At 47.9% G+C, this 144,179-nt stretch overlaps 2 protein-coding genes and 1 long non-coding RNA gene across 4 annotated transcripts in view; all 3 read left to right on the forward strand.

Annotated features, from left to right (window-relative positions):
• The first annotated feature begins 14,954 nt into the window (after nt 1–14,954).
• LOC147100207 (uncharacterized) lies at nt 14,955–17,177 on the forward strand. Its single transcript, XR_015073739.1, has 2 exons — nt 14,955–15,311; nt 15,951–17,177. It is a non-coding gene; the product is annotated as an uncharacterized LOC147100207 (long non-coding RNA).
• A 5,775-nt stretch (nt 17,178–22,952) lies between these two features.
• hoatz (HOATZ cilia and flagella associated protein) lies at nt 22,953–111,305 on the forward strand. 2 transcript variants are annotated; one of them, XM_085967649.1, is made up of 7 exons: nt 22,953–23,192; nt 32,264–32,302; nt 44,968–45,038; nt 70,345–70,437; nt 90,234–90,293; nt 103,563–103,615; nt 111,154–111,305. In XM_085967649.1, exons 1-7 carry the CDS (start codon nt 22,976–22,978, stop codon nt 111,221–111,223), a joined length of 603 nt encoding a protein of 200 aa, XP_085823775.1. In that variant the 5' UTR covers nt 22,953–22,975; the 3' UTR covers nt 111,224–111,305. The 2 variants fall into 2 exon arrangements, with proteins under 2 accessions (XP_085823775.1, XP_085823776.1); XM_085967650.1 differs by lacking the exon at nt 70,345–70,437.
• Nucleotides 111,306–130,567: 19,262 nt separating this feature from the next.
• The window catches only part of layna (layilin a), a 39,021-nt gene continuing 25,409 nt past the window's right edge, over nt 130,568–144,179 (forward strand). The window contains exon 1 of the mRNA XM_085967668.1: nt 130,568–131,008. Coding sequence (XP_085823794.1) covers nt 130,948–131,008 — 61 coding nt within the window. The 5' untranslated portion in view covers nt 130,568–130,947. The remainder of the gene's footprint in view (nt 131,009–144,179) is intronic.

Genomic DNA, 144,179 nt, shown 5'->3' on the forward strand with positions numbered 1-144,179 from the left:
CAGTACTGCCCCTCTGACAGTGCAGCACTCCCTCAGTATTGCCCCTCCGACAGTGCGGCACTGCCTCAGTACTGCCCCTCTGACAGTGCGGCACTGCCTCAGTACTGCCCCTCCGACAGTGCAGCGCTCCCTCAGTACTGCCCCTCCGACAGTGCAGCGCTCCCTCAGTACTGCCCCTCCGACAGTGCAGCGCTCCCTCAGTACTGCCCCTCCGACAGTGCGGCGCTCCCTCAGTATTGCCCCTCCGACAGTGCAGCGCTCCCTCAGTACTGCCCCTCCGACAGTGCAGCGCTCCCTCAGTACTGCCCCTCCGACAGTGCAGCGCTCCCTCAGTACTGCCCCTCCGACAGTGCGGCACTGCCTCAGTACTGCCCCTCCGACAGTGCGGCACTCCCTCAGTACTGCCCCTCCGACAGTGCGGCGCTCGCTCAGTAGTGCCCCTCCGACAGTGCAGCGCTCCCTCTGTACTGCCCCTCCGACAGTGCGGCGCTCCCTCAGTATTGCCCCTCTGACAGTGCAGCGCTCCCTCAGTACTGCCCCTCTGACAGTGCAGCGCTCCCTCAGTACTGCCCCTCCGACAGTGCGGCACTGCCTCAGTACTGCCCCTCCGACAGTGCGGCACTCCCTCAGTACTGCCCCTCCGACAGTGCGGCACTCCCTCAGTACTGCCCCTCCGACAGTGCGGCACTCCCTCAGTACTGACCCTCCGACAGTGCGGCACTGCCTCAGTACTGCCCCTCCGACAGTGTGGCGCTCCCTCAGTACTGCCCCTCCGACAGTGCGGCGCTCCCTCAGTACTGCCCCTCCGACAGTGTGGCGCTCCCTCAGTACTGCACTGGAAGTGTCAGCCTGGATTATGTACTCAAGTCTCTGGAGTGGGACTTGAAGCTACGACTTCCTGATTCCGAGGTGAGAGTGCTCCCATTGAGCCCGGGATTGCTGTTTGCTCTTCAGCCCCTCACCCAATGGTCATTCTTCGTGTGTGAGCCGAGACATGGAGGACAACACAGCCCAGCCCGATCCCGTCTCCATCCACTGGACGGTGACCAGGAACTCTCTGGCTTTCACCTCCCTACCCGGAGCTGCGGACACCACTTGCAGCACCTCCTACTGAACGAACTCAACACAAACCAGGAGCAGAAGCCGGGGCCTCCCGGTCTGCTGTAGTTTGGGTTGTCTTGACTCAGAAAGTGTGAGCTCAGGGTAGTGCCCAGGGAAATGGTCAAAAGCCTGGGTCGTTTGATAAGTAAGAACAAAATTATTATCAGAAGTGTGATTGCAGATAGCCGGAGTCTGTGGGTTGGTTGGACTTTGAACTACACGAGGGGTTGAGATGTTCTCTGGCAGGTCTGAACAGGCCCAGCGGATTACCTCAAAACACAGCCCCGGAGAGACAGGTGCCAAGCAGAACAATAAAACTGAAACCTGTTTGTGTTTCGAGTGAATGCTGGTTTTACCAGGGCGACTGGCCTAAAGGGCTTTAGCACAGAGTACAGGGAGTTCCACAGGACTGTGTAGAATCACTTATCAGAACATGAGCTTTAGGAGCAGGAACAGACCTTCAGGCACTTTTGATAGATCAATCCCACCTTCACTCCCAAATCCCTCAATCCCACCTTCTCTCCCAAATCCCTCAATCCCACCTTCTCTCCCAAATCCCTCAATCCCACCTTCTCTCTAATCCCTCAATCCCACCTTCTCTCCCTAATCCCTCAATCCCACCTTCTCTCTAATCCCTCAATCCCACCTTCTCTCCCTTATCCCTCAATCCCACTTTCTCTCCCTAATCCCTCAATCCCACCTTCTCCCTAATCCCTCAATCCCACCTTCTCCCTAATCCCTCAATCCCACCTTCTCTCCCAAATCCCTCAATCCCACCTTCTCCCTAATCCCTCAATCCCACCTTCTCTCCCAAATCCCTCAATCCCACCTTCTCTCCCAAATCCATCAATCCCACCTTCTCCCTAATCCCTCAATCCCACCTTCTCTCCCAAATCCCTCAATCCCACCTTCTCCCAAATCCCTCAATCCCACCTTCTCTCCCTAATCCCTCAATCCCACCTTCTCCCAAATCCCTCAATCCCACCTTCTCTCCCAAATCCATCAATCCCACCTTCTCCCTAATCCCTCAAATCCCACCTTCTCTCCCTAATCCCTCAATCCCACCTTCTCCCAAATCCCTCAATCCCACCTTCTCTCCCAAATCCATAAATCCCACCTTCTCTCCCAAATCCCTCAATCCCACCTTCTCCCTAATCCCTCAATCCCACCTTCTCTCCCAAATCCCTCAACCCCACCTTCTCTCCGTATCCCTCAATCCCACCTGAGGGATCCTGTCCCCCATGAGGTTGTAGGTTCAAGCCCCAATTCAGGACTTGAGCAAGTAAATCTAGGCTGACATTGAAGGAGTGCTGCATTGTCAGAGGTCATTGAAGGAGTGCCGCATTGTCAGAGGTCATTGAAGGAGTGCTGCATTGTCAGAGGTGCTGTTGTCTGGATGATACGATGCACCTTGACGAGTTTTAACAACAGTGGTAGATGGAATTCAATGTTGGTAAATGTGAGGTGGTGCATTTTGGTAAAATAAAAGTAACAATTGTCGTTTGAGTGGGGGAAGGTTGAGTGATGTGGGGGAGCAGAGGCATTTAGGGTTCAGGTTCACAAGACATTAAAAGCAACACCTCAAGTGGATAAGGCCGTGAAAAAAAGCTAATGGCATTCTGAATATTATGGCAAGAGGTATAGAATATAAAAGTCAAAAGGAAATGATGAATCTATCTAAAACCTTAGCAAGACTCTGTATCTAACCTGTGCTGTACCTGCCCTGGGAGTGTTTGATGGGACAGTGTAGAGGGAGCTTTACTCTGTATCTAACCCGTGCTGTACCTGCCCTGGGAGTGTTTGATGGGACAGTGTAGAGGGAGCTTTACTCTGTATCTAACCCGTGCTGTACCTGCCCTGGGAGTGTTTGATGGGACAGTGTAGAGGGAGCTTTACTCTGTATCTAACCCGTGCTGTACCTGCCCTGGGAGTGTTTGATGGGACAGTGTAGAGGGAGCTTTACTCTGTGTCTAACTCGTGCTGTACCTGCCCTGGGAGTGTTTGATGGGACAGTGTAGAGGGAGCTTTACTCTGTATCTAACCCATGTTGTACCTGCCCTGGGAGTGTTTAATGGGGACAGTGTAGAGGGAGCTTTACTCTGTATCTAACCCGTGCTGTACCTGCCCTGGGAGTGTTTGATGGGACAGTGTAGAGGGAGCTTTACTCTGTATCTAACCCGTGCTGTGCCTGCCCTGGGAGTGTTTGATGGGACAGTGTAGAGGGAGCTTTACTCTGTATCTAACCCGTGCTGTACCTGCCCTGGGAGTGTTTGATGGGACAGTGTAGAGGGAGCTTTACTCTGTATCTAACCCGTGCTGTACCTGCCCTGGGAGTGTTTGATGGGACAGTGTAGAGGGAGCTTTACTCTGTATCTAACCTGTGCTGTACCTGCCCTGGGAGTGTTTGATGGGACAGTGTAGAGGGAGCTTTACTCTCTATCTAACCCGTGCTGTACCTGCCCTGGGAGTGTTTGATAGGACAGTGTAGAGGGAGCTTTACTCTGTATCTAACCCGTGCTGTACCTGCCCTGGGAGTGTTTGATGGGACAGTGTAGAGGAAGCTTTACTCTGTATCTAACCCGTGCTGTACCTGCCCTGGGAGTGTTTGATGGGACAGTGTAGAGGAAGCTTTACTCTGTATATAACCCATGCTGTACCTGCCCTGGGAGTGTTTGATGGGACAGTGTAGAGGGAGCTTTACTCTGTATATAACACATGCTGTACCTGCCCTGGGAGTGTTTGATGGGACAGTGTAGAGGGAGCGTTACTCTGTATCTAACCCGTGCTGTACCTGCCCTGGGAGTGTTTGATGGGACAGTGTAGAGGGAGCTTTACTCTGTATCTAACATTGAGTGCCTGAAATGGGAAGCTTTATATTCCCGGCCCAACATTCTCACCACAATGAAAACAAAAAGTCACCGATAGAACGAGACTATTGAATGAAACAAGTTTTGAAACTGTGTCACTGAGAGGGAGAGCGAGTTTTATTGTGAAAATACTTGTTAATATTGGATGAAAACTCTTGTGTGCGATATAATCTTCCATTGGAGCAGGACAGGATCCATATCGCACACAGCTCCCTCACGCCCCTGACATGTGCCTGCTGTGTCCCAGATCCCTGGGAGCATAATTCTCATGTTGATCACGTCAAAGGGATCGCAGCATTCACCAGGGATGAAATTCCGGCCACAGATCCTGCGGTCGATGCTGCACCGAGGCGGGTTTGTTAAAATCCAGTTTGTGTATCGCTGCATAAATCAATCCGAGCAAATTATTCAAGTTGTTAAAGGCCTGTGTGTAAAGAAAGACGTGTTTACACACCTTATCCTGTTCCTCAGGGCTTCTCCGCCAATGATTCGCTTTTTGAAGTCACTCCGCCTTGTTATGCTGGGAAATGTGTCCCTAAATTGCACAGAGCAAGATCCCACAAACAGCAAGAAGACGAGCGACTACTTAAACTGTTTCTGATCGTGTTGCTTGAGGAAAGAGTTCTGTGAATGATCCCATGGGATCCTCTGTGCATCAGCACTGTGTATCCATACTGATAATGTACATCCACACTGTGCACTGCTACTATCCACACTATACACTAATACTATCCATACTGTATACTGATACTATCCATACTGTACACTGATGCTATCCATACTATACACTGATACTATCCATAATATACACTGATACTATCCATACTATACACTGATACTATCCATACTATACACTGATACTATCCATACTATACACTGATACTATCCATAGTGATAATGTACATCCACACTGTGCACTGCTACTATCCACACTATACACTGATACTATCCATATTGTACACTGATACTATCCATACTGTACACTGATACTATCCATACTATACACTGATACTATCCATACTGATAGTGTACATCCACACTGTGCACTGCTACTATCCACACTATACACTGTTACTATCCATACTGTGCACTGATACTATCCACACTATACACTGTTACTATCCATACAGTGCACTGATACTATCCACACTATACACTGTTACTATCCATACTGTACACTGATACTATCCATACTGTACACTGATACTATCCATACTGTACACCGATACTATCCATACTGTACACCGATACTATCCATACTGTACACTGCTACTATCCACACTATACACTGTTACTATCCATACTGTACACTGATACTATCCATACTGTACACTGATACTATCCATACTGTACACCGATACTATCCATACTGTACACCGATACTATCCATACTGTACACTGCTACTATCCACACTATACACTGTTACTATCCATACTATACACTGTTACTATCCATACTGTACACTGATACTATCCATACTGTACACTGATACTATCCATACTGTACACCGATACTATCCATACTGTGCACTGATACTATCCACACTATACACTGTTACTATCCATACTGTACACTGATACTATCCATACTGTACACTGATACTATCCATACTGTACACCGATACTATCCATACTGTACACCGATACTATCCATACTGTACACTGCTACTATCCACACTATACACTGTTACTATCCATACTATACACTGTTACTATCCATACTGTACACTGATACTATCCATACTGTACACTGATACTATCCATACTGTACACCGATACTATCCATACTGTTCACTGATACTATCCATACTGTACACTGATACTATCCATACTGTACACCGATACTATCCATACTGTTCACTGATACTACCCATACTGTACACTGATACTATCCATACTGTACACCGATACTATCCATACTGTACACTGATACTATCCACACTATACACTGTTACTATCCACACTGTACACTGATACTATCCATACGGTGCACTGTTACTATCCATACTATACACTGTTACTATCCATACTGTACACTGATACTATCCATACTGTACACTGTTACTATCCATACTGTACACTGATACTATCCATACTGTACACTGATACTATCCACACTATACACTGTTACTATCCACACTGTACACTGATACTATCCATGCTGTGCACTGATACTATCCATACTGTGCACTGATACTATCCACACTATACACTGTTACTATCCACACTGTACACTGATACTATCCATACTGGGCACTGATACTATCCATAATGTGCACTGCTACTATCCATACTGTACACTGATACTATCCATACTGTACACTGTTACTATCCATGCTGTACACTGATACTATCCATAATGTGCACTGCTACTATCCATACTGTACACTGATACTATCCATGCTGTACACTGATACTATCCATGCTGTACACTGATACTATCCATACTGTTCACTGATACTATCCATACTGTGCACTGATACTATCCATACTGTGCACTGCTACTATCCACACTAAACACTGTTACTATCCATACTGTACATTGATACTATCCATACTGTACACTGATACATTCCATACTATACACTGATACTATCCATACTATACACTGATACTATCCATACTGTACACTGATACATTCCATACTATACACTGATACTATCCATACTATACACTGATACTATCCACACCATTCACTGATACTATCCATACTGTTCACTGATACTATCCATACAGTACACTGATACTATCCACACTATACACTGTTACTATCCATACTGTGCACTGATGCTATCCATACTGTACACTGATACTATCCATACTATACACTGATACTATCCATACTGTACACTGATACTATCCATACTGTGCACTGTTACTATCCACACTATACACTGATACTATCCATACTGTACACTGATACTATCCACACTATACACTGATACTATCCATACTGTGCACTGATACTATCCATACTGTACACTGATACTATCCATACTATACACTGATACTATCCACACTATACACTGATACTATCCATACTGTACACTGATACTATCCATACTATACACTGATACTATCCACACTATACACTGTTACTATCCACACTGTACACTGATACTATCCATACTGTACACTGATTCTATCCACACTACACACTGATACTATCCATACTGTGCACTGATACTATCCATACTGTACACTGATACTATCCACACTATACACTGTTACTATCCATACTGTACACTGATACTATCCATACTGTACACTGATACTATCCATACTGTTCACTGATACTATCCATACTGTACACTGATACTATCCATACTGTACACTAATACTATCCATACTGTTCACTGATAGTATCCATACTGTACACTGATACTATCCATACTGTGCACTGATACTATCCATACTGTGCACTGATACTATCCATACTGTACACTGATACTATCCATACTATACACTGATACTATCCATACTGTTCACTGATACTATCCATACTGTACACTGATACTATCCATACTATACACTGATACTATCCATACTGTTCACTGATACTATCCATACTGCACACTGATACTATCCATACTGTGTACTGATACTATCCATACTGTGCACTGATACTATCCATACAGTACACTGATACTATCCATACTGTACACTGATACTATCCATACTGTTCACTGATAGTATCCATACTGTACACTGATACTATCCATACTGTGCACTGATACTATCCATACTGTGCACTGATACTATCCATACTGTACACTGATACTATCCATACTATACACTGATACTATCCATACTGTTCACTGCTACTATCCATACTGTACACTGATACTATCCATACTATACACTGATACTATCCATACTGTTCACTGATACTATCCATACTGTACACTGATACTATCCATACTGTGTACTGATACTATCCATACTGTGCACTGATACTATCCATACAGTACACTGATACTATCCATACTGTACACTGATACTATCCATACTGTTCACTGATACTATCCATACTGTACACTGATACTATCCATACTGTACACTGATACTATCCATACTGTTCACTGATAGTATCCATACTGTACACTGATACTATGCATACTGTGCACTGATACTATCCATACTGTGCACTGATACTATCCATACTGTACACTGATACTATCCATACTGTACACTGATACTATCCATACTGTGTACTGATACTATCCATACTGTGCACTGATAATATCCATACTGTTCACTGATACTATCCATACTGTACACTGATACTATCCATACTGTCCACTGATACTACCCATACTGTACACTGATACTATCCATACTGTACACTGATACTATCCATACTGTGCACTGATACTATCCATACTATACACTGATACTATCCTTACTGTACACTGATACTATCCCTATTGTTCACTGATACTATCCATACTGTACACTGATACTATCCATACTGTCCACTGATACTATCCATACTGTACACTGATACTATCCATACTGTACATGGATACTACCATACTGTACACTGATACTATCCATACTGTACACTGATACTATCCATACTGTGCACTGATACTATCCATACTGTGCACTGATACTATCCATACAGTACACTGATACTATCCACACTATACACTGTTACTATCCATACTGTACACTGATACTATCCATACTGTACACTGATACTATCCACACTATACACTGTTACTATCCACACTATACACTGATACTATCCATACTGTGCACTGATAGTATCCATACTATACACTGATACTATCCATACTGTTCACTGATACTATCCATACTGTACACTGATACTATCCATACTGTGTACTGATACTATCCATACTGTGCACTGATACTATCCATACAGTACACTGATACTATCCATACTGTACACTGATACTATCCATACTGTTCACTGATACTATCCATACTGTGCACTGATACTATCCATACTGTACACTGATACTATCCATACTGTACACTGATACTATCCATACTGTTCACTGATACTATCCATACTATACACTGATACTACCCATACTGTTCAATGATACTATCCATACTGTACACTGATACTATCCATACTATACACTGATACTATCCATACTGTACACCGATACTATCCATACTGTACACTGATACTATCCATACTGTACACTGATACTATCCCTACTATACACTGATACTATCCATACTGTACACCGATACTATCCATACTGTACACTGATACTATCCATACTGTGCACTGATACTATCCATACTATACACTGATACTATCCATACTGTATACCGATAATATCCATACTGTACACTGATACTATCCATACTGTACACCGATACTATCCATACTGTACACTGATACTATCCATACTGTACACTGATACTATCCATACTATACACTGATACTATCCATACTGTGCAGTGATACTATCCATACTGTACACTGATACTATCCATACTGTACACTGATACTATCCATACTGTACACTGATACTATCCATACTATACACTGATACTATCCATACTGTGTACTGATACTATCCATACTGTACACTGATAGTATCCATACTGTGCACTGATACTATCCATACTGTGCACTGCTGCTATCCATACTGTACACTGATACTATCCATACTATACACTGATACTATCCATACTGTGCACCGATACTATCCATACTGTACACTGATACTATCCATACTGTACTCTGAATCTATCCATACTGTACACTAACACGCACCTGGTGTACAGAACCACCATCTTTTACTGTACCCTGCCAGTACACTTTACACCTAATCCCAGCCTATTACCATCTCGTCTAGCTTCTAATCTCTTTTACTTCTTTTGGTTCTTTTATTCTTTTGTCCGATCGCAGCCCTGCCTTCGATCTAGTTCCTTTTCTCTCCAGTTTTGAAGAAGGGTCAAACCCGAAACGTCAACTCAAATTTCTCTCCACGGATGTTGCCTGACCTGCTGAGTTTTTCCAGCATTTTCTGTTGTTATTTCACCATCTTTTAAATATTCATTTTAAAATACTTTCTTCAGTCTGGTCCCTCAGGCAAGCGAGGAGGAAACAAACCATGAAATTGTTCTCAATGTTATCATTAGGATGCCGGCACTGTGTGACTGTGAGTGTGTGAAGTGTGTACAGCTCATCTGATGCTAGTGAATGGGTTAAGTTGATTCCCATCAGTTTACCACAGATTAAGTGACGGGTTTTCACAGATTCCTGTGTGGACAAGCCCAGACATGAGCAGGAGGGAACGCTTTCATTGCTGAAATGTTTCTTTGGTAACCAGTGGTCACACAGAACCTGCAGCTGAATAACTTGGGCCCAACCGGAATGTTTCTTTTATATGCAGGCTGCAATTTTGTATTTCTATTTCCTTTTTGCCACACTGTTGTGCGTGTGTCCGTTGGGAGAGCTGAGTCCTGAGTCACAGCACCAGACAGCGTTGTTTCCCAGAGCTGTAGCCAGGGCGCTGACATTTTAACAGCATTTTTTAATGCACAAAGCACTCTGCACTTGTGGCAAACTGGTTGAACACCCTGTGTTTACAAGTGCCGAGCTCCTCCGTCCAGGATCACGCTGCTGCCCTTCAGGAAGAATATCCCTGTTCCTCTGAAAGATAAATAGGTGACACACGAATTCCATGAATGGTGTTGGAATATCTGAGGTTGAGGAGGAGAACTTGCATTTCTATAGCGCCTTTCACAACCTCATGACGTCCTAAAGCGCTTTACAGCCAATGAAGTACTTTTGAAGTGTAGTCACTGTTATAATGTGGGAAATGCAGCAGCCAATTTGTGCACAGCAAGCTCCCACAATCAGCAATGTGATAATGACCAGAAAATCTGTTTTAGTGATGTTGGTTGAGGGATAAATATTGCCCAGAGCACTGGGGAGAACTCCCCACTGTTCTTCAAATATTGCCATGGGATCTTTTACGTCCACCTGAGAGAGCAGACTGGGCCTCGGTTTAGAAACATAGAAGATAGGAGCAGGAGTAGGCCATTCGGCCCCTCTAGCCTGCTCTGCCATTTAATGAGATCATAGCTGATCATCCAAACTCAGTACCCTGTCCCTGCCTTCTCCCCATATCCCTTGATCCCTTTAGCCTCAAGAAATATATCCAACTCCTTTTTGAATATATTTAATGAATTGGCCTCAACTGCCCTGTGTGGCAGAGAATTCCACAGCTTCACCACTCTCTGGGTGAAGAAATTCCTCCTCATTTCAGTCCTAAATGGCTTACCCCTTATCCTTAGACTGTGACCCCTGGTTCTGGACTCCCCGCCATCGGGAACATCCTTCCTGCATCTAGTCTGTCTAGCCCTGTTAGAATTTTAGAAGTTTCAATGAGATCCCCTCTCATTCTTCTAAACTCTAGCGAATATAAGCCTAATCGACCCAACCTCTCCTCATACGTCATTCCTGCCATCCCAGGTATCAGTTTAACGTCTCATACAAAAGAAGGCACCTCCAACAGTGCAGCACTCCCTCAGCACTGCACTGGAGTGTCAGCTTGGACTATGTACTCATTTCTCCTTCTGACTCAGAGGCGAGAGTGCGACCCAACTGACCCACTGAAGCGGTCGAGTCTCAGACTGGACACAGAGAAGCAGTCAACAAAACCAACAGAACGCTGAACTACGGGCAAAGGAGCAGAATGGAAATCATGTTCAAACTGTGCAGGGCTCTGGTCAGACCACATCTTGAGTATGGCAGCCAGTCCCAGTCACTGAGATACAAGAGAGACATTCAGGCACTGGATACAGTGTAGAAAAGAGCCACAAGCCTGACTCTAGTCAGCTGTGGCTCAGTGGGCAGCACTCTCGCCTTAGACGTCATGAAGGTTGTGGGTTCCAAGTCCCACTCCAGAGACTTGAGCACAAAAATCTAGGCTGACACTCCAGTACTGAGGGAGTGCTGCACTGTTGAAGATGTTGTCTTTCGGATGAGACATTAAATTGAGGCCCTATCTGTCATCTCAGGTGGACATAAAAGATTCCATGGCACTATTTCGAAGAGCAGGGAAATTCGTCCTGGCCAATATTTATCCCTCAACCACATCACTAAAATTAGATGAACTGTTCATTATCACATTGTGGGATTTGGCTGTCACGCTGCCTACATTATAACAGTGACTACATTCCATAAAAGAACTTCATTGGCTGTAAAGTGCTTTGGGACGTCCTGAGGTGCTATAGAAATGCAAGTCTTTCTTTCTTTTAGTGTCAGGGGTCTGAGTTTTAAAGGAATTTGGGCTTTTCAGCCTAGAAAGGAGAAATCTCAGAGGTGAACTTACAGATGGATATAAAGTAGTAATTGATAGGGGGAAATACTTTGAAGTAAACTACGTGAACAGGACAAGGGGTCACAGGGTCAGGTTAGTAAAGGACAGATTTAGGACTGACAGCAGGCTGGTCAACAGTCAACAAAGGATCAACACTTGGAAGGGATTTTCAGACAGAGTGGAGAGAATCAATTAGATGCTGCAATGGGGCAACTGTGGCACATTTCTGGATGGGTGAACTAAGCGGAGTCGAATAGCCTCTCGTCCATGATGATCCTGTACTGACTCTTCCCAATAATGGCTACAGTGCGGGAACATTCTTCCATTATTCGAATAACTGCTTTACTCTTGTCACCCCTTCCCTCTTTTATGCTACTTCAGTGAGGATGGCGATGTCATCGACTTTAAGAGTTTGCAGGTGCCCTCTTTTAAAAGGGGCACCAACATTTAACTGTAAATTAAATCCATCTAGATAACCTTAACAAATCAAATTAATATTTGGTTCCCGGAGGTTGATGAAGCTCTGGTGCCCACCGGTCACGCGAGGCCTGGAGCGGCCGGTGGACACCTGGTGCTCCCTCTCCAGGGACACCCCCTCTCCAGACTGTTCATAACCTCGACCCTGGGCTGAGCTTCCGACTCCATATCCTCTCCATCACAAATACTGCCTATTTCCACCTCCTTTACATCTCCCGTCTCGGCCTCTACCCCCGCCTATCTGCTGCTAAAGCCCTCGCCCATGCCTTTATCAGCTCCAGATTTGATTATTCCAATGCTCTCCTGGCCAGCCTCGCGTTCTCCACTCTCTGTATACCTCAGCTCATCCCGAACCCTGCCACCTGTGTCCTGAGCCACACCAGTCCCACTGACACATCACTCCTCTCCTTGCGGGCTCCAGTCCTGGTGTTTAAATCCTTCCCTCCCTGTCCCTGTCACCTCCTCCAGCCCAACAACCATCCCAGAACTCGCCATTCTTCAGCCTTTGGTCTCTTGTTGGCCTGTTTGAATCTCCCGGGCTCGCTCTAGTTTCCCTCCAGTGAAAAGGCGCCTGATCCCGGCGCTAAATTCAAAGTGGGCTGTTGGTTTGTGACGCCGGAGCTCGGGGTATATAAAGCGGCTCAAATCACCGGGACTGGGGCAAACTGGCCCCCGGCGTTACAGGTGAGGTTTCTGGTGGGAAGTCCGGGGCTTTGGGGAGAATAACACAATATTCAGAGAGAAACCCGGAGACGGACACATGGAAATCAAATGTGGGACCTTTCTCTGAGTCTCTGTAAAGCGAAATCCGGTTATTGGGTTCATTCTGGGCTGATACCGCACCGGTAAACACCGGCGGACAGGGCTTGTTGATACTCAATCACAGGGCGAAGACTCGGCAAGTGTCCGTGTCTCAGTCACAGGGCGAGTGGGTTAAGGCTGAGATTGTCTGTAACTGATGTTTTCACTGTCCCTGGGATTTATCTTATAGTAAATCCCGGGACAGTAATCGGCCCTTCACCCGGTAACACTCGGTGAAGTCGGACCAGAGGGAGTTAAAACTCATCCGGGCCAAAGCGGCTGTGAACCCCTCGCTCACTCTTAAATTCAAACTTTAAAACTCCCCCGGTGGGCCCAGTCAATCCAGATTGGAGCTTTTGATTGGCTAAAACACCTTTAAGGCTTTGAATTAAAAAAATCCTGCTCTAAACTTCAAAATGGACGAGGGCCAGGAAGAAGGCAATAAAATATTCAAATTTCAATATTTAGGGAATCGGGTTGGGGAAGAAAAGTGAGATCAGATTGGATCGAAAAAAACAGATAGAAGGGAAAGAATGAAGGAAATGGTGTGAGTGGAAGAGTTTGTGTTTAGTTCTCTACAATCAGTATTCAGTAAAGCGGCCCCGGCAGACTAACAAAACCAATAACACCCAGACTGAAGTTTCGCTGCCAGCTTTCTCTCTGTCTCTCTCTCTCTCTGTCTCTCTCTCTCTCTGTCTCTCTGTCTCTCTCTCTCTCTGTCTCTCTCTCTCTCTGTCTCTCTGTCTCTCTCTCTCTCTCTGTCTGTCTCTCTCTCTCTGTCTGTCTCTCTCTCTCTCTGTCTCTCTCTCTCTCTCTGTCTCTCTCTCTGTCTCTCTGTCTTTCTCTCTCTCTCTCTCGGGAACAGGAGGCCATTCAGCCCGTTCCGACATTGGATATCATGATCCACCCGCCTTGGCTCCATATCTCTTAATACTCTTGGTTAGCAAAAATCAATCGATCTCAGATTTAAAGTTATTAATTGAGCATCTACTGCTTTGTGTGGGCGGGAGTTCCACACTTCCACCACCCTTTGAAGAAGTGTTTCCTCTCTCTCCCTCTCTGTCACCCGTTTCCCCTCTCAGATGCCGACTGACTGATGCAGTTTCAGTTTGTCTTTCTATCTCTTGCATTGAGTGAACGTCACGACATTGAGTGGCCGCTGCTCTGATTGGGTGAAGATTATGGACTGTCATGTACACGATTAAAAATCCTATGTTGGATTAAGTTTAAAAGTACAGAATCTCATAGAAACACACCTATTAAACTAGCGCCGGGTCTCCGCCACAAGACCCACCCAGGGAAATAACACCAGTTAATGCACTTAGTGATGAGCAAGCCGTTTGTGTGGGAAAAGGTTTAATATTGTTACAAACAACCAGCCATTTATCACATGCTAGTGAGGGAGCAAGGCGTGCCCAGTGCCACCCGGTGTATTTTGACTGGGCCCGATGTTGTGTGTACCCGGGATAGCCAGCGCTGCCCATGGTAACTGGTGCCAGGGCGGGTCACACACCTGATCCAGGTAGCTCAGCCTCGGTGATGTTCACAGGTAGCGGTGGAGCCACGTGAACCGGCCCGCGTCACTGTCCCCCTGACTACATACTGTACACACAGCTCCTGCCCAGAGTCTGCGGGACCCCATCTACTTCACAGTCACTAAAACACCTGCAACTGCGAACGAACTCCCCACCTCGCCGTCCCCAGGTACAGTCCGCCCGACCACGGAATAATCCGCCAGGGAAAGGTCAGGTTTGTCACATTTCAGAATCTTTCCATTCTTTGGGGACAAGAAGTAATTCAACGGAATATTGGATTCGTTCTAGGGGTCAAATCGGGATTTTTGGGATCATTTTAAAACGCATTTCGTTTCAAGATTTGATTTTAATTTATAAATAAACTCTAAAATTCATTAAACAGGTAAACTCCCGATCGGTGACCGTCTTATTTCGTTTAATCTGCGTCTTTCAGTTAATTTGGGTTTAATTTTTTTTGGCAGATTCTGTGCGTCTAAAAATTAAACTGAATTAAAAATATTTAAATGTTTATTGGAAATGTCGCTGAGTCATTTAATCGTTTAAATAATCAGGATCCAAAAACTCTTCGATCTGGAAATAATTCAGTGATTAATGATCTAATTTTAGTCACTTATAGCAACCTCGTTTTAATAATTTATTTAAATTAGTACATAAGAAAATTCTGAAATTTTCTTTAAAGAGGTTGCAATAAGTTTAAAGTTTTAAAAAGTTGTTGATTATTTTGTTTAGGAGTTGATAGTTTAGGAAAGTGTCTGAGAAACTTGGAAAGAGCAGCGCTGAATGATTGGAATGTTTCTGATTGGTTTTGGAATGTTAATTCGTGCTAATCTTTTCCTTTTTTCACCCAGGCTGGTATTTCTGGAGGCTCCCTCCCCGGGGACTCTCTCCCTGCCGGGTTTGCAGGGACTGGCCGGGTTTGCAGGCAGTGTCGTTAGCTGATTGCGGACAGTAAGGGTCAATCGCTACTCACACTACCATCAAAACAGGCCGCGGCTCTCCTGTGCACCAGCACCTCCTGCAGGCCAGTGTCTGCATCGACCGCCTCGCCGGCACTCTCTCTCCCGCAGACCTTCAGCGGCTTAGCGTCCTGTAATAACCTCCTACCCCTCACCTTCCTTTCCAAACCCCTCCATACTATTGAATTCATTTTCTAACGATATCGCAATTCGTTTATTTATCTATTTACTTACAGAAATATAGATTGAAATTAACAAGTTAGATTGCATAGGTCAAAGGAGCGATAATACTGTTACACGAGGTCACAATCTAATCTAATCTAATTGGGGATATTTGAGGAGCTGGGTCAGTCAGTCGGTCCAACCAACTTCTGATCAACAAAGTTACCGATTTCACCAACTTTACAGCTTCATCAACTGATATTTTCTCTTAAAATCGCATTATAAATGTAAGATGTTTTATCCCAAATCATTTGTTGATTTATCCGTGGAAAAATGTCACTCGTTACATTTACCAAGAGTTGGTTAATATTAATTAATAACAATGTTCATTATATCATTTATTTATTGACGAGATGTTTGGTCCCAGGAGAGAGTTTGTATTTGAAACATTTGTTGGTTTTACTAACACAAAGTTAAGATGAACTTTCTGCACAGTTTGTATTCTGTGTTTGTCTGCTGGAATCCAGTGCCGATTGTATTTGGTAAACGCCTGGTTGCTAGGCAGTGTAGTTAGCTGATTGGTAACCACTAACTAAGCAATCACTAACCACACAGCCAGGCAAAAAGGACGGGATCACAGCCTGGACTGGGGACTGGAGCAGGTGTCGGCACAACAAGAAGCGAAGGAGAAGAGGGAATGTCACAGAGATAGATTTTAGCAACTGTTCCCAGAGACTGGCGCGCACAGGAGGCACGGCCAACACGATTCTGGTTCAATACGTGTCCTTCTCTTTTACATTCTATGTACTGTGTGTGCCCAGGTGAAAAGGGGGCACTTTGTTCATTTGATTTCTATTGATGACACCTGTCATCCTAATTGGCACTCAGTAGAAACTGTTTCCATACCTGCTGGGTTTGTGTGTTTTTCAGTGAATAAAAATATTTGTTTGCATTTGATGTTGTTTCTGTGCTGAGGTTAATATCATTGTTCCAGATGAGCTTCGCCTTCAGCCCATCCTTTGAGGGGTTAACATCTCTCCAGTGCAGGATTCATGAAGGGAAGGCAGGGGAAGGGGGGCAGAGTTTAGGATGGCTGGTTAGATGGGGCATTCTGGAGTTCACTGGGATTTATCTTTGTTGAGGGGGATTTTGTAGAATCTTTCTTTCCTCAGTAGATTGAATGGCTGGATAGAGTCCGCGAGAGAACACATTGCATGGCGTTCATGGTGCTCCCAGGAGCAACCATTAGGCGGGACTGAGGGATGAGAGCCCCCACACCACCCCGCATGTTTCTGGGTTCTGTCCCCCTCTCCCACAGACCCCTCCATGCCCAGTGGTGCCCGGGTCTGTCACAGGGAGGCGATTTGAAGGGTTCAATGGCCTTTTCTCATTCACTGCTCTCTCATGTAATTCCACAATTGCCGTGTAGTTTTGATGCACTGAATTACCGCGAACGAGTCATTGTCACAGGGTTACACTTCCGTGAAAGCAAATTTAAGGAAACATTTTGCAAGGCTTTAATTTTGCAGGCGGTCAACCGTGAATGTGACAGAAACATTGACAATGATTTGACTTTTGTGATGAGCAGATGGTTTGGAAGCTGCAGAATTAAGAAAAGAAAGACTTACATTTCTATAGCGCCTTTCACCGCCTCAGGACGTCCCAAATTGCTTTACAGCCAGTGAAGTATTTTTGAAGAGTAGTCACTGTTGTAATGTAGGAAACGCGGCAGCCAATTTGTGCACAGCAAGCTCCCCCAAACAGCAATGTGATATTGACCAGATCATCTGTTTTAGTGATTGAGTAAAAATATTAGCCAGGACACCTGGAAAACTCCCCAGCTCCTCTTCGAAATTGTGCCATGGGATATTTTATGTCCACCTAAGAGTTTAACATCTACAGTAAATATAACAGGTAACATGCAAACTCCGGAACTCGAATCCTCCTCAAACTGTTAATCAACACAGTGGAGCTGGATTAATGCAGTGTAAACATTTCTGTGAAATGTTGTGCTCATCGAGGTGAGGGATGTCAGTGCTGAGAGTGAAATACTTTTACACTTTTCATGCACTCAGCATCAACATCAAGAAACCTCTAGGTCACTGTGGTATGGGTTAAATACAAAGGAAGGCTCCCTTTCATGTGTCCCTACAACTCCCAACCTCAACAGTAGCACCATTACTGGACCAGTGTGACTCTTGTATTTCCCACCTGTGCCCTGTTTAGTGAGATTTACGAAGCGGTGGGATGAGCTGTGGTTGGATCCAGATCCACTTTAGGAACAGCCAGAAGACGAGAAAAGACTTTCTGAGATGGCATTGAATCCTGGTCCCAAAGGTGAACGGAGCATCGTATGTTAATGCACGGAGTTATACTGTTCTTCGGCTGTGCTTCACATCAATATAACAATGTCACTGCACACTCAGTGAAACAGATGGAATATTCTGTTTCTCATTTCAGCAGTTGATCTCCACCCATATCCTCCCTCCACTGGTATCCATATAGGAGCTGAAATCTCGAGACTCATACCCTTCAATAAAATCAGCGGTTCTCTGCTTTTTAAACTCGGAAAGTACTAAATTGGAAAGAGTAGAGGAAAGCTGATGTAAACCGAGCTGTAGTTAGAATAATGGGATATTAGTAATGATTGACTGAAATTTCACTGACAGCGAAGCTAACAATTGGCTATGGCGTTACACAGGCAAAATAGGAGATGGAGCACGCGGTGTCTGCGGGCACGCTCGAAGCCTTCCGCGACCGGTGGGCACCGCGGGGACTGGAGTGCATCATCACCCCGGCCAATCACATTTTAATTTAAGTTGTTAAGTTTTATTTAAAGTTTTATTAGTTACAGATTATTTGTTTAACCACCCAAAACCAGAAGAGTACACAGGCAAAATATGCTCTTTCCTGGATTCAGTTTAAAATCCAGCCAGCAAGATTCATATAACAATAAGATCTCTCAGACACACACCTTTACCTGTGTCTGTGCTGAATGTTCTTGCACTTTGGAGAAAGACCATTATAAGGATCAGTTCTAGTGCCACTTTTGCATCACAAATGACAAATCAAGAAAGTGCTTACATTTATATAGCACCTTTCACATCCCAGAGCGATTCACAGCAACACATTCCTATGGAAGTGCAATCATTCTTGTGTCATAGGCAAAAGCAGAAACTTACTTTTTAGCAGTTATAAATATCATCTTCGGTCAGTGAAACTTCAGTCAAACATTACTATACCCCTTAACAATTATTAAGATCAAAGGCAGTGGTATCATTGCACTCATGTAACCAGTACCAGTTAGCTGGGGGGGGGGGTATGCTGCAGCTTTAATCAGACATTCTCAATAGCATCAAACTTCAGGAAAACAATACTTTTTAAAATAACATTTAGAATATTGGCCCATAATTTGTGGTCAGTGGCAATGCAATAGTGATCGCCACAGACCTCAGAGAAAGCTGCCCAGGAGATCGTGCGATCTCTGTCATGAAAACTTTAGGTTTCTTGATGTGTAATTGATTGTAGCACTGTGAAAAGGGGATTCCTAGCATAGTGCAGCAGTGCCGCCAGCAAGCTGTCAAAGCAGCCAATCACATTGGAGAATTCTCACAGACAGCAAACCAGGAAATGAAAAGCAGTGACATATCTGCACTTTTAAAAAATGTTACAGCGAGAACAATAAATATTGGGACATACACATGGAGTTAAGGTAAAAGCTGAAATGTCATGAACATCTGATAAATTTTTATCATAATAGAGAAATTTGACATTCCACAAATATAAAAATAGTTTTCAGAGCCAAAACGGTTGTTTAACAGTCAAATACGCTGTTAAAGCCCCAGTTACACCTATTCCAAAAAGGCTTAACATTTAATGGGGTATTTAACAGTGATATTACCACGGAAAAATCCAAGTTTTCGTCAGTTCCCCTGATTTCACTGATTATTGGCTATGGGTGGGTCCACAGCGCAGCCAGTGTTGGAGCAGTGAATGATTCACCCCACAATAAGAATAAAACCAGACAGACCACCCGGCATCGACCTCAGCACCAGCTACGGACACAACGGCACACCCAGCCCAGTCAACCCTACAAAGTCCTCCTCACCAACATCCGAGCACTTGTGCCAAAATTGGGAGAGCTGTCCCACAGACTAGTCAAGCAACAGCCTGACACAGTCATACTCACAGAATCATACCTTTCAGCCAATGTCCCAAACTCCTCCATCACCATCCCTGGGTATGTCCTGTCCCACCGGCAGGATAGACCCAGCAGGGGTGGCGGCACAGTGGTATACAGTCGGGAAGGAGTGGCCCGGGGAGTCCTCAACATTGACTCCAGACCCCATGAAGTCTCATGGCTTCAGGTCAAGCATGGGCAAGGGAACCTCCTGCTGATTACCACCTACCGCCCTCCCTCAGCTGATGAATCAATACTTCTCAATGTTGATCACCATTTGGAAGAAGCAAGGGCACAGAATGTACTCTGGGTGGGGGACTTCAATGCTCCACTGCTGACCGAGCTGGCCGGAGTCCTGAAGGACATAGCTGTCAGCCTGGGCATGCGACAGGTGGTGAGAGAAACAACATGGGGGGAAAACCTACTTGACCTCATCCTCACCAATCTACCTGTCGCAGATGCATCTGTCCATGATAGCATTGGTAGCAGTGACCACTGCACAGTCATTGTGGAGATGAAGTCCCGTCTTCACACTAAGGACACCATCCATTGTGTTGTGTGACACTTCCACCGTGCTAAATGGAATAGATTCAGAACAGATCTAGCAGCTCAAAACTGGGCATCCATGAGACATTGTGGGCTATCAGCAGCAGTAGAATTGTATTCCACCACAATCTGTAACCTCATGGCCCGGCATATCCTTCACTCTACCATTACCATCAAGCCAGGGGACCAACCCTGGTTCAATGAGGAGTGTAGAAGAGCATGCCAGGAGCAGCACCAGGCGTACCTAAAAATGCAGTGCCAACCTGGGGAAGCTGCAACACAGGAGAATATGCATGCTAAAAAGTGGAAACAGCATTCTATAGACAAGGTTAAGTGACCCTACAATCAACGGATCAGATCAAAGCTCTGCAGTCCTGTCACATCCAGTCGTGAATGATGGTGGACCATTAAACAATTAACGGGAGGCGGGGGCTGCATGAATATCCCCATCCTAAATGATGTTGGAGCCCAGAACGTGAGTGCAAAAGACAAGGCTGAAGCATTTGCAACCATCTTCAGCTAGAAGTGTCGAGTGGATGATCCATCTTGGTCTCCTCCTGAGGTCCCCACCAACACAGAAACCAGTCTTCAGCCAATTCAATTCACTCCACGTGATATCAAGAAATGGCTGAGTGCACTGGATACAGCAAAGGCTATGGGCCCCAACAACATCCCAGCTGTCGTGCTGAAGACGTGCTCCAGAACTAGCCATGCCTCTAGCCAAGCTGTTCCAGTTAAGCTACAACACTGGCATCTACCCGACCAATGTGGAAAACTGCCCAGGTATGTCCTGTCCACAAAAAGCAGGACAAATCCAATCCGGCCAATTACCACCCCATCAGTCTACTCTCAATCATCAGCAAAGTGATGGAAGGTGTCATTGACAGTGCTATCAAGCGGCACTTGCTCACCAATAACCTGCTCACTGATGCCCAGTTTGGCATCAGCCAAGACCACTCAGCTCCCAATCTCATTACAGCCTTGGTCCAAACATGGACAAAGGAACTGAATTGCAGAGGTGAGGTGAGAGTGACTGCCCTTGACATCAAGGCAGCATTTGACCAAGTCTGGCATCAAGGAGCTCTCGTAAAACTGAAGTCGATGGGAATCAGGGGGAAAACTCTCCACTAGCTGGAGTCATACCTAGCACAGAGGAAGATGGTTGTGGTTGTTTGAAGTCAATCATCACAGCCCCGGGACATCGCTGCAGCAGTTCCTCAGGGCAGTGTCCTAGGCCCAACCATATTCAGCTGCTTCATCAATGACCTTCCCTCCAACATAAGGTCAGAAATGGGGATGTTCGCTGATGACTGCACCGTGTTCAGCGCCATTCACAACTCCTCAGATAATGAAGCAGTCCATGCCCGCATGCAACAAGACCTGGACGACGTTCAGGTCCTGGGTTATGTCTTATGTCGTCTCTGGTTCCTTTGCCAATCACCAATCTGTGTCCTCTGGTTACTGACCCTCCTGCCACTGGAAACAGTTTCTCTCCATTTACTCTGTCCAGACCCCTCATGATTTTGAACCCCTCGATCAAATCTCCTCTTAACCTTCTCTGCTCTGAGGAGACCACCCGCCGCTTCTCCAATAACTGCAGTCCCTCCTCCCTGACACCATTCTGGTCAATCTCTCAGCTATTTGTTGGGATCTTTCTGTGCCCTTTGCCCACTGTCTCAGTCACGTGCGCGGAGAACGCCATCTCCATGGAGACCGTTGCCATGGGAGAGGGCCCGCCCCTCCTGGCTGCCATGGGGACGACGCGTTCGCTGATTGGTCGCTCAGCCTCCCGCTCACATCGGCGAGGTGGGTGAGCCGCGGTTGCCATGGGGAGGGAGGACCGCGGTTGCCATGGGGAGGGCGGGCCGCGGTTGCCATGGGGAGGGCGGGCCGCGGTTGCCATGGGGAGGGCGGGCCGCGGTTGCCATGGGGAGGGCGGGCCGCGGTTGCCATGGGGAGGGAGGGCCGCGGTTGCCATGGGGAGGGAGGGCCGCGGTTGCCATGGGGAGGGAGGGCCGCGGCCTGGGCGATGGGTGAGGAACCGCGGGTCGGAGCCGAGGGGGAGCCGGGCCTGGGGGAGCCCCGCGCCCATTACACGGTGTTCGCGGGCTCCTCGCTGGAGGACGTGGCCTACGCCAAGGTGTTCTGGAGCTCGCTGTCGCTGCAGCCGCCGCTCGAGTCCCGCCTGGTGTCCGGGGACATCAAACAGCGGCTCAAGGTGGCGCAGCCCGCCCGCCACTGGGGAGGTGAGAGAGGAGGGGAGGGAGAGGGAGAGAGAGAGAGAGAGGAGGGGGAGAGAGAGGAGAGGGGGGAAGAGGGGAGAGAGAGAGGAGGAGAGAGAGGGGGAGAGAGAGAGAGAGGGGGAGAGAGAGAGAGAGAGAGAGAGAGAGCCCTAGAGGAGTATAAAAAGTGCAGGGGGATACTTAAAAAAGAAATTAGGAGAGAGAGGAGGGGCCATGAAATAACACTGGCGAGCAAAATAAAGGAAAATCCTAAGGTGTTTTATATAAGTATATTAAGGGCAAGAGGATAACTAGGGAAAGAATAGGGCCCATTAGGGACCAAAGTGACAAACTGTGTGTGGAGCCAGAGGATGTAGGTGGGGTTTTAAATGAATTTTTTGCATCTGTGTTCACTATGGAGAACGACGATGTGGACATAGAAATCGGGCAGGGGGACTGTGATATTAGCATCGAGAGGGAGGAGGTACTAGCGGTTTTAGCAGGCTTAAAAGTGGATAAATCCCCAGGCCCGGACGAGATGTATTCCAGGCTGCTGTGTGAGGCAAGGGAGGAGATTGCAGGGGCTCTGACACAAATTTTCAGAACCTCTCTGGCCACAGGGGATGTGCCAGAGGACTGGAGAACAGCTAACGTAGTACCATTATTCAAGAAGGGTAGTAGGGATAAACCAGGGAATTACAGGCCAGTGAGCCTAACATCAGTGGTAGGGAAATTATTGGAAAACATTCTGAGGGACAGAATTGGTCTCCACTTGGAGAGGCAGGGATTAATTAGGGATAGCCAGCATGGCTTTGTCAAGGGAAGATCATGTCTGACCAATTTGATTGAATTTTTCGAGGGGGTGACTAGGTGTGTGGATGAGGGTAGTGCAGTGGATGTGGTTTACATGGATTTCAGTAAGGCTTTTGATAAAGTCCTGCATAGGAGACTGGTCAGGAAGGTAAGAGCCCATGGGATCCAGGGTGCCTTGGCACATTGGATCCAAAACTGGCTTAGTGGCAGAAGGCAGAGGGTGATGGTGGAAGGTTGTTTTTGTGACTGGAAGCCTGCGTCCAGTGGGGTACCGCAGGGATCGGTGCTGGGTCCCTTGCTGTTTGTGGTCTACATTAATGATTTGGATGTGAATGTAAAAGGTATGATCAGTAAGTTCGCAGATGACACGAAAATTGGTGGGGTGGTAAATAGCGAGGCGGGAAGCCTCAGGCTACAGGACGATATAGATGGGTTGGTCAGATGGGTGGAACAGTGGCAAATGGAATTTAACCCTGAAAAGTGTGAGGTGATGCATTTTGGATGGACTAACAAGGCAAGGAAATACACAATGAATGGTAAGACCCTAGGAAAGACAGAGGATCAGAGGGACCTTGGTGTGCATGTACATAGATCCCTGAAGGCAGCAGAACAGGTGGATAAGGTGGTTAAAAAGGTATATGGGATACTTGCCTTCATTAGCCGAGGCATAGAATATAAGAGCAGGGAGGTTATGATGGAGCTGTACAAAACGCTGGTAAGGCCACAGCTGGAGTACTGTGTGCAGTTCTGGTCGCCACACTATAGGAAGGATGTGATTGCTTGGAGAGGGTGCAGAGGAGATTTACAGGATGAAGCTGGAGCGCTTCAGCTATGAAGAAAGATGGGGGGGGGGGGGTTGTTTTCTTGGGGGTGGAGTAGAGAGGCTGAGGGGGGACCTGATTGAGGTATACAAAATTATGAGGGGCAAGATACGGTGGATAGAAGAAGCTTTTCCCCTTAGTAGAGGGGTCATAACAAGGGGGCATAGAAGTCAGGTAAGGGGCATGAGGATTAGAGGGTTTGGGGCAGAGGTTAGAGGGATGTTGAGGAACTGGAACTCCTGGAGGGTGGTGAGCAGGAACTCCTGCTGAAAGGTGGTAAGAGGAACCCTCACTTAGAGCATGGAGCACTTGAAATGCCATAGCATACAAGGCTACGGACCAAATGCTGGAAAATGGGATTAGATTAGATAGGGTTGATGGCCGGCGCGGACGCGATGGGCCGAAGGGCCTCTTTCTGTGCTGTATAACTCTATGACTTATGAGGGAGAGGGAGGGGGGGAGAGAGGGAGGGAGAGAGGGAGGGGGGGAGAGAGAGAGGGAGGGAGAGGGGGGAAGAGAGAAAGAAGGGGAGAGAGAGAGAGAGAGAGAGAGAGAGGGGGGGAGGAGAGAAAGAAGGGGAGAGAGAGAGAGAGAGAGAGAGAGAGGGAGAGGGGAGAGAGGGAGAGAGAGGGGAGAGGGGGGAGAGGGGGAGGGAGGGAGAGGGGGAGAGAGGGAGGGAGGGGGGAGGGGGGAGGGGAGGGAGGGAGGAGGGGGGGAGAGAGAGGGAGGGGGGAGAGAGAGAGGGAGGGGGAGAGAGAGGAGGGGGGAGAGAGAGGGAGAGGGGGTGAGAGAGAGGGGGGAGAGAGGGAGGAGAGTGGAGGGGGAGAGAGAGGGAGGGGGAGAGAGAGAGGGAGGAGAGAGAGAGGGGAGGAGAGAGAGGAGGGAGGGAGAGAGAGAGAGGAGAGAGAGGAGAGGGAGAGAAGAGGGGGGGAGAGAGAGAGGGGGAGAGAGGCGAGAGAGAGGGGACAGAGAGAGAGGGAGAGGGAGAGAGAGAGAGGGGGGAGGGAGAGAGGAGAGAGAGAGAGGGAGAGGGAGAGGGAGGGAGAGGGAGGGAGAGGGGGAGAGAGAGAGAGGGAGAGGGGGAGAGAGAGAGGGAGAGAGATGGGAGAGAGATGGGAGAGAGATGGGAGAGAGGAGGAGAGGGAGAACGGGGAGAGAGAGGAGGAGAGGGAGAGGGGAGAGGGAGAGGGGAGAGAGAGGGGGAGAGGGAGAGAGGAGGAGAGGGAGAGGGGAGAGGGAGAGGGGAGAGAGAGGGGGAGAGGGAGAGAGGGGGAGAGGGAGAGAGGGAGAGATGGGGAGGGGGAGAGTGAGGGAGAGAGAGGAGGAGAGGGAGAGGGGAGAGAGAGGAGGAGAGGGAGAGGGGAGAGAGAGGAGGAGAGGGAGAGGAGGGAGAGAGAGGAGGAGAGCGAGAGAGAGGGAGCGAGGGAGAGAGGGAGAGGGGGAGAGGGGAGAGAGAGAGAGAGGGAGAGGGAGGGAGAGAGAGAGGGGAGAGAGGGAGAGAGAGAGGGAGAGAGAGGGGAGAGAGGGAGAGGGGAGAGAGAGGGAGGAGGAGAGGGAGGGGGGAGAGGGAGAGGGGGAATGGAGAAACATAGAAGATAGGAGCAGGAGTAGGCCATTCAGCCCCTCGAGCCTGCTCCGCCATTCAATGCGATCATGGCTGATCATCCAAACTCAGTACCCTGACCCTGCCTACTCCCCATATCTCTTGATTCCTTTAGCCTTAAGAAATATATCTAACCCCTTCTTGAATATATTTAATGAATTGGCCTCTACTGCCTTCTGTGGTAGAGAATTCCACAGGTTCACCACTCTCTGGGTGAAGAAATTCCTCCTCATCTCAGTCCTAAATGGCCTACCCTTTATCCTTAGACTGTGATCCTTGGTTCTGGACTCCCCGACCATCAGGAACATCCTTCCTGCATCTAGTCTGTCCAGTCCTGTTAGAATTTTATAAGTTTCAATGAGATCCCCTCTCATTCTTCTAAACTCCAGCGAGTATAAGCCCAATCGACCCAATCTCTCCTCATACGTCATTCCCGCCATCCCAGGTATCAGTCTGATGAATCTTTGCTGCACTCCCTCCATGGCAAGAACATCCTTCCTCAGATAAGGCGACCAAAACTGCACACAATACTCAAGATGTGGTCTCACCAAGGCCCTGTACAACTGCAGCAAGACATCCTTGCTCCTGTACTCGAATCCTCTCGCTACGAAGGCCAACATACCATTTGCCTTCTTAACCGCCTGCTGCACCTGCATGCTTACCTTCAGCGACTGGTGCACAAGGACACCCAGGTCTCGTTGCACTTCCCCTTCTCCCAATCTATTGCCGTTCAGATAATAATCTGCCTTCCTGTTTTTGACACCAAAGTGGATAACCTCGCATTTATCCACATTATACTGCATCTGCCCAATCACCCAACCTGTCCAAATCATACTGGAGTATCTCGGCATCCTCCTCACAGCGCACACGCCCACCCAGCTTTGTGTCTGATGCACTATCAATTGCTACAAAAGACTGGAGATTGAGAAAGTAATAAACAGGCTTTTATTACCAAAGAACAGAGCATGCCTCTTGTGGTTGCCTGGTATCCAAAAGGGCCGGAGGCTTCTGAGCAGCGACCTTTATACCCAGCCATGAGGGTGGAGCCAGGGGCGGAGTCAGCTGAGGCATGCACAGACAAGTACAACAATATGCAAGAGTGAACAACAGTACTAACAGTGGTGAACAACAATACTAACAACAATGGTTTACCACATTCACCCCTTGTTTAGAATTGAGTCCGGCGGGGAGAAGTGCACTAAAAATTCGTGTACTGAAGTCTATCAGGAGGCCTTGTAAGCCGTCCTGAGCGTCGCAGCAGCGGCGGTGATGGTGCAGCATCCAACGGTGAACCCGGTGTCTCGTTCAGAGGAGGTGTAGCAGGTGGCGGACCCTGGGGCTGCTGCATGCCGTCTACAGGGGTCAGAGCATGGGTAATGGGAGGTAGCGATGGTGGTCTCTCAGAGGCACCCGAAGGTGCGAGGTCTCGTGCGGGGACTGTGTCCTGGGGGTAGGCAGGAGTAGCGGTGGGTGGCGAAGAGGGTGTTTCAGGAGCACCTGCAGGTGCGAGGTCTCGAATGGAGACTGTGTCCTCCCGCCCGTCCGGGTACACCACGTAAGCATACTGCGGGTTGGCGTGGAGGAGGCTCACCCTCTCGACCAGGGGGTCCGCCTTATGGGTCCTCACGTGCTTCCGCAGTAGGACGGGACCTGGAGAAGTCAGCCATGTTGGTAGCGAAATCCCCGACGTGGACTTCCTGGGGAAGGAGAACATTCTCTCGTGAGGAGTGGCATTGGTGGGTGTACAGAGCAGCGACCGAATGGAATGGAGCGCCGCAGGGAGGACCTCCTGCCAGCGGGAGGTCGGAAGGCCCTTAGATTTTAAGTTTAAAAGGACTGCCTTCCAGACTGTCGCATTCTCCCTTTCCACCTGGCCGTTACCCCGGGGGTTGTAGCTGGTGGTCCTGCTTGTAGCAATGCCTCTCGCGAGCAGGTACTGCCGAAGTTCGTCGCTCATAAAAGATGAGCCCCTGTCGCTATGGATATAGCTAGGGAAACCGAACAAGGCGAAGAGGTCATTCAGACATTTAATGACCGTGGTACTGGTCATGTCCGAGCAAGGGATGGCAAACGGGAAACGGGAGTACTCATCAATTATATTGAGGAAGTACACATTGCGGTCAGAGGAGGGGAGGGGCCCTTTAAAATCGATGCTCAGCCGCTCGAAGGGGCGCGTGGCTTTGATCAGGCTCGCTCTGTCTGGCCTATAAAAATGCGGCTTGCACTCGGCACAGATCTGGCAGTTCCTGGTCATGGTCCTGACCTCCTCGATGGAGTAGGGCAGGTTACGGGATTTGATAAAATGGAAGAACCTGGTGACCCCCGGGTGGCAGAGGTCATTGTGGAGGGTCTGTAGCCTATCAACCTGCGCGTTGGCGCACGTACCACGTGATAGGGCATCTGGGGGCTCATTGAGTTTCCCGGGCCGGTACAAGATATCGTAATTGTAGGTGGAGAGTTCGATTCTCCACCTTAAGATCTTGTCATTCTTGATTTTGCCCCGCTGCTTATTATGAAACATAAAAGCCACTGAACGCTGGTCAGTGAGCAGGGTAAATCGTTTTCCGGCCAGGTAATGCCACCAATGTCGCACGGCTTCCACAATGGCCTGGGCCTCCTTTTCGACAGAGGAGTGTCGAATCTCGGGGCCCTGGAGGGTCCTTGAGAAAAAGGCCACGGGTCTCCCCGCCTGGTTAAGGGTTGCAGCTAGGGCAAAGTCGGATGCGTCGCTCTCCACTTGAAAAGGAAGGGACTCATCCACAGCGTGCATTGTGGCCTTCGCAATGTCTCCTTTTATGAGAGTGAAGGCTGCACAGGCCTCTGCTGTCAGGGGGAAGGAGGCGGACTTGATGAGGGGTCGGGCTTTATCCGCATAGTTGGGCACCCACTGAGCATAGTAAGAGAAAAACCCCAGGCATCTCTTCAGTGCTTTCTGGCAGTGGGGGAGGGGGAGCTCCATAAGGGGGCGCATTCTATCGGGGTCTGGGCCGATGACTCCGTTCTCCACTACGCAGCCAAGAATAGCAAGGCGCGTAGTACGAAACATACATTTGTCTTTGTTGTATGTGAGATTCAGCCGCTGGGCCGTCCGGAGGAATTTCTCTAGATTAACGTCGTGGTCCTGCTGGTCGTGGCCGCAGATGGTGACGTTGTCTAGATATGGGAAAGTGGCCTGGAGCGCGTTCTGGTCAACCATCCGGTCCATCTCCCGTTGGAAGACAGAAACTCCGTTGGTGACGCCGAAGGGAACTCTGAGAAAGTGATAGAGCCGACCGTCAGCTTCAAAAGCTGTGTACTGGCGGTCCTCAGCCCTGATGGGGAGCTGGTGGTATGCCGACTTCAGATCAATCGTCGAGAACACCCGGTATTGTGCTATCTGATTGACCATGTCAGATATGCGGGGGAGTGGATATGCATCCAGCTGGGTGTAGCGGTTGATCGTCTGGCTGTAGTCAATAACTAGGCGCTGTTTGCCGCCAGCCTTCACCACCACCACTTGTGCTCGCCATGGGCTATTGCTGCTCTCGATAATCCCTTCCTTCAGGAGTCTCGCTACCTCGGATTTAATGAAACCCCTATCCCCGGCACTGTAACGCCTACTTTTGGTAGCGATGGGCTTACAGTCGCGGGTGAGGTTAGCGAACAAGGAGGGGGGGGAGACTTTAAGGGTGGAGAGGCTGCAAATGGCGCGCGGCGGGCGATTTAAAAACTGCTGGCTGCAGACTGTGAGAGGGGGGAGGGGTCCACCATACGCTAAAGTGACACTCTTAAGGTGGCACTGAAAATCCAACCCCAGTAGGACGGCAGCGCAGAGATGGGGCAGGACCAGAAGTTTAAAATTTTTGTATTCAGTACCCCGCACTGAAAGAGTCACCATACAGTAGCCACCGACGTCCGCTGACTGGGCTTTGGAAGCCATAGAGATGCGATGACGCGTCGGCAGGACCGGGAGAGAGTAACTGCGCACCGTGTCGGGGTGTATAAAACTCTCCGTGCTCCCGCTGTCAAAAAGGCAGGTAGTGGCGCGGCCGTTTACCGTAATGTCCATCATGGACCTGGACAGTTGATGCGGGAGAGATTGATCCAGCGTCACGGAAGCCAGCGTATGTTCAAGCGTGTCGATGCGGTCGTCCGATGAGGCGGTGTTGGAGTCCGGGTCCCCCGTAACCAAAGTCGGAGGCGTCCAAGATGGCGGCCAAAATGGCGGCGCCCACGGTCCCGATCCCCACGCGGCTGGGGGAGCCCAAGATGGCGGACAAGATGGCTGCGCCCACGGTTCGCACGCAGCGCTGCTGGCGTTAGCGGTCTTCCCTTTGCAGGCGCTAACGTAGTGACCTTTCTTCCCGCAGCCGGAGCAGGTAGCATTCTTCGCGGGGCAGCGTGCTCTAGGGTGTTTAGCTTGGCCACAAAAATAGCATTTTTGTGCCTTGGACATCGCTGCAGCAGTCGGAGGTGGCGGTCCCATGGCCCAAGATTGCGGCGTCCACGACGCGGGGCGATGAGGGGAGAAAGCGTCCATATTTCTGTGGGCCGCGTCGAGCGAGAGCGCGAGGGACACTGCCTTTGTCAGGTCTATTTCACCCTTCTCCAGCAGCCTCTGCCGGGAGTAGTCGGACCTTAGACCCGCAACGAAAGCGTCTCGTATCAGTCCCTCCGCATGTGCCGCGGCCGATACTTCCTTGCAGTCGCAGCCGCGTCCGAGTACCCGCAGTGCCCGTAGGAAGGCTTCCACCGATTCCCCGGGCTGCTGTCTGCGAGATCTTAAAAGGTGCCTGGCATAGACCGTGTTAACCGGGCGTGCATACTGCCCTTTCAGTAGGTCGATAGCCGCCGCGTAGGTCGTCGCATCTTGGATTAAAGTATAGACTTGGTGGCTCACCTTCGAGGCCAGGATTTTCAGTTTATTTTCATCAAGAGTCACGGTCGAGGCTTCCAGATACGCCTCAAAGCAACGCAGCCATTGTGCGAATTTAGTCGACGAACCCGCTTCTTGGGGGTCTAGGTCCAGGCATGTTGGTCTGAGGGCTCGCAGCAGCGCCTGCTGCTCAGCGTTTTGCGCCATCGGTTGATCAGCATCCGCAGCCAACATTTAACTTTGGTAATAAAATTGATGCACTATCAATTGCTACAAAAGACTGGAGATTGAGAAAGTAATAAACAGGCTTTTATTACCAAAGAACAGAGCATGCCTCTTGTGGTTGCCTGGTATCCAAAAGGGCCGGAGGCTTCTGAGCAGCGACCTTTATACCCAGCCATGAGGGTGGAGCCAGGGGCGGAGTCAGCTGAGGCATGCACAGACAAGTACAACAATATGCAAGAGTGAACAACAGTACTAACAACAGTGGTGAACAACAATACTAACAACAATGGTTTACCACAGTGTCATCTGCAAACTTGGAGATATTACATCTAGTTCCCTCGTCTAGATCATTAATATATATTGTGAATAGCTGGGGTCCAAGGACCGATCCCTGCGGTACCCCACTAGTCACTGCCTGCCACTCGGAAAAAGACCCGTTTATTACAACTCTTTGCTTTCTGTCTGCCAACCAGTTCTCTATCCAAGACAATACCTTGCCCCCAATCCCATGTGCCTTAACTTTACATGCTAATCTCTTATGCGGGACCTTATGCGGGAGCGGGGGAGAGGGGGGAGAGAGGAGGCGGGATGGGGGCCGGGGTGGGGCCGCTGGGGAATCGGTTCTCTGCTGGGACAGAGCCCGAGAGGCAGGTGGGGGTCCCGGATAGTGGAGAGGGATTGAATTGAATTGAATTGAATTGAATTGAATTGATTAAACCTCTCATTCGGGGTGAGGACACCGTGTCTAACACTGAATTCTATATTTTTGGTTTTCCAGTGCAATGTTGCCACTGTCAACCGACCCAGGCAGACCTCAGTAAGTACAGACTCCAAATGACCTCTCTGTGTTATTGTCATGGGCTCTCAAGTGTCCAATAAATGAATGTGAACCACAATTAGACTGCATTTACACTGCAGCTGTAGTGCTGGGGTGGAGTGCTTGGAAGTTGCTGGAATAAACAGGTTCTCTGTTCCCTGCTCAAATACAGAGTGACCCATCGCTGGCTGAGCCAGGAACATCAACAGGAAATGCACAGCAGGTACAGCAATATCTGAGAAAAGGCAAAATAATCACAGTCACGGCATGAGTGAGTCACAGCTTCCTTCACCAGATCACTGGGAAGATTGAAGCGAACATTCTCAGCCCTTGCCATCGACTCCGTGGTGTCCCTGGCCATTTCTGCAGATTGAATCAGACTGTGCAAACCTTTGGCAGCCTGCTTGACCCAGAGTTGAGCTACAGAACCCACATTCTGTCCATCACTACGATCGCTTACTTACCTCTGCAACATCTCCTGCCTCTGCCGTAGACTTTGTCAACACTTTTATCACCTCTGGACCTAATTTTGTTCTCCCAAGAACCGCAGAGCTGATTTTGAGAGATTTCTGCCCTTGTTAGAATTGCCTCTGGTTGTGTCATAGAAACATAGAAGATAGGAGCAGGAGTAGGCCATTCGGCCCCTCGAGCCTGCTCTGCCATTCAATGACATCATGGCTGATCGTCCAAATTCAGTACCCTGTTCCTGCCTTCTCTCCATATCCTTTGATCCCTTTAGCCTAAAGAAATATATCCAACTCCTTCTTGAATATATTTAATGAATTGGCCTCTACTGCCTTCTTTGGTAGAGAATTCCACTGGTTCACCACTCTCTGGGTGAAGAAATTCCTCCTCATCTCTGTCCTAAATGGCTTACCCCTTATCCTTAGACTGTGACCCCTGGTTCTGGACTCCCCGACCATCGGGAACATCCTTCCAGCATCTAGTCTGTCTAGTCCTGTTAGAATTTTATAAGTTTCGATGAGATCCCCTCTCATTCTTCTAAACTCCAGCGAGTACAAGCCCAATCGACTCAATCTCTCCTCATACGTCATTCCTGCCATCCCAGGTATCAGCCTGGTGAATCTTCGCTGCACTCCCTCCATGGCAAGAACATCCTTCCTCAGATAAGACAACCAAAACTGCACACAATACTCAAGATGTGGTCTCGCCAAGGCCCTGTACAACTGCAGCAAGACATCCTTATTCCTGTACTCAAACCCTCTCGCTACGAAGGCCAACATACCATTTGCCTTCTTAACCGCCTGCTGCACCTGCATGCTCACTTTCAGCGACTGGTGCACAAGGATGCCCAGGTCTCGTTGCACTTCCCCTTTTCCCAATCTATTGCCATTCAGATAATAATCTGCCTTCCTGTTTTTGACACCAAAGTGGATAACCTCGCACTTATCCACGTTATATTGCATCTGCCATGCTTCTGCCCAATCACCCAACCTGTCCAAATCATACTGGAGTTTCTCGGTATCCTCCTCACAGCACACACGCCCACCCAGCTTTGTGTCATCTGCAAACTTGGAGATATTACATCTAGTTCCCTCATCCAGATCATTAATATATATTGTGAATAGCTGGGGTCCAAGGACTGAGCCCTGCGGTACCCCACTAGTCACTGCCTGCCACTCAGAAAAAGAGCCGTTTATTCCAACTCTTTGCTTTCTGTCTGCCAACCAGTTCTCTATCCAAGTCAATACCTTGCCCCCAATCCCATGTGCTTTAATTTTACACGCTAATCTCTTATGTGGGATCTTATCGAAAGCCTTTTGAAAATCCAAGTACACCACATCCACTGGTTCTCCCTTATCTATTTTACCAGTTACATCCTCAAAAAATTCCAGCAGATTAGTCAAGCACAATTTACCTTTTGTAAATCCATGTTGACTTTGTCCGATCCGGTCACTTTTTTCCAAGTGCTCTGCTATTACAACACACTATAGGAATTAAACTACCTGCTGTGCAGGATATCTACCCCGAGAGGTGCTGGGGGAAGGCCCTGAGAATCATTAACGATGCGAGTCACCCCAGCCACAACCTCTTCGCCCTGCTCCCGTCCGGTAAGAGATACCGAAGCATACGGTCTCGTACCAATAGGTTTCAAAACAGCTTCTACCCCCAGGCCATAAGACTCATGAACGATTAATTTATTATTATTTATTACTGTTGTTTTATTTATTATTACTGTCTTTCTATTAGTATTTCTATTAGTATTTTATCATTGTTATGCCATATTTATTCCAATGTTGGGAGGACTCGTAAAAATCAACATTTTATTGTGCAGTATACACGTCTGCTGCATATATGACAAATAAAATTGAATTGAATTGAATTTATAATGGACTCTAGCATTTTCCCCACTACCGATGTCAGGCTTACCGATCTGTAATTCCCCGTTTTCTCTCTACCACCCTTTTTGAACAGTGGGGTAACATTAGCTACCCTCCAATCCATGGGTACTGTTCCAGAGTCTATCGAATTTTGGAAGATGACCAGCAATGCATCTACTATTTCTAGGGCCACTTCCTTAAGTACCCTAGGATGTAGATTATCAGGCCCTGGGGATTTATCAGCCCTCAATCCCATCAATTTCCCTAACACCATTTCCCTACAAATACTGATTTGTATCAGTTCCTCCCTGTCATTAGACCCTATGTTCCCCGACATCTTTTGGAGGTTATTTGTGTCCTCCTTTGTGAAGACAGAACCAAAGTATGTATTTAATTGGTCAGCCATTTCTTTGTTCCCCATTATAAATTCCCCTGATTCTGACTGCAAGGGACCTACGCTTGACATCACCAATCTTTTTCTCTTCACTTATCTCTAAAAGCTTTTACAGTCAGTTTTTATGTTCCCTGAAAGCTTACTCTCATACTCCATTTTCCCCCTCTTAATTAATCCCTTTGTCCTCCTTTGTTGAATCCTAAACTGCTCCCAATCCTCAGGCTTACTGCTTTTTCTGGCCAATTTATATGTCCTCTCCTTGGATCTTATGCTATCCCTAATTTCCCTTGTTAGCCATGGTTCAGTCACCTTTTTTGTTTTATTTTTATGCCAAATTGGGATGAACAAATTCTGTAGTTCATCCATGCGATCTTTGAATGTTTGCCATTGCCCATCCACCGTCAACCCTTCGAGTGTCATTCCCCAATCAATCCTACGCAACTCACATCTCATACCATCGTAGTCCCCTTTATTTAAATTCAGGACCCTAGTCTCTGAGTCAACTATTTCACTCTCCATCTTAATGAAGAATTCTATCATATTATGATCGCTCTGACCCAAGGGGCCTCGCACAACAAGATTGCTAATTAATTCTTTCTCATTACATAATACCCAGTCTAAGATGGCCTGATCTCTAGTTGGTTCCTCGACATATTGGTCCAGGGAACCATCCCGTATACACTCCAGGAATTCCTCCTCCACAGTATTGTTAATAATTTGGTTAGCCCAATCTATATGTAGATTAAAGTCACCCATGATAACTGCTGTGCCCTTATTGCACGCTTCTCTAATTTCACGTTTAATGCCATCCCCGACCTCCACATGACTGTTTGAAGGTCTATATACCACTCCCACTAACGTTTTCTGCCCCTTGGTATTTTTCAGTTCTACCCATACAGATTCCACATCATCAGAGCTAATATCCTTCCTTTCAATTGTGTTAATCCCCTCTTTAACCACCAATGCTACCCCACCTCCTTTTCCTTTTTGCCTATCTTTCCTGAATATTGAATACCCCTGAATATTGAGTTCCCAACCTTGGCCACCCTGGAGCCATGTCTCCGTAATCCCAATCATATCATATTCGTTTACCTCTATTTGCGCAGCTAATTCATCCACCTTATTACGAATGCTCCTTGCATTAAGACAAAGCCTTCAGGCTTGTTTTTTTAACGCTCTTAGATCTTTTAGAATTATTATTTACTGTGGCCATGTTTGATTTAAACCCTTGATTTATCTGCCTGCCACTTTTGTTTTTCTCCTTCCTGTCTTTTGCTTTTATCCTTGTTTCCCTTTCCTCTGTCTCTCCACTCAGGTTCCCAACCCCCTGCCATTTTAGTTTAAACCCTCCTCCAGCGTATTAGCATTACATTACTAGCTAATGTAAAGTTTAAGAAAAATTGGAGTACATAAAAGTGTTTGTCATAAGAGGAGAGATTGAGTAGATTTGGCCTATACTCTCTGGAGTTTAGAAGAATCAGGTGATCTCATTGAAACATACAAGATTCTGAAAGGGATTGTCAGGGTAGATGCCGAGAGGTTGTTTCCCCTGGTTGGAGTGTCTAGAACTAGGGGGGCCTAGTCGCAGGATAAGGGGTCGGCCATTTAAGACTGAGATTAGGAGGAATTTCTTCAATCAGAGGGTTGCGAACCTTTGGAATTCTCTGCCCCAAAGTGCTGTGGAGGCTGAGTCATTCAGTATATTCAGGGCTGAGATCGATAGATTTTTGGACTCTAGGGGAATCAAGGGATATGGAGATCGGGCAGGAAAGTGGAGTTGATGTCAATGATAAGCCGTGATCTTATTGATTGACGGAGCAGGCTCGAGGGGCCGAATGGCCTACTCCTGCTCCTATTCTTATGTTTGTTAAATGATGTGGGAAAATCGACGCATTTCCTGTCACTAATTCTTGATTATTCACTGGTTCCCAGCCCAGTTGTTCGTTGTGTGTTGAGGCAATGAGCACATTCAGTTGTGGAGAGCATCATAGCCGAGCACCACCTCGCCCACATCTGCTCACCAGCATCTCTCTCCCAGTTAAAGTTTAATATTTAATGAAGAGCAAACAGGACAGTGGGCTCCCTGTTGACATTGCAAAGGTTAGGAATGGCGGATCCTCGATGTGCCAAGCTACTGGTAGGTTCACGGCACAGTCCAGACTGGCTGAACGATTTCCCTTTCTGAGCCATCATACCCCTCTTTGACAACAGGACTAAGCTTGGGAACTTGCAGTGTGGACGCTCAGTCCGCAGTACAGTGTGCCGGTGTAACAAAGTGGTCTGTCCCTGAGCTGCAATTTGGGTGGAATTCTGATAAGTTAATCCAAATAAAAAGAAAAATACTGTAACTGCTGGAAATCTGAAACAAAAACAGAGAAAGCTAGAAACATAGCAGTCAATCAGCATCTGTGAAAATAACAGACAGTGGAAGGAGGGTTGGTAACCAGAGGACACAGATTTAAGGTGATTGGCAAAAGAACCAGAGGCGACATGAGGAAACATTTTTTTACACAGCGAGTTGTTGTGACCTGGAACGCGCTGCCTGAAAGGGCGGTGGAAGCAGATTCAATAATAACTTTCAAAAGGGAATTGGATAAATACTTAAAAGAAAAAAATGACAGGGCTATAGGGAAAGAGCAGGGGACTGGGACTAATTGGATAGCTCTTCACAGGCACTATGGGCCAAATGGTCTCCTTCGGTGCTGTATCATTCTATGTTTCGAGCTCGTATCCTTCTTCAGAACTATGTACATAAGAACATAAGAAATAGGAGCAGGAGTCGGCCATTTGGCCCCTCAAGCCTGCTCTGCCATTCAGTCAGATCATGGCCGATCTTCTACCTCATCTCCACTTTCCTGCACTATCCCCACATCCCTTGATTCCCTTAATATTCAAAAATCTATCGATCTCTGTCTTGAATATACTCAACGACTGAGCCTCCACAGCCCTCTGGGGTAGAGAATTCCAAAGATTCACCACCCTCAGTGAAGAAATGTCTCCTCATCTCAGTCCTAAATGGCTGACCCCTTATTCTGAGACTGTGACCCCTGGTTCTAGACTCTCCAGCCAGGGGAAACATCCTCCCTGCATCTACCTGTCAAGCCCTGTAAGAATTGTATGTTTCAATGAGATCACCTCTCATTCTTCTAAACGCTATTGAATATAGGCCTAGTCTACTCAATCTGTCCTCTTAGGACAATCCCCCCATCCCAGGAACCAGTCTGGTGAACCTTTGTTGCACTCCCTCTAAGGCAAGTATATCCTTCCTTAGGTAAGGAGACCAAAATTGTACCCAATACTCCAGGTGTGGTCTCACCAGGGCCCTATGTAATTGCAGTAAGACGGCTTTACTCTTATACTCAAATCCTCTTGTAATAAAGGCCAACAGACCATTTGCTTTCCTAATTGCTTGCTGTACCTGCATGTTAGCTTTCAGTGATTCGTGTACAAGGACACCCAGGTCCCTCTGAACACCAACATTTCCCAATCTCTCACCATTTAAAAAATACTCTGCTTTTCTATTTTTCCTACCAAAGTGGATAACTTCACATTTCTCCACATTATATTCCATTTGCCATGCTCTTGCCCACTCACTTAGCCTGTCTATATCCCCTTGAAGCCTCCTTGCATCCTCCTCACAACTTACATTCCCACCCAGCTTTGTATCATCAGCAAACTTAGATATATTACATTTGTTCCCCTCATCCAAATCATTGATATAGATTGTGAATAGCTGAGGCCCAAGCACTGATCCTTGCGGTACCCCACTAGTTACAGCCTGCCAATCCAAAAATGACCCGTTTATTCCTACTCTCTGTTTTCTGTCCGTTAACCAATCCTCAATCCATGCTAGTATATTACCCCCAATCCCATGAGCCCTAATTTTGTTTAATAACCTCTTGTATGGCACCTTATTGAATTACTTCTGAAAATCCAAATACACCACATCCACTGGTTCCCCCTTATCTATTCTGCTAGTTACAACTTCAAGAAACTCTAACAGAATTGTCAAACACGATTTCCCTTTCATTAATCCGTGTTGACTCTGCCCAATCCTATTATTATTTTCTAAGTGTCTTGTTTCCATGTCCTTAATAATAGATTCTAGCATTTTCCCTACTACTGATGTCAGGCGAACTGGTCTGTAGTTCCCCGTTTTCTCTCTCCCTCCTTTCTTAAATAGTGGGGTTACATTTGCTACCTTCCAATCCGCAGGAATCGTTCTAGAATCTATGGAATTTTGGAAAATGACAACCAATGCATCCACTATCTCTATAGCCAACTCTTTCAAAACCCTAGGATGTAGGCCATCAGGTCCAAGGGATTTATCGGCTTTCAGTCCCATTCATTTCTCCAGTACTAATTTTTTACTAAAACTAATTTCTTTCAGTTCCTCATTCTCGCTAGAGCCTTGGTTCTCCACTATTTCTGGGAAGTTTTTTGCGTCTTCTTCCGTGAAGACAGACATAAAGGGCTCGATTTTCCAATCCCCGAGGAGACGGGTTTGGAGGCGGGAGTGGTCAGAAAATTGCAGAATCAGGGGGCAGGAACCCATCCCGCCCCCAACCCGCCTCCGTGCCAATGTCCCAGGAGGCGGGTACCCGACCTGTGCTGGGAGCCGCCTCCCTGAGGCAGGAAGGGGATTAGTGCTAATTAACTGCCTGTTAACAGGTAGTTAACAGGCAGTTTTTTGCCTGATCCCTATTTTTAGCCCTGAAGTGTGGGCTGTCTGATGGCTCCGAACCACGCCAAATTAGCGAGGCGGACCGTCGGTCTGCAGGGGTTGGAGGGGTCGAGATGTCCGTTGTGCAGGTGAATGATGGGTGCATGTGTGCAGAGGTAAGTGTGTGAGGTAAGTGTAAAGTGTTTTAATAAGTTTTACTTAGCTTTACTTTCTCCTGCAGGCTTCCTCCCTTCAGTTCTCGAGAGTCCCTCAGTTCACCGGCACAGAAAGCAGAATGGCCGCTGAAATGCCAAAAGCTGCAGCCTCTGCTTTCTGGTCTGGAGAGATCTCTAACTGAGTCTGTGTAGAAGGACTCACGTTAGAAGACAGATTGTCAGTGATTGACAGCTTCACAGAGCCGCCAAACGCTGATTTTTCATCTGTCAAAAGCTCTGGACAGATGAAATGTCAATCGCTGACGTCACCAGTAACCAGGTGTCCCATAATTGGCCTGCTGAGCCCGCTGGGCGGGCTTAACAAGGTCAATCAAGGGAAAATAGCGTGGGTTGGCCACAAGTCGATGGAGGCGGGACTACAACCCAAAAAGTGGGAGTCCCGCCTCCAAAAGCTCCCCATTGACAAAATCCAGCCCAAAGTATTTGTTTAATTTCTTTGTCATTTCCTTATTCCCCATTATAATTTTTCTGTCTCAGCCTGTAAGGAACCCACATTTACTTTCACTATAATCTTTTCCTTTCTACATACCTATAGAAGCTTTTACAGTCTGTTTTTATATCTCTCACTAGTTTACCCTCATATTCTATTTTCCCTTTCTTTATCAATTTCTTGGTCCTCCTTTGCTGATTTCTAGAATCCTCCCAATCCTCAGGCTAACTGCTCTTTATGGCAACATTATAAGCCTCTTCCTTTGATCTAATACAATCTTTAACTTCTCTTGTTAGCCACGGTTGGACCACTTTTCTTGTGGGGGTTTTGTGCCTTAAAGGAATGCATATTTGTTGTAAATTATGTATTAATTCTTTAAATGCTAGCCATTGCTTGTCTACCATCATAACTTTTAATGTAGTTTCCCAATCTACTGTAACCAACTGACTGATTTAAGACCCTAGTTTCGGATTTAACTAAATCACTTTCAAACTCAATGTAAATACTGAACCTCACGCAAGTTCCACAAATTTCACCCCTCCATGCCAGATGACTGCTGAAGGGCTTGTGGCCAAAGCAAACCCTCCCACATATTCTGGTCATGCTCCTGCCTTCAGCCATTCTAGATCGCAGTCTGTGTGGTCACAGGGACCATGACCGGTCTTGCAATCCCACTGGGCCCAGCGCAGTGGGCCTACCCACTGGAGAGCAGACTAGCGTAACTCTCGTTACCAGCTGCAAGGAGGTGCACCCCGCCTCTGTGGCAAAGTGCAGCCCCCCCACAACACATGGAGCACACTTGGGACAAGTCCCAGTCAGAACGAGCGATGGTCTGCCTCTGCCTAGAACTGGAGAAATACCAATTAGTCTTGCGACCCATTCTTGGATATTCCATCAGCACAAACTCCAACCTAGCAAAGCAACCAACTAACTGCGAAGGGTGACAACATGTCTACTATTTAACCTCCCCTCCCCCTCCCCGCACCCCCACAGCTCTAACTAATCCTTGAAAGCTAAAACCAAACAAGTTGCTTCACCCCCTTGATGCAAGCATAGTCCTGCTAAGAAACCTGGATGAATCGATGCACAGCTCCCACAAGCACGAGAACATCGTGCAATCAAAAAGTACAATAATTTCACACAATATATATGTGAATGTGCTTTGAAAATCCTTTGGAAATCTATTTGAGCTGGGCACTAAGTTGTGAATCAGCCAAAACCACCACCAGAGGGTGCAGTTTACAGTACAAAATTTATCATTCACTCCCATATAGCACTGTCAAACAGTGGCTAGGAAGGCAGATGATAGCCTGAAGTGCTTTCAGGCTTTATCGGTGCTTCTTTGAATTGGTGACAGGGTGATCAGCCAGGAGCATCCTCAGAATTTCATCCGTAACAGCCCCAAAAAGCACCTGGCCTCTGCACCATCCGCTGCTGAAACCCTCATCCCTGCTTTTGTTACCTCCAGACTCGACTATTCCAACACTCTCCTGGCCGGACCCCCATCTTCCACCCTCTATACACTTGACAATAGCAAAATACTGCGGAGGCTGGAAATCTGAAATAACAACAGAAAATGCTGGAAGCACTCAGCAGGCCAGGCAGCATCCGTGGAGAGAGAAACAGAGTTAATGTTTCAGGTCTGGGACCCTTCATCAGAACTGGGAAAGGTTCGAGATGGAACAGGGTTTAAGCAGGTGCAGAGGCTGGGAAAGGGGGAGGGGAGGGGAGGAAGGAATTGAAGGAACATTCGGTGCTAGGGTGGGAGGCAGGAGAGATTAAATGTTGCAAATGGGGATGGCAGAATCATAAACAGTCTGAAAAATGGGAGCAGGAGTTATAGTCCGAAATTGTTGAACTCGATGTTGAGTCCAGAAGGCTGCAAAGTGCCCAATCGAAAGATGAGGTGCTGTTCCTCGAGCTTACGTTGAGCTTCATTGGAACAATGTAATAGGCCGAGGACAGAGAGGTCAGAGTGGGAGTGGAGCGGAGAATTAAAGTGACAGGCGACCGGAAGCTCGGGGTCCCCCTTACGGACTGAATGGAGGTGTTTCACAAAGCGGTCGCCCAATCTGCGTTTGGTTTCCCCAATGTAGAGGAGGCCGCATCGTGAGCAGTGAATACAGTATACTAAATTGCAAGAAGTACAAGTAAATCGCTGTTTCACCTGGAAGGGGTGTTTGGGGACCTGGAAGGAGTGTTTGGGGCCCTGGACCGTGGGAAGGGAGGAGGTAAAAGGGCAAGTGTTGCATCTCCTGCGCTTGCACGGGAAGGTGCCGGGCAAAGGGGAAGGGCTGTTGGGGGTGATTGAGGAGTGGACCAGGGTGTCGCGAAGGGAGCGGTCCCTTCGGAATGCTGAAAGGGGAAGTGAGCAGAAGATGTGTTTGGTGGTGGGATCACGTTGGAGGTGGCGGAAATGGCGGAGGATGATCCGTTGAATGTGGAGGCTGGTGGGGTGAAAGGTGAGGACAAGGGGAACTCTATTGTGGTTCCGGGAGGGAGGGGCAGGGGTGAGGGCAGAAGTGCGGGAGATAGAACGGAAACGGTCAAGGGCCGTGTTAACCACAGTAGAGGGGAATCCTCAGTTGCGGAAAAAGGAAGACATATCGGAAGCACTGGTATGGAAGGTGGCATCGTCAGAGCAGATGCGGCGGAGACGGAGAAACTGGGAGAATGGAATAGAGTCCTTACAGGAGGCGGGGTGGGAGGAAGTGTAGTCCAGGTAGCTGTGGGAGTCAGTGGGCTTATAGTGGATGTTTGTCGAAAGCCTATCACCAGAAATGGAGACAGAGAAGTTGAGGAAGGGAAGGGAAGAGTCGGAGATGGACCATGTGAAGGTGAGGGAAGGGTGGAAATTGGAAGTAAAGTGAATGAACTTATCTAGTTCAGGGCGAGAGCAGGAAACGGCACTGATACAGTCATCAATGTACCAGAAAAAGAGGTGAGGGAGGGGACCTGAGTAGGACTGGAACAAAGAGTGTTCCACATATCCCATGAAAAGGCAGGCATAGCTCGGACCCATGCGGGTTTCCATAGCAACACCTTTAATTTGGAGGAAGTGAGTGGAGTCAAAGGAGAAGTTGTCACCTCTAGCACAGAATGTTCCTTCAGTTCCTCCCTCCCCTCCCCTCCCCTCCCCATTTCCCTGCCTCTGCTTAAAATCTGTTACATCTCTTAACCTTTTCCAGTTCTGATGAAGAGTCCCAGACCTGAAACGTTAACTCTGTTTCTCTCTCCACAGATGCTGCCTGGCCTGCTGAGTGCTCCAAGCATTTTCTGTTGTGACTCCATACACTTGAGCGCACCCAAAACTCTGGTGCTCCGTGTCCTAACTCACGCCAGGTCCCGTTTACCCATCACCCCTGTGCTCGCTGCCCCGTGTCCTAACTCACGCCAGGTCCCGTTCACCCATCACCCCTGTGCTCGCTGCCCCGTGTCCTAACTCACGCCAGGTCCCGTTTACCCATCACCCCTGTGCTCGCTGCCCCGTGTCCTAACTCACGCCAGGTCCCGTTTACCCATCACCCCTGTGCTCGCTGCCCCGTGTCCTAACTCACGCCAGGTCCCGTTTACCCATCACCCCTGTGCTCGCTGACCTACATTGGCTCCCGGTCCAGCAACACCTCGATTTTAAAATTCTCATTCTCGTGTACAAATCCCTCCATGGCCTCGCCCCTCCCTATCTCTGTAACCTCCTCCAACCTTACATCCCTGCGAGAACTCTACGTTCCTCAAATTCTGGCCTCTTGATTACCCCCCACTTCCTTTGCCCCACCATTGGTGGCTGTGCCTTCAGCCGTCTAGGCCCTAAGCTCTGGAATTCCCTCCCTAAACCTCTCTCTCCTCCTTTAAAACCCTCCTTAAAACCTACCTCTTTGACCAAGCTCTTCGTCGCCTGTCCTAATGTCTCCTGCTGTGGCTCGGTGCAATGTTTGTGTCTGATTCCACTCTTGTGAAGTGCCTTGGGACATTTAACTACGTTAAAGGTGTTGTATAAATGCAAGTTGTTGTTGCTCCACAGATCCCCAGCGTGATGTGATTCAGATCAGGAACTCAGCGTGTGGCAGATTGTAAATGCAAACTCATGTGCCATCATTATGTACTGTTGTGTGTTCGTGCTCCACCACACTGGTCAAGGTGCTGTTTTGGGTTGTGTCAGCTTGGATCAGTTGTTAGCACTCTTGCCTCTGAATTTGGAGGTTGTGGATTCAAGCCCCAATCCAAGAGGTGAGCTTATTATCCAGATTGATACTCTAGCTCAGCACTGCTGCATTGTTGAAGGAGTTGTTCTTGTCAGATGTTAAACCAGAGCCCCCTCTGCCTGTTCTGATGTTTTAGATGGCACTATTTGAAGATGTGCAGAGAGTTCTTCTAGTGTCCTGGGCAACATTCTTCCTTCAGTTAGCACCACCAAAAACATGAACTAGTCATTCAGCTCAATCCTGTGGGATCTTGCTGTGTGCAACATGACTGCCACCTTTGTCTGTATAACAGCGATCACTGTATTTCAAAGTAATTCATTATATGTGAAATACTTTGAAACACGTGAGAAATAATGATAATGGGGATCTCTCTAACTGCAATTTTCCTCTCAATTCAGAGTCTAAACAGCGACTGATTGAAGCTCATATGCAGCTGAAAGCAGATGAAAAGGCGAGGCTCTTGGAGAAGGTGAGTGTGTGAGATGTAGTGGTGGCATTTTGTGGTGAGCTTTCTGTTGTCTCCCTCACAGATGTTGCTGTTTTAAGTGGTGATACCTTGTGCGATTGCTGCACTGATGCAGTGTGTCACAGGAAGCTCGGTCAGGTGGATTGGGCCCACATTCTTTACACAATGAGATTCCAACCCTCTCCCGGCCGGCATCCCATCTTCCACCCTCCATAAACTTGGAGCTCATCCAAAACTCTGCTGCCCGTATCCTAACTCGCACCAAGCCCCGCTCACCCATCACCCCTGGGTTCACTGCCCCGTGTCCTAACTCGCACCAAGCCCCACTCACCCATCACCCCTGGGTTCACTGCCCCGTGTCCTAACTCGCACCAAGCCCCGCTCACCCATCACCCCTGGGTTCACTGCCCCGTGTCCTAACTCGCACCAAGCCCCGCTCACCCATCACCCCTGGGTTCACTGCCCCGTGTCCTAACTCACACCAAGCCCCGCTCACCCATCACCCCTGGGTTCACTGCCCCGTGTCCTAACTCGCACCAAGCCCCACTCACCCATCACCCCTGGGTTCACTGCCCCGTGTCCTAACTCGCACCAAGCCCCGCTCACCCATCACCCCTGGGTTCACTGCCCCGTGTCCTAACTCGCACCAAGCCCCGCTCACCCATCACCCCTGGGTTCACTGCCCCGTGTCCTAACTCGCACCAAGCCCCGCTCACCCATCACCCCTGGGTTCACTGCCCCGTGTCTTAACTCGCACCAAGCCCCCCTCACCCATCACCCCTGGGTTCACTGCCCCGTGTCCTAACTCGCACCAAGCCCCGCTCACCCATCACCCCTGGGTTCACTGCCCCGTGTCCTAACTCGCACCAAGCCCCCCTCACCCATCACCCCTGGGTTCACTGCCCCGTGTCCTAACTCGCACCAAGCCCCCCTCACCCATCACCCCTGGGTTCACTGCCCCGTGTCCTAACTCGCACCAAGCCCCGCTCACCCATCACCCCTGGGTTCACTGACCTGCATTGGCTCCCAGTCCGGCAACACCTCGATTTTAAAATTCTCATTCTCGTGTTCAATACCCTACATGACCTCGCCCTTCACTATCTCTGTGCCCTTCACTATCTCTGTACCCTCCTCCAGCCCTACAACCCTCCGAGATCTTGGAGACAATCCTTAAAACCTACCTCTTTGACCAAGCTTTTAGTTACGCATCCTAATTTTTTTTTTAATTAAAATTTGTTTATGGGATGTGGGCGTTGCTGGCAAGGCCAGCATTTATTGCCCATCCCTAATTGCCCTTGAGAAGGTGGTGGTGAGCCGCCTTCTTGAACCGCTGCAGTTCGTGTGGTGAAGGTGCTCCCACAGTGCTGTTAGGGAGGGAGTTCCAGGATTTTGACCCAGCGACGATGAAGGATCGGCGATATACTTCTAAGTCAGGATGGTGTGTGACTTGGAGGGGAACTTGGAGGTGGTGGTGTTCCCGTGCGCCTGCTGCCCTTGTCCTTCTAGGTGGAAGAGGTTGCGGGTTTTGCCGAGAAGCCTTGGCGAGTTGCTGCAGTGCATCTTGTAGATGGTACACACTGCAACCACGGTACACGGTGGTGGAGGGAGTGAATGTTTAAGGTGGTGGATGGGGTGCCAATCAAGCAGGCTGCTTTGCCCTGGATGCTGTCGAGCCTCTTGAGTGTTGTTGGAGCTGCACTCATCAAGGCAAGTGGAGAGTATTCCATCACACTCCTTACTTGTGCCTTGTAGATGGTGGAAAGGCTTTGGGGAGTCAGGAGGTGAGACACTTGCTGTAGAATACCCAGCCTCTGACCTGCTCTTGTTGCCACAGTATTTATGCGGCTGGTCCAGTTAAGTTTCTGGTCAATGGTGACCCCCAGGATGTTGATGGGGAGGGGGGGTGGATTCGGTGATGGTAATGCCGTTGAATGTCAAGGGGAGGTGGTTAGACTCTCGCTTGTTGGAGATAGTCATTGCCTGGCACTTCTGTGGCGCGAATGTTACCTGCCATTTATCAGCCCAAGCCTGAATGTCGTCCAGGTCTTGTTGCATGCGGGCATGGACTGCTTCATTATCTGAGGAGTTGTGAATGCCGCTGCACACTGTGCAGTCATCAGCGAACATCCCCATTTCTGACCTTATGTTGGAGGGAAGGTCATTGATGAAGCAGCTGAAGGTGGTTGAGCCTAGGACACTGCCCTGAGGAACTGCTGTAGCGATGTCCTGGTGCTGTGATGATTGACCTTCAACCACCACAACCATCTTCCTTTGTGCTAGGTATGACTCCAGCCAGTGAAGTATTGCCCCCGATTCCCATTGACTTCAGTTTTACTAGGGCTCCTTGATGCCACACTCGGTCAAATGCTGCCTTGACGTCAAGGGCAGTCACTCTCACCTCTCCTCTTGAATTCAGCTCTTTTGTCCATGTTTACCAAGGCTGTAATGACGTCGGGAGCCAAGTGGTCTTGGCGGAACCCAAACTGGGCATCAGTGAGCAGGTTATTGGTGATTAAGTGCCGCTTGATAGCACTGTCGATGACACCTTCCATCACTTTGCTGATGATTGAGAGTAGACTGATGGGCAGTAATTGGCTGGGTTGGATTTGTCCTGCTTTTTGTGGACAGGACATACCTGGGCAGTTTTCCACATTGTCGGATAGATGCCAGTGTTGTAGCTGTACTGGAACAGCTTGGCTAGAGGCGTGGCTAGTTCTGGAGCACAAGTCTTCAGCACGATAGCCGGGATGTTGTCGGGGCCCATAGCCTTTGCAGTATCCAGTGCGCTCAGCCATTTCTTGATAGCACATGGAGTGAATCGAATTGGCTGAAGACTGGCTTCTGTGATGGTGGGGACCTCAGGAGTAGGCCGATATGGATCATCCACTTCTGGCTGAAGATGGTTTCAAACGCTTCTGTCTTGTCTTTTGCACTCACGTTCTGGGCTCCACCATCATTGAGGATGGGGATATTCATGGAGCCTCCGCCTCCCGTTAGTTGTTTAATGGTCCACCACCATTCACGACTGGATGTGGCAGGACTGCAGAGCTTTGATCTGATCCGTTGATTGTGGGATTGCTTAGCCCTGTCTATAACATGCTGCTTCCGCTTTTTAGCATGCATGTACTCCTGTGTTGCAGCTTCCCCAGGTTGGCACCTCATTTTTAGGTATGCCTGGTGCTGCTCCTGGCATGCTCTTCTACACCCCTTATTGAACCGGGGTTGGTCCCCTGGCTTGATGGTAATGGTAGAGTGAAGGATATGCCGGGCCATGAGGTTACAGATTGTGGTGGAATACAATTCTGCTGCTGCTGATGGCCCACAGCGCCTCATGGATGCCCAGTTTTGAGCTGCTAGATCTGTTCTGAACCTATCCCATTTAGCACGGTGGTAGTGCCACACAACATGATGGAGGGTGTCCTCAGTGTGAAGATGGGACTTCGTCTCCACAATGACTGTGCGGTGGTCACTGCTACCAATACTGTCATGGACAGATGCATCTGCGACAGGTAGATTGGTGAGGACGAGGTCAAGTAGGTTTTTCCCCTCGTGTTGGTTCTCTCACCACCTGTTGCAGGCCCAGACTGGCAGTTATATCCTTTAGGACTCGGCCAGCTCGGTCAGTAGTGGTGCTACCGAGCCACTCTTGGTGATGGACATTGAAGTCCCCCACCCAGAGTACATTCTGTGCTCTTGCTACTCTCAGTGCTTCTTCCAAGTGGTGTTCAACATGGAGGAGTACTGATTCATCAGCTGAGGGAGGGCGGTAGGTGGTAATCAGCAGGAGGTTTCCTTGCCTATGCTTGACCTGAAGCCATGAGACTTCATGGGGTCTGGAGTCAATGTTGAGGACTCCCAGGGCCACTCCTTCCCGACTGTATACCACTGTGACACCACCCCTTGTGGGTCTGACCTGCCAGTGGGACAGGACATACCCAGGGATGGTGATGGAGGAGTTTGGTACATTGGCTGAAAGGTATGATTCTGTGAGTATGACGATGTCAGGCTGTTGCTTGACTAGTCTGTGGGACAGCTCTCCCAATTTTGGCACAAGTCCCCAGATGTTGGTGAGGAGGACTTTGCAGGGTCGACAGGGCTGGGTGTGCCATTGCCGTGTCCGTAGCCGGTGCCGAGGTTGATGCCGGGTGGTCCTTCCAGTTTTATTCTTATTATTGTGTTCGTAGCGGTTTGTGACAACGGGGTGTCTTGCTAGGCCATTTCCGAGGGCAGTTAAGAGTCAACCACATTGGTGTGGGTCTGGAGTCACGTCGGTCAGACCGGGTAAGGACGGCAGATTTCCTTCCCTAAAGGACATTAGTGAACCATATGGGTTTTTACGACAATCCGATAGTTTCATGGATTCCATTACTGATATTAGCTTTTCTTTTATTCCCGATTTATTTCATTAACTGAATTTAAATTCCCCAGCTGCCGTGGTGGGATTTGAACTCACGTCTCTGGATCATTAGTCCAGGCCTCTTTCTCCTTCTTTGGCTCGCTGTCAATCTTTGTCTGATTATGCTCCTGTGAAGCGCCTTGGGATGTTTTACTGCGTTCAAAGCGCGATGAAAATGCAAGTTGTTGCTGATCCTCTTCCCGGCCTGCACCAGCAGGGGGAGGTACAGAGCAGCGGCCAATGATCTTTGCTGATGCAGTAAGGGCACATTTCACAAAGGCACAATGTTGAGCTACAATAGTGAGAGTTTTACTTCGTATCAAATTGTGCTGTAAGCTGTTCTGAAAATACTTTGACAGTGGGTGCTCGAAATCTGAAAATGTTCCACTCCCCAGTACTGACACGGCTCACCTTGATGATCAGAAAATCCACTTGGGTGGGCAAGAGGGAAGGAGGAAATGGGAAGAGAGTTCCGGAGCTTGTAGCCATTAGAAAGTTTCCCTGTTTGTACATGGCCATTTCTCCGCAGGAGGTGACGTTTGTGTTGGCTGCTAGATCCAGACAGACAGTCATTCCCACAGACACCTTAGGCCCAGTGGCCTGTCTCTGTGTGAAGGCTCATCTGTCATCCTCTGTATCGACACTGCACTGAATGCTGTCACATGTAAATTATGGAGCTGTTTCTCTCAACCAGCTTCTTCTCTTTCAATTCATCACTGTGAAAATAAAAAGGAGTAATGGAGGTTTTACACTGATTTATTTGCTCAACTCCTCATTAATTTTGTCTGTGTATGTCCATTAACTATTATCTCTTAACCTAACCATTTAACTCTTCATAAGTCCCTCAGCATGTTACAAAATATGAACCATGACCGACAGGAAAAGACCCTGTGGTCCACCCAGCCTGCCCACCCAAACTGTGTGATGCCCTGTGTATCACAATATCTACACTCTCCACCCAAACCGTGTGATCTCCTGTGTATCACAATATCTACACTCCCCACCCAAACCGTGTGATGCCCTGTGTATCACAATATCTACACTCCCCACCCAAACCGTGTGATCTCCTCTGTATCACAATATACACACTCCATCCCACCCAAACCGTGTGATCTCCTGTGTATCACAATATCTACACTCCACACCCAAACCGTGTGATCTCCTCTGTATCACAATATACACACTCCATCCCACCCAAGCCGTGTGATCTCCTGTGTATCACAATATCTACACTCCCCACCCAAACCGTGTGATGCCCTGTGTATCACAATATCTACACTCCCCACCCAAACCGTGTGATCTCCTGTGTATCACAATATACACACTCCATCCCACCCAAGCCGTGTGATCTCCTGTGTATCACAATATCTACACTCCCCACCCAAACCGTGTGATGCCCTGTGTATCACAATATCTACACTCCCCACCCAAACCGTGTGATCTCCTGTGTATCACAATATACACACTCCATCCCACCCAAACCGTGTGATCTCCTGTGTATCACAATATCTACACTCCACACCCAAACCGTGTGATCTCCTCTGTATCACAATATACACACTCCATCCCACCCAAGCCGTGTGATCTCCTGTGTATCACAATATCTACACTCCCCACCCAAACCGTGTGATGCCCTGTGTATCACAATATCTACACTCCCCACCCAAACCGTGTGATCTCCTGTGTATCACAATATACACACTCCACCCCACCCAAACCGTGTGATCTCCTGTGTATCACAATATAGACACTCCATCCCACCCAAACCGTGTGATCTCCTGTGTATCACAATATAGACACTCCATCCCACCCAAACCGTGTGATCTCCTGTGTATCACAATATCTACACTCCACCCCACCCAAACCGTGTGATCTCCTGTGTATCACAATATCTACACTCCATCCCACCCAAACCGTGTGATCTCCTGTGTATCACAATATCTACACTCCATCCCACCCAAACCGTGTGATCTCCTGTGTATCACAATATAGACACTCCATCCCACCCAAACCGTGTGATCTCCTGTGTATCACAATATAGACACTCCATCCCACCCAAACCGTGTGATCTCCTGTGTATCACAATATATTCACTCCATCCCACCCAAACCGTGTGATCTCCTGTGTATCACAATATCTACACTCCATCCCACCCAAACCGTGTGATCTCCTGTGTATTACAATATATTCACTCCATCCCACCCAAACCGTGTGATCTCCTGTGTATCACAATATATTCACTCCATCCCACCCAAACCGTGTGATCTCCTGTGTATCACAATATCTACACTCCATCCCACCCAAACCGTGTGATCTCCTGTGTATCACAATATATACACTCCATCCCACCCAAACCGTGTGATCTCCTGTGTATTACAATATATTCACTCCATCCCACCCAAACCGTGTGATCTCCTGTGTATTACAATATATTCACTCCATCCCACCCAAACCGTGTGATCTCCTGTGTATCACAATATATACACTCCATCCCACCCGAAAACTATGTTATCTCCTGTGAAAGGCAAAAAAAAAGATAAAACCCTGGCCAATTTGGGGGAAAAATCTGGGAAATTGCTCTCTGTCCCCCGAGTCGATGGAAACTAGCCCAGGAGATCACTCCGGCCCTGAATTCCCTGCAGTACCCACCCTTCTGTAAGAAGTGATCTCCGCCCCAGCCAGAAACAGACCCAGCTCTCGCTTGAAGGAATTCAGCGAATTGGCTTCCACCACATGAACCACTGCCTGTTCCGAGCCACTGCCTGTTCCAGAGCAATGTTCCCTCTAATTATTTTTCCCCTTAGGGAGAATATTGTTCCAGAGGCCCACTATCCTCTGTGAAAAGAACCACCTCCTGACGTCTAACCTAGTTCTGGCCTTATACAACTTAAAAGTGTGACCTCTGGTCCTCCCTAACCTATTTAATTGAAACAAAATGTAAACTGGAACACAATCCCCCTTCATCATCTTATAAACCTGTCACAGTACGTTGAATTGTCTCCAATCCTCAGATTGCTGGACCCGTTCTCTAACATATGCACACTTTGCAGCAGGAGGTCTCCGACTCACTGGAAGCTAATTATACAGATGCTTTGCAGTTCAATTCTTTCCTTTCAAATTCCTAACACACAGCCTGAAGAAGTCGGCAGGGTGGCCGTTGCTTACTTTAAGCCCTGATGGTGGCACAGAAGCGCAACAAGGCAATTAACATCCTCACCTGCAGCAATGCAGCAATTGAATCAGCGACCGTGCATGTGAGTCAATTGGGATCAATAGGAATAATCTGGTGTTCCCTCACCATCACACTGGGGAGGATTTGGATGAGATTGTCCATTTAATCCCAGCTCTTTTTTAAATTAATTAAAAAGAATTGAATTTCACTGCTAATCATTAAATGGAAAACTCAAGAGAGCTGATTTAACATTTAATTGCAACAGCAGACATTGAGCTGTTCCTCTGTTCACTTTGTTTGAATGCATTAAAGGTCTAATTCTTGACCTTCGACGCCTCCATCAATTCCAAGTCAGGTAATGTATTTGTTCAATTGTCTCCAAGTGCTGGTTTGGCTTCCTGGTTATTCAGATGCCATCACATTTTGATCCATAGTTGCTGTATGAGTAAAACTGTGTCGAGGTTCCTCTGCTCCTAAAATGTCACACCACTTCTGCAACTTCACTCTAGAACATCAGAATTTTTAGAAACAGGAAAAGCCCCAATGAGCCTGTCTCTTTTTCACAGATAAACCCCACCTTCAAATGTCAGCTTGGCTCAATGGTAGCACTTTCATTTCTGAGTCAGTAGGTCGTGGATTCAAGCACCGCTCCAACACTGAAGCTCATAATCTAATATGACACTTGGTGTACTGAGGGAGTGCTGCACTGTCCGAGATGCTGTCTTTTGGTAAGCTGTTAAACCGAAGCATGGCCTGTCTGTTCGGGTGGATGTAAAAGATCGTATTCAAAGAAGAGCAGGGGAGTTCTTCTGGTGTCCTGGACAATCCCTCAATCTGCACCACCAAAACAGATTAACTGGTGGGTTTATCTCATTGCTGTTTATGAGAGCTTACTGTGCACAAACTGGTTGTTGTATTTCCTACATAACAACAGTGACTACGCTTCAAAAGTAATTAATTGGCTGTAAAGTGCTTTGGAACGTCCTGAGTTTCTGAAAGGTGTCATATAAATACAAGTTCTTTCTTTGTTTACCTGCCTGTTCACCATACTGTTTAATTGCGTTTATCTCCAGGAATGCATCTAATTGTCTCTTAAAGTTGTTCATAGTGTCTGCTTCAAATTCCTTCCTTGGTAACTTATTCTGCAATTCTATTACCATTTGTGTGAGAAAATTCAAGCTGCCTCATCTTCTTACTCCTTTCCGTGACCATCTCCAGTTACACAACGAGCGCCTGGCTGGAGGATTTGATTTCTCCCGATCATTTGTTGCGAGCGGACGCCATCGCATCCCACCTGATACAAACATCAAAGGCTCCGGTGGACAAAGAATTTCAACACCAGGTGAAGCAGCAGCTTTCGACAAACTTGATGGCAGCACCAAGATCATCAACTATGTCTGATCCATTCACTTTGGACGAAATAAACACAGCCCTGTCGACAACCAAATCTGGAAAAGCTGCTGGTCCAGATGGTGTTTACCCAGGATTCCTAAAAGCACTGGGACCCAAAGCGAAGAGATGGTTGGCCTCCTTCTTCTCTGAGGTTCTGGCAACTGGTAAAATTCCACCTATTTGGAGGGAGACTAAAATAATTGCCCAGCTACCACCCGATCTCCTTACTTTGCACTTGTTATAAAGTGCTGGAGTGGCTACTACTCCACAGACCAGCCTCCATCATCGAGCCAACCATCCCTAAGGAGCAAGTGGGCTTCCGGTGCGGCCGTAACTGCTGCGACCAAGTGGTAGCTTTAACAACGCACATCAAACCAGGGTTCCAGCGCCAGCTCAAGACCGCTGTAGCACTCGTGGACCTATCAGCGGCGTATGACACAGTATGGAAATACGGGCTGCTTTTCAAGCACTCCACCATTTTACCCTGCAGAACAACGATCCATCTTCTCAACTCCATGCTTAGCAACCGACGCTTCCGTGTGTACTCTGGCACCCAGAAGAGCAGATTTAGGACATTGAACAATGGACTGGCACCTATGTTCAACGTTTACACCAGTGACCTGCCCGAAACAGAGTCCCGCAAGTTCATATACGCTGATGACATTGCCTTGACCATGCAAAACATGAATCTGTCCATCACCGAAGAGACCTTAACCAGTAATTTACAGAGGATGGAGGCCTACTTCCACCGATAGCGACTTCGGCCAACCCGCAAAAGACCGTCACCTCGACATTCCGCCTCAACACCCATCAAGCAAACCAAGCTTTGAAAGTCTCCTTTTGCGGTGCAGAGGTAAACTATGCCAAAAAACCTTCCTATTTAGGAGTCACGCTTGATCGCATCCTATCGTACAGACAACAACTCCAGAACCTTGGAAAGAAACTAAAGAGTAGGGTCAACTTGATCCAGAAACTCGCCGATACGCTTTTATCGACACCAACACCTTGGCTGCCCGTGCTTGCAAACATCGCACCACCACACCTACGCAGCGAATATGCAGTCTCCAGAGAATACAACCGCTACACCAGCAAAGACATGCCGACCCAGGCCAACTTGAACAACCTACCACCGACCCGTCTCAAATCTACAAGGCCATTTTGGACCGTCGCTGAAGTCCTTCAGCAATCTCCCCTCAGCCTTGATGACCGATGGCGAAATGCTTGGAAGAACTGCGACATACGGAATGGATTCCTTTTAGAGGACCCCACAGTACAACCTGAAGGATCAAACCTTCCTCGCAAACAGTGGACAACCATCAACCGCCTCAAAACTGGTCATGGCAGATGCTGCCACCTTCTCCATAGATGGAAGATTAAAACATCCTCATAATGCGACTGTGGAGTTCCTAATCAGACCCTGGAGCACATCATTGCGCACTGCCCTCAGAGGAAATTTACAGCAGCCTACAAGATATCCACACTGTTACACCGGAAGCTTTGACCTGGATATCTGACTTCGATATTGACATTTGATTTGCTTGGCTACTACCATATGAAAGAAGAGGATTGGCTGGAAAAGGTTTACTCCCAGTGAAAACCCTTGGGTGTCCACTCCCCAAATGGACAGTGTGCGCAGTAGAGAAGAGTTAAGTTAATTTAGGGGTTTGGAGTTATTGTTGCTGATCTTTGAGTAGTTTTATTACTGTAATGTAAGTGCTTATTTCAGTGTCACAGGCCGCGATTTTGTAAAAGGATGCAGCTTGGGAGCGGGTCAGGTAGTTTCCAGCTTCCAGTCCCGACCCCAACTGCATCCGGCCCATGGATGTGATTTTATGTGATTGACCTTGTTAAGCCTGCCCTGCGGGCTTGCTGGCCAATTAAGAGGAAGCCGGTCAGATGGCGTCATTTGATGACGCGTCATCTGCCGGTTTTCTTAAAGGGACCACACACAATTTTTGTTTGACAGCTCATTTCTCAGTGCTTGACGGCATTGAGGTGCTGCAAAGACTGACAATCACTGTACATAGGTGAGCTCTTTCATCCATGCTCTCCAATGACTCCCTCCATAGGCTGGAACAGATGGCAGCTGCAGGTGAGGTGACAGAAGTGATCTGTCACTGGTGAGAAAGGTTCTCCCAATGAGGGGGCACTGGATATGGATTTCAAAACTTGTTACCTAAAGAAATGTGTAAATGCATTAAAATGAATTTCCCAACATTTTCTTACCTCTGAAACTCACCAGTGCACCATTGGATCCTTCGCACCACTTCTGCAGCTGTCATCAACCAGAAACATTACAGCAGACTCACAACACACCACACTTACCTGGTGTGGTGTCCAGACATCGGGAAACCCGAGGCAGAAGCAGCAAAATTGTAAAAGAGCCTGTCAACTACTATCAAGTACCTGTTAACAGGCAGGTAAGTGGCTTTAATCCTCTTCCCACCGCTAGGTGTTGGGTCCATGCGCAAATCGCGGACCCAACACTTGGGAAAATTGTTTGGAGGTGGATTGACGGCGGGATCGGAACCCGCCGTCAATCAAAACGATTTTAACCCTTGACCCGCCTCCAAACCCGCCCTCTCAGTGCCGATAAAATTGCGGCCACAGCGTTTGAGCTGAAAATGAAAGTGGTTGGCCCAGCAGGACAGGGGTGTCTGTGAATCTCCAGGCAGTGAAAGAGTTGAATCTCACTGCTCCCTGGCTGGTCCCAATTCACCCAGTGGACTTCACAAAAACAAAATATTTCTGATGCAAGTTGCAGCATCTGTAAACTTTAACCTCCTGACCTTCTGTCGCTTGTGGGATTCATCTAATTGATACGTTATTTATTTTGAACAATTCCATGTGGCAGTGGGACCATGACTAAAATAACGGAGATATTTCAGCGCAGCACGAGCTGAAAGAAAGTTATGGAAAAATAAAAGAAAGACTTTCATTTCTACAGCGCCTTTCACGATCTCAGGGTGTCCCAAAGCGCTTCACAGCCAATGAAGTACTTTTGAAGTGTAGTCACTTTTGTAATGTAGGAAAGACGGCAAACAATTTGCACATGGCAAGCTCCCACAAGCAGCAATGAGATAACAACTGCGTGCAGTTTTGGTTTCCATATTTAAGGAAAGATATACTTGCTCTCGAGGCGGTTCAGAGAAGGTTCACTCGGTTGATTCCGGAGATGAGGGGGTTGACGTATGAGGAAAAGTTGAGTAGGTTGGGACTCTACTTATTGGAGTTCAGAAGAATGAGAGGCGATCTTATCGAAACATATAAGATTGTGAGGGGGCTTGATCGGGTGGATGCGGGGAGGATGTTTCCACTGATGGGTGAGACTAGAACTAGGGGGCATAATCTAAGAATAAGGGGCTGCCCTTTCAAAACTGAGATGAGGAGAAACTTCTTCACTCGGAGGGTAGTAAATCTATGGAATTTGCTACCCAGAGAGCTGTGGAAGCTGCGACATTAAATAGATTTAAAATGGAGATAGACAGTTTCCTAGCAGATAAGGGAATTAGGGGTTACGGGGAGAGGGCAGGGAAGTGGACGTGAGTCTAAGTTCGGATCAGCCATGATCCTGTTGAATGGCGGAACAGGCCCGAGGGGCCGTATGGCCTAGTCCTGCTCCTACTGAATGGCGGAGCAGGCCCGAGGGGCCGTATGGCCTACTCCTGCTCCTATTGAATGGCGGAGCAGGCCCGAGGGGCCGTGTGGCCTACTCCTGCTCCTACTGAATGGCTGAGCAGGCCCGAGGGGCCGTGTGGCCTACTCCTGCTCCTACTGAATGGCGGAGCAGGCCCGAGGGGCCGTGTGGCCTACTCCTGCTCCTACTGAATGGCGGAGCAGGCCCGAGGGGCCGTGTGGCCTGCTCCTGCTCCTACTGAATGGCGGAGCAGGCCCGAGGGGCCGTATGGCCTACTCCTGCTCCTACTGAATGGCGGAGCAGGCCCGAGGGGCCGTATGGCCTACTCCTGCTCCTACTGAATGGCGGAACAGGCCCGAGGGGCCGTATGGCCTGCTCCTGCTCCTACTGAATGGCGGAGCAGGCCCGAGGGGCCGTATGGCCTACTCCTGCTCCTACTGAATGGCGGAACAGGCCCGAGGGGCCGTGTGGCCTACTCCTGCTCCTACTTCTTATGTTCTTATAATCTGTTTTAGGTGTTGATTGAGGGACAAATATTGGCCAGGACACCGGGAGAACGCACCTGCTCTACTTTGAGTAGTGCCATGAAATCTTTTACATTCATGAGAGGGCAGATGGGGTCTCGGTTTATTGCTTCATTCGGAAGACAGCAGCGCCGGCAGTGCAGTGCCCCCTCAGTACTGCCTCCTTTATGTGCTCAAATTGCTGGAATGAGACTTGAACCCACAACCTTCTGACTCCGGCAAGAGCGCTACCACCAGGCCAAGGCTGACATTGATCTTGCATTAAAATCTTCAAATAAAAATTGGTCCGAATTCAGCCTGAAGTAATGTGTGAAGATCTCCTCTGCGAACTGCTAATAAGACTCATTGAAAAATTACATTAAAAAAAATTGTTTTATGGAACATTTTCTGGAATTGTTACATTGAAGATCAGTCCTGATGGTGATGCTTATCCTCTAACGCATTACACACCGAATATAAAACATAGTGGATATTCCAGGCTGCGAGTGATCCAGGGAATAGAGCTGCAGAGGAAGCAAGCAGTCCACAGGAAGCATTTGACAGGAACTCTGTCGGATTCCTCCGTCATCGCTGCTTGTTTCAAGCCTCTGCAGCATGCTCTCCTAGACACAGAGCCTGGTCCTCTTCCTCTGAGAAACTGCCTCTGGTTTTTAAGCTGTTTCCGGCAGAAGCTGGAAAGTGACTGGGGAATGGAACGCTGGTGGCTGCAGTCAAGTAGATAAGAGAACTTGTGCTTATCTCCATGTGTGGCTGGGATCCAAGCAGCTTGCGAGCACTTTAAAGCATAAGCAGGGATAAACAGGCTTCTAGCCATGTCATGCCAGCTGGCTGTCTTAGGCTGGTCTTGTTTTTATTTCTCCAAACAAAACTAACTTTGGTTTGAGAGTTTGATGCTTTTTGTTCTCCGATTTCCACCCCCAGAATTTCCCCCTCCTTTCCTGTTGCCACCTTCTCATACAGTTGTACGGTCCCACTGATGCTGTCAGCCCTCCAGCATCCAGCTCAAGTGGCTGCTTTTCAGGTGCGTATTCCTGACGGTGAGTGCCGGAAGGCTATTTGACTGCAGGGGAATCACAGCCCACACTGGCCTGTCCTCACCGACATCCGCAAGTGGACTTTCCAGCAGGGATTGCTGGATAGCAATCAGGAGCAGGAGCCCCAGCTGCTTTTCTTTGCTAAGCTCAGAGGCACTGTCATAGAGTCATAGAGTTTTACAGCACAGAAAGAGGCCCTTCGGCCCATCGTGTCCGCGCCGCCCATCCACCCCTGTCCTGTCTAATCCCATTTTCCAGCATTTGGTCCATAGCCTTGTATGCAATGGCATTTCAAGTGCTCATCCAAATGCTTCTTGAATGTTGTGAGGGTTCCTGCCTCTACCACCCTTTCAGGCAGTGAGTTCCAGATTCCAACCACCCTCTGGGTGAAAAAGTTCCTCCTCAAATCCCCTCTAAATCTCCTGCCCCTTACCCTGAATCTATGCCCCCTTGTTATTGGCCCCCCTACTAAGGGGAAAAGTTCCTCTTTATCTACCCTATCTATGCCCCTCATCATTTTGTACACCTCAATCAGGTCCCCCCTCAGCCTTCTTTGCTCCAAGGAAAACAACCCCAGCCTGTTTAGTCTTTCTTCATAGCTGAGGCGCTCCATCCCAGGTAACATCCTGGTGAATCTTCTCTGCACCCTCTCCAAAGCAATCACATCCTTCCTATAGTGAGGCGACCAGAACTGCACACAGTACTCCAGCTGTGGCCTCACCAGCGTTTTGTACAGCTCCATCATAACCTCCCTGCTCTTATATTCTATGCCTCGGCTAATGAAGGCAAGTATCCCATATGCCTTTTTAACCACCTTATCTACCTGTTCCGCTGCCTTCAGGGATCTATGTACATGTACACCAAGGTCCCTCTGACCCTCTGTACTTCCTAGGGTCCTACCACTCATTGTGTATTCCCTTGCCTTATTTGTCCGTCCAAAATGCATCACCTCGCACTTTTCAGGGTTAAATTCCATTTGCCACTTTTCCGCCCATCTGACCAACCCGTTTATATCGTCCTGTAGCCTGAGGCTTTCCTCCTCGCAATTTACCACCCCACCAATTTTCGTGTCATCTGCGAACTTACTGATCATACCTTTTACATTCTCATCCAAATCATTTATGTAGATCACAAACAACAAGGGACCCAGCACCGATCCCTGAGGTACCCCACTGGACACAGGCTTCCAGTCACAAAAGCATCCTTCGACCATCACCCTCTGCCTCCTGCCACTCAGCCAGTTTAGGATCCAACGCACCAAGGCACCCTGGATCCCCTGGGCTCTTACCTTCTTGACCAGTCTCCTATGCGGGACTTTGTCAAAAGCTTTACTGAAGTCCATGTAAACCACATCCACAGCATTTCCCTCATCCACCCCCCTAGTCACCCCCTCGAAAAATTCAATCAGATTTGTCAGACATGATTTACCCTTGACAAAGCCATGCTGACTATCCCTGATTAATCCTTGCCTCTCCAAGTGGAGACTAATTTTGTCCCTCAGAATTTTTTCCAATAATTTCCCTACCACAGATGTTAGGCTCACTGGCCTGTAATTCCCTGGTTTATCCCTGCTACCCTTCTTGTATAATGGTACTACATTAGCTGTTCTCCAGTCCTCTGGTACATCCCCTGTGGCCAGAGAGGTTCTGAAAATTTGTGTCAGAGCCCCTGCAATCTCCTCCTTTGCCTCCCACAGCAGCCTGGGATACATCTCGTCCGGGCCTGGGGATTTATCCACTTTTTGGCCTGCTAAAACCGCTAGCACCGCCTCCCTCTCGATGCTAATATGTTCAAGTATGCCACAGTCCCCTTGCCCGATTTCTATGTCTGCATCGTCTCTCTCCATAGTGAACACAGATGCAAAAAATTCATTTAAAACCCCGCCTACATCATCTGGCTCTACACACAGATTGCCACTTTGGTCCCTAATGGGCCCTACCCTTTCCCTGGTTATCCTCTTGCCCTTAATATACTTATAAAACATCTTAGGATTTTCCTTTATTTTGCTCGCCAGTGTTATTTCATGGCCCCTCCTCGCCCTCCTAATTTCTTTTTTAAGTATGCCCCTGCACTTTTTATACTCCTCTAGGGCTTCTTCCGTCTTTAGTCTTTTGTAACTGCCAAAAGCCCCCCTTTTATTTCTAATGCATTTTTGTATATCCCTTGTCATCCAAGGTTCCCTTTGCTTGTTGGTCCCACCCTTGACCTTTACAGGAACATGTTGGCGTTGTACTCTCTCTATTTCCCTTCTGAAAGTCTCCCACTGTCTTGATGTGGATTTTCCTATAAATAGCTGCTCCCAGTCCACTTTGGCCAGATCCTGCCTTATCATATTAAAATCGGCCTTCCCCCAATTTAGAACCCTTATTTCCGGGCCGTCTTTGTCTTTTTCCATGACCACCTTAAATCTCACCGAATTATGGTCACTATCGCCAAAATGCTCTCCTACTGACACTTCCACCACTTGCCCGGCTACATTCCCCAGAATTAGGTCCAGTATCGCCCCCTCTCTTGTAGGACTTTCTACATGTTGGCTCAAAAAGCTCTCCTGGATGCACTTTAAGAATTCTGCACCCTCTAAGCCTTTCACACTCTGACTATCCCAATTTATATTGGGGAAGTTGAAATCCCCCACTATTATTACCCTATTATTTTCGCACTTTTCTGAGATTTGCCTACATATCTGTTCCTCTATCTCCCCCTGACTGTTTGGGGGCCTATAGTACACTCCCAGCAAAGTGCTTGCCCCCTTTTTGTTTTTAAGTTCTACCCATATGGCCTCATTAGAGGAACCCGCTAATATATCATCCCTCCTTACAGCAGTAATTGACTCCTTAATTAATATTGCAACACCCCCTCCCCTTTTACACCCCCCTCTGTCTCGCCTGAAGATTCTATACCCCGGAATATTGAGCTGCCAGTCCTGACCCTCCCTCAACCATGTCTCCGTGATAGCAACAATATCGTACTCCCATGTGTTCAACAACAACTTCAGTTCGTCCACCTTATTTGCAAGACTCCTTGCATTAAAATAGATGCCTTCCAGCCCTGCCATATTCCCTTTTGCCTTCGCATATTTGCTCTGCCTTGTTTTTTTCTCTGTATTTGGCTGTAAATCACCCCCTGCTATAGCTCCACTCTGTACCCCATCCCCCTGCCAAGTTAGTTTAAACCCCCCCCAGCAGTGCTAGCAAACCTCCCCGCAAGGATATTGGTTCCCCTCTGGTTCAGGTGTAAACCGTCCGACTTGTACAAGTCCCACCTTTCCCAGAAGCAGACCCAGTGATCCAGGAAACTAAAGCCCTCCCCCCTGCACCATCCCTTTAGCCACGCATTCATCTGTTCTATCTTCCCATTCCTATACTCACTAGCACGTGGCACCAGGAGTAATCCAGAGATTACAACCTTTGAGGTCCTGCTCTTTAATCCTTCACCTAGCTCCCTAAATTCTTGCTGCAGGACCTCATCCCTCTTTTTACCTATGTCGTTGGTACCAATGTGGACCACGACCTCTGGCTGTTCACCCTCCCCCTCCAGAATGCCCTGCAGCCGCTCGGCTGACATCAACTCACTAAGCAAAGACTGCGACTCGAACCTGCAGCCTTCTGGTCTGCTTGTCTCAATAGCACACAAGGTTGTACATTTACATGAAGCTACCCTGTTTATTTCATACAGAGAGCCTAGTGTTGGTAAGGTAGACCAGTGACAGTGGCATATTAGTGTGGCTACTCCAGGAAGAGGTAGGCTGCGAGTTCCCTATCTTGGCTGGGTTGTGCAATGAGACCTGGGTGTCCTTGTGCACCAGTCGCTGAAGGTAAGCATGCAGGTGCAGCAGGCGGTGAAGAAGGCAAATGGTATGTTGGCCTTCATAGCGAAAGGGTTTGAGTACAGGAGCAAGGATGTCCTGCTGCAGTTGTACAGGGCCTTGGTGAGACCACACCTTGAGTACTGTGTGCAGTTTTGGTCGCCTTATCTGAGGAAGGATGTTCTTGCCATGGAAGGAGTTCAGCGAAGATTCACAAGGCTGATCCCTGGGATGGCAGGAATGATTTATGAGGAGAGATTGGGTCGATTGGGCTTATACTCGCTGGAGTTTTGAAGAATGAGAGGGGATCTCATCGAAACTAATAAAATTCTGACAGGTCTGGACAAACTAGATGCAGGTAGAATGTTCCCGATGGTCGGAGAGTCCAGAACCAGGGGTCACAGTCTAAGGATAAGGGGTAAGCCATTTAGGACAGAGATGAGGAAGAATTTCTTCACCCAGAGAGTGGTGAACCTGTGGAATTCTCCACCACAGAAGGCAGTTGAGGCCAAGTCTTTAAATATATTCAAGAAGGAGTTAGATATATTTCTTAGGGCTAAAGGGATCAAGGGGTATGGGGAGAAAGCAGGTACGGGGTACTGAGTTTGGATGATCAGCCATGATCTCATTAAATGGCAGAGCAGGCTCGAGGGGCCGAATGGCCTACTCCTGCTCCTATCTTCTATGTTTCTATGTGAGAGGGAGGCCAGATGTGTAGAATGGAGGCTAGGCTGGAAAATCAAATGCTCGTGAATACCAGTCCCTAGCAGATAGTTGTAGAGACAGTTGTAGGTAAAGCCCTGCAAGGACATTGGCCAAGCCATGTGGGGAGCAGCATGTGACGCACATACCCAGAGAAACACAGGAAGTAGGGGACAATAAAAACAAATGAAACAGAAAACCTACGTACTGCCCGCCTGCTGCTGTTGGCACTATTGTATATAAACTTAGTGATCGCCAACGGGTGGCACAAGGTCTTTTTTTTAAGAAACATTTTATTTCATCTCCGTATAGTGTACACAGCTAAAATACAAACCCTACATAGGGCATGAGATTAACAGAACTCCCAACATCGTCGGGAAAATATTGGTCATGATCACGTTGCTGTTTGTGGGATCTTGCTGTGTGCAAATTGGCTGCCGCGTTTCCTACATTACAACAGTGACTACACTTCAAAAGTACTTCATTGGCTGTGACATGCCTTGGGATGTCCCAAGGTGGTGAAAGGCGCTGTTTTGTAATTCCTACACCCTTTACTGGTTGCACACCTTGGCCGCGATTTCGCCGACCTGGGCGGTTTCATGGCGGGAGAGGTGGCGACACCGCTGCTGCATTGATCCCGCTGAAAAATAAGATCTTCCCATAATGGGCCTTGATAAGCCCACCCTGCGCGTTTCCCGACCCAATTAAAAGGTGCGGGCCTGGTGACATCAGTGGATTACGTGATTCTTGCCAGTATATTTAAAGGGGCCATGGCCCCATTTGCAGTCAGTTGTGATTTCAGTTAATTCAGTGCTGTCAGTGTGTGTAGGTGTGCACAATGTGCTCCCATCGCCAAAGAGCAGCGCCTCGCTTCAGTGAGGACTCGCTCCATCATCTTGTGGAGGGTGTGAGAGCACGTAGGGAGGTTCTCTTCCCTACTGATGGTAGGAAGAGGCCTCCCCAGCAGACGAAGGCAGCGTGGCAGCAGATTGTGCAGGAGGTGACAAGCATGTCAGTGGTCGTTCGGACTTGGGTGCAATGCCGCAAGAGGTTTCATGATCTTCTAAGATCAGGAAAAGTGAGTATAAAGCCACACTTACCTTGATGCTGCAGTGCCTGTCTTCACATTCCCACCACTCTGCATTGTCATCCCTACTCCTGCACAACGTTACTCAGCCCAACATCCCTTGGACCTTCATCCATCCCTCTCTCTCTATCTACATTATCAGGTCCCCATCTTACTATGCACCCCTCACACTCTGCCTCATCATAATGCAATGACAGCAACTAACAACACAAAAGGAGGCAACTTGGTATTGGCACCCCACTGCATCATATTCTCCCTCTAAAGATGTAACCCATCCATTCCTTACACTCACTCCATCACTCTCACTCAACCTTCTCTTCTTTCCCTCCTTGCAGGAAAAGAGAGCCCACAATAAGAGGGAGAGGGAGAGAACAGGAGGAGGACCTCAAGCCATGGCCTATCTGACCACTGCAGAGGAGGCAGCACTGGATATCGCAAGACTGGTCGACCAGCCAGAAGTGGGGGGCGGAGAGAGAGGCTCATTAGAAGAACCAGGTGACAAAATGTTTTTCCATACACTTGCATGGCTTTCATCAGTCACTCATATGGGGTCTGATATCAACAGAAACTGAATGCTCTTCATGTGTATGTGTCGGCAGTTAACATCTCATATGTCTAACAGAAGTCTTTAATCTCCCACAGGTCCATCAAGAGGCCCCCCCCCTCACTGTACAGGAGGAACAGCAAGAAGACTCCTCAGAGGAGCCTCCTGCCTCTGAGGGCGCAGCGTCACCTCATACAAGGCGAGCCAGCACCAGCGCAGAGTCGCACACCTCGGTGGGTCCGTCGCGAGATAGAGTAGTGATGTCACCTGGTGTATTACACATCACAGGTGAGCAAGAGCTGATGGTGGAGACAGTGACAGTGGAGACTCCTCATCGAGGGGCGCAGGAGTCTCTTAGCTCTGCTCAGCTGCATGCAGATGCTGCACCTCAGGGGCCATCCAGGAAGAGGGCGACCCTGGAGCTTCAGGAACAAGTGCAGGAGGCTCTGACAGGTTTCCTGACCACGGTGACTGTGAGTGTGCAGAGAATGGAGGATTCCATCTCAAACATGAGCACCACTGTGGCGCACTCACTGGCAACTATAGCTTCCTCCATGGATAGCATGGCCACCTGCACGGCGGAGATAATGCACCACTCTCATGAGAACACGGTTTCACTTCAAAGTAGTTGGGCATCTATGGAGGAGAGAAACCAGAGGCTCATAGTCATCCTTTCTAGAAGGGGTGTCAGTATAGACGGGCCCTCATGACCTCACTAAAGTGCAGCAAGGTGCTCTGAAGCTACTAGCTAGTGAGGAAGTGCGGGCGGCCCATGAGAGGGATGATGGTGGGAGGTGGGGGCTCCTCTCCAAGTGCTCAGACTTTCACAATGTTTACCAACCCCTCAGTCAGAGCTCCAGATGCCTCTCCGGACAGTGATAGCTGAGTCTTCTCTTGTGCAGTCGCAGGAGGAGCAGACTTTGGCAGGGCCCCCACAGGCTCCAAAGCTCAGAGGACGACCGCCAAAGGTGTCTAAGCAGGCGCAGCAGGGAGTGAAGGAGCCTGCATCTACCTCTGCTGAAGCCACAGGGTTAGCACCATATCGGAAAAGAAAGCTGCCACACAAATAGTCACAAGGGTGTGTTTATCATTATAAATGTGACGTTGAAATTCTACGATGTAGCTGTAATAAAGCATGCATTTTTTAAACTTTGCAGTCCTTGCCAAATGTGTGTGCTCAAATGGAAGTGGCAGAGTGAATGGCCAGGGCTCATTTGACCTCCACCAATGGTGGTGAGAGTGAAAAGAATGGAATGGTCATTGTTAGACTGCTCTCTGATGTTGGTGTGGGGCGATGCCAACCTGCGTAATCCTGTGGCAGACACATGTCTGAGCTTTTAAAGTTATGTAAATGTGCCATTGATTAGGGCATCCCTGGCGTCACGTACTGCTCGCAATGGCACCTCCGGCTCCTCCAGGTCATCCTCATCCTCGTTTTCAATGTCATGTTGCTCCTCCTCCTCAGAGGATGTGCGCTCTGTGCCATCTTCCTCACCCAGTGCTAATCCTCGCTGCTGCGCTATGTTGTGCAGGGCGCAGCAGACCACAACGATTCTGGAGACCCTGGCTGGTGCGTACTGGAGGGCTCCTCCAGTCGAGGCATCTGAAGCGCATTTTGAGCAAGCCTATTGTCTGCTCAATGACACTTCTCGTGGAAATGTGGCTTTGATTATAATGTCCCTCAGCCTCGTTTGTTGGCCTCCTCAAAGGTGTCATGAGCCATGTCTTCAGGGGATAGCCCTTGTCTCCAAGCAGCCAGCCGGAAAGACTGTTTGGCGGTGCGAAGAGCTCATAGAATCATAGAATCATACAAAGTTACAGCATGGAAGGAGGCCATTTCGGCCCATTGTGTCCGCGCTGGCCAACAAAGAGCTATCCAGCGTAATCCCAGTTCCCAGCTCTTGGTCCGTAGCCCTGCAGGTTAGAGCATCCCAAGTGCACATCCAAGTACTTTTTAAATGTGGTTCGGGTTCCTGCCTCTACCACCCTTTCAGGCAGTGAGTTCCAGACCCCCACAACCCTCTGGGTGAAGAAATTTCCCCTCAAATCCCCTCTAAACCTTCCACCAATTATTTTAAATCTGTGCCCCCTGGTTTTTGACCCCTCTGCTAAGGGAAATAGGTCCTTTCTATCCACTTTATCTTTGTCCCTCATAATTTTATACACCTCAATAAGGTCTCCCCTCAGCCTCCCCTGTTCCAAGGAAAACAGACCTAGCCTATCCTGTCTTTCCTCATAGCTAAGATTCTCTATTCCCAGCAACATCCTTGTAAATCTCCTCTGTACCCTCTCTAGTGCAATCATATCTTTCCTGTAATGTGGTGACCAGAACTGCACGCTGTACTCCAGCTGAGGCCTAACTAGTGTTTTATACAGTTGAAGCATAACCCCCCTGCTCTTGTATTCTATGCCACAGCTAATAAAGGCAAGCATTCCGTATGTCTTCTTAACCACCTTATCTACCTGGCCTGCTACCTTCAGGGACCTGTGCACATGCACTCCAAGGTCCCTTTGTTCCTCTACACTACTCAGTGTCCTACCATTTAATTTGTATTCCCTTTCCTTGTTAGCCCTCCCCAAATGCATTGCCTCACACTTCTCCGGATTGAATTCCACTTGCCATTGTTCTGCCCACCTGACCAATTTATTGATATCTTCCTGCAGTCTACAGCTTCCTTCTTCAGTATCAACCACACAGCCGATTTTAGCATCATCTGCAAACTTCTTAATCATACCCACTATATTCAAGTCTAGATCATTGATATACACCACAAAAAGCAAGGGACCTAATACTGAGCCCTGTGGAGCCCCACTGGAAACAGCCTTCCAGTCACAAAAACACCCATCAACCATCACCCTGTGCTTCCTGTCTCCGAGCCAGTTTTGAATCCAACTTGATACTTTGCCCTGGATCCCATGGGCTTTTAACTTCGTGACCAGTCTGCCATGTGGAACCTTATCAAAAGCCTTGCTAAAGTCCATATACACTACATCAAACACACTACCCTCATCTACCCTCCTTGTTACCTCCTCAAAAAATTCAATCAAGTTTGTCAGACACAACCGTCCCTTAACAAATCTGTGCTGACTATCCTTGATTAATCCGTGTCTTTCTAAATGAAGATTTATCCTGTCCTTCAGAATTCTTTCCAATAATTTTCCCACCACCGAGGTTAGGCTGATGGCCTGTAATTACTCGGTCTATCCTTTTCTCCCTTTTTAAACAAGGGTACCACATTAGCAGTCCTCCAGTCCTCCGGCACCGCACCTGAAGCCAGAGAGGATTGAAAAATGATGGTCAGGGCCTCTGCTATTTCCTCTTTTGCTTCGCTTAACAGCTGAGGGACAGTGGACTGGCGCAGGATGTTCGAGTCATGGCAGCTGCCAGGGGACTTGGTGCACACATGGATGGTATTCTTCCTATGGTTGCAAACCAGCTGCACGTTGACGGAGTGGAACCCCTTGCGATTGACAAATACTTTTGGGTTCTGATGGAGTGCTCTGATGGCCACATGTGTGCAGTTGATGACACCCTGCACTCTTGGGAAGCCAACCATAGCTGCAAAGCTGAGCGCCCGCTCATTGACTCTTCCTTCCTCACTTGCAAAGTGGATATAATTTGTGGACTTGTTAAAGAGGGCATCAGTGACCTGTGTGATGCACCTGTGGGCGGCTGACTGCGAGGTGCCGGAAATGTCTGCTGCAGATGCCTGGAAGGAGCCTGAGGTGAAGAAGTTGAGGGCAAGGGTGAATTTGACAGTCATTGGTAAATGGTGTCCACCCCTTCCTCTGGGCTGCAGGTCTTGCTCCAGCAATGTGCAAATGTCGGCGACGACCTAGCGCGATAGCCTGAGCCTCCTTTGGCACTGCTGCTCCGTCATGTTGAGGAAGCTCATCCTCTGCCTGTATACCTTGCTTTGGGGGGGGATGGCCTCTGACACGGTGCAGCCCTGCGCTGATGCCCTCTGCCCTGTGCAGCATCAGGTGGTTCCGGAGAAGGTTGGCGCTCTTGTTGTTTCTGCTGCTGCTGTGGCTGATTGTCACCAGATTCAGAGGACCAAGGTGAGAGAGCATGAATCGTGCCCATTGTGATGTTATATAGGGCAGCTGAAGTTGAGATGTCAGAAGCAATCTGTCTATGTTAAGATAGGTTGTTCCAAGGAGATGACAGTGGATAGAGAGATTACTCCAAACACTTCCAAATGGATAAAGCTCAAAAGTGTATTCCAAATGCTGAAGGCTCCAGCTTCTAAGATTGGAAAGTGAACAGATGTGAAATGGTAGCTTTTATACCACTTTTGCAGCTGTCACCTATTCTCAACAATGGAGTCATTGAGAACCCGACACACTTACCTGACGTGATCCCTGCGCGCTGGGAACCTCGTGACAAAGCTGGTAAAATGGTAAGTACATGGTAAAATGCTGCTTAAGTACCTTTTAACAAGCTTTTAAGTATCTGAATTGGCTGACCAGCCGCTTGGTGTCGGCTCTGTTCAGAGATGACAGACCCAACACTTGGGAAACTGACATGGAGGCGGGTTGGGGATACCGACCCATTGTCAATCTTTTTGATTTTGACAGCGGACCTGCCTCTGAACCCGCACTCTGAGTGCTGGTAAAATTCCGGCTGTAAGTATTGAGCTTAGAGGCGGCACAGGATAGGGGCTGAAAGGATTTGGGGAAAATACACGAGCAATTTAATTGGCTTCACTCTTGTTCTTTGCTGTCTGCCAGCTTGTGACTTGCCACTAGTTTGTGAACACAAAGGGCAGGATTTTCATTGGGCCATGGAGGCGGGATTGGAGGCGTGTGGGGGGTTAAAATCTTGAAATCGGGGGGGGCACGAACCCATCCCACCCCCAACCCGCCTCCATGCCAGTTTCAAAGGAGGCGGATACCCGACCTGTGCTGGGAGCCGCCTCCCCGAGGCGGGAAGGGGATTAGTGCCAATTAAATGCCTGTTAACAGGTAGTTAACGGGCAGTTTTTAGCCTAATCCCTATTTTTATTCCTGAAGTGTGGGATTCCCGATGGCTCCAAACCACGGCAAGTTAGCGAGGTGGACCGTCGGGCTGAAGGGCTTGAAGGGTTCGAGATGTCCGGTGTTCAGGTGAGTGATGTGTGCATGAGTGCAGAGGTAGGTGTGTTTGGTGCGTGTAAAGTGTTTAAAGAAGTTTAATTACCTTTACTTACCTTTACAGCCTTCCTTCCTTCAGGTCTCGGGAGTCCCTCATCTCACCGGCACAGAAAGCAGAATGGCCGCGAGCTGTCAAAAGTTGTAGCATTCAGCTTTCTGTTCCGGAGAGATTTCTAAATCAGCCTGAGAGGAAGGAATTAACTTAGTGTACAGATTGTCAGTGTTTGACAGCTTCAAAGAGCCTGCTGCCGGGTGGCCCTTGATTGGCCTGCTGAGCCCGATGGGCGGGCTCAACAAGGTCAATCAAGTGAAAATCGCGTGGGTTGGCCACAACTCGATGGAGGCGGGACTACAACCCCAAAAGTTGTAGTCCCGCCTCCCACACGCCTCCAGTATCAAACTCCAGCCCATTATTTCAGTCCGCCAAGGCTGACAGATTTACATGCAGAAGAGTGTGGGGGAGATCTTGGTCTTTCCTAGCCGGGAGCTGAGTGTCGCCTGGGCTGAGCTCAGAGAGGAACATCTGGCGGGGAGCACTGTACGTCTCTTGCAGACCCGCCACCATTTAATGGAAGGAAAAGCAGGCGGGTTCTGTTACTGGGTTGTGGGCCTCCCTCCTCCTCTCTGCTCACCCAAGGCGATGCTTAACGCCCAGGAGGTAAAGGCGGAAATCAATCCTGTGATGCCAGAAATGTGACGCGGTTTGATGTAGGTGATCTCCTGACGAGCCCAGGTGCGCTGTTTTAAAACAATCAGGTTGCTATGCTACATAATGCGCAAATTATCAGGGCCACTAAACTTGATGATTTAACAAGTCAAATTGCATTTTATTACTGAGCTGTGATTTGTTGAATATATGTTTCCTGATATTCCATCGCCCTGCCTTTGCAGCATATATTAATATCTCTCTTCTAGAATAAATGGAAACACAAGGGGTTAATTTCCGTGGGGGGGTTTCCTGCTCAAGCGCTGTAATGTCCATGCCGCGGAAACTTCACAAAACGCCGTAAATGGCGTTTATGCATTTTTCCAGGATTGCTGTGGCTCCATCGCTGAAGTTATGGGGAAGAAGCGGGAGGTCCCCATGGAAATTCACCTCCAAAATATCGAATGCACCCCTCCCAATTTATATATTTGTGACTCTGGTAAAAGATTTCTGCACCTGCTGGGTTTTGGCACCCAGTGTCAGCCTTGAATATTCCTGAAGCTTCTCAGGGAAATTAATCTCCATTTATTATATCTGAAAAAAATTGGCATTGGTTTCATTTCCAGGCATTGATTATATTTTGTGTAAGACAATTCCAGCCATTGTCTTTTCGCTGTGTAACAAGCTGTCAGTCAACATATTGTCTCCATTTTACCTTCATGTGTAGGGAACATTTACAGGAGATGACACTGAAACACAACACAAGCTGTATAATACTGGATAGAAGTGAATTGGCAGCTCTGGTCCAGTATGTACTGTGCAGGTGGCACTGCGCCAGCTTATCTCCTGCAATGCCTGAACTCTGGGCCCTCCAATGCTTGCAGTCCCTTTGCAGATCACATGTCAGCAGATGCGTTGTGGGAAACGGCAAGTGTTGGTGTTGAGTTGTGATGGGCTGCACTGGATCGTGCTGTGCACCGTGATGTGCCAGGAAGACCTTGGCCTGTTGAAAGGTTTTCCATCAGGAAGATAAACTATTTAGACCCCTGTCAGCCTTTTGCAAAATTCTGCAACCTTTTAGAAGATAACTAGACAGTAAATACTGTAATGACACAGGGGTATGACAAAATATAATACCTTCAGATATAATAAATGAAGAAATGCCTGATTCACAGCTCATTCGATGAGGATGAACTTTACAATCTTTATCAGGAAACTCTTCCCACAAAGTAACCATCATACACCAGCATTACAGACTTTTTGTTGAATCTCAGTCTCAACCAATTTCTTCCAGGGCTGCTCTCAGGAATGCAGCACCATGGACAGCAACTTGGAGGCAATGCTTTGATTCCCCCAACAGGAGTTGCTGATTTCAGTCATGTCTCTGTGGGCAGGTGGCAAGTGGAGGCTGAGTACTTCACAGGAAGAGGAAGGAAAAACTGTAAGACCAATAGTTCTTTCTTATAAGGGCCTTTTCACTTGCTGTATGGAACCTGGGACAGTGTTGCCTCCTTTGCCTTATTTTGCTAAAGAGTAAGAAAAAAATAAAGAGGGAACAGCACTCAGTTGCAGCTTGGTCAACGTCCCATAGCCAGGTAGGATGTCAGTGGAGGCCCAGGAACGCATGGAGCTGCACGTATGCTGGAGTCACAGTGGAGGGAAGGTGGGCTACAGGTTACCTTCAGGATGTGCTATGAGCATCGCTTGTTCATACAGTACACAACAACAACAACTTGTATTTATATAGCGCCTTTAACATAGTAAAACATCCCAAGGCACTTCACAGGAGTATTATAAGACAAAAATTGACACAGAGCCACATAAGAAATTAGGACAGTTGGTCAACAAGGTAGGTTTTAAGGAGCATCTTAAAGGAGGGTAGAGAGGTGGAAAGGTTTACGGAGGGAGTTCCAGAGCTTAGGGCCTCGGCAGCTGAAGGCACGGCCACCAATGGTTGAGCGATTATAATCAGGGATGCTCAAGTGGGCGGAATTTGAGGAGCGCAGATATCTCAGGGGGTTGTGGGGCTGGAGGAGGTTACAGAGATAGGGAGGGGCGAGGCCATGGAGTGATTTGAAAACAAGGATGGGAATTTTGAAATCAAGGCGTTGCTTAACCGGGAGCCAATGTAGGTCAGCAAGCACAGGGGTGATGGCCGAACAGGACCTGGTGTGAGTTAGGACACGGGCAGCCGAGTTTTGGATGACCTCAACATATAAAAGCTGGCACAAGTCCACATAACCTATGTGCGTAGCATATTGAACCCATGTTAGTTTCACAGAAGATATGCACTATTTATACACTGCTGTGTTAATTGATAGCAGCACTTTCACCACATTGCAGCTTGAACTGTCTACAAGTCAACTTCATTCCACCACAGAACCTCAGACTTTAACTTTGAACTCTTTCATATCATAATCATAATCATAATCAACTTTATTGTCATTGTTAGTGCACAAGTGCAGTACAACGAAATGTTGTACAATGAAATGTAGACAGGTCTCCTCCCTGTCCTCTGTTGTAAACAGGACATGTCTCTCCTAATCTCTGCCATGCCTATCTAATCTGAAATCCCTCTGTGTTGATTCATGTGTGCATTTTGGCTGCCGCTCCCAGGCCTGTTACTTCTAACTCCTTTTTTCCCTCATGGTCTCTCTCCAGTCCTCCGCCACTATCTCCTCTCCTTCCTATCATGCCACCTTTCAATTCTTCCCTCTTGGACACTTTGAACCCCCTATCCCCATCCTAACCCATCACTACTCTGCCTTCCTACTCTCCTGCTGCCTTCCCAGGCTTGAATCCCCCTTGAATAAGCCCACAACTACCCTCTATGCCTCTCTTGGCATTCTCTAAAGGGCCCATTGAGGCACATGTCCTTGCCTTCTGAGAAGCAGCAACCCCAACCCCCTTCAATAACCAATTGATCCAAAGGAGTAAGGTGCAGTGAAGGTGTTTGTCGGCAAGAATTACCAGCTTCCAAACAAGGAATTTCTGCCAGTAAAGGCCTTTTATCAAACCTTAATACCTTTATACTTAATTTCATGGCACTTTGTGACAACAGAACAGGAATTAAGTAAGATCTCTGTGGGTTAGAGATAAAGAAGACTGTTAACACTATGGTGAATGGAGACAAGTAATGGTGAGCCCTGAGAGGACGAGATGATAATCCGAGTCCAGTCTCTTCTTCAGTATTTCTGGGAGACGTGGTATTATTCAAAGAGAGAGGTAGTTCAGGCTAGTATTTCATTCTTCAATGAACACTACCAAAAAAAGCAGATGAAACCAGACATAAAAAGATTTTTAACAAATAAAGCCCCGTTATCCCCCCACTTCTGTGTCTCAAATTGTAAAATAACATTAATAAGGTTATTAGGTTGTGAAGTTTTTTAAATCGGTAACGAGCAAATCTCAAATGGTAATTTGCCTCCTCTCTTGCCTCTCCCCACTTGTCAGGTTTTGGATTTGGCAGTAGCTAGTGACATTACCCAGAAATGAGTGGGTACCTCTCTCCCTGCACCTCCCGCACTTTGGCTGCTCGCTCACTTCTCTGCAGAACTACAGAGAGCAGTAGCTTGGGAGTGTGTCACCAGATTGAAACACAGTGTGAGGGGGTGTGGAAGAGGAATGAAGAGGAGGAGAAAATATTAAATAAATTTACCCCAGAAAGGAAGTCTCTAAATTTAAGCTAAATACTGCGGATGTTGGAAATCTCAACTAAAAAACGAAAATGCTGCAAACGCTCAGCAGGTCAGGCAGCATCTGTGGAGAGAGAAACAGAGTTAATGGTTCAGGTCACTGCCTTAACATCAGAACTGGAAGACGCTAGAGGTGAACAGCTTTTAAACGAGTACAGAGGCAGGGGCAGGGAAAGAATAAAAGGAAGAGGCCTGCGATAGGGTGGAGGACAAAATTACATTAAATTACAAAAGGGATAATGGTGCAAGGCAAAAGGTGGCGGTAAAAAGACAAGTAAAGAAACAAAAGATGGGTCGAGAGGAGGTATAAATGGTTACAGCAGAACAGCAGAGGGGGAAGGAAGCACGGAAATGTGGCAGAGAAAGGTGGGGAGAACCCCAGGGGTGCGGACCAACCCACCAGTCGTGTACCGACGGGATCCCCACCCCAAGCACCACCTCACCCCCTCCACTCCCATCATCTGTAAATGAATCTCTCCTCCCAGAGCCCAGCTGTAAACTGAGACCAGAGGGGTTAAGGAAAACAAACGTCGTATTACCAATCCCTCTCTGACAAGGTAAAAAAAACCTTTAATCCAGTGTTTCTATTACTCAAGTTGTAGAATGATCAGGAAGTTAATTGTTACTTGAGCACATGTCCCCTTTAAAAGAAAATTCTGGTAGTCGGGAATGTTCTGTAAATAAATTTACATTCTGAAAAAAGTAAATGCTTTTTAATACTGTATTCTGATAGTGCATCGTTTGCACAAAGCTGCCCTCAGCTGGGAATGCTGCCAAGTGCAGGCAATCTGGCTGGATGGGTTTAGAAAGCTGCTGAGACCTGCAGCCTGCCCACACCAGAAGCACCCTCGTCAGCATTCCTGTGCCTCTGATTAATAAGGCAATACACTGCGTATCGTCCATTAGCATCCATTACATCTTCCTTAGCAATCTGATTAGGAGTCGGGGCATCATTTTTGGTGAAATAATCATTTAATTTCTCAACTTCCATGATAATATGGGCAATCGATTTACAGCTTCCACTCTGTATGGACTCTTGGTGCGATCGAGGTGGAGGAAATTGTTGTATTAAGAAGATTTATGGTGAAATATTCAAATATAACACCCAGATCTGTTTGATTAATTCCATCGATTTAGAGAGGATCGCTATAAATGTGAGGTGTTTTATTTTATGCTTTCAGTAACTATATTAAAATCTGTAAATATGTGTGAACTCAACACCCCCCCACCCCACCCAACCCCAACCCACCCCAGGGGATCTCTGTCCCTCGCATGATGCTGTCTTGGTGTGCAGTCTCATGGCTGGGGGCTCAATGTGAAATGCACATCAGGGTAGCAGAGGTTACAGGAAGCAATCCATCAGCAGCTTGGTGGATTTTGTTTGATGTGCTTGGAGGGAGGGAATGGACACTGTTTGCCTTACTCTGCTGAATCCTTGATTGCTAAGCACAGTGTATTCACATTCCTGGGGATGCAAGTGAGTGGCTTGCTAAGAATTCAGAATGAAAAGGATTTTGGTGGTATTTTCTCCCCTCTTCTCATGACTTATACTCGGTAGAATTTCACAGGCACCAGACACTCTCTGGTACCTCAGCCAAGTGGTTACGTGTGACTCAAGCAGTGCAGGTCGGGTGACTACTGAATCATGGGGGTCATTATAGCCAGGCCTCGCACTGGGTTCACCCGATGTCCAAGCACATGGGGGTAGAAATTCAGGAAATTTTTGAGCATAGGCTCCACATTCAGATTAGTAAATTACAAAAACTTATCTCTTTGATAGCAGGCAGTCCCATGGTGCTGCCTCAGCACACAGGCGGCCTCAAGCAGGCGCTGTCCCGTATTTGCACATGTAAAGGACTAACGCCTGTTTCAGGTGTGGACACTACAACATTTTTTTTTTTTTCCCACTATGGCGGGCGGCGAATTTCCTGCCTGCCATATTGGAGGCTTAGTAGGCCTGTTAGGGCATAGCCGAGTTTAGTCCAATAGGAGCTGCTGGCTGGTTTACTTTCCTCCCTCCCTCCCTAGCCCAGGGATGTTGAGGTCAACGGCAGCCCCACATGAGATCACCTGACTCAAACGGGGGATCGAATTTAGAACCATTTGTTATTCGTTCACTGGGGAATTGATTTAATGATGCACCATTCCCTCAGCTAACTAGCTGCCTCACTAGTTTGTGGGTCACCAACTAGTTGCCTTGGTCAGTGACCCACAAGCACAAAAATGTACGGTCTCTCTCTTGTAGAAGGTATCTGAATATGTTCGGGCAGCATGTGTGAGAGTGTGCTGTCCTGTGATTTCACTATGGACTACAAGCTGTGAGTCTGTCTGTGACCTGGCATCAGTCTCTTCCACTAGGTCATTACACTGTTGCTCAACTTACTAGTGATTGAGAACAGAACACAAAGCTCTTCTTAGAAATTGGAACAGTTTGTATAAATGCTCTGCCACACTGACAAATGCCTGAGCTACGTGAGGGTTGCAGACAGCTGCATTTTTCAGGATTTATGGGGCAAGCTGGGCTGCAATTCCCAGAGAGGCCACTGCCTAGAACACACTCAGCAATTATTAGCAGTAAGAGAGTCGAGGGTCAGTCTCACTCAGAGACTCTTTAACTAATTAACCTTTGCAGCCTTGCTGAGCCTGTGAATGAAGAACAGTGATTGAATGCTGGGCTTAACCCTCTCATGGCCAGGTTAGAGCTCCTCAGGAGTACTCTGTGCAATACGGGACACCACACCTTGCCGGTCTGCGGAGGATGTTCAAGGTACCAAAGACAATGCCCGCTTTCAGGAATGTGATACAAAAGCAAAATACTGCGGATGCTGGAAATCGGAAATAAAAACAGAAAATGCAGGAAACACTCAGCAGGTCAGGCAGCATCTGCGAAGAGAGAAACAGAGTTAATGTTTCAGGTCACTGCCCTGAAGAACTCCTGCAGCGATGTCCTGGGGCTGAGATGATTGACCACCAACAACCACAACCATCTTCCTTTGTGCTAGGTATGACTCCAGCCAGTGGAGAGTTTTCCCTCTGATTTCCATTGACTTCAATTTCACTAGAGTTCCTTGATGCCACACTCGGTCAAATGCTGCCTTGATGTCAAGGGCAGTCACTCTTGCCTCTCCCCTGGAATTCAGCTCTTTTGTCCATGTTTGGACCAAGGCTGTGATGAGGTCTGGAGCTGAGTGGTCCTGGCGGAACCCAAACTGAGCATCGGTGAGCAGGTTATTGGTAAGTGCCGCTTGTTAGCACTGTTGATGACACCTTCCATCACTTTGCTGATGACCTCATCGAATATATAAAACGTAGATAAGGCAAATCGAAACTATGCCAAGAAAGTAGGACCAGAGGGCAGCAATGGTAATGAGTGAAAAGTACATTTAGAACAGATACAGTATCAGGAAAACTTTCTGTACTCGGTGTGAGAAATGTCTGGTATAAAGTACGAAGCAAGTTACTGGAGACAAAACGATTGGGGTTATTCAGAACAGAAATAGATACTGTGCTGGGAGAGTATGTGTACTGAAACTGTCAGCCTGGGCTCAGTGGTAGAACTCTCACCTCTGAGTCAGATGGTTGTGGGTTCAAGCTCCACTCCAGGCCTTGAGCACATAAAGCTAGGCTGACACTTCAGTGCCGGACTGAGGGAGTGCTGCACTGTCGGAGCTGCTATTTTGGACGAGATGGTAAATCGAGGCCCCGTCTGAAATGCTGATGTGGATGTAAGTGGTCTCATGGCACTCTTCAAAGAAGGGTAGAGGGGTTCCTGCGGTGTACAAGCCAATATTTATCCTTTAACCAAAAACACATTAACTGGGCATTCATCGCAACTGCTGATTGTGGGATCTTGCTGTGCCCAAATAGGCTGCCGCATTTGCCTACAACACAACAATGACTATATTTCAAAAGTAATTCATTGTCTGTGAAGCTCTTTGGGATGTTTTGAGGGTGTGAAATTCAAATCGTTCTTTCTAACAGGTGCGCTTCAGCAGGTGGTCCAAGTGGCCTTTTCTCATTCCTGACTTTTCCTATATTTTTTTTAATTATTATTCGTTTATGGGATCTGAACGTCGCTGGCAAGGCCGGCATTTATTGCCCATCCCCAGTTGCCCTTGAGAAGGTGGTGGTGAGCCGCCTTCTTGAACCGCTGCAGTCCGTGTGGTGAAGGTGCTCCCACAGTGCTGTTAGGAAGGGAGTTCCAGGATTTTGACCCAGCGACGATGAAGGATCGGCCGATATATTTCTAAGTCAGGATGGTGTGTGACTTGGAGGGGAACTTGAAGGTGGTGGTGTTCCCATGCGCCTGCTGCCCTTGTCCTTCTAGGTGGAAGAGATTGCGGGTTTGGTAGGTGCTGCCGAAGAAGCCTTGGCGAGTTGCTGCAGTGAACCTTGTAGCTGGTACACACTGCAGTCACGGTGCGCCGGTGGTGGAGGGACTGAATGTTTAAGGTGGTGGATGGGGTGCCAATCAAGCGGCTGCTTTGTCCTGGATGGTGTCGAACTTCTTGAGTGTTGTTGGAGCTGCACTCATCCAGGCAAGTGGAGAGTATTCCATCACACTCCTGACTTGTGCCTTGTAGATGGTGGAAAGGCTTTGGGGAGTCAGGAGGTGAGACACTCGCCGCAGAATACCCAGCCTCTGACCTGCTCTTGTTGCCACAGTATTTATGTGGCTGGTCCAGTTAAGTTTCTGGTTAATGGTGACCCCCCAGGATGTTGATAGTGGGGGATTTGGCGATGGTAATTTCATTGAATGTCAATGGGAGGTGGTTAGACTCTCGCTTGTTGGAGATAGTTACCTGCCACTTATCAGCCCAAGTCTGAACGTCGTCCAGGTCTTGTTGCATGCGGGCATGGACTACTTCATTATCTGTGGAGTTGTGAATGGCGCTGAACACTGTGCAGTCATCAGCGAACATCCCCATTTCTGACCTTATGTTGGAGAGAAGGTCATTGATGAAGCAGCTGAAGATGGTTGGGCCTAGGACACTGCCCTGAGGAACTCCTGCAGCGATGTCCTGGGGCGGTGATGATTGACCTTCAATCACCACAACCATCTTCCTTTGTGCTAGGTATGACTCCAGCCAGTGGAGCATTTTCCCCCTGATTCCCATTGACTTCAGTTTTACTGGGGCTCCTTGATGCCAGACTCGGTCAAATGCTGCCTTGATGTCAAGGGCAGTCACTCTCACCTCACCTCTGGAATTCAGCTCCTTTGTCCATGTTTGGGCCAAGGCTGTAATGAGGTCGGGAGCCGAGTGGTCTTGGTGGAACCCAAACTGGGCATCAGTGAGCAGGTTATTGTTGAGTACGTGTCACTTGATAGCATTGTCAATGACACCTTCCATCACTTTACTGATGATTGAGAGTAGACTGATGGGGCGGTAGTTGGCCGGGTTGGATTTGTCCTGCTTGTTGTGGACAGGACATACCTGGGCAGTTTTCCACATTGTTGGATAGATGCCAGTGTTGTAGCTGTACTGGAACAGCTTGGCTAGTGGCGCGGCTAGTTCTGGAGCTTGTGCCCAGAGGGAACAGAAATGAGCACATTATCTGCAGGACAGTACAGTCCTCCAGATCCTGAATATAATGTGTGGCTCTGCTGGCAACTGCAATGCCCGGTGTGGCACTGACCTGCACAGACAAGGAAGGTCCTACAGTCAGTGCCCTGTCTGTGCTGAGTTCACTGATCTCATCTGGAGAAGTTGTGTAAATGAAGTAATTAACCTCTGACTCTAGGGGTAGGGTAGGGAAAGGAAAAATCAACTGGGCTTCTTGCCCCCGATATCTATCCAGTTACTCCTGCTGCAAAATGCGCATTTGTCGATGTCGGGGAAAGGTTAGGACCAGGCTCGGCTGCAATGACCCCTCTCCAACAATCGAGTAAGTGCTACCTTTAACTGTCGAGGCTCACACGAGAAGAATTTTGCTAAGCTCAGAGGGGATTTAGCCATAGTGGACTGGAAACAGCCACTTGAAGGTAAATCAGTGTCAGAGCAGTGGGAGGCATTCAAGGAGGAGATCCGGAGGGTTCAGACCAAACATGTGCCCTTAAAGAAAAAAGGTGGGACTAACAAATTTAGAGCCCCCTGGATGTCTAGAGACATACAGGGTAGAGTAAAGAAAAAAAGGGAGGCGTATGACAGATACCAAGGGCTAAATACTCCAGAATCTTTAGAGGAGTACAGAAAGTGCAGGGGTGCAATTAAAAATGATATTAGGAAAGCAAAGAGAGAGCATGAGAAATTCTTGGCAAGTAAAATCAAGGAAAACCCAAAGATGTTTTATAAATATATTAAGAGTAAGAGGATAACTAAAGAAAGGGTAGGGCCTATTAGAGATCATGAGGATAATCTGTGTGTGGAGGTCGGAGACATCGGTAGGGTTCTTAATGAATACTTTGGGCTGGATTTTGCTACGGGGGCGGGTTGGAGGTGGGAAACCCACATTCGGGCTTGTTGTCCTGCCTCCATGGAGATGTGGCCAACCCACTGGATTTTCCTCTGATTGACCTTGTTGAGCCCGCCCTGTGGGCTCAGCAGGCCAATTAAGGGCCACCCGGCAACAGGTGACATCAGAGATTGACATTTCATCTGTCAAAAGCTTTTGGCAGATGAAATATCAGTGTTTATCAGCTGTTTGAAGCTGTCAAGCACTGAAAAACTGTTAATTCAGCCTCAGTCCTTTCTCAGGATAACTTTAAAATCATTTTGCTGCAGAAACCAAGAAGCTGATTTTTTTTTAAAAATCGGAGCTTCTGTGGTTCTTGCAGCCGACTCCCGGCACCGGAATGCAGGACTCCTGTAAAGGTAAGTAAAAGTAAGTTAAACTTATTTAAACACTTTAAACACTTACCTTTGCACTCCTGCACCCCTCACTCACCTGAACACTGGGCATCTCGACCCCTCCAAGACCTCAGACCCATGTCCCGCCTCGAAAACTTTTCGTGGTTTGGAGCTGTCGGGAAGCCCACAAACCAGCAATAAAAATCGCGAATAGGCAAAAAACTACCTGTTAACAGGCAGTTTAATTGCCTTTAATCCCTTCCCGCCTCTGGGAGTCGGGTTCCAGCACTTGTCGGCAACCCGACTCCTATGAAATTGACATGGAGGCGGGATGGGGTCGGGACCCCCGGATCTCTGATTTTTATCGCCCGCACGCCTCCAACCCGACTCCAGGGGCTTAGGAAAATCCAGCCCTTTGTGTCTGTTTTCACAAAGGAGAGGGACAAAGCAGACATTGCTATCGGGGGGGAGGAGTGTGAAATAATAGCCCAGAAATTCGGTTCTCCCCGGGTGAGTACGCACGGGGTACTCACCCATAGGCCGAATGGAATTGCTGGTTTCCTGCATGCACTGCGCATGCGCGGGAAACCGGCACTTCCGATCCTTCAGAGGTCGAACGCGCGCGCAGGGGAGGCTGCGCGTGCGCTTTGAACTTAGGTTTTTTTTACAGGTTTTCCCGGGAGAGTAAGCCTGCAGGATTTACACATTTAAAAAGCAGGCGTAAGGCCTGCTTTTTGCAAGGTAAGTGGTCAATTAATTAAAATTAAAACATTTTTTCCACAGGTTTATTATTTTTAAATACTTTAAAGCAAGGTAAGTTTATTTTTAGCCCCGTTATAATATAAAATTATGTTTTTCAAAAATTTAAATTATTGTTTAAAATAGTTATTTAACGTAATTTATAGTTTATTTAAAAAGTGTGATTTAAAAAAAAAATTATTTGAAGGTTTACTGCTATTTTGGGCCCGTAGTATTTATAAGTTTTGACAGGTCTACCTGTCAATCTTATGAATGGGCTTTTCCCTCCTCCGATTGGCTGCCCATGGCTCACGTGATCCCAGGGGACGCATCGCACTAACTACGCCCCTGGGACACGCAAGCACAGCGTGCCGGCAGCTGGGCCAGGCCCTGGAGCGGAATTCCACGGGGGCCCACAGCTCAACTGCCGGCGCGCAAGGTAAGTGCAGGTCGGGGGCTTACACCCGCGGGAAGCCCCCGACCCGAATTTCTGGGCCATTAGATGTAATAAACATAGTGAGAGAGGAAGTATTGGCCCAGAAATTCCAGAACGGGGCTTGCAGCGCGTGCAAGCCCCGTATTTACACTTACCCCGCGCTACTGCCGATCAGCTCCAGGGACGCCTGGAATTGGTGTTTCCAGAAGAAGAATCCCGGGCAGCGTATGACGTCACGCCGCCCAGGAGTGCAGCCAGCGCGAAGCCAGGAGCGTGCAGTGCAAGTGAGACACGCCCCTTGAGGTCTCAGTTTCACTGGACACGCCCCCAATGTTTCTGTCAAGCTGCTAAGCATTTTTACATGCAAAGCAGCAGTTTAAATAGGTTTTTGGAAGTTTTTTGAAGATTTTGGTAACTTTTATAAACTTTTTAAAATGTTTACATTGTTTTGAGTAATCTGAAGTAGTTTTAAAGAGAATTAAAGCAATTTAAAGACTTTTAAAAGCCCTAAAAGAATTTTTTTAATTCCATTTATTTATTTAGCAATGTCGTCGTCATACGTGTCTTCACACTGTTCCCTTTGGGGAACTGTATGAAGTGGTGGAAGGATTTATGGCCATGATTAACGCTCATTCCGTGACCGTAACCATCTTTGAACCAGGCATTAGGGCAGTTAGTCCTATGGCGGGAGGGTTTTACAGGCTCCCACAAGCTATACAAGGAGGGGGGGCCACCCACACCCACGGACGCAAATATCCCACTGGATGTCAACCCAGAATTTAGAGCCGGAGCTCCGACTCCACTTGCCGGGACTGTCTGGAGCGGGGTTCGAAACCCTACCCTGATCTGGCCCAGCGGCGGGGATCCTACCGCTATGACAAAGGCCCAATCCGATTAGCAACGTGAAATGGCAGCATAGGGCTCCAGTCACGGGGAGGGAAAAGGCGCAGGAAACGTATGGGTGTCACCTTTTGTGCGGAGTGGGCCTTTTGCGTAGCAGTAAGCATCCCCGCCGCTGGGCCAGAAGGAGTAGGGTTTTGAACCCCACTCCAGACAGTCCCGGCAAGTGGAGTCGGAGCTCCAACTTTAAATTCTGGGTGGACATCCAGCGGGATACTTGCGTCCGTGGGTGTTGGTGGCCCCCCCCCCCAGATGGGTTGTGGGAGCCCGTAAAACCCTCCCGCCATAGGACTAACCACCCTAATGGCTGGTTCAAAGATGGTTACGGTCACGGAATGAGCGTTAATCACGGCCATAAATCCTTCCACCACTTCATACAGTTCCCCAAAGGGAACAGTGTGAGGATACGTACGATGATGACCTCTTGCGCAATGCACCTCCTTGGACCCTCAGTCGCAGATGTGAGGGGGCAAGTCGTGCAATTGCTAAATTTTTCATTTTATTGACATGTAAAATGTTGGCCCAGTAATTCCCTTCCAAATGCGCGAGTACGGTCGGGGTACTTATGCATCTGGCTGGATGAAATGCCGGTTTTCAGCATGCACAGTGCATGTGGGGAAAACCGGCATTTCCTGTCCTCTGAACGAAGGGGTTCAGAGGCAGAACGCGTGCGACTGCACAGGCAGCGCGTGCGCAGTATAATTCGCCGCTTTCATTAATGCTTTCAGTGAGGTCAAGTCATTACAACTTACACATGAAAAAAGCATGGGTACAGTTGCTCCAGAGGCTGCGGAGGAAGATATTTATTATCGTGGAGCTTCTGAAAGTATGTATGTCTGTATATATTCCTTTGCGTGTTATGTATATATTCCTTTACTTATGTGTATGAATGTATTATTTAATTATGACTTTCAGAGAAAGTAACTTATTGGAAAATCATAATTAAAAACATACATTCATACACATTAGTAAAGGAATATAAAACATACATACATATACGTAAAGGAATATATGTGGACATACATACATAACTCATTCTCACATTCCATTCACACAGCCACAATTGCTCCTTCTACCTACTGTTCTGAAAACCTTTTTAAAAAAAAAAAAAAAAAAAAAATTTTTACTTTAAAACTTACTTAAAATTTCTTAAAATAACTTCCCTCCCTTTCCCAAACAAAAATATTGCATTTCAGAAGCTCCACGATAAAATATATCTTCCTCCGCAGCCAATGAACCACTTTACACTTGCTTTTTTCAAGTGTAAATTCTGAGGACTTACCCTCACGGATTTCATGAATGAAATCTACGAAGTTCACTGCGCAAGCGCTGCCTGTGCAGTCGCACGCGCTCGAGGTCTGGAAATGCCGGCGTTCCCCGCATGCGCTGTTCATGCTGAACGCCGGCATTTCCAACGGCCAGATGCGTGAGTACCCCGAGCGCACTCACGCCTTTGGCCGCGAATTTCTGGCCCATTAAGGGGTTTGGCAGCTTTAAAAGTGGATAAATCCCCAGGCACGGATGAAATGTATCTCAGGCTGTTAAGCGAAGCAAAAGAGGAAATAGCAGAGGCCCTGACCATCATTTTTCAATCCTCTCTGGCTTCGGGTGAGGTGCCAGAAGACTGGAGGACTGCTAATGTGGTACCCTTGTTTAAAAAGGGAGAAAAGGATAGACCGAGTAATTACAGGCCAGTCAGCCTAACATCAGTGGTGGGAAGATTATTGGAAAGAATTCTGAAGGACAGGATAAATCTTCATTTAGAAAGACACGGATTAATCAAGGATAGTCAGCATGGATTTGTTAAGGGAAGGTCATGTCTGACAAACTTGATTGAATTTTTTGAGGAGGTAACAAGGAGGGTAGATGAGGGTAGTGTGTTTGATGTTGTGTATATGGACTTTAGCAAGGCTTTTGATAAGGTTCCACATGGCAGACTGGTCACGAAGTTAAAAGCCCATGGGATCCAGGGCAAAGTGTCAAGTTGGATTCAAAACTGGCTCGGAGACAGGAAGCAGAGGGTAATGGTTGATGGATGTTTTTGTGACTGGAAGGCTGTTTCCAGTGGGGTTCTGCAGGGCTCAGTACTAGGTCCCTTGCTTTTTGTGGTATATATCAATGATCTAGACTTGAATATAGGGGGTATGATTAAGAAGTTTGCAGATGATACTAAAATCGGTTGTGTGGTTGATACTGGAGAAGGAAGCTGTAGACTGCAGGAAGATATCAATAAATTGGTCAGGTGGGCAGAACAGTGGCAAATGGAATTCAATCCGGAGAAGTGTGAGGTAATGCATTTGGGGAGGGCTAACAAGGAAAGGGAATACACATTAAATGGTAGGACACTGAGTAGTGTAGAGGAACAAAGGGACCTTGGAGTGCATGTCCACAGATCCCTGAAGGTAGCAGGCCAGGTAGATAAGGTGGTAAAGAAGGCGTATGGAATGCTTGCCTTTATTACAAGTGCTTCAACTGTATAAAACACTAGTTAGGCCTCAGCTAGAGTACTGTGTGCAGTTCTGGTCACCACATTACAGGAAAGATGTGATTGCACTAGAGAGGGTACAGAGGAGATTTACAAGAATGTTGCCGGGAGCTATGAGGAAAGACTGGATAGGCTGGGTCTGTTTTCCTTGGAACAGAGGAGGCTGAGGGGAGACCTTATTGAGGTGTATAAAATTATGAGGAGCATAGATAAAGTGGATAGAAAGGACCTATTTCCCTTAGCTGTGGGGTCAAAAACCAGGGGGCACAGATTTAAAATAATTGGTGGAAGGTTTAGAGGGGATTTGAGGGGAAATTTCTTCACCCAGAGGGTTGTGGGGGTCTGGAACTCACTGCCTGAAAGAGTGGTAGAGGCAGGAACCCTAACCACATTTAAAAAGTACTTGGATGTGCACTTGGGATGCTCTAACCTGCAGGGCTACGGACCAAGAGCTGGGAAGTGGGATTACGCTGGATAGCTCTTTGTTGGCTGGCGCGGACACAATGGGCCGAAATGGCCTCCTTCCATGCTGTAACTTTCTATGATGCTATGGTGATGAATAGCTATGTGGATGAGTTGGCAAAGAGCCGTGCGGGACGGTGGCACTGAACCCCAGCAAGAGTTCGTACTTTGAAGCGTTATGGGGAGAACGTTGGAAACGATAAATGTTGCACTATCAATAAAATGAAAGGTTGCTAAAAGTGAAAGCTTTTAGTGCAGTGACTGATTGAGAGGAGTGTGATAGGCTGTTGTCTTCACATAAGGGATTATTTTGCAGTTCTGTAGTGGAATTCTACAATCATTACAAGTCAGGTACACATCAAATAAACATTCATCTAGGTTTTATTACACTGCAAGATTAGCTAGTTGGCCCAAAATGATCATAAATTTATCTCCTCAGAATTCATAAATGATTCAAACATTTCAGGTTGAGGCTGTGTTACATTGCTGTGCATTAGTTGATTTCAGTAGAGAATTAACAATCTGTACAGAATTAGGAGTTGGTTGGAAGGAGTGATAATTTAATGAGGGGACTTAGATTGCATCATAAACCATAGGAGAGAAGTGGGAATGGTTTATGGGGCATCATTCAAGCAGTGAAATTAAATTATAGCCTTTTACTCACTTTCAACTGTCTTTTAAATAATACATACTGTAAAAGAACAAAGGAAGGGGGTTCCTCAATGGTTCAGTGGGTAAATGCACTGCCCAGTGTGTTACTGATCCCTACACACCGGAAGGTTCAAAGGATTGATTCTCAGTCTGTTTCCACAGGGGTGGGGCTGCTACAATTGCTGCCATGCCGATCGTTCGTCCTGTGACTTGTGCTGGGAAGTCTGCATTGGTTGGATGGCTGACGACAGGATCGGGGCTTGGGTGTCACATTCCATGGTTAAATAGCCTGCTGTCACCCACTGTTCAAGCTCACACATGAAGAAGGGCTTCAGAGAACCACCGGTGTTCTTGGAATCCTACCCCAGTAGGGAGTCAACACCTTCAAGAAAGGAGGGGAGGAAAAAGTGGAGAAAAAGCAGAGCTAAAGGATGGTTTGATGATTCAGCTGGTAAAGGCAGCACATAACAGAGCAGAAGGTCCCTGGCTGGGTCCTTGGTTCGTGCAGATTAACTAGTCTTCCCTTGGGTAGAAGTTTAGCAGTAAAATTAGTTTAAATGCCTCTAGATTATGGAGGGGAAAATCAGCCAGAATTTCCCCTCCAGGTAAATGCCCAGTGGTGCCTGCTGGAAAACGTGCATCTGTGGAGTTGGTGCAGACACATTACATTCTTAATTATGTTTCTCCTGGGGGTGATTATTGTGCCCCAGGTATTATTAGGTGTCACAGCTGATTTCACAGTCACTTTCCCTCACTTGTTATTCACTTTCAGCCGTCTATTGTTTTAAATAATACACACTGCAAAAGAACAAAGGAAGAAGGGATTCGGCTGCCTACAGTCGAATAGCCGGCCAGCAGTCATTGCCGAAGAATGACCATTGGAGGGACGCTGGTACCTGTGGAACTGTACTCCAGCAAAGAGTTTGTGCCTTCAGGAGAAGAGGGAAGAAACCTGGCAGAATAAAGATAGTATTTGCAATACAGAAGCGGGAGCCTGTATGGCTATGAGAGAGCACAATAATCTGACCTTAATGAAAACTGGCTTAAATTTCATCAATCCTAAAACCTCAAGAGTTAAACCTTGTGGCTGACCTCTAGTGCATTCTGTCTCCTATTGAGTCGAAAAATATTCATCACCGAGTTTGGTTAAATATAATGATTGCACTTTGAACTTGCGTAGTCGACAGCAGAGGTGGGGGAGCACGTTCGATGGTGCTCCACGGCATTGAGCCAAGACTTTGTGGCAATATGTGGCTTTATGTCTGAGATTTCTACACTTGACAAGCTCCCAATCTTGGCCATGCCATCAGGAAGAAAGCACAAAGCCCAAACCAAGCACCATAGCCTAGAAATTTGATTTGCCAGAAATGGACATGGCGCCATCGAATTTCTAGGCCCTTGCCTCTAGGGTTAAGGAACATTGGAGGACACTTGGGGCTCCGAGTGATCATATTACAGAATGACACTGACAGATGCCAAGTGGCAGGTCACCTCTAGCCTGGGAAATGTTATGTAGATTGCACATGATAAAGAAAAAATAATTTGAGGGAAAGTGACTGTGTAAGTGACTGTGTAATTAGCTGTGACACCTAATAATATCTGGGACACAATAATCACCCCCATGAGAAGCTTAACAACAACACAGCACTTCTATTTATATAGTGCCTTTAACGTAGTAAACTGTCCCAAGGCGCACTACAGGAGTGATTATCAAACAAAATTTGCCACCAAGCCACATAAGGAGATATTAATAAGGAGATATTAGGGCAGGTGGCCAAAAGCTGGGTCAAAGAGGTCGGTTTTAAGGAGCGTCTTAAAGGAGGAGAGAGAGGTAGCGAGGCGGGAAGGTTAAGGGAGGGAATTCCAGAGCTTAGGGCCTTGGCAGCTGAAGGCATGGCCGCAAATGGTGGAGCGATTAAAATTGGGGATGCTCAAGAGGCCAGAATTTGAGGAGAGCAGATATCTCAGGGGTTGTGGGGCTGGGGAAATTACAGAGATAGGGAGGGGCGAGGCCATGGAGGAATTTGAAAACAAGGATGAGAATTTTAAAATCAAGGCGTTGCTTAACCAGGAGCCAATGTAGGTCAGCAAGCACAGGGGTGATGGGTGAACGGGACTTGGTGCGAGTTAGGACATGGGCAGCAGAGTTTTGGATGACCTCAAGTTTACAGAGGGTAGAACGTGGGAGGCCAGCCAGGAGTGCGTTGGAATAGTCAAGTCTAGCGATAACAAAGGCATGAATGAGGGTTTCAGTAGCAGATGAGCTGAGGCAGAGGCGGAGTTGGGAGATGTTCCGGAGGTGAAAATAGATGATCTTAGTGATGACGCGGATATGTGGTTGAAAGCTCATCTCAGGGTCAAATATGACACCAAGAATGTAACGTAATGTGTCAACTTGACCATGTTTGCACTCTTGTGTTACATCAGGAGGCTGTAGGTTCAAGCCTTACTCAAGGATTTGCAATCATAATCAAGGTTGACACTACAGTACAGTATTAAGAGAGTGCTGAATTGTCAGAGGTGCTGTCCTTTGGATGAGGCCTTATAACAAGGTGCTGTCTGGCTGTTCCATTGGTTTGGATGAATGTTATGTGTCCTGTGCCAATAACCTAAGAAGAGCATGGTGTCCAACCAAACCTTCCTTTCTCAACCAAAAACAGCTTAACTGGTCATACATCTCATTGCCTGTTCTGGGATGTTGCTTTGCACAGAATGGGCTGCTGCTTTTGCCTCCATAACAATGCTCACTGAGATTTGAAAGTTACTGATTGTGTGAAGTACTCACGATATGCTATGGTGCTGTATAAATAGAAAGATTTATTAATGCAGTCAGAATGCCCAAAACAAGGTGGTTTTATTTATTGAATAAGGAAGATGCAGAGATTATCTATACTATGATTCCCCGAAACAGGGAATAAAGAATGAAACAAATAAGAGCAATGACTACAATCATTTCTTCTTTCTACAGGCAAAGAAACGAGCAGAGATCTTGGAGTTAATCAATAAACAGAGAGAGGAAAGAATAAGGGTAAGAGAAATGATTCATTCCACACGTGATAAGGGACTGTTGGGGGTACATGGACCAGTCAATATACTAGAGCCAGAAACCAGCTTGCAGGTTGTACAGGACAAAGCTCTAGATGTATATACACATGCAGTACATTGACCAGGATTGTCCCTATTCTGTTCACTTTTTTTCAATACAGCTTTGTGACCAGGATTTAACTCATCCACGTAATATGAGTCAGTAACTATCATATGAATGAGGAGACCATTCCTTCCATCTGACTCACCCTGTCATTTAGCTGTTCTTTCACTCTCCCATTAGTCTGCACTAGTCCCCAAAATGCACCAAACTCAGGTATTCGGATAAATTAATCCTACATGGTGCAATTCAGTTTCATGAGGTTGAGAATTCTATGTGGGATCGGCTCCAGTTAGAAGCAGCTAAGATTAGAGTAATGGTACTCGGGGATTACACAGGCCCCCTCATCTGTAGATTTTGCCAGACCCTGGTGTTCCATTCTCAGCCCATTTGGAAGTGAGATGTTGCTGGAGTTGGGATTTAAAGCTCTTGTCTGTCCTTCTCTTGCTCTTCATAGAGAACAGGAATTGGTAGTTAGGAGATGGGGCAATCCCAGCATCTGTGACACAAGTGAAAGGGATATTCGGCAACTGCCGCATGCTGCATCAGTGAAATCCGGAGCTCGCTGTGTGAGATATTGCTGGTGCGGAACTATGCCCATCATTCTGTGATAGAGTGTGTTGGAGCATTCCTGAGAGTGGCCCTCCAGCAAGATTCTGCTTGGGATTGTGGCCCTTGACTAAAAGTTAGTGTGGAGTGTCACTGTGAAAGATGCCATTTCTCAGGTTTATCGTACACTAGCTGGGGGGGGGCCGCGTTGCCAGGGCTGTTTTGGGCCGGGCGGTTTAAATCGAGTCCCAGGGTTTCAGGCCTGTCTCTGTGTCCCTCTGTGAATCTGCTGCTGGGCAACATTTTAAATCGAGTCCCAGGCTTTCGGGCCCTGTCTCTGTGCCCCTCTGTGAATCTGCTGCCGGGCAACATTTGTACCTTTTAAAACCTTCAAAGATGAAAGTGAAAGTACTTATAAAACGTTTTTGGTAAATGTTATGTTATTTTTAAAAGAGATACTAACTTTTTCGAAGCTAGATTAGCAGATTTTGAGCTGGAAGTAAATGGGGTTTTTAGCTTGAGGCAATGGCTGCCAGATCCCTGAGATGAAAACGATTAGTCCCGCCCACACACACACCGATTGGTCAACCATCAGGTGACTGAACTGTAGGATTGGTCAATCATGACGGCACAGGATTGGTCGAACCTTGACGTCAGTCACTCAATGCTAATTAGCAGATAATGAGCATAATTTTGAAGGTTTTTTGTATAACGCGCGAACAATTTTTGTCCGACCGAAAAGTAAATACACTTACGACCGTCCCGGAAGCATAAGCTTTCTTTGGAGGTAACGCACGGGTAGGTACGCCCTATAACTTTCGAGCGTATAGCCGGACAGACAAAACGTAAGGAACCGCTTTATATATATAGATAGACTAGCTGAAGTGCCCGGCGGTGCCGAGGCTTTTTCGAGGGCATGTTGTTGTTGGAAGAGAGAGAGAGAGAGCGACTGGGGGGTAGAGAGAGAGCGACTGGGGGGTAGAGAGAGAGCGACTGGGAGGTAGAGAGAGCGACTGGGGGAAGAGAGAGAGAGACTGGGGGGAAGAGAGAGACTGGGGGGAAGAGAGAGAGCGTGGGTGGGGGGAAGAGAGGGCGGGGGGGAGGGGGGGAAGGGGAGGAGGGGGGAGGGGGGAAGGGGCGGGGGAAGGGGGGGAGGGCGGGGGAAGGGAGGGGGGAAGGGAGGGCGGGGGGGGAGGGCAGCGGGGGGGAGGGGCGGGGGGAAGGGAGGGGGGGATGGGGGGGATGGGGGGAAGGGAGGGCGGGGGGAAAAGGGAGGGGGGGAAAAGGGTGGGCGGGGGAAGGGAGGGCGAGGGGGAAGGGGAGGGGGGGAAGGGGAGGGCGGGAGGGGAGGGGGGGCAGGGGGGGAAAGGGAGGGGGGAAGGGGGGGGAGGGGAAGGGAGGGGGAGGGGGAGGGGAAGGGAGGGGGAGGGGGGAGGGAGGGAGGGGAAGGGGGGAGGGAGGAAGGGAGGGCTTGAGGCTGAGACGGCCATGGCCACGCCCGCTTGCCGGGGTAACCCTGCCGCCCCGCCCCGCCCCGCACTCCCGAGAGCCCCGCTCTCGAAGCCCCAGCCGCCCCTCACTCCCGAGAGCCCCGCTCTCCGAGCCCGCCCCGCACTCCCGAGAGCCCCGCTCTCCAAGCCCCAGCCGCCCCGCATTCCCGTTGCCGGGGTAACCCTTCCCGCTCACCAAGGCCGAGATCCGCACTCTCGAGAGCCCCGCCCCTCCCCCCGAGCCGAGCGCAGAACAGAGTCTCACCTGCTCCTGCTGCGCGCGCACCCTGACCCTCGTGGCTGACGCCGTTGCCCCAGGTAACGTGACACCTGGGGGTGGGGTGGGGGGGTGAGTAGCTTAGCAGCAGCCCAATTACCTAGCTCAGGCCTGGCTGGGCAAGAAAGGCCCAGGCTTTCAGGCCTAAGAAAAAAACGGGGAAAGGTAGGAAAAAGAATCTTCAGGTTAGATAAAATATTTACAAATGAGTGATTTATTTTAAAACAATTTAATAAATTCAATTTTATTTTGCTGGAAATGTATATTTGAAAAGAAAGACGCAGAAAGCAGGAAAAAGAATGAAAGCAAGATGGCGGCTACTCACCTCGGTTCAGAACGATAAGGCCCGCCCACACACGCACCGATTGGTCGACCGTCAGGTGACCAAAGCGTAGGATTGGTCAATCGTCCCGTCACTCGACTGTAGGAGGGCCCGGCCGCACGCGGCAGCAAGCCGGCGTACGATTGGTCGACCTCGAGGTCACTCTGTCGCTAATGAGCGGATAATGAGATGCTAATGAGCGGAATGTTGAAGGTTTTTCGGATACCGCGGGCGCAATTTTCGTCCGTCCGAAACGTAAATACGCTTAAGACCGTTTTGGAAAGGTAAGCTTTCTTTCGACGTAACGCACGCGTAGGTACGCCCTGTAACTTTCGAGCGCATAGCCGGACAGACGCACACGTGCAGACAGACAGACAGAAGGACAGAAGGACAGACAGATCGACCGATTTATTTATATATATAGACTAGCTGAAGTGCCCGGCGGTGCCGAGGCTTTTTCGAGGGCATGTTGTTGTTGGAAGAGAGAGAGAGAGCGCGACGGGGGAGGGGGGGGAGAGAGAGAGCGCGACTGGGGGGGAAGAGAGAGAGCGACTGGGGGGAAGAGAGAGAGAGCGCGGGTGGGGGGAAGAGAGGGCGGGGGGGAAGAGAGGGCGGGGGGGAAGAGAGGGCGGGGGTGAAGAGAGGGCGGGGGGGAAGAGAGGGCGGGGGGGAAGAGAGGGCGGGGGGGAGGGCGGGTCGGGGAGGGCGGGGCGGGGGGGGAAGGGAGGGGGTAGGGGGCGGGGGGGAGATGGCGGGGGCGGAGAGGGGAGGAGAGGCGGGGGGCGGAGGGGGGTAGGGGCGGGGGGAGCGGCGGGAGGGGGGCGGGGGAGAGGTGGGGAGGGGGGAGGGGGCGGGGGGGAAGGGAGGGCGGGGGAGGGGGGGAAGGGAGGGCGGGGGAGGGGCGGGGGAGGGGAGGGGCGGGGGCGGAAGGGAGGGCAGGGGAGGGGGGGGGCGGGGGAAGGGAGGGCGGGGGGTGGCGGGGAAGGGCGGGGGAGGGGGGGCGGGGGAAGGGAGGGGAAGGGTGGGGGGAGGGAGGAAGGGAGGGCTTGAGGCTGAGAGACGGCCACGCCCGGTTGCCGGGGGTAACCCTGCCGCGCCGCCCCGCACTCTCGAGAGCCCCGCTCTCGAAGCCCCAGCCGCCCCGCCCCGCTCTCCGAGCCCGCCCCGCACTCCCGAGAGCCCCGCTCTCCAAGCCCCAGCCGCCCCACACTCCCGTTGCCGGGGTAACCCTTCCCGCTCACCAAGGCCGAGATCCGCACTCTCGAGAGCCCCGCCCCCCCCCCGCCCGAGCCGAGCGCAGAACAGAGTCTCACCTGCTCCTGCTGCGCGAGCACCCTGACCCTCGTGGCTGACGCCGTTGCCCCGGGTAACGTGACACCGGGGGGGAGGGGGCGGTGAGGAGCTTAGCAGCAGCCCAATTACCTAGCTCGGGCCTGGCTGGGCAAGAAACGCCCAGGCTTTCAGGCCTAAGAAAAAAACGGGGAAAGGTAGGAAAAAGAATCTTCAGGTTAGATAAAATATTTACAAATGAGTGATTTATTTTAAAACAATTTAATAAATTGAATTTTATTTTGCTGGAAATGTATATTTGAAAAGAAAGACGCAGAAAGCAGGAAAAAGAATGGAAGCAAGATGGCGGCTACTCACCTCGGTTCAGAACGATAAGGCCCGCCCACACACGCACCGATTGGCCCGGCGGCACATGCCAGCAACCCGGCGTACGATTGGTCGAGCTCGAGGTCACTCTGTCGCTAATGAGCGGATAATGAGATGCTAATGAGCGGAACGTTAAGGTTTTTCGGATACCGCGGGCGCGATTTTAGCCCGGCCGATACGTAAATACGCTTAAAACCGTTTTGGAAAGGTAAGCTTTCTTTCGACGTAACGCATGCGTAGGTACGCCCTGTAACTTTCGAGCGCATAGCCGCCCAGATGCGCACCTGCAGACAGACAGAAGGACAGACAGACAGAAAGAACGATCCGTTTATATATATAGACTAGCTGAAGTGCCCGGCGGTGCCGAGGGTCTTTTGAGGGCATGTTGTTGGAAGAGAGAGAGAGAGCGACTGGGGGGAAGAGAGAGAGCGACTGGGGGGAAGAGAGAGAGCGACTGGGGGGAAGAGAGAGAGCGACTGGGGGGAAGAGAGAGAGCAACTGGGGGGAAGAGAGGGAGGGGAGGGGAGGGGGAGGGAGGGGAGGGGGGGAGGGGAGGGCGGGGGGGAGGGGGGAGGGCGGGGGGGAACGGGAGGGGAGGGGGAGGAGGGGGTGAGGAGGGAGAGGAGAGAGGAGGGGGGAAGAAGGGGCGGGGGGGAGGGAGGGGAGGAGGGGGGGGAGGAGGGGAGGAGGAGAGGGGGGGAGAGGAGGGAGGGGGGGGAGGGGAAGGGGGAGAGTCCACGAGCCCCCTGATCCCCGTCCCCCCAAACTCCCGAGCCCCCTGATCCCCACCCCCCGAACTCCAGAGGTTGGCCCCCCCGAGACTCGCCCCCCCGCGGCTCGCCCCCCCGCCCCCCCGCGGCTCGCCCCCCCGCCCCCGAGGCTCGCCCCCCCCAACCAAGCACCGAACTCCGGAGGCGCGATCTTCCGAGCACCGGCCTCCCGAGCTGGCTTCAAGATTGCGGCTGTGCGAGACGGCCGGAGGGCCCGGTTGCCAGGGTAACCGTTGACGCTGACCAAGCCCCGCCCCCCGGCCGAGCCAGAGAGAGAGACGCCGCGTCTCAGCTGCTCCTGCTGCGCGCGCACCCTTTAGTAAGGTAGCGACGCTGGGCTGAGGCCCGCCCCTCCAGCCTTCGAGTGGGGCCGGGAGGTGCCTAGCTCGGGCGTGGGTGCGGAGGAGACGCCGAGGCTTGGCAGCCTACCTGGAAAAACGGGGAAAGGTAGGAAAATTAATGAGATGAGATAAGTTAATTACTTTCTAAATCATTTTTTTGAAAAACAATATGTGTTTTAAAAGCAACGTTTTTTTTAAAGACGCAGAAAGCGGGAAAAAGAAAGGAAAAGTTTGGAATCAAGATGGCAGCGACTCACCTCGGTTCAGAACGATAAGGCCCGCCCACACACGCACCGATTGGCCCGGTGGCACACGCCAGCAACCCGGCGTACGATTGGCCGAGCTCGAGGTCACTCTGTCGCTAATGAGCGGATAATGAGATGCTAATGAGCGGAATGTTAAGGTTTTTCGGATACCGCGGGCGCGATTTTAGCCCGGCCGAAACGTAAATACGCTTAAAACCGTTTTGGAAAGGTAAGCTTTCTTTCGACGTAACGCACGCGTAGGTACGCCCTGTAACTTTCGAGCGCATAGTCGCCCAGACGCGCACCTGCAGACAGACAGAAGGACAGACAGACAGAAGGACAGACAGAAGGACCGATTTATATATATAGATAGATTATACAGGAGGTGATATTGCTGGAGCTGATCCTGTTTGTACATGACCTGGAAGTGTTTGGTCTCCATCACTTAGTGTAAATCAGGCAAGCACCCATTTCACATTAATGAGGACAGAAGTCCTTCCTTTCATTGTTTCCTTCAAAATCTGGTCAACGGCCAGTGGTTGAGTTGGTCAAGTGTGTAACTGAGCCATATGGACCAGACGGACCCAGATCCAGTTCCTGGTTTGGTCTGCGATGGCTGTTTTTATCCGGTATGGCAGTAATTGTCACAGCACCCCCGGGCTATACAGGGAAAAAATAACCAGGATGCTCTCTCCTGATGGCTATTTGATGATTTAATGTTAAGTGCGCAGTGTCAACTAATTGTGATGCCCCCACAGTCGATCAGGCCACCAACTCATCCATGAAGGATGGCCATTTGAGGGCTGCTAACCCCTCTAGACATGTACTCCAGCACAAGAGGCAACTGCAGGAGAGAAAACGGACAAAAAACAAATCCAAACGCCTCATTTCTTCATCTGTTCACCAGAGCGAAAGATTAAATAGAAGGGAGATGATCTTTAACAAAAAACCAATTGTGCTGAACTATGAGCCGGCTCTGCAGACTCTGTCAGCACTTTTACTCAACACCAAAGATTTAACGGCGTGCTTCAGGATCAGGGTTTTAAAAAATCCTGAGTGAAACACACTATTGAAGAATCAATAAATGTAATTTTCCTGAAGAAATCTTTCATTGGTGTTCCTAAGAATATGATTTTTCTTTCAGCGTTTCCTCCATGTGTGCTCAGCCTGCTGCAGTTTTCAGCAAAAAAAAATCATTTTGACCATGCAGCAATGTTGAAGATTTATGCTGCAGTGTATAGGAATATTTCAACTCAATTACCTCTCCTCCTAATGCACTCACTGCTCAGACAAAGCACCATACCGCCCCTATAGCTGTGAATATATTGGGGTACACACTATACAGCCCCTACAGCTGTCAATATATTGGGGTACACACTATACAGCCCCTTCACACTATGATTGTATTGGGGTACTCACTATACAGCCCCCTCTAGCTGTGAATATATTGGAGTACTCACTATACAGTATTGGTAGCAGTGACAGTCATTGTGGAGACGAAGTCCCGTCTTCACACTGAGGACACCCTCCATCGTGCTGTGTGGCACTACCACCGTGCTAAATGGGATAGATTCAGAACAGATCTAGCAGCTCAAAACTGGGCATCCATGAGGCGCTGCGGGCCATCAGCAGCAGGAGAATTGTATTCCACCACAATCTGTGACCTCATGGCCCGGCATATCCCTCACTCTACCATTACTATCAAGCCAGGGGACCAACCCTGGTTTAATAAGGGGTGTAGAAGAGTATGCCAGGAGCAGCACCAGGCGTACCTAAAAATGAGGTGCCTACCTGGGGAAGGTGCAACACAGGAGTACATGCATGCTAAAAAGCGGATGCAGCATGCTATAGACAGGGCTAAGTGATCCCACAATCAACAGATCAGATCAAAGCTCTGCAGTCCTGCCACATCCAATCGTGAATGGTGATAGACCATTAAACAACTAACAGGAGGAGGAGGCTCCATGAATATCCCCATCCTCAATGATGGTGGAGCCCAGCACGTGAGTGCAAAAGACAAGGCTGAAGCGTTTGCAACCATCTTCAGCCAGAAGTGCTGAGTGGATGATCCATATTGGCCTACTCCTGAGGTCCCCACCATCACAGAAGCCAGTCTTCAGCCAAATCGATTCACTCCATGTGATATCAAGAAACGGCTGAGCACACTGGATACTGCAAAGGCTATGGGCCCCGACAACATCCCAGCTATCGTGCTGAAGACTTGTGCTGCTGGACTAGCCGTGCCTCTAGCCAAGCTGTTCCAATACAGCTACAACATTGGCATCTATCCGACAATGTGGAAAATTGTCCAGGTATGTCCTGTCCACAAAAAGAAGGACAAATCCCACCCGGCCAATTACTGCCCCATCAGTCTACTCTCAATCATCAGCAAAGTGATGGAAGGTGTCATCGACAGTGCTATCAAGCGGCACTTACTCACCAATAACCTGCTCATTGATGCCCAGTTTGGGTTCCACCAAAACCACTTGGGTCCCGACCTCATTGCAGCCTTGGTCCAAACATAGACAAAGGAGCTGAATTCCAGAGGTGAGATGAGAGTGACTGCCCTTGACATCAAGGCAGCATTTGACCAAGTCTGGCTTCAAGGAGCCCTAGTAAAACTGAAGTCGATGGGAATCGGGGGGAAAACGTTCCACTGGCTGGAGTCATACCTAGCACAAAGGAAGATGGTTGTGGTGGGTGAAGGTCAATCATCACAGCCCCAGGACATCACTGCAGGAGTTCCTCAGGGCAGTGTCCTAGGCCCAACCATCTTCAGCTGCTTCATCAATGACCTTCCCTCCAACATAAGTTCAGAAATGGGGATGTTCGCTGATGACTGCACAGTTTTCAGTGCCATTCACAACTCCTGAAATAATGAAGCAGTCCATGCCCGCATACAACAAGACCTGGATGACGTTCAGACTTGGGCTGATAAGTGGCAGGTAACATTCGCGCCACAGAAGTGCCAGGCAATGACTATCTCCAACAAGCGAGAGTCTAACCATCTCCCATTGACATTCAACGGCATTACCATCGCCGAATTCCCCACCATCAACATCCTGGGGGGTCACCATTGACCAAAAACTTAACTGGACCAGCCACATAAATACTGTGGCAACAAGAGTAGGTCAGAGGCTAGGTATTCTGCAGCGAGTGTCTCACCTCCTGACTCCCCAAAGCCTTTCCACTATCTACAAGCCACAATTAAGGAGTGTGATGGAATACTCTCCACTTGCCTGGATGAGTGCAGCTCCAACAACACTCAAGAAGCTCAACACCATCCAGGACAAAGCAGCCCGCTTGATTGGCACCCCATCCACCACCTTAAACATTCACTCCCTCCACCACCGGTGCACCGTGGCTGCAGTGTGTGCTATCTACAAGATGCACTGCAGCAACTCACCAAGGCTTCTTCGGCAGCACCTCCCAAACCCACGATCTCTTCCACCTAGAAGGACAAGGGCAGCAGGTGCATGGGAACACCACCACCTCCAAGTTCTCCTCCAAGTCACACACCATCCTGACTTGGAAATATATCGCCAATCCTTCATCATCACTGGGTCAAAATCCTGGAACTCCCTACCTAACAGCACTGTGGGAGCACCTTCACTGCACGGACTGCAGCGGTTCAAGAAGGAAACTCACCACCACCTTCTCAAGGGCAATTAGGAATGGGCAATAAATACTGGCCTTGCCAGTGACGCCCAGATCCCATAAACAATTTTTTTTTAAAGCTGTGAATATATTGGAGTATGCACTATACAGCCCCTTCACACTGTTATTGTATTGGGGTACTCACTATACAGCCCCTATATCTGTGAATATATTGGGGTACTCACTATACAGCCCCTTCTGCCTGTGAAATTATTGCGGTCAACTCAATATAGCCCCTATAGCTGTGTAAATCTAATGTGGCCCTCTTTGTTGTGAATAGTTTGGGGTATGCACTATACAACCCTTATAGCTGTGTAAATATTTTGGGGTACACTTATACAGCCCCTGCAGCTGTGAATAGATTAGGAGTGACTCTCAGTACAGTCCCTGTAGCTGTATGAATAGATTGGGTTGTCATGTTGCCTTCAGTTAGGCTGTCAGACCATCTGTTTTTGTAATAGAGAGTTCATTTTGTGAGTGCGTTGTTGGAAACTTTTCAGATATAAACAGGACACAAAGAAGTCTGTTTTTAAAGAAAAATTCAATTTTCTCTCTTACTACTGTTCTTCCTGGTGTAAAGGCATTAGTTACTGAGGTTCTTTGTCACCTTAAGACTCAACTTTTCCAACATCTCCCTTGCTGGCCTCCTCCGCTGCACTCGACATTAGCTCCAACATGTCCTTGCTCACACAATCCTGTCACCACTCACCCCAATGCTTGCTGACTTCCATTAGCTTCCTCTTCCTCAGTGAATCCATTTGAAGATTCTCATCCTCATTTTCAAATCCCTCCATGGCCTCACTCTTCCATGCTATTGGAACCTTCTCCAGCTGTATGTCCCGGCCTTACTCTTTACTGCGCCTCTCCCCCTTCCTGCATTCTACCATCAATCGCAGCGCTGGCAGCCATCTTCGACTGAGCTAGCAGAGATCTTTCCCCGCGCCCTTCCGGCTCTCTACTCGCTATCAAAAGCCTCCTTAAGATCCACCTCTTTGCCAGCACCCTGTGGCCATTTCCCTTATCTGCCTCCTACTCCTCTTCGAGATACACCCTTACTGTGAGGCAACTTTGAATATTTTGCTACATTAGAGTTGCTATATAAATGCAAATACTTGTTGTTGAGATTTATAAGGGTTTTTATCAACAGCCAAACAAATCTCAGAACTCAAATCCTAATCCCATCCCTTGTTCTACCCCTACCCATCACCCTTACACCTCCTCCTGTTTGGTCTTGGGGTTGGCACCGTTTTACAAGTTCATCAATCATTGTGTGTACACGGGGAATGGGATCAATCTCCATGTAGAGCCCTTGTAGCAGAGGTTGCAGAGAGCTCCTCCCCTTATAGCCCAGTTTGGGTAAGTAAGCCATACAAACCCCCTACTGCCTGAAGTTCATGTACTGAGGAACATCCTTCCCACACCCTGTGGGTACAGGGACACATCGTTCCCACACCCTGTGGGTACAGGGGCACATCATTCCCACACCCTGTGGGTACAGGGACACACCATTCCCACACCCTGTGGGTACTGAGGAACATCATTCCCACACCCTGTGGGTACAGGGACACATCGTTCCCACACCCTGTGGGTACTGAGGAACATCATTCCCACACCCTGTGGGTACAGGGACACATCGTTCCCACACCCTGTGGGTACAGGGACACATCGTTCCCACACCCTGTGGGTACAGGGACACATCGTTCCCACACCCTGTGGGTACAGGGGCACATCGTTCCCACACCCTGTGGGTACAGGGACACATCGTTCCCACACCCTGTGGGTACAGGGACACATCGTTCCCACACCCTGTGGGTACAGGGACACATCGTTCCCACACCCTGTGGGTACAGGGACACATCGTTCCCACACCCTGTGGGTACAGGGACACATCGTTCCCACACCCTGTGGGTACAGGGACACATCGTTCCCACAAACCCTGTGGGCACAGGGACACACCGTTCCCCATCCCATGGGCACAGGGAAACATCCCCATATCCTTTCCCATCTATCCAGTTAAAATGAGTCATTTCCAAAGCATTAGGTAATAAACTGAGCACCATTTAAAAAAAAAAAAAAATTTTTTTAATTCATTGATGGGATGTGGGCGTCGCTGGCTAGGCCTGCATTTAGTGCCCATCCCTAATGGCCCTTGAGAAGATGGTGGTGAGCCGCCTTCTTGAACCGTTGCAGTCCATATGGTGTAGGTACACCCACAATGCTGTTAGGAAGGGAGTTCCAGGATTTTGGCCCAGCGACAGCGAAGGATCGGCGATACAGGTCCAAGTCAGGATGGTGTGTGGCTTGGAGTGGAACTTGTAGGTGGTGATGTTCCCATGCATCTGCTGCCCTTGTCCTTCTAAGTGGTAGAGGTCGCGGGTTTGGAAGGTGCTGTTGAAGGAGCTTTGGCGAGTTGCTGCAGTGCATCTTGTAGATGGTACACACTGCAGCCACAGTGCGCCGGTGGTGGAGGGAGTGAATGTTGAAGGTGGTGGATGGAGTGCCAATCAAGCGGGCTGCTTTATCCTGAATGGTGTCGAGCTTTTTGAGTGTTGTTGGAGCTGCACTCATCCAGGCAAGTGGAGAGTATTCCATCACACTCCTGACTTGTGCCTTGTAGATGGTGGAAAGGCTTTGGGGAGTCAGGAGGTGAGACACTCGCCGCAGAATTCCCAGCCTCTGGCCTGCTCTTGTAGCCACAGTATTTATATGGCTGGTCCAGTTCAGTTTCTGATCAATGGTAACCCCCAGGATGTTGATAGTGGGGGATTCAGTGATGGTAATGCCATTGAATGTCAAGGGGAGATGCATCATAACATTTGTCTTTGATCCTGGTCACTGGGTTAGCATTAATGGTTTGCTTCAAGCTGGAGTTAAAGGCTGTATACGTTTGAGTGGAAACGGAGTGTCCCCTGTTCCGTGCTTTATGTTCTTAGGAAAGAAATTTACCTTTAATGCCACATGAATTTTCCATTTAGCCCATTGCATTAACTATCACATCATGGCATCCCAATGCTTTTACTCCTATTGCCCTGCTTGGTATATTATTCCAAACATTTATTGCTTTCTGAGTACAGTATATTTTTCTTAAGCACCTTAAGTAGCTATTTCTGTCTTATAAAGAGCTTGTAGAGAAATGCTCTTTGTAGTAAGGTTTTGGCGTGCATCCTTTTCAATAGCATTGGCTGTACTTCTGAGGAGGGAGTATTGACTTCCATATATAGAGAGAAAGATATTGCCAGCTGTACAGGGTACAAGCAAAGGGTGATTGTCTGATGGTGAATCCTTCTTTCACATCTAGCCTCCAAATTCTCGCTCTCAGTCACAAATATTTAGTGTCTATTTTATTGATACTACTATGGTTAATGTTCCTTTGAACTTTCCTTTCTTGTCTTTACTAAACTGCAGATGCACTCTCCTTCCTCCCTGCTTTACTCACTGGGTACAAATCTCCTACTCATTCTTTCCCAAGACTTAGAAACTGGACTTAGCCTCCTCCTTCAACCCCACAGACCTTTAAAACAGTGAAGTTTTATCAAACAAACTACTTCTTGATTTATCCCCCTTCTCCCCTGCTCCTCCTGTCCTCGGCAACATCATGCACTATGGACGTTGACTCTCCACTTCGGCTGCTCAAGACTAGAAGCTGGGGCTATGGTGAAATCGCAATGCCTACGACCGCAAAGAACCTATCCTGCTGTGTTTGGCCTTCACTCTAAGCACCCCCCCCCCCCCAACCTGTCCCCAACCTCTCCTGTCTCCATTTCAGTCAGAAATCAGTTTATTAGTGTCTCTGCAGAAGGCTGAACATTAGTGACTCAAATCAATTTCCACTTTCTCATTCACAGAAGGAACTATTGGCTCTTCCATACAAACCAAAGAGAAAGGCGCAATCTCTACTGTAAGTGTCTGCTGATGTTACAGTACACAAACATTCAATGAATTAATTTTATTCTGTTAAAATGTCCAATTTATCAATAATGTGATACTTGCCATTCTTTCAACTGCTGTAATATGTCAACATTCTATCCCATTTTGTTTTAGAAAAGAATGTGAGGGGCCGGGTGGTGTCATGGGTCAGATATTGTAGCTTGTATTGTATGAGTGTGTTCACAATGAGTTAATAACTTTCCACCTATTTCCTTATTGTTGTAGCTGCTTTTTCTCGGTTGCTGAGTTCCATTGCCAGCACATTAAAGGTTTCCTATTTACTGCTGGCCTGCGGTCCGCCCCTCAGCAGCAGCACGTGCTGCATGCTTAGCGGCTAGTCCACTTGTTGCAACTCCCTGACCAGCCAGGACTGGACACACAGATTTCCTCCAGTGCTTAGTGATCACACAGTGTTACTGGGTCACACAGGCCACAGAGGTCACTCAATCCCTGGTCTGTGCTGAGTCAGCTGATGTCAGCCAAGATAGAGCGGGGGTGGGGTGAGCCGGGGCAGCTATGACTGGCTTCAGCATCCATGGGCCAGAGAAAAAGAGAAGAAAAATCAGCTGATTGCCATCTCGTGACCCCTGCTGATTCACCCCATGGCCAATTAGCCTGCAAATACTCTGTGCCCGAACTCAGTGAAGCAGGGTCACAAAAGTGATGTACTTTCCCAGATCAAATCAGTGCCTTTGGTAAAGATTCCTACTTTAAAAGGGGTCATGAGGGAGAGATTTTCTCTTTTGAATTAGAAAGTGTTGTGAAAATTGCCCAATGTAGAATTAAAATGCTGAACTTTCACAAGACTTTCAATGAGCCCTAAAAGGGAACTTGATGGATATCCTTTTAGGAGCGGCTTGATTTTAAGGGGAAGCTCGATAAGTACATGGGGGGTGGGGAGAAAGCAATAGAAGGATATGGTGGTAGGGTGAGATAAAGTGGGGTGGGAGGAGGCTCAGGTGGAGCATAAATACCAGCACGTACCTGTTGGGCCGAATGGCCTGTTTCTGTGCTGTACGTAAACCTGAGGTCATCCAAAACTCGGCTGCCCGTGTCCTAACTCGCACCAAGCCCCGTTCACCCATCACCCCTGTGCTCGCTGCCCCGTGTCCTAACTCGCACCAAGCCCCGTTCACCCATCACCCCTGTGCTCGCTGACCTACATTGGCTCCCGGTTAAGCCTCAATTTCAAAATTCTCAGCATGGTTTTCAAAGCCCTCCATGGCCTCGCCCCTTCTTATCTCTGTAATCACCATCAGCCCCACAACCCCCCCGAGATATCTGCGCTCCTCCAATTCTGCTGTCTTGAGCATTCCTGATTATAATTGCTCCACCATCGGTGGCCGTGCCTTCTGTTGCCTGGGCCCTAAGCTCTGGAATTCCCTGCCTAAACCTCTCCACCTCGCTACCTCTCTTTCCTCCTTTAAGACGCTTCTTAAAACCTACCTCTTTGACCAAGCTTTTGGTCACCTGCCCTAATTTCTCCTTATGTGGCTCGGTGTCAAATTTTTGTCTTTTAATATTCCTGTGAAGCGCCTTGGGACGTTTTACTACGTTAAAGGCGCTATATAAATACAAGTTGTGTTGTTGTACATTCTATGTAATTTTTTCAGGAGAGGCAAGGGAGGGCACTTGGGTAGAAAATACTGTGAAGTCCAAAGATAAGATTGTGCTGGAAACTAGAATGCGGAAGTGGTTGAAGGCTTGGGAGGGGGAAGGCGCGGCCCATTGGGGATCGAACCTGCTTCACAGTGAAAAGCTAAAGCGCAGGACCGTGCCCACTTTACAAATTCATGAAATCACTGTGACATTGAGCACGGTGAGTGCTGCTGCGGGGGAGAGCGAGGTAAGTCCAGGCAGAGCGCTGTGACTCAGCCCTTGGCCAAAGGGTGACACTAGCGGGCAACAGGCTGGCTGCCTACCCTCATGGCCGAGGTATGGTGTGTAACGCAGGGAGTCCGCGAGGAAGGTAAAGGGATGGAATATAACACAACTTATCACAATTAGTGCACACTCTTAATCAAATAGCACTAGTGACTCAGAGCAGAGGTCACAGCAGGGTTATCTCTGAGTCAGTATCTCTCTCTCTCTCTCTCTCTCTCTCTCTCTGTCTCTGTATCTCTATCTCTCTCTCTGTGTATCTCTTTCTCTCTGTCAGTGTGTATCTCTCTCTGTCTCTCTCTGTCTCTCTCTCTCTCTCTATCTCTCTCTGTTAGTGTGTATCTCTCTCTCTCTCTGTCAGTCTCTCTCTCGCTCTGTCAGTCTCTCTCTGTCAGTCTCTCTGTCAGTATCTCTCTTTGTCAGTCTCTCTCTCTCTGTCAGTCTCTCTGTCAGTATCTCTCTCTGTCAGTCTCTCTCTCTCTGTCAGTCTCTCTGTCAGTATCTCTCTCTGTCAGTCTCTCTCTCTCTCTGTCAGTATCTCTCTCTGTCAGTCTCTCTCTCTCTGTCAGTCTCTCTGTCAGTATCTCTCTCTGTCAGTCTCTCTCTCTCTCTGTCAGTATCTCTCTCTGTCAGTCTCTCTCTCTCTCTGTCAGTCTCTCTCTCTCTCTGTCAGTGTGTAGCTCTCTCTCTCTCTGTATCTCTCTCTCTCTATCTATCTATCTCTCCCTCGCAAGCTGGGCTCCAGAAGGTGCTGCAGAATTTCACTGTTCTGCTGCTCTATTCTGACAATGATGGTTTGAGACTGCAGCACACCAACATACTTGCATTGCCAGTATCAGAGTGTCAGACTGCCCTCTGCAGCTGCTCCCAGTATGCCCGGCTTGTGACCTGGCTGCCAATGTTAGCCTCAAGTCAGTCTCATTCTCAGAAGTTAAACAAAAACAGCCAGAGAAAGGATGTAAGATACAGGAACTGCTGGGAGTCTCAGCAGCCAGCACAGTGCGGAAAACATAGCCAGACTACAAAACAAAGGTTGCATTTTAATCAGGCATTGCTGGAATTCCTTTCTATTGGGGAGCTCTTGCCTCTCTGTCTCAGTCTCTGTATCTGTGTGTGTGTGTGTGTGTGTCTCTATTTCTGTTTATCTCTCTGTCTGTTTCACTCCCCCTACCTCTCTGCATCTCCTCCATCTGTCCGTTCCTCTCACCACAAGCAGATACTTTAAAAAAAAGTTATTTATTATTTTCCACACTCTACTTTCTTGATCCGAGCTGAGCACCAGTGTGAGAGGCCAGCCTGCTGCAAGGCCTCCTGTATGAGGGGGAAAGCTACTCTTAGGCCTCCAGTGTTCAGAGGTTGAGAAGGTTGACCCACAGGGTGACTACCTGATTTCCGTTCCTCCCACTGACAGTGCGTCCAAAGTCATAAACAGCATTGCATTACAGAGCTCAGCTCTGCTCTATCCTAAATAAGCTTTCAGTTCCACAATTCCCCGCCCAGTGAGTCTCCGGTGTACACTGTTTACAATAGGTGCCCCTGAAAGAGCAGCTTTGGGATTGTCTTCTCCTCAAGGGCCCCTCCCCCAACGTTCGGCTTTAGCCAGACTGTGACAAGGCTCCTCGCTGAAATCAGAACAGTATCTCACAGTGATAGCTTCTCCCGAGGGACGTGTGGGTTAATGTAGCATGGGGTGTGCTCAGAGCCCGCAGAAACCAGAACACCCCTGGATCTATCCCTGGTCTGTGCTGTCCTCAGCTGTGCCATCACTAGGAACTGCTGCATTGGGCAGAGAACAAATCAGCCGAGGTTTCTCATCACTATTCAGTGACTCCTAGTGGTCCTCAGGCCAGGACAGGCTCGAACCCGGCCATGGCGAACCCCGCAGTCAAACAGACAGACGACACGCGTCGACTAAGCTCACAAATAAAGAATAGCTGCTATTTTTTAATTCGCTTATGGGATCTGGGCGTCGCTGGCAAGGCCAGCATTTATTGCCCATCTCCAGTTGCCCTTGAGAAGGTGGTGGTGAGCCGCCTTCTCGAACCGCTGCAGTCCGTGTGATGAAGGTACTCCCACAGTGCTGTTAGGGAGGGAGTTCCAGGATTTAGACCCAGCGACGATGAAGGATCGGCGATATATTTCTAAGTCAGGATGCTGTGTGACTTGGAGAGGGACTTGGAGGTGGTGGTGTTCCCATGCACCTGCTGCCTTTGTCCTTCTAGGTGGACGAGGTCGCGGGTTTGGGAGGTGCTGCCGAAGAAGCCTTGGCAAGTTGCTGCAGTGCATCTTGTAGATGGTACACACTGCAGCCATGGTGCGCCGGTGGTGGAGGGAGTGAATGTTTAAGCTGGTAGATGGGGTGCCAATCAAGCGGGCTGCTTTGTCCTGGATGGGGTCGAGATTCTTGAGTGTTGTTGGAGCTGCACTCATCCAGGCAAGTGGAGAGTATTCCATCACACTCCTTACTTGTGCCTTGTAGATGGTGGAAAGGCTTTGGGGAGTCAGGAGGTGAGACACTCGCCGCAGAATACCCAGCCTCTGACCTGCTCTTGTTGCCACAGTATTTATGTGGCTGGTCCAATTAAGTTTCTGGTCAATGGTGACCCCCCCAGGATGTTGATAGTGGGGGATTCGGCGATGGTAATACCGTTGAATGCCAAGGGGAGGTGGTTAGACTCTCGCTTGTTGGAGATAGTCATTGCCTGGCACTTCTGTGGCGCGAATGTTACCTGTCACTTATCAACCCAAGCCTGAACGTGTCCAGGTCTTGTTGCATGCGGGCATGGACTGCTTCATTATCTGAGGAGTTGTGAATGGCGCTGAACACTGTGCAGTCATCAGCGAACATCCCCATTTCTGACCTTATGATGGAGGGAAGGTCATTGATGAAGCAGCTGAAGATGGTTGGGCCTAGGACACTGCCCTGAGGAACTCCTGCAGCGATGTCCTGGGGCTGTGATGATTGACCTTCAATCACCACAACCATCTTCCTCTGTGCTAGGTATGACTCCAGCCAGTGGAGCGTTTTCCCCCTGATTCCCATTGACTTCAGTTTTACTAGGGCTCCTTGATGCCACACTCGGTCAAATGCTGCCTTGATGTCAAGGGCAGTCACTCTCACCTCACCTCTGGAATTCAGCTCCTTTGTCCATGTTTGGACCAAGGCTGTAATGAGGTCGGGAGCCGAGTGGTCTTGGCAGAACCCAAACTGGGCATCAGTGAGCAGGTTATTGGTGAGTAAGTGCTGCTTGATAGCACTGTCGATGACCCCTTTCATCACTTTGCTGATGATTGAGAGTAGACTGATGGGGCGGTAATTGGCCGGATTGGATTTGACCTGCTTTTTGTGGACAGGACATACCTGGGCAGTTTTCCACATTGTCAGATAGATGCCAGTGTTGTAGCTGTACTGGAACAGCTTGGCTAGAGGTGTGGTTAGTTCTGCAGCACAAGTCTTCAGCACGATAGCTGGGATGTTGTCGGGGCCCATAGCCTTTGCTGTATCCAGTGCACTCAGCCATTTCTTGATATCACGTGGAGTGAATCGAATTGGCTGAATACTGGCTTCTGTGATGGTGGTGACCTAGGGAGTAGGCCGATATGGGTCATCCACTCGGCACTTCTGGCTGAAGATGGTTGCAAACGCTTCAGCCTTGTCTTTTGCACACACGTGCTGGGCTCCACCATCATTGAGGATGGGGATATTCATGGAGCCTCCTCCTCCCGTTAGTTGTTTAATGGTCCACCACCAGGGCACCAGAGCGCCGCAGATCACCTGACCCCCAACCCCCCCCGAACCCCCTAACCCCCCCAGCACCCCATCCACCACCTTAAACATTCACTCCCTCCACCACCAGCGCACCGTGGCTGCAGTGTGTACCATCTACAAGATGCACTGCAGCAACTTGCCAAGGCTTCTTCGACAGCACCTCCAAAACCCGCGACCTCTTCCATCTAGAAGGACAAGGGCAGCCGGCGCATGGGAACCCCACCACCTCCAAGTTCCTCTCCAAGTCACACACCATCCTGACTTAGAAATATATCGGCCGTTCCTTCACCGTCACTGGGTCAAAATCCTGGAACTCCACCCCCCCCCCCGAACAGCACTGTGGGAGCACCTTCACCACACGGACTGCAGCGGTTCAAGAAGGCGGCTCACCACCACCTTCTCAAGGGCAATTAGGGATGGGCGATAAATGCTGGCCTTGCCAGCGACACCCACATCCCATGAATTATTTAAACCCCGCCCCCGAACCCCCCAAACCCCCAGGAACCCTGCGTTAACAAGGAGTCGGCACCTTCAGCAGAGGAGGGGAATAAAAGTGCTCGATGCCGTCAGCCGGATTCAGCTCCTGTCTTGTGCAAAATCATTTTTTAAGCTCATCAAAGCTGAGAAGCTGAGCTGGTGCAAAACGTCGTGGGATCAGCATTTTGCAGCTAACAAGATTTGGATGGATTAGGAGGGAAAGTGTTTGAAAGTGTTGACTCCCTGACAGCCGAATGACTAAAGCACTTCACTGTCCTTTACATCTTAACGTTTAATTTGAGTTATGACAGCTCATCCTTCACTGACTCTGCTCTGGCCCTGGGTCAGAAACCACTCTGAACTGATAGTGTGATACATCTCGGGTGGCAGGACCATTGCTGCCTGTGATTCATTGCCATGAGTTGGGTCTGGGGCCGGTGGGCAGTGTGTGTGGGGGCTACAGAGGTTCGATCAGGAGCCCTCCCCTGTATAGGCGTTGGGTTTTCCTTTGCCAGTTTGTACCAGCCCGATGTCTGGCTCCTCCTGTGCACTATTCTTGCAGCAGTGGGAGACTTCCCTCTAATGGGAATGAATCGGGCTGTGCTAGGACTGTTTCACTGAACCTGCCACGGATTCTCACAGCAACCTGTGGGCATCACATAAACCCTTCCGCTCACTTTGAGCTGCGGCATTGTTTGATTGGACCCGGTTTTCACTGACAGCTTTGGACCACTCCCCGGTGCCCTGGGGGTGAATGTGCCGCCCGGTGTTGGAGCGTGCTACACACAGACTGGGAAGGAGTCACGTCTGATCCACGGTCAGGACATTACAGCCAAGGCAACAATCCAGGCATTCCCATTACTCTCTGCACCCCTAACAGGGGAGAGAACATTCGGCCAGGATTGCCGCTCCCGTTTGTCGGATGCAGACAGTGATGCCGCTCATGGTTAAATAGCCTGCGACACTCACTGACTCGGCTCACGTGTGCAGAATGTTCACCGGATACGGTAACCCGGGAATGTAGGGCCTTCCTGATCAGGACTCAGTTCCACAACGGTGGGAATTTACCATTGACCAGCCCGGAGGCCGCAACATACACGGTGTTGTATAAGCTGAGATCCAGGATGGGGGAGAGGGGCTGGCGGTACAGACTGCATTGCTGTCTCTGTGGGCACCTTCAGGATTGTCAGGTTATTTTTCATTTTCGGCAGTGGGTCTTTGGAGAAGCGGACACTCCGAGACTGTGTCACACCGCACACACTCACACCTCCTACCCGCAGCCTAAGGGACAAGGGCTAGTGAGCTGCTTATTACACAGCTGGTGGACACAGTGAGCGAGGGGCCAGGCCAGTGCGTGACCTGTTCAATCTGTTTACTTGCAGGAGTCCAGTCTGTCCAGAGTTCAGCAGCGAGGCTGAGGAGACCTATCAGGCCTTGAGGCAGTTTGACTGAACGTTCAGCAAATCCTTCAGACAGAGAGGCTCTAGGAGAGAATGAACCACTTACTTTGATTCAATAAATGCAGTTTCCTAAAGCTCTAACTGATGTGTCTGTTTATCTGTCTGTATTCACCATTCACTCTGCGCATCGCCCAGCTGGCAGGAGCCTTGTGTCTGGGCAGCAGCTTTGATTTATTGAATCTTCCTGTCCAAGGGGCAAGGCACCGTTTGCTTCCTCGGCCAAGCAGTGATTCCAGCTGTGTGAGCCTATGGTGAACATTGGCAATCTATTCTACCTTAGGGGGAATCACAGTCAAGACCAATCCTGTTGCCATCTGACATTCACACACACACTCACTTTCTAGCAGTAGCCAGTGGCTGGAGTGGTTCGCCCGGTCGATGGGTCAGTGTTTTCATCACAAGAGGGGAGAATAAAACACTTTTAAAAACGCAAATGTTTGCAATGACTCCTTTCGGCCACTGTATCCCACTTGCAGTTGTTACTGGACATTCTTGATGTCTCCTGTGTAGACAGGACACAAACACACACACACACCATACACACAAACACACACACACACCATACACACAAACACACACACACACCATAAACACAAACACACACACACACCATACACACAAACACACACACACACCATACACACAGACACACACACACACCATACACACACACACACCATACACACAAACACACACACACACCATACACACAGACACACACACTCACCATACACACAGACACACACACTCACCGTACACACAGACACACACACTCACCGTACACACAGACACACACACACACCGTACACACAGACACACACACCATACACACAGACACACACTCACCATACACACAAACACACACACACACCATACACACAGACACACACACTCACCATACACACAGACACACACACTCACCGTACACACAGACACACACACACCGTACACACAGACACACACACCATACACACAAACACACACACACACCATACACACAGACACACACACTCACCATACACACAGACACACACACTCACCGTACACACAGACACACACACTCACCGTACACACAGACACACACACCATACACACAGACACACACACTCACCATACACACAGACACACACACTCACCGTACACACAGACACACACACCATACACACAGACACACACACTCACCATACACACAGACACACACACCATACACACAGACACACACACTCACCATACACACAGACACACACACTCACCATACACACAGACACACACACTCACCATACACACAGACACACACACTCACCATACACACAGACACACACACTCACCGTACACACAGACACACACACCATACACACAGACACACACACTCACCATACACACAGACACACACACACAATACACACAGACACACACACTCACCATACACACAGACACACACACTCACCGTACACACAGACATACACACAGACACACACACTCACCATACACACAGACACACACACTCACCATACACACAGACACACACACTCACCATACACACAGACACACACACTCACCGTACACACAGACACACACACTCACCATACACACAGACACACACACTCACCGTACACACAGACACACACACTCACCATACACACAGACACACACACTCACCGTACACACAGACACACACACTCACCGTACACACAGACACACACACTCACCATACACACAGACACACACACCATACACACAGACACACACACTCACCATACACACAAACACACACACTCACCATACACACAGACACACACACTCACCGTACACACAGACACACACACCATACACACAGACACACACACTCACCATACACACAGACACACACACTCACCGTACACACAGACACACTCACCATACACACAGACACACCATACACACAGACACACACACACTCACCATACACACAGACACACACACTCACCAGACACACACACACTATATACACACAAACACACACACACTCACCATACACACAGACACACACACTCACCATACACACACACACACTATATACACAAACACACACACTCACCATACACACACACACACACCACACACACTCACCATACACACACAGACCATACACACAGACACACACACACGCAAAAGAGAAGAGGAAATGTGTTGCGGTCTCAGCCGACACTAAGCCCTTAGTAGATGAGGAAATGGGGAGTAGAAATGGAGGGAGAAGGATGTCTACTAAGTCCTCTCCCTCCATTTGTAAATTGATATTGTGCTGGTCCAGATCCAGCGAGCAGCCATTTGGGGCGGGCACAGCTTGTCGGTTCCAAATAAATGAGGTCCAGGTCTCGAAATGGCTCTGGCCCCTTTTGCTCCTGGTACAGGCGGGTGAGTGATCCTGGTACATTTGGCCACCCAAGTGTTAAAATCTACTCCTTTAGGGGATATTTTCAGGCTGCCCCCGGGCGGAAACTCGGGAGGGGAGGTGCTCAGCGCTAGATTCTTGGGGGAGATAGTGGGCCACACTGCCGGCAGGAACGTGGTGATATGTCGCCCCATTTCTGCCCAGTGGGGGGCCTGAAAGTTCCCCCAGTAGAAAAGGAAACTCAACACATTTTCTCAATAGAATTTAAATAATTTTTATTATTTTGTAAGTTTTATCATTGCCTCTTTTTACATGGTTCTGATTCAGGACTATTCTGGTGGCTTTCTTTCAGCTCCACTTTAGGCCCAGTGTGTGGCTATAATTGAGGCCTGCTCTCCTCTGACTCCACTTCATTTGTTCTGCTTTATTCCACTCCATTTTGGGCCCTCATCCTAAGCTCGACTTCAGGCATGCAACACCTGGCTGTGCCTTGGCTCCAGTTCAGGGCTGCTCACCTGGCTTATGCCCTGGCACTGCTTTATCCCTTTGCTTCGTTTCAGGCCCCCATCTTAGCTGCACTTCTCAGGCATGCTTTAGTCCTGGCACCACCTCAGCTGTCTCCCTGTTCAAACTCAACTGCCCACCTCCTTGGCCCTGCTTTAGGTTATACTACAGAAGAGAAACAGGGTCTGCAGTTGAGTCTGTTTTTATACGGTTGCACACAACCACCACATTAATGACATTTAAATAACCGCATTTAACGTCCACAACAACACCTAATAAGGGATGATGAGGGTCAAATGCAGCAAAATGTAAGTTACACATGCACATGCACATCAATACCATAAAAGGGCACAAAATGTAAGCAAATGCACACTGTGTACATCAATATGGGCAGAAACACAATATAAGGGCATATGTTAACATGTTAAGCACTTGTACGCATCACAATGGGTGTCACGGGGAAAATGACAACCCGAGCACGGTATAAAATGCCAACATTTCTCAAGTGGTAGCGGTAGTCAGAGGCAAACCAAAGTACCACTATGGCAAGAAGCCAATCTAGGAGAAGTTATGGAAGAGGCAGAAGACGTGGTGGAAGAAGAAGAAGTAGGAGAAGGAGGAGGAGGAGGCGTCATGGACGCCGAGGGGGAAGAGGCCGTTAAGTTTCCTTCAGACATTGCAAAATGGAAAATAAGCCACATTTGGACCAACCGAATATTAGAGTCAACTACTGCATGAAACATCCTGCTATCTTATCTCCTTACGATTAGCAGACTGACTGCCCTGCATGTTTTGAAGACTTCATTATCTTCTGTTGATTTGTTGACAATGAATAAAAGCATCAGCAATGATGCTGGAAAAATATGTGTATGCCTTGACATTCTTATAGATATATCAAGAGCAAAAACTTTGGCTGATCTTGAGTGCTTTTTTTTTACTGATACTGAACTGTTTGGTTTAAAATGTAAGAACTTTTGCTGTAATCATGTTTGTTCTCCTTTTCCTATCAGCTGCACTTGTAGTCCAGTCAGACTCTGGGTAAAACAAGCTATTCCATAAACTTTGCCATCTGTGCTCAAATGAAAACCATGAACAATAATGAAACAGGTTGAATATGACAGCTTCATGCTGAGTTCATTTTGAGAGAAACCTTCATTGCTTGATGGGTGTTGAGGCGGAATGTCGAGGTGACGGTCTTTTGCGGGTTTGGCCGAAGTCGCTATCTGGTGGAAGTAGGCCTCCATCCTCTGTAAATCACTGGTTAGAGTCTCTTCGGTGAAGGACAGATTCATGTTTGTGCTGTTAGCTAGTCTCAGCGGGACTACAGTCGGATGCTGTAATATGCTCACCCTCCCTGTGTCAGGATTCGTTTTCCTGATCATTGTCCACAGTGTGAGAGACACAAGCCCAAGGTGTGAGGGAGGAGTCTGTGAGCCCCACAGTGTGAGCCAGTCATCCTGACAGTTTGATGGAGTCACTGGGGGTAATTCTGATTTCGTGCAATAGTGTAAAACAGGTGACCGCGAATGCCATCCCCTTTTACATCTCTGCCGGTTTTTATTTCCATTGTATCTATCTATCTTGTGACTCTGTAAAATGCTTCTTTAAGAGGGGTCTGATGGTGAAACTCACCACTTTTAATGTTCCCCCAGCCATTCCACACTGACATTCTCTTCAAAGAGAGATATTTCGCTGGGCTTCTTGCGAAGTCTATGCCCTCTCAGGCCATAAACAGTCTGATCATTCTTCAGCTTGGGGAAACCATATGGGATTTTTATTTTATTCCCAGGTTAAATATTTGGCTGTCAAGCCTGTGAGGCTCTGAGAAGCTATGTCTTCCTGTAGTTATAATGAAATTGAGAATGTGGAGCCCTGGGGAAGTGTTCTTATTTTTTGAAGGGCCAGCATTGCTTTCTGAGAGTGTACGAGAGGCTCAGATCGATTACCAGCCTGCCCGGAAAGCACCATCAATAACCTCCAGGAAAGGTTCACGCACTGTTGGCGAAATCAGTCGAGATTTCAAGTTAAAACTCACAGAGTACACATCATAAACAACAGGTCCAGGGAGCAATGTAACCAAATCACACAATACACAAAACACCTAGAAACCTAATTGGAGTTCAGTCCATGACTCACTCCCGGGTATCCGCGCTATATATCGTGTCAGCTTGGCTCAGTGGCAGCGTTCCCACTTCTAAGGCAAAAAGATTGTGGGTTCAAACCCCATTCTAGAACTTGATTACATAATCTAGGCTGTCACTTCAGTGCAGTGCCGAGGGAGTGTTGTATTGTCAGAGGTGCCATCTTTCAGATGAGACGTTAAATGTCTGCCTGTTGGATGCAAAAGGTCCCATTGAGCAATTAAAAATACTGAGGGAACGCTGCACTGTCGGAGGTGCCGTCGTCTGGATGAGACGTTAAACTGAGGCCCCGTCTACACTCTCAGGTGGACGTGAAAGATCCCATAACACGATCCAAAAACAAGCATGGGAGTTCTCCCGCTGTCCTTGCCAACATTTATTCCTCAACCAACACCACCAAAAGCTCGATTATCTGATCATTCATCTCACTGCTCTTTGTGGCATCTTGCTGTGCACAAATTTGCTGCCTTTTTTGCCTACAAAACCACAGTGACTATATTTCAAAAGTACTTCTCTGACTATGAAGTACTTTGGGATGCTCTGAGTAAGCCCATGATTAAAATCCAGCCTGTACCTCACTCCTGGGTATCTATATCTGGGCCAACATTCGTCCCTCATCCAACACCAGTTTTAAAACCCATTACTGGTCACTCAACTCATTGCTGTTAGTATGACAATGCCATGTTCACCTACGACACAACCGTTACTGCACTTCAAACCAACTCATTGTGTCAAGCACTTGGGATGTTTATGAAAGATGTTGAAGGGGCCTATATAAATGCAAGTTCTTTCTCTCTGTCTATTCTATATAGAAACCACCTGAAACTTCTCATAAAATCCAACCAGTAACTCACTTCTGTGTATTCATTACCGCGAGTGACATAACCTGAGTCAGTTCCATACCAGTGATGCTCTCAGGTGGGACACATTAGCCACACAAACACAGGCTGCAAATACAGCTGTTATTACTCCGTAATGTGTCCCAACTGGGAACATCTACACTGGGAAGCCTGCCAGTCATGAAATAGTTAGCTTCCTTACTGCTGCTGCCTGTATTTTTAATATTCATTCTCAGGATGTAGGCGTCACTGGCAAGGCCTGCATTTATTGGCTATCCCTAGTTCCCCTGAGAAGGTGGTGGTGGGCCCCTGCAGCCTATGAGTGGTTTGATGGAATTGAATGGCGTTGGTGTGGAACTGGAGTCACATATAGGCCAGAGAGGGTAAGGACAGCAGGTTTTCTTCCATAAAGGGCATAAGTTGTTATGCTTGAGTTGGGTTTTTACGACAATCCAACAACTTTTTATTTCCAGATTTCTTAAACTGAATTAACCTCACATTCTCAAACTGCCGTGGTGGGATTTGAACTCACGTTCCCTGGATTACTAGTTTAGGAACATAATCATTACACTACTGTACCCAATTGTAAGGTGGAAAATGACTGCAGTACAACTTAAGTCGTCCCCATCAGAGTAGTTCAGAACACCAGGGAAAAGGTTCAGTGTGTGAGTAAGCTATTAAGATTATGTGCTTATAATATCTGCCGTTTTGTTGTGCCATTCAGTCAAGTTGAAGTTCCTGCCCCTGCTTCACATAACACAGCCACACTGCACCCCATTTATGTTGCAGCAACTCCTCCGTGTCAGTCATGCAATGTAAATTATAAATGCGCTGCCTGAAAGGGTGGTGGAAATAGATTCAATAGTAACTTTCAAAAAGGAATTGGATAAATATTTGAAAGGAAACAATTTACAGGGCTATGGGGACAGAACCGAGGAGTGAGACTGGTTGGATAGCTCCACCAAAGAGCCGGCACAGGCACGATGGGCCGAATGGCTTCCTTCTGTGCTGTATCATTCTATGATTCTAAATGAGATGGTATAAGTGCCTCTGTCTGGGTAATCTGGTTATCAGCTGTCCTGTATATAATGTGCATCTGGTCATAAGAACATAACATAAGAAATAGGAGCAGGAGTCGGCTATTTGGCCCCTCGAGCCTGCTCTACCATTCAATAAGATCATGGCTGATCTTCTACCTCAACTCCACCTTCCTGCCCAATCCCCATATCCCCATATTGTTCCACGGAAGCTCAACGTAAACTCGAGGAACAGCACCTCATCTTCCGATTAGGCACTCTGCAGCCTTCCGGACTCAATATCGAGTTCAACAATTTCAGATCATAACCTCGGCCCCTATTACACATTTTTTCATGTAATTTTTCCACTCATTTTCTCCCCCCCCCCCCCCCCGCTTTCCTTTTGTTTCTCTCTCACACCTGGCAGCTATCTCTTGCCCTGCCAGTACACTTTACACCTAATCGCAGCCTATTACCATCTCGTCTAGCTCTTTTACTTCTTTTGTTTCTTTCACTTCTTTTGTCCGATCGCAGCCCTGCCTTCGATCTAGTTTCTTTTCTTTCCAGTTTTGAAGAAGGGTTCGACCCGAAACGTCAACTCAAATTTCTCTCCACGGATGTTGCCTGACCTGCTGAGTTTTTCCAGCATTTTCTGTTGTTATTCCCCATATCCCTTAATTCCCTTCGTTCCCAAAAATTTATCGACCTCTGTCTTGAATATACTCAATGACTGAGCATCCACAGCTCTCTGGGGTAGAGAATTCCAAAGATTCACAATCCTTTGAGTGAAGAAATTTCTCTTCATCTCAATCCTAAATGGCTGACCCCTTATTCTGAGACTGATCCCGTGTTCTAGATTCCCCAGCCAGGGGAAACATTTTCTCTGCATTAACCCTGAAGAATTCAAGCCCCTCAAGCCCCTTAAGAATTTTATATGTTTCAATTAGATCACCTCACATTCCTCTAAACTCTAAGGAATATAGGCCTAGTCTACTCAATCTCTCCTCATAGGGCAATCCCCTCATCCCAGAAACCAGTCTAGTGAACCTTCGCTGCAGTCCCTCTAAGGCAAGTATGTCTTTCCTTAGGTAAGGAGACCAGAACTGTACACAGTACTCCAGGTGTGGCCTCACCAATGCCCTGTATAATTGTAGTAAGACTTCTTTACTCTTATACTCTAATCCCTTTGTAAAAGAAGCTAACATACCATTTGCTTTCCTAATTGCTTGCTGTACCTGCATGTTAACTTTCTGTGATTCATATACAAGGACACACAGATCCCTCTGAGTGCAAACATTTCCCAGTCTCTCACCATTCAAAAAATATTCTGCTTTTTTGTTTTACCTAAATGGAGATGCCGAGAAACTCCAGTATGATTTGGACAGGTTGGGTGATTGGGTAGATGCATGGCAGATGCAATATAATGTGGATAAATGCGAGGTTATCCACTTTGGTGGCAAAAACAGGAAGACAGATTATTATCTGAACGGCAATAGATTGGGAAAAGGGGAAGTACAACGAGATCTGGGTGTCCTTGTGCACCAGTCGCTGAAGGTAAGCATGCAGATGCAGCAGGCGATTAATAAGGCAAATGGTATGTTGGCCTTCATAGTGAGAGGATTCGAGTACAGGAGCAAGGATGACTTGCTGCAGTTGTACAAGGCCTTGGTGAGACCACACCTTGAGTATTGTGTGCAGTTTTGGTCGCCTTATCTGAGGAAGGATGTTCTTGCCATGGAGGGAGTGCAGCGAAGATTCACCAGACTGGGATGTCAGGAATGACATATGAAGAGAGATTGGGTCGATTAGGCTTATATTCGCTAGAGTTTAGAAGAATGAGAGGGGATCTCATTGAAACTTATAAAATTCTAACAGAACTAGACAGGCTAGATGCAGGAAGGGTGTTCCCAATGGCGGGGAGTCCAGAACCAGGGGTCACAGTCTAAGGATAAGGGGTAAGCCATTTAGGACAGAGATGAGGAGGAATTTCTTCACCCAAAGAGTGGTGAACCTGTGGAATTCTCTACCACAGAAAGCAGTTGAGGCCAACTTATTAAATATATTCAAGAAGGAGTTAGATATATTTCTTAAAGCTAAAGGGATCAAGGGATATGGGGAGAAAGCAGGGACAGGGTACTGAATTTGGATGATCAGCCATGATCTCATTAAATGGCGGAACAGGCTCGAGGGGCCGAATGGCCCACTCCTGCTCCTATCTTCTATGTTTCTATGTTTCCTACCAAAGTGGATAACTTTACACTCCCCCACATTGTATTCCATTTGCCATGTTCTTGCCCACTCAGTCAACCTGCCTATATCTCCTCCTCACAGCTTACTTTCCCACCTAACTTTGTATTATCAGCAAACTTGGATACATTACACTCAGATACTTCCTCTAAGTCATTAATATAGATTGTAAATAGCTGAGGTCCAAGCACTGATCCTTGTGGTACCCCACTAGTTACAGCCTGCCAACCCGAAATGACCCATTTATTCTGACTCTCTGTTTTCTGTCCATTAACCAATCCTCAATCCATGTTAATATATGATCCCAAATCCCATGAGCCCTAATTTTGTGTAATAACCTCTTGTGTGGCACCGTATCAAATGCTTTTTGAAAATCCAAATACATTACATCCACTGGTTCCCCCTTATACATCCTATTAGTTACATCTTCAACAAACTCTAACAGATTTGTCAAACACGATTTCCCTTTCATAAAACCATGTTGACTCTGCCTAATCATATTACGATTTTCTAAATGCCCTGTTCCCACGTCCCTAATAATAGATTCTAGCATTTTGCCTATTACTGATGTCAGGCTAACTGGCCTATAGTTCCCCATTTTTTCTCTTCCTCCTTTTTTAAATAGCCTCCGAACAGTTGCAACTCTGTTGGATGGAGTATTAATCAGGAAATAGTTGAGGCTTGTAATAAGGGAACAGCTATAATTATGGGGGATTTTAACTATCATATTAACTGGACAAATCAAACTGGGCAGAGCAGCCTTGAGGATGAGTTCATTGAGTGTATTAGGGATGGGTTTCTTGAGCAGTATGTAACTGAACCGACCAGGGGGCAAGCAACCTTAGATTTGGTCCTGTGTAATGAGACAGGATTAATTAAAAATGTCCTAGTAAAGGATCCCCTTGGAATGAGTGACCATAACATGGTTGAATTCCATATTCAAGTAGAGGGTGAGAAGGTTGGATCTCAAACAAGCGTGCTGAGCTTGAATAAAGGAGACTATGAAGGTATGAGAGCGGAATTGATTAGAGTGGACTGGGAAAATAGATTAAAGTGTAAGATGGTACATGATCAGTGGTGTACATTTAAGGAGTTATTTTACAACTTCCAAAAAATATATTCCACTGAGGAAAAAAGGGTGTAAAAGAAAAGATAGCCATCCGTGGCTAAGTAAAGTAATTAAGGATAGTATCCGACTAAAAACAAGGGCATATAAGGTAGCCAAATCTAGTGGGAAGATAGAGGATTGGGAAGTCTTTAAAAGACAGCAAAAAATAACTAAAAGATTGATTAAGAAAAGGAAGCTAGATTATGAAAGTAAATTAGCAAAAAATATAAAAACAGATAGCAAAAGTTTCTATAGTTATATAAAAAGAAAAAGGGTGGCTAAAGTAAATGTTGGTCCCTTAGAGGATGAGACTGGGAAATTAATGGTGGGAAACATGGAGATGGCAATAACGCTGAATAAATATTTTGTATCAGTCTTTACGGTAGAGGACACTAAGAATATCCCAACACTGGACAAACAGGGGGCTCTAGGGGGAGAGGAGCTAAATACGATTAAAATCGCTAAGGAAGTGGTACTTGGTAAAATAATGGATCTTAAGCCGGATAAATCCCCTGGACCTGATGGCTTACATCCTAGGGTCTTGAGGGAAGTGGCGGTAGGGATTGTGGATGCATTGGTAATAATTTTCCAAAACTCCCTGGACTCAGCAAAGGTCCCGGCAGATTGGAAAACTGCTAATGTAACACCCTTATTTAAAAAGGGTAGTAGGCAGAAGGCTGGAAACTATAGACCTGTTAGCCTAACATCTGTGGTTGGTAAAATGTTAGAGTCCATTATTAAGGAGACAGTAACGGGACATTTGGATAAACATAATTTAATAGGACAAACTCAGCATGGTTTCATGAAGGGGAAGTCATGTTTGACAAATTTGCTTGAGTTCTTTGAGGAAGTAACATACAGGGTGGATAAAGGAGAACCAGTGGACATAGTGTATTTAGACTTCCAAAAGGCATTTGACAAGGTGCCACACAAAAGATTATTGCTCAAGATAAGAAATCACGGGATTGGGGGTAATATTCTGGCGTGGGTGGAGAATTGGCTCTCTAACAGAAAGCAGAGAGTTGGGATAAATGGTTCATTCTCAGACTGGCAATCAGTAACTAGTGGTGTTCCGCAGGGGTCAGTGCTGGGTCCCCAACTCTTTACAATCTATATTAACGATTTGGAGGAGGGGACCGAGTGTAACATATCAAAGTTTGCAGATGATACAAAGATGGGAGGGAAAGTAGTGAGTGAGGAGGACATAAAAAACCTGCAAAGTGACATAGACAGGCTAAGTAAGTGGGCAGAGATTTGGCAGATGGAATACAATACTGGAAAGTGTGAGGTTATGCACTTTGGCAGGAAAAATCATAGAGCAAGTTATTATCTTAATGGCAAGAAACTGGAAAGTACTGTAGTACAAAAGGATCTGGGGGTCCTGGTGCACGAAACTCAAAAAGTTAGTATGCAGGTGCAGCAAGTGATCAAGAAGGCCAATGGAATGTTGGCTTTTATTGCTAGGGGGATAGAATATAAAAACAGGGAGGTATTGCTGCAGTTATACAAGGTATTGGTGAGACCGCACCTGGAATACTGCATACAGTTTTGGTGTCCATACTTAAGAAAAGACATACTTGCTCTCGAGTCAGTACAAAGAAGTTTCACTCGATTAGTCCCGGGGATGAGGGGGTGGTCATATGAGGAGAGGTTGAGTAGATTGGGACTCCACTCATTGGAGTTCAGAAGAATGAGAGGCGATCTTATTGAAACATATAAGATTGTGAAGGGGCTTGATTGGGTGGATGCGGTGAGGATGTTCCCAATGATGGGTGAAACTAGAACTAGGGGCATAATCTTAAAATAAGGGGCTGCTCTTTCAAAACTGAGATGAGGAGAAACTTCTTCACTCAGAGGGTGGTAGGTTTGTGGAATTTGCTGCCCCAGAAAGCTGTGGAAGCTACATCATTAAATAAATTTAAAACAGAAATAGGTAGTTTCCTAAAAGTAAAGGGAATTAAGGGTTACGGGGAGCGGGCAGGAAATTGGACATGAGTCTAGGTTCGGAATGGTCATGGCCCTGTGGGTAGTGGAGCGGGCCCAGGGGCCGTGTAGCCTGGTTCTGCTCCTACTGTGTTCTAATTCTGTGTTAGATTTCAGGAGATGGTTTTATTCCTGTTCCTGGCTGGGGTGGAGATCGCCTTTACAGAAGGTAAGTACTGTAGAAAATATAGGGACAGAGTGATCTCCTAGAAGAGTTTCGATCACCTAGATGGGTCGGAGAGGAATTTCGCAGATTTTTTCTCCCAAATTGGCCATTGGGTTTTTTATCTGGTTTTTCGCCTCTCCCGGGAGATCACATGGGTTCGGGTGGGATGGAGAGTGATAGAAGATTTGAGGTTAGGATCAGATCAGCTATGATCTTATTGAATGGCAGAGCAGGCTCGAGGGGCCGATTGGCCTACTCCTGCTCCTATTTCTTATGTTCTTATGTTTGCTACCTTCCAATTCTTGGGGACTGTTCTAGAATCTGGGGAATTCTGGAAGATTAATACCAGCGCATCCACTATCTCTGCAGCCACCTCTTTTAAAACCCTAGGATGCAGGTCGTCAGGTCCAGGGGATTTGTCACCACTTAGTCCCATTAATTTCTCCAGTATTATGTCATTACTTATACTGATTTCTTTAAGTTTCTCATTCTCTCTAGACCCTTGGTTCCCCATTATTTCCGGAATGTTTTTTGTGTCTTCTACCGTGAAGACAGATAAAAATCAGCTGTCCTTTACGTAAACAGATCTAATTATTAGTTGTCCTGTATATAACACTCTCCTTTCTGAGCAAGAGTCAAAGCAGAGTTAGTTACAGGCACCCTCGATGAGATGGCACCACAATTGAATTGTCTCACGATGCGCATTGTCTAGACTCACAGGTGAAGAACATCCGACTGGGCAAGGCGGGCAAAGCAGGGACACCTTTACGAGCCAGTGTCTTTTGAAAAGAAGGGGGATAAAAACAGCAAAGCAAGAAAACGGTTGTGAGTACTGTAGGGAGCAAGTGTTCAAACAGAGAAATCACAGTGGCCATCAGATGCAGCCCTGTGGGGAGCATTTACCCACTGCCTGTTGAAATGAGATGCTGCATCCAGCTGCCCTGGCGCCAGCACCAGTCAGACTGCAAAGCAATGGCAGAATTTAGAGAGGATTCGTAAACATCTGCACTGCCGGGGACATCAGTGAGATTTCATTCCCATTCTCTGGGGACAATGCTGTAAACCGTAAAGCCTGTGCAAACAGATTAAGCTCCAGTTGCATCGTAATAATTAAATATTACACTCATTCCATCAATAAAGTACAACGTTTCAATAGATTTAAGTACAGGGTTCCCAGGGGGAACATTAAAAAATCATCTTTCTAAAACAAATATATATACATGTAAACTAACAAAACACAAACATGTATTACCCACTGCGCTCATTTACAGTATTTAGAGGGAAGGTTTGGAGCAATGTATGCAGTATAGAGAATAGCTAATAATCAGGAGAGTTAATTACAGTATAATCAATAGCCAGGAGAGTGTCACATCGAGCCTGAATCAATGGGTGCAGAACGTAATCCAGTCCTAGATATCAAGAAGTACGCAACATTCTTTCCCTTCTCCTAGTGGCTGTTTGCCCATCACTCGAAGGATTGTTTTGTATATCCCATCACCTCCCCATCAATCATTCTCTGTTTTCCAATTTTTTGGCAAGTATATTATCCCCTGATCTGAAGCATTCCCTGATATGGTGTCCAACAAGTCAACAACAAAGGATGAGTAGAAATGATATCGTCAAGTTTCTTTATGTGAGACTAGCAAGGCTCATAGAGGAGATGGTAAATGATCCACATGAATTGAAATTGCCTTAGCAATTGAGGAAGGTGGTGATAAATGGCGAATGTTCTGCCTGAGATACAATAACCAGTGGTGTTCCATTGAGATCTGTTCTGGGACTGCTGCTGTTCTCAATGATTGAGAGTGATATAGAGCAGGAGGTCTGTAGGTACAGAACAGGACAATGCACATTATTAACTTTGCTGGTGACATGATGAAATGTGGGCAGATAACAAATAAAAGGGAGATTATCTTCAGAGAGACTTGGACTAATTGCGTGGATTGACTGAGATATAGCCAATGGATTTTAGGTAATGCATAAAGGAGAGGCGGCAGTAAGCACATGTTTAACATGAAAGAGTCCTACTTTAAGTAAAGAAAGTACTTGGCCTAGAAATTCGATAAGGCCCAAAAACGAGCGGTGCCACAGCGGGGCGAGATTTGTTCAAGCCCATAAGAAGATTGCAGTCGTGCCGTTATTTTGGTGCTGCCTGCTGATTAGCATTATTGTGACATTCAGCCCAGCGCTGAACGTGTTGAACCCCAGGCAAGGACTCTGGGGGAAGGCCTGGAGGTCGGGGCCAGGATCGGGGAGAGATCGGAGAGGGCCTGGAGGTCGGGGCCAGGATCAGGGAGAGATCGGAGAGGGCCTGGAGGCCGGGGCCAGGATCGGGGAGAGATCGGAGAGGGCCTGGAGGTCGGGGCCAGGATCGGGGAGAGATCGGAGAGGGCCTGGAGGTCGGAGTCGGGAGTGAGGTCAGGGATGATAATGGTAAGTACTTCGCTTTTTCTCATTCTGCGCTGTTTAGCGTTTGTTTCCCCGGGAGTAAACCTTGCTGGCACTGGCTGCCTCAGACGCAAGCCAGATTTGTAAGAGGGAGCAGATGCAGGCATTCGGCCCCTTATTTGAATATGTTAATGGCCTAACACCTGCTTCAGACGAAGGTAAACAACGCTTCTATTTTTGCCCTCACCAATATGGCGTCTGGCGCAGCGCACGCTGCAAGTGGACAGAAGTGAGGCGGATGCCATTATTTCCATGAAACGGACTTCAACAGCCTACGCTAAGGTGCCAAATTTCTGGCCCAAAGTATTTGTGTAGCACCTTTTACATCCTCAGGTGTGCTTCACAACCGATGAATTACTTTTAAAGTGTAGTTATAATTGTTGGCAAATGTGGCAGCCAATTTACGCACAGCAAGATCCCACACACAGTAGTGAGATTAATGACCAATTAATCTGTGTTGGTTGAGGGATAAATATTGGCCGGAACACCTGCTCTTCTTCGAATAGTGCCACAGGATCTTTTACAGGCAGACAGTCCTCGGTTTAATGTCCCATCTGAAAGATGGTACCTCCGACAGTGCAGCACTCCCTCAGTATTGCATGGGAGTGTCAGCCTGCATTACGGGCTCAAAACTTGGAGTGGGGCTCGAACTCAAAACCTTCTGACTCCGAGGCGAGAGTGCTACCCACTGAGTAAGCCAGTTGAATTGTGGAGCCGGACAAGCCTTTACCCTCTGGGATACGTACCTCCCCCCGCACCCCTTAAAGGGGAGACCCACTAAAGGTAACAGAGGGTCTGGCCTCCCCAAACTAGAGATTAGAGAGACTTTATCCTGCAGGATAGTGGATGGGGAACAGACTCCCAAAGAAGGCAGTTAGTTCAGGGTCAATTGGAAGCTTTGAAAAGCAGCTGAATTGCTATCTGTTGAGAAGGAGGGAGGGTTAGAGAGAGATTAGCTGGCTGTTTTTCAGGAAAGGTAGGGAAGGAAATTAGCATTAATTTAAGTTAGGAGATCAATGGGTGGTTTGGGTCTGGAGTCCATGATAAAATAATCAAACATGGATTCTGGAAGGAGCGAGATTGATTTGCCAAATGGCTTTTCCTGGCTTCGCATTTTCTTATTCTCCTACTCTGAGTAGTGGGAGGAGGGTTAAGAATCTGTGAGGCTGCTGGGGTTTGACACATGATTCCTTGGGTAGGGGCCGGGGGGTCTCGGAACTTCAACAGACCCCTTGGTTGTTCCACGAGTTACAGCATTTCTCCCTGGACATGAATGCTACCTCCGATGGAATATAACCGAACCCATTGTCAGTGTCAAGTCGACTGATCTCTTTCTTGTTCACTTCTCTCGCTGCCTGCTCTGAAGCTTGATGGAAAACAGCCGCTGCCTTGTTATGTGAAGGACAGGCCTTTGCCTCAGCTCCTGAATGTGACTCTCTTCCTGCAGGAAGAGCTGTGTTTATTTTAGCCACTGACCGGAAGGGAATTAAATCCCGACTGCATCGCGAGTGACGCAAAAATAAAAGAAACAGAACAAAAATGAAAATGATAAAAAAAATAGTCCAGTAATCATGAGGGGAGGCAAAATGACGTGAGTGGGAAATTAACCCTTTCAGTGACTCTCTGTAACTCTCCAACACTTTATTACTGAATAGTCTTCTAGGTGTCATAGAATACAAGATTCTATAAGAGCGGGGAGTGGGACTAATTGAACAGCTCTACCAAAGAGCCGGCACGGGCACGATGGACCGAATGGCCTCCTTCTGTGCTGTAAGATTCTACAAAGTCCATTAAAATTACTTCCTTGGGTTTCTAATGCCAAATATTTGAAGGTAAATTAGATGCTCTCCCAATGGTTCAGTTGGTGAATGCACGCAGCACACTATTTTTATTTTATTCCTGGGATATGGGCGTCACTGGCAAGGCCGGCATTTATTGCCCATCCCTAATCGCCCTTGAGAAGGTGGTGGTGAGCCGCCCTCTTGAACCGCTGCAGTCCGTGTGGTGAAGGTACTCCCACAGTGCTGTTAGGGAGGGAGTTCCAGGATTTTGACCCAGCGGCGATGAAGGATTGGCCGATATGTTTGATCCCTGGTCTGTACTGAGGTACTCAGTGCCCCTGAGCTAGGCAGAGAAAAAAACACAGCCAGGATTCCAAGATTACTGACCCATGGCCCTTGAAAGTGAATGTTTAGATATTGAGGTAGACCAGGATTGATCTCATCGCCGGTCACTCCCCTGGTCACTCCTCCGTGCTGTAAACATCATCTACAGAACTCACACCTGAAGAATGGCCACTGGGGAAATGTAGCATTAAATGGTCACACTCATGGTGCTGTACCCCAGAATAGGAGGAATACCGTCAGGGTCACAGGTGCTCGGGAAGACGCAGTAACTGTGCATCAGCGTCTTTGTACTGACCTGGTCACTGCTCCCACTTCCTTACCTACCAGTTGGAAAATAGAGGGCGGACTGGGAATTCCCTGTGCAGAATATTCTGCGGACAGGAGTACCGAATGTTTCCCTCGAACTTGTCAGAGGAAAGCATGAGTGGGAGGAGAGGAGTGCCACAGTTTGAGGATTTGGGAAAGGTTGCGTTAGAAAAGTAGACAATGTAATGGGGATTTTACTCTTTCATCAGTAGAAAATTATAGAATAGCGGAAATAAAAGGCTGTTCATGATAATTCCTAGTAACGGTTTGAAAGAAACTCTGGTATTTATCTTTGTATCGGGCCTTTTTTTTAATTAAACAGCAGATTGCGGGGCGATATGACAGAAGTGATGAAAATGATGAAAGGATGGGACAGGGTGGATAGAAGCAGACTGTTCCCAGTGGTTGAGGGTCTAGAACGAGGGGCCAAAGATACAAGATTCAATGTGAGAGATTGAGAACAGAGGGCAGGAGAAACCTCCTCACACACAGAGCCGTGAGGCTGTGGGATTCACTCCCAGGGCCAGTGGTTCAGGCGGAAACTGTGTCAACATCCAGGATTAGATTGGAGAGGAGGATGAAGGGAGGTGAGAAAAAAAGGTGAGCAAGGCACTAACCGGAGTCAGGGGACTGGAACCTTCTGTGCACTGCAAGAAATGGAAAGTTCCTGTAAAACCTACTCCCAAACTCCAGAATCTCTCTCTAAACTTCCATCTACATGAAACATCCTAGACGGGTGGCATTCCTTGTTCTCACATTCCCATGGTCCGAGCAGCTTCGGAATCCTGTTCCAAACCGCATTCCATGATCTCTCTGTGCTGTCACAGAACGATAGAGCACAGGAGGCCCATCCGGCTCTTTGAACCAGCTCTCCAATCAGTCCCACTCCCCGGCTCTTTCCCCACAGCCCTGTCATTTTTTTCCTTCAAGTATTTATCCAAATCCCTTTTGAAAGTTACTATTGAATCTGCTTCCACCACCCTTTCAGGCAGCACATTCCAGATCACAACAACCCGCTGCATAAAAAAAAATCTCCTCCCTTGTTGTTTTGCCAATTATCGTAAGTCTGTGTCCTTTGGTTACCGACCCTCCTGCCAATGGATGTGATTTCTCTCTATCTACTCTATCAAAACCCTTCATCATTTTGAACACCTCTATGTTATATCCTTATAAGAGTTTCTCTCTGTACTTACCCTTATAGCCATCACTCGCATTCTCACTAACTGGCTCAATGTTAAAAGTGTTAAGATTATTAGCCCAGAAACGTGTGTGTGTAATATCCGCCTATACATGTTTAATGAGTTCCCACCGCATTACATTGTTATTTTAAGAGGCTGGCCATTTATTTTAAATAGTCTAACTCCCCATTAAACTGGCGGGCAAAGTATTGTCATACAGACACCCAGCGTTGTCCTGTACCAACACCACATTTCTCGGCCATAAAGTGTATCTTAATCTTCTTTTGGCTATTTTTGTTGCTTTCGAAGCCCTGTTCTGAAGGTTTGTTTCTCTTCCTTTATCCAGATATTTACAGATTTAAACCGCAAGAAATTAACACGTTTAATATCTGGTGACTGGATTTAATTTTTTTAGTGTCTTTTTCAAATTGTTCTTTGGTAAATTGGTTTATTGATCAGACTCCCTCTGCTGTTCTCTCTGTGATGGTTAAAAAGTGCTGATGTTCAGGAACAGCTGGCTTCCTGCAGTCCCACTGCACCAGAGAGAGTCAGAGCGAGAGAGTGTCAGAGACTCAGAGAGTGTCAGAGAGAGAGTCAGAGGGAGAGAGTGTCAGAGACTCAGAGAGTGTCAGAGAGAGAGTCAGAGGGAGAGAGAGAGTCAGAGGGAGAGAGAGGGACAGAGAGTGTCAGAGAGTGAGAGAGACAGAGGGGGAGAGAGAGTCAGGAAGACAGTGTCAGAGTGACAGAGACTCGGAGAGACAGAGAGTGTCACAGAGAGAGGGAGAGAGAGAGAGAGACAGAGAGAGAGTCAGAGAGAGATAGTGTCAGAGAGGGGAGAAGAGATAGAGAGAGACACATACAGGCAGTTAGACAGAGTGAGAGAGAAACAGAGAGAGTGAGAGAACGAGAGACAGAGAGAGAGACAGAGAGAGAGACAGGCAGACACAGAGAGAGGGAGACAGGCAAACAGAGAGAGGGAGACAGGCAGACAGAGAGAGAGAGACAGGCAGACAGAGAGAGAGAGAGACAGGCAGACAGAGAGAGGGAGACAGGCAGACAGAGAGAGGGAGACAGGCAGACAGAGAGAGGGAGACAGGCAGACAGAGAGAGGGAGACAGGCAGACAGAGAGACAGAGCGTCTGCAGCCCTCCCAACAGCCGGCTTCCTGCTCGGATTTACTGGTCTTTCCCGGTGGAGGCAGATGGAGACCCCGGAAGCTGGGGGCTGTCCCGGGCGCTGAGAGGCTGCTTGCCCCCGGGTTGTGCGGGCGATGCTCTGGGGACATGGAGCCCAGGACTATCCTGACCGTGATGGTGATCTGCCTGCGCTCCAGCCTGTTGAGCGGTGAGTTTAGAGAATGTGCAAGACTCGAGACCAGATTCAGACTTGTCTTTCTGGGAATTGTTAACAGCTTGGGCTCGGGAAAGGTTTGGTTCTGATATTCTGGGGTTGTTGGAGCGGAGTAAATATTCAAAGCTTGTGTGTGTTTGAGCCTCTGTGGAGTTTCTGCTCCGCCTCCAGCGACAGTTTATCAGATAGACAGGGAGATAGTTTAAAAAAGAAAACGGAAACTTCACAAGTTATGAATGTGTTTAAATAATTATATTTACCGACAGATTCGCTCCCTTAGAGTGTCGGAAACAAGAGAGTGAAAAACTAAGAGACAGAAACTTTGAGTTGTTTAATAGTTTTTTAAATTTCTGCAGTTTTTGCGTTTTTCTAAAACTGAAAGATGAAATGTGAGTGAGAATGTTGGGTATGGTGGGGGCGGGCACCAATATACAGAATAGGAGGGGCCCAGATCCTCTCCACCACCCTGTGATCTCCATTCATCTGTTGCCCATCTGGGAGAGCAAAACCTGCCGGCAGCACTCGGTGAAACAGCAATTCCATTAAACCTATGAATGATGGAAGATGTCAAGAGACAGATGAGTGAGGAGCGTTTCACTGTAGTTATTGCTATCTGTATCTATCTTCAGTATGTACCTGGGCTGAAAGGGTTAAATTATGAGGACATGTTACGTAGACTAGGCTTGTATTCCCTTGAGTATAGAAGATTAAGATCTGATTGAGGTGTTTAAGATGATTAAAGGATTTGATAGGATAGATAGAGAGAAACGATTTCCTCTGGTGGGAAAGTCCAGGGCAAGGGGGCATAACCTTAAAATTAGAGCTAGGCTGTTCAGGGGTGATGTCAGGAATTGCATAGGATTACAGAGGATATACAGCACAGAAACAGGCCATTCGGCCCAACCAGTCCATGCCGGCGTTTATGCTCCACTCGAGCCTCCTCCCGTCTTTCCTCATCTAAATCTATCCACATAACCCTCTATTCCCTTCTCCCTCATGTTCTTATCTAATCGCCCCTTAAATGTATCTATACTATTCACTTCAACCACTCCCTGTGGTAGCGAGTTCCTCATTCTCACCACTCTCTGGGTAAAGAAGTTTCTTTTGAATTCCCTATTTGATTTTTTGAAGCATTTCTTCACACAAAGGGTGGTGGAAATCTGGAACTCTCTCCCCCAAAAAGCTGTTGAGGCTGGGGGTCAATTGAAAATATCAAAACTGAGATTGATAGGTTTTCGTTGGGCAAGAGTATTAAGGGTTACGGAACCATATTGACCCCAGGACCTGATGGTTTTCACCCCAGGGTGTTAAAGGAAGTAGGTGAGGAAATTGGAGATTCTTTAGCCATAATCTTCCAAAGCTCTCTCGATTCAGGAATTGTCTTTTTAGATTGGAAAATTACAAATATAACTCCATTATTTAAGAAAGGTGAGAGAGAGAGAAACCAGGAAATTATAGACCTGTTAGTCTAACATCTGTTGTGGGGAAGTTATTGGAATCTATAATTAAGGACAGAGCGACTGAGCACTTAGAGAAATTTGAGCTGATTAGAGAGCGACAACGTGGATTTGTAAACGTGAATGTCTAAGGAACCTAATTGACTTTTTTGATGAAATAATTGAAGTAGTACACAGGGGAATGTCCTATGGATGTAGTTTATATGGACTTCCAGAAGACACTCAATAAGGTTCCACATAAGAGACTGTTCACTAAAATTAAAGCTCATGGAATTGAAGGTAAATTATTGACTGGGTTAGGCGATTAGTTAGCCAGTAGAAGACAGAGTAGGGATAATGGGTATGTACTTGAATTGGAAGGAAGTGACTAATGGTGTCCCACAAGGATCTGTGCTGGGGCCTCAACTATTCACTATATTTATTAATGCCTTAGATAACACAATAGAGAGCCATATATCCAAGTTTGCCGATGACACAAAGATTGGTGTCATAGTAAGTAGTGTAGACGGGAGCATAAAATTACAAAGGGACATTGATAGATTAAGTGAATGAGCAAAACTGTGGCAGATTAATTTCAACACAGGTAAGTGTGAGGCCATCCATTTTGGACCAAAAAAAGGTTGTATCTGAGTATTATTTAAATGGTGAAAAGCTAGGAACAGTGGAGGTCCAAAGAGATTTAGGGCTCAGTGTACACAAATCACTAAAATGTAGTGGTCAAGTACAAAAAATAATCAACAAGGCTAATGGAATGTTAGCCTTTATAACGAGAGGGTTAGAATATAAAGAGGAGGAAATTTTGCTACAGCTGTACAAAGCCCTGGCTAGACCACATCTGGAGCACTGAGAATAGTTCTGGGCACCACACTTTAGAAAGGATATATTGGCCTTGGAAGGAGTCCCATGCATATTTACCAGAATGTTACCAGGGCTCCAATGGTTAGATTATGAGGAGAGATTACATAAACTAGGCTTGTATTCCCTGGAATATAGAAGGTTATGATGAGATTTGATTGAGGTTTTTAGGATTCTGAAAGGAATTGATAGAGTAGATGGAGAGAAACTTTTTCTGCTGGTGAGGGAGTCTCGGACAAGGGGACATAAGAACATAAGACGTAGGAGCAGGAGTCGGTCATTCGGCCCTTCGAACCTGCTCCGCCATCCAATAAGATCATGGCGGATCTGATCTTGGCCTCAACTCCACTTCTCTACCCGTTCTACATGACCCTCGACTCCCTTACCATTCAAAAATCTGTCTATCTCCACCTTAAATATATTCAATGACCCAGCCTCCACAGCTCTCTGGGGAAGAGAATTCCAAAGATTCACCACCCTCAGAGAGAAGAAATTCCTCCTCATTTCCTTATTCTGAAATTATGCCCCCTAGTTCTAGATTCCCCCACGAGGGGAAACATCTTCTCTGCATCTACCCTGTCAAGCCTCTTCAGAATCTTATATGTTTCAATAAGATCCCCTCTCATTCTTCTAAACTCCAATGAGTATAGGCCCAATCTGCTCAACCTTTCTTCGTAAGACAACCCCTTCATCTCCGGAATCAACCTCGTGAACCTTCTCTGAACTGCCTCCAATGCAAGTATATCCTTCCTTAAATAAGGAGACCAAAACTGTACGCAGTACTCCAGGTGTGGTCTCACCAACGCTCTGTACAGTTGTAACAGGACTTCCCTGCTTTTATACCACATTCCCTTTGCAATAAATAACCTTAAAATCAGAGCCAGGTCATTCAGGAGAGAGGTTAAGAAGCACTTCACCACGCAAATGGTGGTAGAAGTGTGGAACTCTCTGTCACAAAAAGCAGTAGATGCTAGCTCAATTAATAATTTTAAATCTGAGATTGATAGAATTTTGCTAGACAAGGGTATAATAGGAAATGGAGCCAGGGTGGGTGGATGAAGTTGGATACAGATCAGCCATGATCTCATTGAATGGCAGAACAGGCTCGAGGAGCTGAATGGCCTCCTTTTTTAAAAATTTGTTTATGGGATGTGGGCGTCACTGGCAAGGCCAGCATTTATTGCCCATACCTAATTGCCCTTGAGAAGGTGGTGGTGAGCCGCCTTCTTGAACCGCTGCAGTCCGTGTGGTGAAGGTGCTCCCACAGTGCTGTTAGGTAGGGAGTTCCAGGATTTTGACCCAGCGACATACTTCTAAGTCACAATGGTGTGTGACTTGGAAGGGAACTTGGAGGTGGTGGTGTTCCCATGTGCCTGCTGCCCTTGTCCTTCTAGGTGGAAGAGGTCGCAGGTTTGGGAGGTGCTGCCAAAGAAGCCTTGGTGAGTTGCTGCAGTGCATCTTGTAGATAGTACACACTGTAGCCATGGTGCGCCGGTGGTGGAGGGAGTGAATGTTTAAGGTGGGCTGCTTTGTCCTGGATGGTGTCGAGCGTCTTGAGTGTTACTAGAGCTGCACTCATCCAGGCAAGTGGAGAGTATTCCATCACACTCCTTACTTGTGCCTTGTAGATGGGGGAAAGGCTTTGGGGAGTCAGGAGGTGAAACACTCGCCATAGAATACCTAGCCTCTGACCTGCTCTTGTTGCCACAGTATTTATGTGGCTGGTCCAGTTAAGTTTCTGGTCAATGGTGACCCCCAGGATGTTGATGGTGGGGGATTCGGTGATGGTAATGCCATTGAATGTCAAGGAGCGGTGGTTAGACTCTCACTTGTTGGAGATAGTCATTGCCTGGCAATTCTGTGGCGCGAATGTTACCTGCCACTTATCAGTCCAAGCCTGAACGTCGTCCAGGTCTTGTTGCATGCGGGCATGGGCTGCTTTATTATTTGGGGAGTTGTGAATGGCACTGAACATGGTGCAGTCATCAGCGAACATCCCCATTTCTGACCTTATGTTGGAGAGATGGTCATTGATGAAGCAGCTGAAGATGGCTGGGCCTAGGACACTGCCCTGAGGAACTCCTGCAGCGATGCCCTCGGGCTGTGATGATTGACCTTCAATCACCACAACCATCTTCCTTTGTGCTAGGTATGACTCCAGCCAGTGGAGAGAGTCCCCCCCCCCCCCGCACCGCCTCCGAATCCCATTGACTTCAGTTTTACTAGGGCTCCTTGATGCCACACTCGGTCAAATGCTGCCTTAATGTCAAGGGCAGTCACTCTCACCTCACCTCTGGAATTCAGCTCCTTTGTCCATGTCTCAACCAAGACTGTAATGAGGTCAGGAACCGAGTGGTCTTGGTGGATCCCAAACTGGGCATCAGTGAGCAGGTTATTGGCGAGTAAGTGCCGCTTGATAACACTGTCGATGACACCTTCCATCACTTTGCTGATGATTGAGAGTAGACTGATGGGGCGGTAATTGACCGGATTGGATTTATCCTGCTTTTTGTGGACAGGGCTTACCTGGGCAGTTTTCCACATTGTCAGATAGATGCCAGTGTTGTAGCTGTACTGGAACAGCTTGGCTAGTGGCGCGGCTAGTTCTGGAGCACAAGTCTTCAGCATGACAGCCGGGATGTTGTCGGGGCCCATAGCCATTTGCTGTATCCAGTGCGCTCAGCCGTTTCCTGATATCACGTAGAGTGAATCAAATTGGCTGAATACTGGCTTCTGTGATGGTGGGGACCTCAGGAGGAGGCCAATATGAATCATCCACTCGGCACTTCTGGCTGAAGATGGTTGCAAACGCTTCAGCCTTGTCTTTTGCACTCACGTGCTGGGCTCCACCATCATTGAGGATGGGGATATTCATGGAGCCTCCTCCTCCCGTTAGTTGTTTAATGGTCCACCACCATTCACGATTGGATGTGGCAGGACTGCAGAGCTTTGACCTGATCCGTTGATTGTGGGATCGCTTAGCTCTGTCTATAGCATGCTGCTTCTGCTTTTTAGCATGCATGTGGTCCTGTGTTGCATTTCCCCCAGGTTGGCTCCGAATTTTTAGGTACACCTGGTGCTGCTCCTGGCATGCTCTTATACACTCCTTATTGCACCAGGGTTGGCCCCCTGGCTTGATGGAAATGGTAGAGTGAGGGATATGCCGGGCCATGAGGTTGCAGATTATGGTGGAATACAATTCTGCTGTTGGCCCATAGCACCTCATGGATCCCCAGTTTTGAGTTGTTAGATCTGTTCTGAATCTATCCCATTTAGCACGGTGGTAGTGCCACACAACATGATGGAAGGTGTCCTTGGTGTGAAGACGGGATTTTATCTCCACAATGGACAGATGCATCTGCGACGGGTAGATTGGTGAGGACATGGTCAAGTAGGTTTTTCCCTCGTGTTGGTTCTCTCACCAGCTGTCACAGGCCCAGACTGGCCAGTAGTGGTGCTACCGAGCCACTCTTGTTGATGGACATTGAAGTCCCCCACCCAGAGTACATTCTGTGCTCTTGCTACCCTCAGTGCTTCTTCCAAGTGGTGTTCAACATGGAGGAGCACTGATTCATCAGCTGAGGGAGGGCGGTAGGTGGTAATCAGCAGGTCGTTTCCTTGCCCATGCTTGACCTGAAGCCATGAGACTTCATGGGGTCCGGAGTCAATGTTGAGGACTCCCAGGGCCACTCCTTCCCGACTGTATACCACTGTGCCACCACCCCTGGTGGGTCTATCCTGCCAGTGGGACAGGACATACCCAGGGATGGTGATGGAGGAGTTTGGCTGAAAGGTATGATTCTGTGAGTATGACGATGTCAGGCTGTTGCTTGACTAGTCTGTGGGACAGCTCTCCCAATTTTGGCACAAGTCCCCAGATGTTGGTGAGGAGGACTTTGAGGGGTCGACTGGGCTGGGTGTGCCGTTGCCGGTGCCAAGGTCGATGCTGGGTGCTCCGTCTGGTTTAATTCTTATTGTGTTTCATAGCGGTTTGTTACAACTTGCTAGGCCATTTCCGAGGGCAGTTAAGAGTCAACCACATTGCTGTGGGTCTGGAGTCACATATAGGCCAGAGCAGGTAAGGACAGCAGATTTCCTTCCCTAAAGGGCATTAGCTTTTCATTCCAGATTTATTTAATGAACTAAATTTGGCTAAATCGTAGTAAATAAAAGGGTATTGTAAGGGTTAAGTCATGGAAGGGCAGCTCGGACCCGTGTCATGCTCCTCCTGTGCCATGTGGGAAATCAGGAACACTGTCCCTGACAACTATGTGTGCAGGAAGTGTGTCCAGCTGCAGCTCCTAGCGGACCACATGGCGGCGCTGGAGCTGCGAATGGACTCACTCTGGAGCATACGCGATGCTGTGGATGTTGTGGATAGCACATTCAGTGAGTTGGTCACACCGCAGGTAAAGGCTAGCTCAGACAGTAAATGGGTGACCAAAAGGCAGGGTAAAGGCAGGAAGGTAGTGCAGGAGTCACCTGCGGTCATCTCCCTCCAAAACAGGTTTACCGTTTTGGGTACTGTTGGGGGAGATGACTTATCAGGGGAAGGCACCAGCAGCCAGGTTCAGGGCACCATGACTGGCTCTGCTGCACAGAAGGGCGGGAAAAAGAGGGATAGGGCTATAGTGATAGGGGATTCAATTGTAAGGGGGATAGATAGGAGTTTCTGTGGCCGAGACCGAGACTCCAAGATGGTATGTTGCCTCCCTGGTGCAAGGGTCAAGGATGTCTCGGAGCGGGTGCAGAGCATTCTGAAGGGGGAGGGGGATCAGCCAGTTGTCGTGGTACATGTAGGTACCAACGATGTAGGTAAAAAGAGGGAGGAGGTCCTACAAGCTGAATTTAGGGAGTTAGGAGCTAAATTGAAAAGTAGGACCTCAAAGGTAGTAATCTCTGGATTGCTACCAGTGCCACGAGCTAATAAGTTTAGAGAGAGTAAGATAGATAAGCTAAATACGTGGCTTGAGCAGTGGTGCAAGGGAGAGGGATTTAAATTCTTGAGGCATTGGAACCAGTTCTTGGGGAGGAGTGACCTGTACCAAGGGGACGGTCTACACCTGAACTGTGAGGGAGCCGATGTCCTCAGGGTAATATTTTCTAGGGCGGTTCGGGAGGATTTAAACTAATTTGGCAGGGGGATGGGAACCTAGGTAGTGGAAAAGAGGGAAGTCATATGAAGTCAGAAATAGATGGTAGAAAGGTGAGAAGCAATAAGCAAAGGAGAGAAACACAAAGGGCCAAACTAATTCATAATGAGAGTGTGAAAAAAGCAAGCCTGAAGGCTTTGTATCTTAATGCTAGAAGCATTAGGAACAAGGTGGATGAATTAGTTGTGGAAATAGAGGTAAACAAGTATGATTTGATTGGGATTACAGAAACGTGGCTGCAGGGTGGGCAAGGCTGGGAACTTAACATCCAGGGATATACAATATTTAGGAAGGATCGGCAAAAAGGTAGGGGAGGTGGGGTAGCATTGCTGGTAAAGGAGGGGATTAATGCAATGGAAAGGAAGGATATTAACTCGGATGAAACGGAATCTGTATGGGTAGAAATGAGAAATAGTAAGGGGAGGAAAACGTTAGTGGGTGTGATATATAGGCCTCCAAATAGTAATATGGAGGTGAGGGAAGGCATAAAAAGGGAAATTAGAGAAGCGTGCGATAAGAGCACAGCTGTCATCATGGGTGACTTTAATTTACATATTGATTGGACTACCCAAATTAGTAAAAATTCTGAGGAGGAGGAATTCCTGGAATGTTTTCGGGACGGTTATCTGGACCAATATGTCGAGGAGCCGACTCGAGATCAGGCCGTTTTAGACTGGGTATTGTGCAATGAGAAGGGACTTATCAGCAATCTTCTTGTACGAGGCCCCTTGGGTCAGAGCGATCATAATATGATCGAGCTCTCAGTCGAGATGGAGAGTGAGGAAATTGAATCAGAGACTAAGGTCCAGAACTTAAATAAAGGGAATTACGAGGGTATGAGACGGGAATTGGGTAAGATTGATTGGGTGGTGTTTCTGGGGGGATTGACAGTGGATAGACAATGGCAAGCATTCAAAGATAGAATGGAAGAATTCCAGAACATGTTTATACCGGTTTGGCATAAAAATAAACCTAAAAAGGTGACTCAACCGTGGATAACGAGGGAAATTAGGGACAGCATAAAATCAAAAAAAAGGGCATATCAACTGGCAAAAAAAAGCACCAGACCGGAAGATTGGGGGCAGTACAGGATACAGCAAAAGAAGACAAAGGGATTAATCAGGAAGGGGAAAATAGAATACGAAAGTAAACTTGCAGCAAACATAAAGACAGACTGCAAAAGCTTTTATCGGTATATCAGGAGGAAAAGACTGGTAAAATCCCAAGTCGGTCCCTTGCAGTCCGATTCGGGAGAATATATAATGGAGAATAAGGAAATGGCAGACCAATTAAACTCATACTTTGGTTCTGTATTCACAAAGGAGGACACAAATAACCTCCCAGGAATATCGGCAAACATAGGGACTAATGAGAGGGAGGAGCTGACAGAAATTAGTATCTCTAGGGATATGGTGTTGGGTAAGTTGAGGGGACTGAAGGCCGACAAATCCCCGGGGCCTGATAAACTACATCCTAGGGTACTTAAGGAGGTGGCCCTGGAGATAGCAGATGCTCTAAGGATCATCTTCCGGAACTCCATTGACTCGGGAACAGTACCCGTGGATTGGAGGGTAGCTAATGTTACCCCAATATTTAAAAAGGGGGGTAGAGAGAAAGCAGGGAATTATAGACCAGTAAGCCTTACATCGGTTGTGGGCAAAATGCTAGAGTCCATTATTAAGGATAAAATAGCGGAGCACTTGACAAATGGGGAAAGGATCGGACAGAGTCAACATGGATTTACAAAGGGTAAATCGTGTTTGACTAATCTGCTGGAATTTTTTGAGGAAGTAACTGGTAAAATAGATGGGGGAGAGCCAGTGGATGTGGTGTACCTTGACTTCCAGAAAGCCTTCGATAAGGTTCCACACAAAAGATTATCATGCAAAATTAAGGCTCATGGGATTGGGGGCAAAGTATTAACGTGGATAGAGAACTGGCTGGCGGATAGAAAACAGAGAGTTGGAATAAACGGCTCGTTTTCGGAGTGGCAGGCAGTGACCAGCGGGGTGCCGCAAGGATCTGTCCTGGGACCCCAGCTGTTCACAATATATATAAATGATCTGGATCAGGGAATTGGATGCAATATTTCCAAATTCGCTGACGACACTAAACTAGGAGGAGGGGTGGGCTCTGATGAGGATGTCAGGAGGCTACAGTGCGATTTGGACAGGTTGGGGGAATGGGCGGATACGTGGCAGATGCACTATAATGTGGATAAATGCGAGGTTATCCACTTTGGGGGTAAAAACAGGAGGGTAGATTATTATCTAAATGGCAATAGATTGGGAGATGGGGAAGTGCAGAGGGACCTGGGTGTTCTTGTGCACCAGTCACTGAAGGAGAGCATGCAGGTGCAACAGGCGATTAAGAAGGCAAATGGTATGTTGGCCTTCATATCAAGGGGGTTCGAGTATAGGAATAGGGATACCTTACTACAGCTGTACAAGGTGCTGGTGAGACCGCATCTGGAGTATTGTGTACAGTTTTGGTCGCCCCATCTGCGGAAGGATGTTCTTGCCATGGAAAGAGTGCAACGGCGATTCACCAGGCTGATACCTGGAATGGCGGGAATGACCTACGAAGAGAGATTAAATAGTTTGGGCTTGTACTCACTGGAGTTTAGAAGATTGAGAGGGGATCTCATCGAAACATATAAAATTATGGCAGGCCTGGACAGGCTGAATTCAGAGAGAATGTTTCCAATGGCCGGGGAGCACAGAACCAGGGGCCACAGTCTAAAAATAGCGGGCAAATCATTTAAAACAGAGATGAGGAAGAATTTCTTCACTCAAAGAGTGGTGAGCCTGTGGAATTCCCTGCCACAGAGGGCTGTGAAGGCTAATTCAATAAATATTTTCAAGAGAGAATTGGATATATTTCTGAAGGCTAAGGGGATTAAGGGTTACGGAGAAAAGGCGGGGACGGGGTACTGAACTGGTAAGATCAGCTATGATCTCAGACGAAGATCAGCCATGATCTCATTGAATGGCGGAGCAGGCTCGAAGGGCCGAATGGCCTACTCCTGTTCCTATCTCTATGTTTCTATGTAAATTTAAATTCCCCTGCTGCCGTGGTGAGATCATTAGTCCAGGCCTCTGGATTACTAGCCCAGTGACATTACCACTATGCCACTGTTCCCCTTCACATAGAAGATAGGTGCCGGAATAGGCCATTCAGCCCCTCGAGCCTGCTCCGCCATTTAATGAGACCTTGGCTGATCATCCAAACTCAGTACCCTGTCCCTGCTTTCTCCCCATATCCCTTGATCCCTTTAGCCTTAAGAAATATATCTAACTCCTTCTTGAATATAATTAATGAATTGGCCTCAACTGCCCTGTGTGGTAGAGAATTCCACAGGTTCACCACTCTCTGGGTGAAGAAATTCCTCCTCATCTCAGTCCTAAATGGCTTACCCCTTATCCTTAGACTGTGACCACTGGTTCTGGACTCCCCCACCATCGGGAACATCCTTCCTGCATCTAGTCTGTCTAGTCTTGTTAGAATTTTATAAGTTTCAATGAGATCCCCTCTCATTCTTCTAAACTCTAGCGAATATAAGCCTAATCGACCCAATCTCTCCTCATACGTCATTCCTGCCACCCCAGGTATCAGCCTGGTGAATCTTCGCTGCACTATCTCCATGGCAAGAACATCCTTCCTCAGATTTCTTATGTCCTCACACTATCAATCCTTGGTATGTCCTTACTCTATTCTCAGTGCATCCTTACTATCCATTTATCTAGTGCTATGTATTTATCACATTGATATGCCCAGACTATCTCACGATTTATCCCAAGTCTCTTTTCCTGTTTCTGTCTGTCCCGGCATGTGCTGTCTATCACATATCCCACTACTCTACATCTATCCATATGTAGGTTTGAATCTTCTGCCAACCTCTGCAGACATTTAGCTGCAGTAGCCACAACTGTGGTGAGCAGTGTGACACCATCTCTCACTGCTGCTAAACCCTCAGATGCTGCAGTGTGTTGTTCATGAAGGGGCTGTTCTGCGTTGTAACTTTTAAATATTTGATGTTACATTAATAACTCAGGAAGGAGCTATCTAACTTTAGCGCTAACATAAACTTTCATCAATAAAAATCGAGAATGCCTGAAGGGCACAGCAGCTCCACCAGCTCCCAGCAAACTCCGGCCATCAGATGCCCAGGTGTCATCGTTTTCCTTTCCACCTGGATTGTGAGTTTCTTTCTGAAGTGTGAATGAGAAGGAGAGCATTCAGATTTAATCTTCATCACCCAATAATTTTCATTTGCTTCGCTCCTCACAGGCAGTGGTTTGCTACTGTCACCGGGAGGTCGAGTTAAGGACAAGTTCGGTGTCCTTTGAGACGACATTAGTTGTGATCTAAGATCACGTAACAGGGTGGGTGCAAGAAGGCTGTCATCATCCACCCCATAGAGTCATATAGACAACATCTCTAGAACCTTGGGAAGAAACTGAAGCGTAGGATCAACTTGATCCAGAAACTCACCGGATCCACATGGGGAGCAGACGCTCAAACTCTCCGTACGGCAGCACTCGCCCTGGTGTACTCTACAGCGGAGAACTGCTCTCTGGCATGGCTATTGAGTCCGCATGTCAAATCCATTGATGTTCAGCTGAACTCTGAGAATTATCACCACTATGCTTTTATTGACACCAACACCTTGGCTGCCCGTGCTTGCAAACATCGCACCACCACACTTACGCAGCGAATATGCAGTCTCCAGAGAATACAACCGTTACACCAGCAAAGACATGCCGATCCAGGCCGACTTGAACAACCTACCACCAACCCCTCTCAAATCTACAAGGCCATTTTGGACAGTCGCTGAAGCCCTTCAGCGGTCTCCCCTCAGCCTTGATGACCGATGGCGAAATGCTTAGAAGAACTGCGACATACGGAATGGATTCCTTATAGAGGACCCCACAGTGCAACCTGAAGGATCAAACCTCCCTCGCAAACAGTGGACAACCATCAACCGCCTCAGAACCGGTCATGGTAGATGCTGCCACCTTCTCCATAGGTGGAAGATTAAAACATCCTCATAATGCGACTGTAGAGCTCCTAATCAGACCCTGGAGCACATCATTGAGCACTGCCCTCAGAGGAAATTCACAGGCAGCCTACAAGATATCCACACTGTTACACTGGAAGCTTTGGCCTGGATATCTGACTTCGATATTGACACATGATTTGCTTGGCTACTACCATACGACAGTAGAAGAGAAGGTCCGATCCCTGGTTGTAGGGTTGGGCTGATACCCCTAGTTTTGGGTCCAATCTCTAGTTGTAGGGTTGGATTGCTCCCTGATTGAATTCACGTTCATTTTCAAAATTACTATTGAACAAAATGACACTGCTGCTAATATTCAGAATGTGCAGAATGCCTTCAGAATTTGGTCATAATTGAAGGAAGTGAGCATTATGACAGATTTTGGCGTCTCTGCGCCTGTCTGTAATGTGAGAAAATCAAGAGAAAGACTGACCACAAATCTCGCCGAGCTGGTCATGAGCCAGCTCTCCGATCAGCCTCACTTGAGGAAGCCTTTACTCAATGCCATCGCTGACTTGGACACAATCCAGTTCCACCACATTTTTAAATATAATTTTCTTTATTTAATTTCCAAAGCAGATGCAGGAGTGATTCTGATCTCAGGAAAGCTGCAGCTGTTTTAGTAATTTTTCATTGATTGA

This window comes from Somniosus microcephalus, chromosome 26, assembly GCF_052327205.1.
Source record: "Somniosus microcephalus isolate GS21.2 chromosome 26, FLI_Smic_1.0, whole genome shotgun sequence".
In the NCBI taxonomy this organism is placed as follows: Eukaryota; Metazoa; Chordata; class Chondrichthyes; order Squaliformes; family Somniosidae; genus Somniosus; species Somniosus microcephalus.

What these genes read in the sequence shown, in the direction of transcription:
- hoatz (XM_085967649.1), top strand. Translation starts at nt 22,976, where the DNA reads ATGGGTGAGGAACCGCGGGTCGGAGCCGAGGGGGAGCCGGGCCTGGGG. An exon ending in AGGCGAGGCTCTTGGAGAAG is followed by an intron (nt 45,039 to 70,344) that starts GTGAGTGTGTGA and finishes TTATTCCTGAAG; the next exon opens with TGTGGGATTCCCGATGGCTC. An exon ending in AGAAAGGCGCAATCTCTACT is followed by an intron (nt 103,616 to 111,153) that starts GTAAGTGTCTGC and finishes GTTTACTTGCAG; the next exon opens with GAGTCCAGTCTGTCCAGAGT.